This window comes from Papio anubis, chromosome 10 (genome assembly GCF_008728515.1).
Source record: "Papio anubis isolate 15944 chromosome 10, Panubis1.0, whole genome shotgun sequence".
NCBI classification, from domain to species: Eukaryota; Metazoa; Chordata; class Mammalia; order Primates; family Cercopithecidae; genus Papio; species Papio anubis.
Window position 1 is genome coordinate 63596738 of NC_044985.1, and position 144179 is coordinate 63740916.

General features: G+C 37.0%; 1 protein-coding gene and 1 non-coding gene across 4 annotated transcripts; both read right to left on the reverse strand.

Moving 5' to 3' along the window:
* Positions 1–23458: 23458 nt before the first annotated feature.
* Positions 23459–23596, reverse strand: LOC116269300. The gene has a single exon (XR_004176779.1). It is a non-coding gene; the product is annotated as a small nucleolar RNA SNORA43 (small nucleolar RNA).
* A 9056-nt stretch (positions 23597–32652) lies between these two features.
* On the reverse strand, positions 32653–97571 carry CWC22 (CWC22 spliceosome associated protein homolog). 3 transcript variants are annotated; one of them, XM_031651388.1, is made up of 21 exons: positions 97289–97503; positions 90361–90541; positions 83580–83719; positions 78481–78548; positions 76347–76457; positions 71422–71667; positions 67686–67814; positions 63145–63313; positions 62705–62758; positions 60440–60575; positions 60142–60348; positions 59993–60055; positions 55338–55442; positions 53998–54079; positions 48789–48849; positions 44651–44728; positions 43903–44055; positions 42150–42277; positions 40517–40618; positions 40203–40423; positions 32653–35098 (listed from the first exon to the last, which is right to left on the reverse strand). In XM_031651388.1, the coding sequence occupies exons 3-21, from the start codon at positions 83604–83606 to the stop codon at positions 34515–34517; spliced, it is 2724 nt and encodes a 907-aa protein (XP_031507248.1). In that variant the 5' UTR covers positions 83607–83719; positions 90361–90541; positions 97289–97503; the 3' UTR covers positions 32653–34514. The 3 variants fall into 3 exon arrangements, with proteins under 3 accessions (XP_031507248.1, XP_003907723.1, XP_021779452.1); XM_003907674.5 differs by lacking the exon at positions 90361–90541 and having other exon boundaries at positions 97289–97571; XM_021923760.2 differs by lacking the exons at positions 78481–78548; positions 90361–90541 and having other exon boundaries at positions 97289–97502.
* Positions 97572–144179: the final 46608 nt, after the last annotated feature.

Sequence of the window (144179 nt, forward strand, 5' to 3'; positions counted from 1 at the left end):
ATTCACCAGGTCCAAAAAGCCCATGTATGCGCGCACTGTCTTTTATATTAAATACTTTCTATAAAAGGGGGTAGGCTGGATAAGGGTTACAGGGGCCTGTCAGTCTACAACACTCAGGTGATCACTCCAGGTTCCAGCTTCAGGATTCCTTGATGCATCATAATGATATTATCTCCTGTGTCTTCCTTTGGTTCTGGCTGAGCCATAGAATCTACCTGAGACGTCAGTGCAACTGGCCTGGCCTTGGCCTATCATGGTTGTTAAGAACAGATAACTCAACAAATAATTGACTTCAAATTCTCTGCCATTTTCACCAAAGAAATTCTAGCGTGAAGAGTGGAAATTTGTCACAGTAAACATAGTGCGGTAACCCCTCTGACAATGTTTAGAGGTCAGGCGTGTTTGATGGCTAATTTGGAGTGACCTATCAGAGAGCTGATAGATCAGATTCAGAGAGTTAATAATCTGAGCTCTCTGGTTTTTCTGAGTACTATTTCCTCCGTACACTCCCCCATCTACACCATAATGTAGACTTTCTGAGTGATAGGAATAATCACGTCTGCCAGACAAAGTTTAGGCTAATACTGGCTAACACCTACAATTCCTATTATCTGCCTTCTTTTCTAGATTCCGTGCAGACCCTGACTCATTTATGTAGCTTCCCACACTCTTCTGAATCAATACTTCACCCTGTAATTTTGATAGTTTTAATTTATCTCTCAGATCGTATTAATTCATATTTATTCAATCATTCACTTCTTCAAGAATCACATATGAAGTGTCTTTTATTTACCAAACAGTATTCTATGTACTGGGAAAAACCACACAAACGAAGGACACCATTCTGCCTTCAAGGCACTCAGATTCTAGTTGAGAAGGTAGACGAGCAAACTTCTAGTAAAGGCCTGCAAGTGCTTCCTAAACCAACTCTATTATATATATTTTAAAATCATCCTCATTTCAGATGGTGTTGCATCCAGTCTCTAATATGGTCTCCAGTAAACCTCACCTCCTGGTCTTTATCCTCATCTAAGGCTCCTTTCCACATTAAATCAGTGCTAGCCTGTGTGACCAATAAAATACAGAAGTGACTTCTGTGGTAATAAAAGGCATCACAGCTTACACATTGGTCATTGAATTGCTAACCAGCCAACCACCGACTATGAGGACACTAAGTGACCCATGTATAGACTACTTAAAGAACAACTGAAGCCCCTGGCCATAGCCAGCACCAACTTACCAGTCTGATAAGTTGGCTATCATGGAAGAAAATCCTCCAACCCATTCAAACCTTCAGATGGGTGCAGCCCTGGCAGACATGTGACTACAATCTCATTAAGGACCCCATACCAGAACCAGCCAGCCAAGCCAATCCCAAATTCCTCACTCTTAGAAACTATGAGATACAGCAAATGATTTATATATTCTAAGCAAATAAGTTTTGGGAAATTTGTCACACAGCATTAGATAATTAATACAGATAAGCTATGTTTTTGTCTTCTATTATGAGTTTTTGTTCTACCTAGAATGCCTCTGTGTATGTTTTCTCATTTCATCATCTGTCTTACCTTTTAAGGCACAATACAAATATTATCTATTCTAATACTATTTTTCTTAAATATACCAATGTTGTGGGAAGTCAGGGACCCCGAATGGAGGGATCGGCTGAAGCCATGGCAGAAGAAGATAAATCGTGAAGATTTCATGGACATTTATTAGTTCCCCAAATTAATACTTTTATAATTTCTTACACCTGTATTTACTGCAATCTCTAAACATAAATTGTGAAGATTTCATGGACATTTATCACTTCCCCAATCAATACTCTTATAATTTCCTATGCCTGTCTTTACTTTAATCTCTTAATCCCGTCATCTTTGTAAACTGAGGATGTATGTCACTTTAGGACCCTGTGATGATTGCATTAACTGCATAAATTGTTTATAAAGCATGTGTGTTTGAACAATATGAAATCTGGGCATCCTAAAAAAGAACAGCATAACAGCGATTTTCAGGGAACAAGGGAGATAACCATAAGATCTGACTGCCTGCACAGTCGGGCAGAACAGAGTCATATTTCTCTTCTTGCAGAAAGCTAATAGGAGAAATAGCACTGAATTCTCTTCCCAGCAAGGAATAACCCTGGGGAAGGAATGCATTCCAGGGGTAGGTCTATTGATGGCTGCTCTGGGAGTGTCTGTCTTATGCGGTTGAAGATAAGGGATGAAATACACCCTGGTCTCCTGCAGTGCCCTCAGGCTTGCTAGGATTAGGAAATTCCAGCCTGGCAAATTCCAGTCAGACTGGTTGTCTGCTCTCAAACCCTGTTTCCTGTTAAGATGTTTATCAAGACAATACATACCCAGCAGGACATGGAACCTCGTCAGTAATTTTAATTTCACCCTGACCTTGTGATCTTGCTCTGCCCTTCTGCCCCTGTGATCTTTTATTGCCCTTTGAAGCATGTGATCTTTGTGACATACTCCCTGTTCATACCCCCCTCACCTTTTGAAATCCCTAATAAAAACTTGCTGGTTTTGCGGCTCAGGGAGCATCACAAACCTACCAATAGGTGCTGTCACTCCCAGATGCCCAGTTGTAAAATTTCTCTCTTTTGTACTCTTTCTCATTATTTCTCAGACTGCCCAACACTTAGGGAAATTAGAAAAGAACCTATGTTGAAATATTGGGGGCTGGTTCTTCCAATATACCAATATGAGATCTGAACCAGTTACTTGGCACATCATAAATACCATAATTACTTGTCTATTTGTCATCATGATTTTTGGATTATGAGCAATTTATGGGCAGGCTGTGTTATATTCAAAGTTTACAACATCATGGTGCCAGCCTAGGGTCTTAGACATTGTGTGTGTATGATAAATATTAAATATATAATACCCAGTGATAAATGGTAGATTGTGGTACACACACAAGAATGTGCTACATCAATTTTTACATTTATATGTTTCATTTCAAGAGCTTTTTTGTTTTTTACATTTATTTTTCTGTATAAAATTACTCTAGGGCATGAACCTCATCTATTGTGTCTTTTCTGTCTGCCTATGGATGCTAATATAGTGCTGGATACTCCATGTGTGCTCAATAAATGTTGACTGACTAAGCATTTAATACTTTAAAACAGAAATTCAATAAATGTAGTCTCAGTGACCTGAAAGAGTAATGCTTCTCCTTGTGTGTCTAATGGATTACCAAGGAGTATCTTTAGAGCCAGGATTTCAGAAACAACTATCAATGTCAAACTCAAGGACAAAACCATCACCGGAAAGGGCTCGCCCCAGAAAAAGAAAATTCCCATGGGAGAACAAAGAGCTGAAGAAATCAGCCTGCACTCAATCCATAGAAACCTAGACTCCTGAGATATAAAAAACTCCTAAGTGCTACACTCACCTCAAAATCAGATTTCCTTCTAGGAGGGTGAATATTTCATCCAAGGTCAGGGATCAGACAAGGCCTAAAAGTCAATATTAGTGATGAGGCTAAGAAACATTTGAACTGGGTACAGTGGCAGTCGACTTCATGGCTTGGTACTGACTCTGCTCACCAAGAAGGCTCCATGCATCTTGCTCTTGGTGCTGCCCCTGTGCATGCTGTGCACCTCTTTACCTTTTACACTCTGGTGTACAAAGTCCTTACCTCTAGCCCCGCCTGTGACTGGTTATTTCTCTTTTTCTTTCGTTCATGCTGTGTTCTAACCTTGACTCATTGCTTATGTCTCCTAGATGAATTTCCTTTCATCTGCTCAAGTACAATTTATGAACTTATGATTGAATACTTCCAAAATTGGAGTTTTATTAATTGGGGAATAAATGCTGAATAAATACTGATGTCATCCAAGCTTTTTTTTTTTTTTTTTTTTTTTTTTTTTTTTTTTTAAAGAAATGGTTCCTCTTTCTGTGACCCAGCCTGGAACACAGTGGTGCAGTCATATCTCACTGTAACCTTGAACTCCTGGGCTCCAATGATCCTCCTTCATGAGCCTCCCAAGTAGCTGGGATTACAGACATGAACCACCATGCCTGGCTATTTTTTTTTGTTTTGTAGAGACAAGGTCTCACTATGTTGCCCAAGCTGGTCTCAAACTCCTAGACTCAAGAAGTCTTTCTGCCTTGGCCTCCCAAAATGCTGGAATTACAGGCATGAGCCACTGCACCTGGGCCAAACTTTTAAAAGAAGAATTGGCTGGTTTTTTTTAAAAGAAAGCAGCCAAGTTCTAATGATGAAATTATTCTTCAAAAATATTTCTTTATGATATTTGGTATATTCAGGGTTTTGGAAATGATAACAATATTTTTGTCAAGTGAGAGAAGAACACAAACATGGAAGGCATATAATGAATATTCAAGCCTTATAATATACTAACATTTACCATTTGGATTTTCAATAATTTAATGGAGAACCAAAACATTTTTATTATTCAACGTATTTGCATCTAGTTTATCCATCAGAGATGTAAATACCTGGTATCTAATCATGTTTATCTTGAAGGCATATTAATAACTTCACTGTTGATGGCTTTTGTGTTTTGTATTCAACTGTATGTTTGTTATTATGAGAACAATAAATATAATTTTTAAAAGAAAAATACAAAATTACATAAAATGAAACAATATTTAAGAGGAATGGAATAAAATAAAAATTATTAATAAAAACGTAACTTTAGAAAACAAATGGATTTAAACTTTAACATTATGGTACAGAAGGTTTTCAAAAAACTATATACCCTAAAAAGAATTAAAATGATTCATGAATATCTTTTGGCTCTAAAAGTTACTTAAATTGAATAATTTAAATAGCTTGAAAAATTTTCAGTCCATTTTTACAGTTTGATTTAAAAAATAGCAAATAAAACATCACAGTCTTTGAGTTGTATTTATTAAGTTCCTATCTGCTTCCTTTAAAACTATATCAAGTACATAAATAACAACATAAGGGTGTATTAAAAATTGATCCTTTTGTTGCTTCTATGCTCATTTTCCTCCCTGTTCTCATTTACAGCATTTACTACCACCACCACCACAATATTTATAGAGCACCCACCACAAGTCAAGGACTCTACTAACTTATGCATAATCTCACTTAACATTCCAAAGTAATCTGTGGTTAGGGGCTTGCCATGCTGCTGTTGGGAAAACTGAGGAATAGGGAGATTAAACAATGTGTCCTAGATCACACAGCTGGAGGTGGAGGAGCTGGAATTCAAATCAGTTCTATTTGACTCTAGCACCTGAGCTCTTACTCACTCTAATATGTCTTTCAGAGTCTGAAGTCCATCTCCTTCAAAAGATCTGCTCACAGCTGTACAAGGAATGAGATCAGGTCCTTTGCAGGGACGTGCAGGAGGATAATTGCCCTTATCTTCAGTGAACTAACGCAGGAATAGAAAACCAAATACTGAATGTTATAAGTGGGAGCTAAATGATGAGAGCACACGGACACACAGAGGGGAACAACACACACTGGGGCCTGTTGGGGGCGGGGGTTGGGAGAATGAAGAGGAGCAGAAAGATAAGATAGGGTCAGGGAGACTAGCTAGTGGATGGGCTTAATATCTGGGTGATGGGATGATCTGCACAGCAGACCACCATGGCACACATTTACCTATGTAACAAACCTGCACATCCTGCAGATATACCCCTGAACTTAAAATAAAAGTTGGAAATTAAATAAAAAGATCTGCTCACTTCTCCAGATATCCAGTGAGATTTCCACACAGATCTCACTCACTTTTCTAAATCAAAGTTTTTGTCACACATATTGTATTTTGATTATATACAGCCTTATATTGTTATGCATATGTTTAAAATGTGTAAAACTTGTTCCTCAACTAGACTATAAACTTTATGAAAGTAGCTTCATGTCTAATATGTGGCATATACTCTTCCAGTTTACCAAACCAGTGATCTCAAACATAAATACTCAGTGAATACTAGATGAATTGAATTTGGGTGTTACTATGTATAACAGGTGTTGATAGTTAATATTTAGCACACTTATCCTCATAATGTGCCAAGTTCTTTACATATATTACTTCATTTAATTTTGGAGGTGGCCTGTGAAGTTGACTTCATCATGTCCATTTTACAAATGAAGAAACTGAATAAATGTTAAACAATCTCACCAAGGTCACACAGATAACTAGTGAAAGTCTGGGATTCAAATCCAAATTTTCTTAAAAATATCTGTGCTCTTATAATCTATAATCCTGTTACATTAGGACTTTGTAGGACAATTGGTATTAACAAAATTATTTTTGCTGCTGAGTAAAGACTAAACAAGAATTAAACAGAAACATCATTTATCATTGTTATATGTTCGAGAATCTGAGTACTGTGTGTCTGAATACATGGAACTGAATATGAGGGATGTGACCGATAATTTGATACTTACTTTGGAGTACAGAAGAAGGAAATGGGTTGAAGAGAGTCTTTCTAGCTACATCACTTTCTTGGGAGAAAGAAAATTGAGTTCAACAAGAATATTACCTGTAATCCTTCTACAACTAAAGCTTGACATTTAAATAGCCTATGATTTCATATGACATTAACTATCATTTCTTTTGGAGAAGTGAAGTTACTTTTATTTCTACAGCTTAACTTGTTGAGATGACTTAGTTTTAATATAAGAGATATTCCATAGTCCACTACTATTACATTATTAAAAATGACAGCTTGAATGTTCTCTTTTGACCACCAATTTCTCGGAAAGCCTCACCTAGTCTTCCTACCTCAAGTTTGTAGTATATTAAAATATATATTTTATTCTTTCTCGGGGTCAACTTATAGTCATTATTTCACTTCTTGCTTTCTTCTTTCCTGATAGATGATTTGCTCCAAAAGAGACTGAATCAAAACAAGTCACAGGGCAGCAGGAGAGACGAAGAGTGCTCATGAGGAAAGAACTGACCCCCCATTGGACTTTCTCATAAACTGATGACTCACTCCTGTTGCAAACACTGGCTTCACTGAGGGTAGACGTTCCGCTGTCTCACTTTGCCAAAAGTGGCCACAATGGATTGGCAATATCTTTATTTGCTGAGAAGAAACACTTTTGATAGTTTACAAGATGGCCATATCTAATAGAGTCATCAACATCCAGGGACAAAATTCATTTTAGTAAATAACAAATTGGAAAAAAAAGACAAGAGACTTTTTTTTCTTTGGCCTTTTAAAACTCACATTTAACTATATACGTTTTCATGACACCATTTCATAAATGGCTAATGTATTTGGCTGACAAAGCCAAATATAGTTCTATAAATAGCATTATTAATGATGAGGAACTGGAGATACAATAGGAAAAAGTGAATTGCTGCAGAATGAGATACAGCTGAGTAAGGCAGAAATAAGAAAGGGAGAAAATAGTCTAACACCACATAGGAAGATTGTCTCAATTCCAGGGGAGGGAAAAAAATGTATTGCCCCAGAAAAATGACCAGAATTACATCTTTTTTGTTCCGTTCAGCATTATTTATTATGGTGAAAATACAGAAACAATATACATGTTCAGCCATTCTGGCTCATGCATGGGAGAGAACATAATGTGCCATAAAAATGAGTTGTAGAGAAATATTTAAAAATGAGAAAAATCAGTTAAATAGTATAAACAAATAACCAGATTTCAGCCAGGTGTGGTGGCTCATGCCTGTAATCCCAGCACTTTGGGAGGCGGAGATGGGCGAATCACTTGGGCTCAGGAGTTCGAGACCAGCCTTGCCACTATGGTGAAACCCTGTCTCTACTAAAAATACAAAACTTAGCCAGGCACGGTGGCGTGTGCCTGTAGTTCCAGTTACTCGGGAGGCTGAGGCAGGAGAATCGCTTGAACCCACAAGGCGGAGGTTGAAGTGAGCTGGAGATCGTGCCACTGCACTCCACCTTGGGTATCAAGAGCAAAACTTCGTCTCAAAAAAATAAACAAATAAAATAATATAAAAATTAGCCAAGTGTGTTGGTACATGCCTGTAATCTCAGCTACTTGGGAGGCTGAGGCAGGAGAATCACTTGAACCCAGGAGGTGGAGGTTCCAGTGAGCCAGAGATCATGCCACTGCACTCCAGCCTGGGCAACAGAGTGAGACTCCGTCTCAAAAAAGAAAAACAACCAAATTTCAAAATAGTAGATATACCATGACGCACATTAGCTAAAAACACATAGAGATATTTAAGTGAACACACATATTATAAAGGAAAGAGGTTTAATTGAATCACAGTTCCATATGGCTGGGGAGGCATCACAATCATGGCTGAAGGTGAATGAGGTGCAAAGATAAGTCTTACGTGGGCATCAGGCAAAAGGGTTTGTGAAGGGGAGCTCCCATTTATAAAACCATCAGATCTCGTGAGACTTACTCACTATCACTAGAAAAGCATGGGAAAGACCCACCCCCATGATTCAATTACCTCCCACTGGGTCCCTCCCAGGACACAGGGGAATTATGGGAGCTATAATTCAAGATGAGATTTGGTGGGGACATAGCCAAACCATATCAGAGAGATAGGCCAAGCCCTGGTGAATTTAGCTTCATTTTTCATAGCTATGCCAAGTGTAAGCAGTGGTGTGGTGGAGCTGCCTATTACTGGCTGTAAGAACTGATTGTACTCATCTTCTCCCATCTTCACATTCAGTGACGTCACTTTGGTAGCTTGAAATTGGCATGTATTTACAACACAGAAATTGGCAAATACTACAAATCGGGATGTTTTTATCAGACAGGTAGCCCTTAAGCATTTACCAACACATTACTGAGCAAAGTTTAGGGAAGAAAAATCATAGGATCCTGTAGAAGACAGAGAGTCTAATTGTAGACCCCATATAAAGCTGGACCCCAAAGAGCTGCGTACTTGGTATAAGAGGGGAGTAGAGATAAGCCTACTCCACAGAAGGAATCATCAAGGAAACAAATTGATGCTGAGTGGAGAGCAAAACAGCCTTCTTGAAAAATAAACCACAAGCTCACCCTCATAAACGTTTTAGGACCTGAAATTCATACTACCAGTGTGGTCCACAAAATTATAAGCCAAAATTTGAAAGTGTCCAAGTTGATAGTATCCCCAGGTATCTGGGTGATTCAAACATGCATTTTTAAAGTTCCTATGAATTTATTTTTTGTTTTATTTTAAACTTTTATTTACATGTACATGATTCTTATATGAGTACATATGCGGGTTTGTTATATAGGTAAACTGTGTGTCACAGGGGTTTGGTGTACAGATAATTTCATCACCAGGGTAATAAGCATAGTACCCAGTAGGTACTCCCACTCCTCCCACCCTCCACACTCAAGTAGGCTCCAGTGTGTATTGTTCCCCTCCCTGTGTTCACGTGTTCTCATTGTTCAACTCCCATTTATAAGTGAGAACATGTGGTATTTGGCTTTCTATTCCTTTGTTAATTTGCTTAGGATAATGGCATCCAGCTCCATCCATGTTGCTGCAAAGGACATGATCTCATTCTTTTTTTATGGCTGCATAATATTCCATGGTGTGTATGTACCACATTTTCTTTATCCAGTCTACTGTTGATGGGCATTTAGGTTGATTCCATTTCTTTGCTATTGTGAATAGTGCTGCAATAAACATACGTGTGCATTTGTCTTTATGGTAGAATGGTTTATGTTCCCTTGGGTATATACCCAATAATGAGATTGCCGGGTCAAATGGTAATTCTGTCAAACATACATTCTTTCTGTGGAAACATATCTACAATTTGGCCTCAAAAATTAGCAGAAATAAATATTAGCTCACATTAACAAATAAAAATAACACTCATGAAAATATGGCAGCTTGTGTAAGAAAAAACAAAGAGCAAAATCAATCATGTAAAAGTTTTAAATATAGTCTAGGCACAAAATTAACAATAAATAATATATTCAATATTTAAAGAAATAAAAGAGAACTGTAAATCTGAGAAGGAAATGAGAGTACATTAAAATAATAAAGAAAGACTCAAGGAAAACAAATGGAAATTCTAGAAATAAGAATAAAGTAAGAAAAATTTAAAATTCAGTGGGCAGGTTAAACAGAATATTAGACACAACTGAAGAGAGAATTAGAAATATCAGAAGGCAGATTTAAAAGAAGTCTCTAGAATGCAGCAAAAATGCGACAAAGAGGTCATAAATATGTAAGTGATGTTAAGAAGTATAGTAGAAAGATAAAGGGAATAGATGTGTGGTAAATCCATAAATAAAAACACAAGAATATAAATATCAAATTTAGGATTATGGTTACCTATGAGATAAATTGAGTCATGGATAAAGTGGGGGTACTTAGGGCTTCAAAGATACTAGAACATGCTATCTCTTAAGATTGGTGATGGGTACAGGTGCTCCTTTTTATTGTTCTTATGCCTTAAAGTATAATAGAAATACTCCTTTTTATGTTGTTAATATTGAATAAAAACCATTTTTAAAGTAACTGGAAAGGAAATACTCCACAGTGTTAACTATAATGGCATTTGACTCATGAGACTACGGCTATTTTATTTTCCCATCTTTTCTCATACTCAAATATTACTTCATGAGACTATTAAATTTATAATAAAAATATAATGACAAACACACTTAAAAAAAGAAGCATATCTTTTTCCAACATGATAAATACCTTTGCATAAAATAGCAAACTCAGATGATCCTATTATCTAGGACCTTCCCTTTTATTTACAGATAAATAGATATATTTTTAAAATATTACATACCAAAGTGAGAAGGCTCCTTTGGGTTCCAATTTTTCTCTGATTTCTAATGAATTAAGGAAGCCTTTTAATTACTCTTTAAAACCTATGCAGATTCTTAAACTGAATTACTTCAGTTTCTTAATTGTATTTAATGACAAATTAATTAGAGGTCTGGGACTGGTAAAATTATAATAAGACTGCTGAGGCTTAAACTTGTTTCACACAGTGTCTGTGACAGAGACAAGACTGATTTATTTTTTTACTTACTGTGTGTATAGAAAGGTTAGAATGAGGCCCATTGGTAAAAGAGGCACTGACACTGGTAGGTTTTTAAAGGATTTGTTTAGGCTTCAAAGCATTTTATTTTATTTTTTGAGACAGGGTCTCTCTCGGTCACCTAGGCTAGAATGCAGTACCACAATCTTGTCTCACTGCAACCTCCCCTGACTCAAGTTATCCTCCCACCTCAGCCTCCTGAGCAACTGGAATTACAGGCATGCACCACCAAACCCAGCTAATGTTTGTATTTTGGGTAGAGATGGGATTTTCCATGTTGCCCAGGCTGGTCTTGAACTCCTGGGCTCAAGCAATCTGACCGCCTTGGCCTCCCAAAGTGCTGAGATTACAGGCATGAGCCACTAAGCCTGGCCCAAAGCATTTTAAATAACTAGGTAATTAATCAAATCTTAAAGACAGAAAAAAGACTTTTTAAAGTCCCAAACTTGACCTGCTACAAAGTGACAGTTTGCAAAATCATTTAATAGAAACAAAAAGGTAAAAATTTTAAAATAATCTTATTGAAAGTTGCTTCAATTTTTCTAACACAAACAATAAGCTATTTTGTAATATATTTAAGGCTGAATACTTTCTATTTGAAAAATGTAATTTTATTAGTAAATTTTACTTATTGAAAATAAATTGTCAGGCTGGGTGCAGTGGTTCACACCTGTAATCCCAGCACTTTAGGAGCTTGAGGCAGGTGGATCTCTTGAACTCAGGAGTTTGAGACCAGCCTGGACAAAATGGCAAAACCCCATCTCCACAAAAAATACAAAATTTAGCCGGGTGTGGTGGTGCACACCTTTAGTCGCAGAAAAGCAGGGAGCTGAGTTGGGAGGATCACTGAGCCTGGGAGGCCCAGGCTGCAGTGAGCAGAGATCAAGCTGCTGCACTCCAATGTGAGCGACAGAGCTAGACCATGTCTCAAAATAATAATAATAGTAATAATAATAATAAATTGTCATAAGTATTTTTTGTTTCCAGCCATATTTATTGAGCTATAATTGATATACAGTAAAATTCAGTTACTAAGCAGTTTGATTTTGACAAATTTATTATTTTGACAAATCCAAATACTTATAAAGTTATAAATTATTTCCATCACCTCAGAAATTTCCCTTGTGACCCTTCCCCTCAACCCTTAATGACATGCAACTACTGTCCTGATTTCTATTACCATTAACTAGATTTGATTTTTCTAGAATCATGAATATTTATCAAGAATATTTATTCTTATGTCTAGCTTCTTTCATTGAACATAATATTTTTTAAATATTCTATTTGACACCACTATTTGCTTATTTATTTTTCTGTTGATGACTACTTGGGGGTGATTCCAGGTTTTAGCTATTATAAAGCTACTATAGGCATTTTTGCACGAGGCTTTGGTGAACAATATATTTTAAATCCTTTTGGATTACATAGGTGTGGAATTACAGGATCATAAAGTAAATATATATTTACCTTTTAAAATAACTGCTAGAAATTTCATTAAAGTGGTTATATCATATTATACCATTATACATTTCCACCATGACTGTATGATAGTTTTGGCTGATTCACTCTTTGCCAACATTTGGTATGGTTGGTTAGTCTTTCATTTTAACCATTCTTGGGTATGTAGTGGGCTGAAATTTTCTCTCCTTGAATGTTCTGGTATGGTCTTGATATAGGGGCAATCTGACCTCCTAAAGCAATTTGGGAAGCATCTCTTCTTCCTGTATTTTCTGAAACTGTGGCAAGTTTTATATTCTATTTCAAATGAAGGTTTTAATTTATTTGATAAGTATAAGGCTTTGGAGGTTTTCAATATATTGTCATGTTCATTTTTGTAATTTGATGTTTGAAATTTGTCTGTTTACTGAGGTTGTTTAAATTATTTGTGTAAAATTGTTTATAATGTCCCTTTTTGTCCTTTAACATCTGTATAATTTGTAATAGCCTATCATTTTTAATATTGACAATTTTGGCTTTATTTCTTTTATTGATCAGTCCTATTAGATGTTTACCAATTTTATAATCTTTTCAAAGAACCAATTTTTTTATATTGTTCATCTTTTGTGTCCATTTTCTACTTTACTAATTTCAAATTACTTCTTTTACTTATATTGTGTTAATTTGCTCCAATTTTTCTAGCTTCTTAAATTGAAAGCATAAATCATTTAATGTATATATTTCCTTTTTCTAATATAAGCATTTAAAGCCATAGATTTATCTCTAAGTTCAGCTTTAGTATGTATGCCACAAATTTTCAAATGCTGTATCTAATTGCCATTTCATTGCTAAATATTTTTTTACTTATCTTGTGGTTTCTTCTTTGATCCATGAGTTATTTAAAAATTTGTTTATTTTCCAAATATTTGAAGATTCTCTAGATATTTTACTATATTAATCTAGCTTAATACTATTTTGGTCAGAGACATACATTCTGTATGATTTTAATCACTAAAATTTATTACAACTTGTTTTGCGGCCCAGTACGGTCTATCTTGATATATTTTCCATGTGCAATTTAGAATAATTGTATTGTTTTGGTTTGGTTATTTTATAACTAAATTAGGTGAATTTAGTTCATAGAGTTTCTCTAATCTTCTATACCTTTATTAATTTTTTTATCTAATTGCTCTATGGGTTACTGAGGTATCAAAATCTCCAACTATAATTTTGCATCTATTTCACACTATTACTTCAAGCATTTAGGAGCTTTATATTAGGTGCATAGACATTATTTTCTCTTGTATGACTATGAAATGTCCCTCTTTTATCTAGGAATACTCTGTTTTACAGAGTCTGATATTTAGAGAGTCATACCAGTTTCTTTATGTTTAGTGTATGCATTACATATCTTTTCCATTCTTTTACTTTCTGTTTGTCTTTACAGTTAAAATGTATTACTGATAAATAGCATAATTGAGTCTGAATTTTTATCTAGACTGGCTTTCACTTATTTTAACTGAAAAGCTCGATACTCCATTTACCTTTCATGCAATTATTGATGTGTTTGTGTTTAATTCTACCATGTTTGTGATTTTTTTTCTATCTGTCCCATTTTCTCTTTATATGTTTCTCCCTGTCATCTCTTGAGTGAATCCAGTCTTTTAAAATATATTCTATTTTAGCTTCTCAATTGACTTTTTAGTTGCGCCTCTTGGTGGAGATTACAATACGTAACTGATATGGACTGAATTTTGTTCCCTCAAAATTCATATGTTGAAACTCTAACCCCCAATGTGTTAGCATTTGGAGATGAGGCTTTTGAAAGGTAATTAGGTTTAAATGAGGTCATGAGTGTGGGGTCCTCGTGATATAGTTACTATCATTATAAGAAGAGACCAGAGAACTTGCTTGCTTTCTCTCTCCACTATATGGTGACATAGTGAGAAAGTAGCCAGGAAGAGAGCCCTCACCAGGAACAAACTTGGCTGGCACCTTGATTTTGAACTTCTCAACCCCCAGAACTATAAGAAATAGATGTCAGTTGTTTAAGTCATCCAGTCTACTATGTTTTGTTATGGCAACCTGAGTCGACTAAGACTGACTGCATCTTTATCTTTCATAGTATATCTTCCACAATTAATTTATGACTTCATCAATAGCATAAGCATCTTGCAACAAAGAACTTCTAATTACTGCCCTCCTTCACTTTGTGCTATTCTTTTCATACATTCAACTTTTATTTATGCTATAAATCCCATAATATACTGCTATTAATTTTTATTTAAACAACCAATAGTTTTTAAATGGAATTTGAATATACGTATATTTCTATTTGATAATTTTTGTCTGGTACCTTTCCTCTCTGGAATATTTTTTCTTCAGTCTTAAGAAATTCTCTTAGGATTAATTTAATTGCAGGTCTGATAAAGAGGAATATTGTTCCAGATTCTCTACATGTGCAAATGTGTTTATTTTACCTTCATGCTTGAAGATTATTTTGCTGGGTATAGAATACTAGATTGTAGTTTTACTCTTTCAGCACTTAGAAGCTATTGTTCCATTGTCTTCTAGCCTTCAGTTGTTGCTAATGAGTAGTCTGTCAACATTCTTATTGTCATTCATCTGTATGCAATGTGTTTTCTATTCTCTGGCTGCTTTTAAGATGTTCCTTTTATCTTGGATTCTGTTAGCAGTTTGACTATGATGTGCCTATGTGTAATTTAATTTGTATTTATTCAGATTAGAGTTTGCTGAGTTTCTTGAATATGTACATGGAAGATTTTCATCAATTTAGGATTTTTGACCTTATTCTTTTTGTTCTCTTTCCATAACTCAAATTACATGTATGATTGATCATTTTATATTGTTTCACTTATCTCAGACATATTTTTTCTCTCTCATGTTTCACTTTTGTATCAGTTTATATAATTCCTATTGACCTATCTTCAAGTACACGAATTCATTCTTGTGGTATGTACTCTGGCCTTGTAAGCCCACAAAAGAATTCTTCATCTTTGTCATCATATTTTTTCACATCTAGGCTCTTTTTAAAATAGTTTTTACAGCTTTTCTGATATTCTCTATCTTTTCACAAATACTGTTCACTTTTTCTACTAGTACCATTAGCTAGTTTATCATGATTATTTTAAATACTTTGATATGTTCAACATTTCTATCATCTTTGGGTCTTATTCAAGTGGCTATTTTCTTTCTTGAGTATGAGTCATATTTGCTTGCTTCTTTGTGTATCTCATAATTTTTATTAAATGCTAACATTGTGTATAAAGGAATAGAGATGAAAGCAAATAAAACTTTTACTCAGAAAAGGGTATCTTCTTTTCAGTCAGGCTGTTAATGAGAGGAGGTCAAACTATCTGTAATTGAGATGAGTATAGACTTTCTCATGCTTTAGATTTAGTTCAGCACAGACTTCAAATGTTTGAGGGTAGGATTAGAATATTCCCTTTAGCACAGCTTGAGATCTGAGTAATTGGAGAGTTTGCCTAAGTTCTCTTTCCCTGACTTTAGCCTTTGGTATGCCTGGTGCACCTGTTTTTCAGGGGATTATCTGTCAGCTCTTTAATTTCTCTCTCAGCTCCAGTGGGCTGCTGCTTTAAACTTTTGAGGCCTGAAATGCCTGGAAGTTTCCTTGTAGTTGTCCTGCTTTACCCTCAGGTTTCAGCAGGCCCAGCACACCTGTATCTAAGAAGAGCAGTGACATCTCTCACAAGTCTCCTACCCCTCACCCAACCATAGAAAGCTCCCCATTCTCAGGCCTATAGTGCTTTGTGGAATTCCCTCCATTCTCCTGTCTTCCTTCATACTTTAGCCTGTGCTTCTGGAGGATAAATCTCTCCATTTCTCTGTCCTTCCCCAATCTTGCCAGCAATGACTCAGTGGAGGCCTTTGGAAAAGATTTGAAAAGAGCAAACTGTCTTTGTGTATGGGCCACTAAGGGTTTCTGAATCATCACACCAGGCTTTATTTGGCCTTTAAAAATACGTTAAAAAGCTCAGCCATTTTCTTCTTATTTGCTTTTGTGGCAGCTTCCTCCTCCTCCAGCTTTTCTACAAGGGTGGAGTAGCTGAGGATTTCTTCTCTCACTTTGATTTAATTCATTAGTCTTTTTTGCATCCTCAGCTCTCTTTTGTTGAACCAAACCTATGCATTTGTTATCGCCTTTCATTCTTGTTAGGGTAGGAGCAATGTTTCCTTGTGACTTTCTATTATTCTACACCCTAAGTGGATGCAAAGGAGCTAGCATACATATTCAAATAACATAAGACTATCTCTTAAATCTTCCTATACAAAATTAAGTTCCTCAGATAAGTTTATGTTATTTCTCCTATATCCAGGCAGGATTATGATTACGTTAACTTGGATTTGATCCTAAGGATTCTCAATCTTTTCTTGATAAAGTTACTTTCAATATAATAGAATTTCTGTGTCCTATCATAGAAATTAGATCTAGTGTAATTAAACCTTATCCTAAGCAAATCCCTCAACAATGAATCTTCTCTCTCCCAGTGACTCCCCACCACCTAGTCTATCACTTAGGCACCTTCCTCTAATATGCGTGTTCTTTAATACAGCCTGCACATTGCTTAGAGAGAACCCCTAAATCACAGAGCTGATCCTGTCTTTGAAGCCCTTCAATGACTCCCCATAGCACAGTTAATGATGCTCTTCATGATCTGGCCCTGCATTTTTGTCACAACCCCTCTGCTCTAGATCATAAGGTATACAATTTTACTTGCATTCAACACCTATTTTGAACTCTATTCTATTTAGTAGTAGAAAAATTAATCTAGTCAATTTTGGGTAAATCCAGCGAATTCATTATTTTCTTGCTCCTCATTTTCTCCCCTAGGTTGAGTGTCTCATTCCTGATTGTCATGGGCCTATCTTGAAATATTTCAGTTATCATCACTCTTCTACACTGGAAAATCCAGCAATGTCTGAGTTTTCATTTGTCCTCTAGTCATGGGTTCCACATTATAGCTGTTGCTGTGCTTTTTTCCTCCTTGTTATGAAGCCCAACATCACAAATCCACAGGTTCTCAGTGTCATCTTCACAGAAAAGTCTTTTGGCTACTTCCCTCTCCTGGTTGAGTCTTGCAAGGACTCTGTAAGACTTCCTATGATTCTTCTGTCTATTCATTATATTCAGAAATTTCTAATCTATTCTCTAGTGCTATGGTGATATAAAGAATTCTGTGGGGCTTGTCATTTTCCAGGTAACCCAGAAAGGCAGCAGAATACAAGCCTCCTTAATGGTATTAGTTTGTTTTCATGCAGCGGATAAAGACATACTCAAAACTGGGAACAAAAAGGGGTTTAATTGGACTTACAGTTCCACATACTGGGGAGGCCTCAGAATCATGGCAGGAAGCAAAAGCCACTTTTTTTTTCTTTTTTTTTTTTTGAGATGGAGTCTAGCTCTGTCACCAGGCTAGAGTGCAGTGGTACGATCTTGGCTAACTGCAACCTCCACCTCCCAAGTTCAAGTGATTCTCCTGTCTCAGCCTCCCGAGTAGTTGGGATTACAGGCATCTGCCACCATGCCCAGCTAATTTTTGTATTTTTAGTAGAGATGAGGTTTCATTATGTTGGCCAGGATGGTCTTGATCTCCTGACCTCATGATCTTCCCACCTTGGCCCCCAAAATGCTGGGATTATAGGCATAAGCCACTGCGCCCTGCCAAAAGGCACTTCTTACACAGTGGCGACAAGAGAAAAATTAGGTAGAAGCAAAAGTGGAAACCCTGATAAACTCATCAGATCTCCTGAGACTTATTCACTATCATGAGAATAGCACAGAAAAGACCAGCCTCCATGATTCAATTACCTCCCCCTGGGTCCCTCCCACAACATGTAGGAATTCTGGGAGATACAATTTAAGGTGAGATTTGGGTGGGGACACAGGCAAACCATATCATTCCACCTTTGACCCTGCCAGATCTCATGTCCTCACATTTCAAAACCAATCATGCCTTCCCAATAGTCCCCCAAAATCTTAACTCACTTCAGCATTAACCCAAAAGTCCACAGTCCAAAGTCTCATCCAAGACAAGGCAAGTCCCTTCCACCTGTGAGCCTGTAAAGTCAAAACCAAACAAGTTACTTCCTAGACACAATGGGGGTACAGGTATTGGGTAAATACAGCCATTCCAAATGGAATAAATTGGCCAAAACAAAGGGGTTAGAGGGCCAATGTAAGTCTGAATTCCAGCAGGGCAGTCAAACCTTAAAGCTCCAAAATGATCTCCTTTGATGCCATCTCTTGCATCTGGGTCACCCTGATGTAAGAGGTGGGTTCCTATGGTCTTGGGCGGCTCCACCCCTGTGGCTTTTCAGGATACAGCCTCCTTCCTGGCTGCTTTCATGGGCTGGCACTGATTGTGACTTTTCCAGGTGCATGGTGCAAGCTGCCAGTGGATCTACCATTTTGGGGTCTGGAGGATGGTGGCCCTCTTCTCATAGCTCCACTAGGAAGTGCCCCAGTATGGACTCTGTGTAGGGGCTCCAACCCCACTTTTCTCTTCCTCACTGCCCTAGCAGAGGTTCTTCATGAGTGCCCTGCCCCTGTAGCAAACTGTTGCCTGGGCATCCAGGCTTTTCCATACATCTTCTGAAATCTAGGTGGAGGTTCTCAAACTTCAATTCTTGACTTCCATGCACCCACAGGCTCAACATCACATGGAAGCTGCCAAGGGTTGGGGCTTCAACCCTCTGAAGCCACAGCCTGAGCTCTATGTTAGCCCCTTTCAGCCATGGCTGAAGTGGCTGGAACACAGGGCACCAGGTCCCTAGGCTGCACATAGCATGGGGATCCCGGGCCCGGCCCACAAAACCACTTTTTCCTCCTGAGCCTCCAGGCCTGTGATGGGAGGGGCTTCTGGGAAGTTGTCTGATATGGCCTGGAGACATTTTCCCCATGGTCTTGGGGATTAACATAAGGCTCCTTGCTACTTATGCAAATGTCTAGAGCTGGCTTGAATTTCTTCTCAAAAAATAAGTTTTTCTTTTCTACTGCGTCATCAGGCTACAAATTTTCTGAACTTTTATGCTCTGTTTCCCTTTTAAAATGGAATGATTTAGCAGCACCCCAGGCACTTTTTGAATGCTTTGCTGCTTAGAAAGTTCTTCCTCCAGATACCCTAAATCATCCCTCTCAAGTTCAAAGTTCCACAAATATCTAGGGCAGGGGCAAAATGCTGCCAGTCTCTTTGCTAAAACATAACAGGAGTCAAGGTCACCACTGCTCCAGTACCTACAAGTTCCTTATCTTCATCTGAGACCACCTCAGCCTGGACCTTACTGTCTATATTATTATCAGGCTTTTGGTCAAAGCCATTCAACAAGTCTCTAGGGAGTTTCAAACTTTCTTACATTTTCTTAACTTCTTCTGAGCCCTCCAAACTGTTCCAACTTCTGCCTGCTACCCAGTTCCAAAGTCACTTCCACATTTTCAGGTATCTTTTCAGCAATGCCCCATTCTGCTAGTATCAATTTACTGTATTAGTTTGTTTTCAAGATGCTGATAAAGACATACCCAAAATTGGGAATAAAAAGATGTTTAATTGGACTTACAGTTCCACATGGCTGGGGAGGCCTCAGAATCATGGCAGGAGGTGAAAGGCACTTCATACATGGTGGCAAGAGAAAAGTAAGGAAGAGGCAAAAGCAGAAACCCCTAATAAACCCATCAGATCTTGGTGAGACATATTCACTATCACAAGAATAGCAGGGGAAAGACTGGCCCCCATGATTCAATTACCTCCTCCTGGGTCCCTCCCATAACATGTGGCAATTTTGGGAGATACAATGCAAGTTGAGATTTGGGTAGGGACTCAGCCAAACCATAGCATTAACTTTCACAATTTCAAATTTATATGGGGTCATATATTCTCTCTTGAAGTTTAGAAAAACCTTATCTTAAATTGGAGTTATAAAAACAAATTCTGCCTCATCACACTCTTCTCCAGGTAGCTCTGACTTACTCTTGTACTACAACTTTTGAAACTCAAAAGCCAAGGCTTGACATCTTTGTTCTCTGATTCTACAGGGACATCTCCCAATGAGCACAATGTGGCCCCCTGTCTAATGACTTAAAAGCAGAAAGGGAGTACTGGGTAATAGAAAATAATGGGGAGATGGAAGGAGAAAGAAAAATGTATCACTTAACGTCTCAAAACACCTACCACATACACTTGTTTTTACCCTTTTCAAATTAAAGTAGTTGAGACCAGTAGAAAAGCAAGATAGCAGCATTCCCTACACTACTGCTAGCTGTTTTTTAAAGGTGATACTATTGGGCCTCTATCAGTGGAGCATATACTTGGGTTGGGTTTTTTACTGTGTCCATATAGTGTGTTAACCATTCACCACAATCTCCTCCACCCTACACTTCTGATCAGTAATATACACCAGATGAACAGTAACAAAAAGAGAGGGGCATCGCCTACAATGGCATAGCCAACAGAGCTAATTGATTATACATAGGATTTTCCTAAAAACCCAGATTATGAACCACAAGTCTCTTAGAGTTAAGAACATTATAAAAATTAATGTTCTTAATTGGTAGGACAGTAGTCCTACCACACTGCAGAGACGCTCTTCTTCTTTTTGGTTTTTTTTTTTTTTTTTTTTGAAACGGAGTTCTGCTCTTGTTGCCCAGGCTGGTGTGATCTCAGCTCACTGCTACCTCTGCATCGTGGGTTCAAGCGATTCTCCTGTCTCAGCCTTCTGAGTAGCTGGGATTACAGGTGCCCGCCACTATGCCTGGCTAATTTTTGGTATTTTTAGTAGAGATGGGGTTTCACCATGATAGCCAGGCTGGTCTCGAACTCCTGACCTCAGGTGATCTGCCTGCCTCAGCCTCCCAAAGTGCTGGGATTACAGACGTGAGTCATTGCGCCCGGCCTGGGCTTTCTTCTTTATGTTCCATCTTGGCATATGCTAAAACCACAGGGTCAGTAGGGACCAAGAGATCAAACAGGAGATGCCTTATATGCTCAAATAGGAGGGAATTCTTTTCTTCAAAGGCTTAAAGGAGATTCCACAACCCTCCATAGTAAATTTGTTCAACATTTCTCTGACGAAATGTATCCATTAAAAAGAAATCATGCAGCTGCTGAACAAGTTTCGACTGTTATTTTCTAAACCATGGTGATAGAAACAGTAATCACTATGGCTTTCAGGGAAAACCTTAACATATCTGAAGGTCATTCCTGAGGCCTTCCAAGAGGCTAGTATATAAAACAAAACAAAACTGACAATCACAAGAACAATGAAACAGGCATTTTGAACATTTAACATTCGTGAAGCTAAATATTGAGGTTTTAGGTTGCAAAACTGACTACTTAGGAGAAAAGACCAGAAGAAGAAATCTCTCTCATGATTAAATAAATTTATTAAGTGTTTAACAGTATGCAGTGTTATACTAGTTGCTGTGCAAAAAGTTCAGGGATTCTTTTTTGTATTAGACAGCTTTTGTTGTGTAGCAAACTATTAATACTCCAAAACTAGTGACTTAAAAGAGCAAATAGTTATTAGTTCTCAAAGTTCTGTCCTTCTGGTCAGTGCCAGACAGCTCAAGGCTCACTCACATTTCTGGCACTTGGCAGGCTGACTGGTCTGAAGTGGGCTTACTACTATGTGTGGCAGTTGGCCCAATATTGGTTAGAGAAATGGTCATGATCTCTCATTATCCAGCAACGTAACTGGGGCTCATTCTCTTGGTGATGAAAGGATTTCCAGCATCAGGACAGGCCAATCTAAGCACAAGAACTATTCGAGCTTCTGCATGCATCATAGTTGCTAATGTTCCATTGGCCAAAGTAAGTCATATGCTGGATTTAAACCTCTCACAGAGGTGTGAAAAAATATACCTAGGGTAAAAAAGTTGAAGTTCTAATTATGGTTCAGACAAAAACTCAGATTTGGTATTGGATATCTGTTTTGGTCCCAAGGGTGAAGTGAAGGAGTATATCTCATGATAATAAGGAGTATACATAGAGGGATTCGAGAAATTTATGGCCATGTTATAATCTCCCACTTCATGCATCTTTGTCTACAGTTAAGATAAGGCAATAATTTCAGCTGTATTTGAGTTGAAAAGAAGGTCAAAAGCAAAGGTTATTCTAGGAGACTTTTATATAGCTTCTTTTGCTATTTCTACTGAACAGAAAGTGTACAAATCCTAAGGATTTACAATTCAATGTAAAATGAATACACTTGCGTAACTAACACTCATGTCTGAGAAAAGAATATTACTAACACCCCAGTAGTTTTTTCCCAACACTTATCCCTTCTTCAACATTACCCCATTTTCCTCCTCAAAGGTAACCACTATTCTGACTCGATTAGTTTTGCCTGTTTTACAACTTCATGTAAATAGGATCATATACTGTGCATTCCTTTGTCTGGCTTCTGTATTCAGCATATATGCTTGTTAGACACATTCATGTTATTGAATGTAGCTGTGGTTTTATCACTTTCATTATGTGCATTTTATTCATTGCATGAATATAACACAAATTTGAATGTTTGGGTTATTTTCAATTTTGGCTGTTGTGCATGTCTTTTGTTGCACCTGTGTGCACATTTTTATTGAATAAATACCTAAGAGTAGAATTGCTGAATCAGGTCGAGCACAGTGGCTCACGCCTGTAATCCCAGCACTTTGGGAGGCCGAGGCGGGTGCATCACGAGGTCAGGAGTTTGAGACCAGCTGGGCCAACATGGTAAAACCCCGTATCTACAAGAAAGACAAAAATTAGCCAGGTGTGATGGCCGATGCCTGTAATCTCAGCTACTCAGGAGGCTGAGGAAGGAGAAGTGCTTGAATCCAGGAGGTGGAGGTTGCAGTGAGCCGAGATCGCGCCACTGCACACCTTCCTCGGCGACAGAGTGAGACTCTGTCTCAAAAAAACAAAAAAAGAAAAAAAAAAAGGAAAAAAAGAATTACTGAATCATAGGAAACATGTATGTTCAAATTTAGTTGATACTATGCAACAGTTTTCTTCTTCTTCTTTTCTAAGAAATGTCAGGCTATAAACCATTCTTAGTGCTCACTGGTTTGTGAACACTGAGCATAGAGATAGCCACTTTTTCTTTGCTCCAATAGTATAGGCACAGCAGAGCAGCTGCGTTTATGGGGCTGGCAAGTCCAGGAGAGCATCTGCAGGGCAGTGCAATGATTTTCTTTAACACACTTTCATGCATACATTTTATCTTCATTTGGTGTTCTAGGTTTTAAGCTAATGCATTTTTGCCTTCTACTTTCTCCTGGTTTACCATAAAATGCTTATATTTGGACTTCAATTGGGTAAATAGTAGTTCTCCCTGCATTTAAAATTTCATAAAACCTCAGTAATCCAAAGTGTATCAAATCATCCTGCCTAGGATTCAAGGAAAATAACTTAACTGTTCCCCATTCATTTATCAAATGTTTATTGAACACCTACAAGCGATTTTTTAAAAATTAAACCTGGGGATATAAAGAAATGTAAAATTCAACTTCCAATCTCCAAGAAGTATCTACAGTAGTTGATGACTCTTTCATCAGTAGCTGTCTGCCCCTTTCTCGTGCCTTCCTGTCCTCCTGTCATTTCCACAATAGTTGCCCGCAGCATAAGTAAGCAATGCTTAGCAGGCTGGCAGCTGTGAATGGGATTATTTGTGCTACTGTAGGCAGCATCTTTCATACACCACAAACAATTTCCTCTTCTCTCCTTTACCTCTTTGGATAACTATCCATGAATTTAGTCTTTTCCTTTTCTGGACAAAAAATTATATTAAGAAGAGTAAATTTGTTCTAGAGACTTGAGGAATGGGGGTAATACTTTTTCACATTATTTCCTGTATTTTAAGAGCCTGTATGTATTTGTGTGTAATGGGATTTTCAGACTACATTTGTATTGTGTAAGAAGATTGAAAATGTTCACAATGTTCTTGCTATTCAGTATTTCATATTGTAAAATGATCTCCAGAATACATTGGTTGTTAAGGTAATGTGCTCAAGTATCTTTGTGGCTTAAAGGAGGTATTACAACTCCCAAAATAGCTACGGTTAGTCCTTCTCACTGGTAATATAAAACCAATTTTTGTTTGTGAATTGAATTGTTGCACTTGTGCAGTGCATTTCAAAGCCCAGGAAGGGTGCTGTTAAAGGCCAGATTCTCCGTAATTTATAAAAATGGAGCAGTGATTTCTAGTAAAACAATTAACCTCATCTAAAAATCTCTCATTTAGATATTTCCATAAAGTATTAAGAGACACCAAAAGGTCCTTTATTGTATTTTTTCCATAGGCATCTTTATTGAGTCTGTACTTATTTCCATCTATAGTTAAAGAGCTGCAAGCAAAAGTATGCAAGCAAAAGTATAGTATGGTAGGAATAGCTGATTGTACCAAATGATTCAAACTATCCATCAACAGGAAAATCCTTGAATTAATACAGATACTTTTAGTGCAAGTGGTACCAATCCAAATCAAAGTAGCTTAAGTAAAAGAGGATTCATTTGCTCACGTAACTGGGAGGCTAACTTCAGCCACAACTCAATTCAGGGACTCAAACAAAATTGTTCAGATTCTGCTCCTCTCTCTGGGCCCTGCTTCCTTTTGAGCTACACTGATCCTCTCCTACTGCAGACTACCTTTTTCCATGGATCTGTGAATGGTCCAGCTGCAACAAATACCCTTCCTGCTCTGCTGTGCCCTTAGACATGGCCATGTGTTTCACGGCCACATTGAAAAACTACAAGAGAAGAACTCCTTGTGGCCCAGCTTAGGTCATATGCTCCCTCCTGAACCAATTACAGTGCCCAGGGGAATGCAGTACTAGGTGTGGCCAGGCCAGAAAGTTATTTTGTTGGCTGGTTCACTAGAATCATTTCATCAGCGAGAGGAACAATCCTCAGACAAAAAGCAGCGTACGTTCAGTACAGCTCTCACAGGGGCTTCACATATATTAGTCACAAAAATAGTTTTAGGGCAGGGAAGATCTATGATTAAACAAACAGGGTGCTATATGAAGAATGGAACTCACAATGACTCCTAATTCATACCAAAGATACTCATTCCAGGATTTCCTGTTACCAGGAGAGAAGCTGACTTGCAGCAGATTCAATCTCATTTGCCCAATCTTTTAGGTATCGTAATGCACGAAATTACTGATTAAACAACTAGGTAATTCACTTTAACAACCACTTGACTGTCACTGAAGTGTCTGATCAAAAATTAAGGTATTAGCTGTGTGAGGTTGTGTGTGCCTGCAGTTCTAGCTACGTGGGAAGCTGAGGCGGGGGGACCACTTGAGCCCAGGAGTTTGAGACCAGCCTGGGCAACATAGCAAAACCCTGTCTCTACAAATAAAAAGATGGTTAAAAAAAATTAAGGTTCTTGCAAGAGTGAACCCTCCAAGGTAACCTATGGACTTTGGGGATGATGTGTCAATGTAGGTTTGTCAATTGTAGCAAACGCACCCCGCTGGTGGGGGTTGTTGATAATGGGGGAGTTATGCACATGTAAGGGCAAAGGGTACCTGGGAAATCTCTGTACCTTTTGCTCAATATTGCTGTGAACCTAAAATTGCTTTAAAAAATAAAGTCTATTAAAACATTAAAAAAATACAGACATAACAAAATGAAGGTATTCGGGTATTAGATCATCTAATTATCTAATTCTCTAACATAGCATTAAAATAATTCAATAGTCACAGCTAGTTGTCCCTCAGATAAAAGTTGGTTACCACTACAGTAAGAAAACAGAACCTGTATGGGACAATCATATTAACAGGCTAATAATGATGCTTATATTTGTAGAAAACCTACATATTTCCCTAGATTATCAAAGTATTTTGACAAATAAAAACAGTTGGAACATTGTTGTATACCACTCTATTAAATGAGTTTCTCATTTAAAACAAATTTTGTCCTCACAAAAACAAGAGGGCAATAGAAGTCTACAGAGCTTTATTTGAGTAGACAATAGTGATGCTGTGTAGGAGAAGTGCCATCATTGCCATCCACTGGAGTAACTCCTAAATGTTAAGTCTATGACAATGGTAATGAACTGGGACAATCTTTCCCCCCAGGGCATAATTGGTAGCGTCTGGAGATGTACTACAGGACTGGGAGGTTTGTACTCTTGGCATCTAGCAGGTAATGCCAGGAACACTGCTGAATATCCCGTGTTGCACAGGATAGCCCTACACAACAAAATAATTAACTGGTGCAAAATGTCAACTGTGCTGAGGTTAAGAAACTCTGGCCTATAGCAAGATGCAGAGGGAAAGGCAATGTTTAAGACAAAACCCCTGCCCCCAATTAATGTATAATCTGCTTGAGGGGGTAAGATAAATGATAAGGGTATTTCCTATATTTTCTGCTAGGATGTTCATAAATTGAGGTCTTACACTTAAATCTTTAATCCATCTTGAGTTAATTTTTGTATACCGTAAAAGGTAAGGGTCTAGTTTCATTCTTCTGAATATGGCTTGCCAGTTATCCCAGCACCATTTATTGAACAAAAGAAATAATCAACAAGTAAACAGATAACTTATAGAATGGGAGAAAATATTCACAAATTATGCCTCTGACAGAGGTCTAATATCCAGAATCTATAAGGAATTTAAACAAATCAACAAGCAAAAAATAAATAACCCCATTTAAAAAATGGGCAAATGGCATAGACAGGCACTCCTCAAAAGAAGGCATTCAAGTGACCAACAAACATGAAAAAATGCTCAATATCACTAATCATCAGAGAAATGCAAATCGAAACCACAATGAGATACCATATCATACCAGTTAGACAGGCTATTATTAAAAGTAAAAAATCAACAGGTGCTGACGAGGCTGAGGAGAAAACAGAACACTTACACACAGAACAGTGTGGGAATGTAAATTACTTCAGCCATTGTGGAAAGCAGTTTGGAGATTTCTCAGAGAATATAAAACAGAGCTATCATTTGACCCAGCAATCCCATGACTGGATATATATGCCCAAAATAATGTAGATCATTATACCAAAAAGACACACACACTCCTATCATCATCACCGTGCTATTCACAACAGCAAAGACGTGGAATCAACCTAGGTGTCCATCAATGGTGGATTGGAGAAAACAAACATGGTACCCATACACCATGGAATATTACACAGCCAGAAAAAATGAAATTATGTCGTTTGTCACAACATGGATGCAACCAGTGGCCATTATCCCAAGCAGATAACATGAATAGAAACCAAATACCACATTTCTCAATTATAAGTGGGAGCTAATATGGACATAAACATTGGAACAAGAGATACCACAGACTACTAGAGAGGAGAGGGAGGGGATGGCGATGGGGGCATGAGTCGAAAAACTACCTATTGGGTACTAGCTCATTAGCTGGGTCTGACATACCCATATAACAGTCCTACATAGTATCCCTGTATCTAAAATAAAAGCTGAGGCCAGTCAGGGTGGCTCACGCCTGAAATCCCAGCACTTTGGGAGGCTGAGGCGGGCAGATCATGAGGTCAGGAGTTTGAAACCAGCCTCGCCAACATGGTGAAACCCCATCTCTACTAAAAATACAAAAATTAGCCAGACATGGTGGCAGACGCCTGTAATCTCAGCTACTCAGGAGACTGAGGCAGGAGAACCACTTGAATCTGGGAGGCGGAGGTTGCAGTGAGCCAAGATCACACCACTGCACTCCAGCTTAGGCAACAGAGTGAGACTGTGTCTCAAAAAAAAAAAATAAAAATAAAAAATAAAAGCTGAAATTTAAAAAAAGGATAAATGATAAAAATGATCTCAATGCACAATGCATTAAGTACTGATCACAGGGTCTTTTAACACATGGGGCTTAATGAATTGCATACTTTTATGAGAGTAGCAAGGTAGATGTGCTGAATTTTGAAAGCTTTGGATAGGCGAACAGAAAAGGATATTTCAAGTGGAAACGTACACTGGAGGCAGACATCCAGAGATGAGAAAGAACAATGTCTTTTCAGGACAGTAAATAACCAGCCCTGTCCAGCAGTGTTTGTGCAGCAAGACAATCAGCAAAAAACGTTTTCACTTGTCAAGTGGGATCATGTGGCTGATGCAGTCCTGGTTCTGCCATGTCTTAGCTGGGTAAACACCAGCGTGCAAGCCGTAAAATTGGGATATCTCTTACCTTACAGTTGTTCCTGTAAAAATTAGACACTGACATGTCTGTCACATCGTCTTGCTTAAAGGATGGCAGCTCCTAGAGTAAACATTAAGGAAAGACAGGTTGAACTTGAAGTTTAAAGAAACTAAAGTAACAGGGTGGAAATTTACATGTATTCTATGGACTGAAAGAGTCATTGCGTCAAAGTATAAGGCAGTGACAGGATGAAAATAATGCTTTCGATTAATCTGAATCTAGGTGGATGATACGTAAGTGGTCACTGCATTATTCTCTCAGCTTTTCTGAATGGCTAACATTTTTCAAAGTATAAGTTTTTATTTTTAAAAAAACTTGATTATTGGCCAGGCGTGGTGGCTCACGCCTGTAATCCCAGCACCTTGGGAGGCTGAGGCAGGCAGATCACGAGGTCAGGAGATCAAGACCATCCTGGCTAACACAGTGAAACCCCATCTCTACTAAAAATACAAAAAAAATTAGCCAGGTGTGGTGGCGGGCGCCTGTAGTCCCAGTTGCTGGGGAGGCTGAGGCAGGAGAATGGCATGAACCTGGGAGGCAGAGCTTGCAGTGAGCCGAGATCACGTCACTGCACTCCAGCCTGGGCAACAGAGGGAGACTCTGTCTCAAAAAAACCCAAAAACCAAAAAACAAACAAAAAAACTTGATTATTTTCTGCTTCCTCCTGCAATAATTTAGGCTCAACTGAGGTCTCTGTTGCTCATGGCTATATCCTCAGCAACTCAGTACATGACACACAGCAGAGATGACCAACAAACTATTGTCTAACAGTTCAAACAGAAAAGAACAAGTGAAAAGGGCCAGAACTATGGTGACAGCAGTTTATGTTTGTGTGGGAAGATAGGGGTCCATGCCAAAGTTTTTCCAAAGCAATTTGGTGATTTGGATATAGACTAGCAATGCAAACTCAGGTGATGGGAGATTGGTAGAACCAATTGCAGGAGGTTAGAAAATATGCAGATTTTAGGAAAAACGTATTTTACATCCCTGGATTACAGGGAGGGAGTAGGCCAATGAAGTGCAGAACTAAAACTTGACAAAAGTTTTAGATTTTAGATTGCTGAGGTTAGCAAAGTAAAAGGTTTTTCAAGAAAGATGAAGGACCTTATCTTCCCACTCTATGAGGAGCAGAAACTGAAAATTGACCTTCTTTGTGTAACAGTGCCATTCCGAAATTAAGTAATAGTTTTTGAGGGTCTAGAGTGGAGTCACAAATTAGCTGCTGTAAAGTTAGTTTGCCTGTAGATAATTTTGTTTGGACAGGTTAATTCTAGCCTGTTTAACAACTGTCAACATTTAAAAATCAGAAGCTACATAAAAATTCTGATTCTTTAATTCTTTCAAATACCAGGCAGATGGTCAACCTTGTCTTCATTTTAACAGGCGGAATGGGATGAAGCTGAGTAAATGCTGCTGCCTTTAAATGACTCCAATTCACTACCCAATTTGTCTCATTTGTGATATTCACCTGGACCCTGTAGGTATTAGAGTTTGCAATTCCTGGTCTAATGGTATTATGTCAGCTTTAATGAAAATGGTAAGAATAAAACCAGTAACAGCAATAATAGCACACTGAGCATTTAGTTGCAGGCACTGTTCTAAGTATACCACAGAGATCACCCACCATTTGAGGGAGGTGCTATAATTGTACCATTGTACAGGTAAAAAAACTAAGAGGTTCAAAGACCTGCCTAAATGTCAACAGCCGGAAAGTGGTAATGGTGAGATTAAAATTCCAGTCAGACTTAATTTGCAGTTGCCAAATAGTATTCAAATTAAATGGTACTAAGTTACTCTATATGAAACCTGAGTCCTTTCCTAAAAGCAGATACCTCCATTTCAGCCACAGGAACTTGCGCTCTTTTCTGCAGTATATACACAGACATGGAAACCTCTGTGTGACTTTGGGTTGTTATCTCATTGCCTCTTTTACCTGTGCCTAAGATGATCTGAAATGAACTCAATAGCTTAGTTTCTCACCATAAATCATGAACTTTGGGTGGCGGGAGGGGAAGGTGGGAATGGTAGAGACTTGTCTTCATTTTTATGTCTAGTAAGCATAAAATGTATAGATACAATTAACCAACTTCAAGAAGCTGAAGTTTTAATTGGAGATATGCAATAGACTCAGAGGTTTTTAACGAGGTTTAGTAATATGTAGGTGAGTACAAATGGAAGTTGCAGAGCATGTTCAGGGCTGAGGGTACACGAGATCACAATGAGAGCCAGGAATACCATTTGGAGATGTTTCCATGAGTGTTTCAAAGTGTGTAATGTGAAAATGCCCATATTAAGGGAACAGGTTTCCAAGACGTCACACTGGGCACGCTGTGCTCTCTCCTAAAGTATCAGTGGGTATTAAAGTTTGCTTGGCTGAGGAAACATTCCATGGAATATACACAGAACAGAATGAAAGAACTTGAAAGATCAGACAGAAAGGACATTTGACTACACTGGAAAAAGTGAGAATTGGTTTGGAAAACAAAGGCATCAGGATTCTAAAAAAAATCTATGGGGAAGATTTTAATCTGCTAATCTATGAGGTTTTTTTGCCGGGGGTGGGGGGGGGGGGGGGATTACATATCAGTTAAGTCAAAATGAAAATGGTGTAAACAAAGCAAGTCAAGAATAAAAACTTCACTCATAACTATCATGGGTAGCCAAAACCTTTGTTTCTGATAATACATTTGAGAAACGTGAAGTAGTGGTATAAGACACAGGAAGTAGGTTGCTTTAGCTAACAGGATATGTACATCTGGGAAACAGGTACTATAATAGAAGTGATGGAAAATTACTCTGTCACACCTTGACTCCAAAACAATCAATTCATTTTGCTGTGCTGCTACTTTAACACATTTTTTTAAAACTATAAACGGCATTACAGACGGAAAGAAGCAATCAGAATGAACCAGTTGGAGCCTGAATTTTCTTCCAAATCTTTGCTGTATGCTGTGAAAAAAGAAAACTGCTGAATGCGCACTGTGTTACAAGCTACTCTAGGGCCTTTGACTTCATTATTTCATATAATTATCACTACAACTGTGTAAGGTAGACAGAAGTATTTTAAAGATGAATCAGAAGGTCAGAAAAGTGAAATAATTTGCCTAAGTTCACACAGCTGCTAAGAGACAGAGGTGATTCTCAAATCCTTCTCTCTGGCTTTTATTCATCCTCCAGTTGTGCTTTGGAATGAAGATGATCTGAGTTAAATCCTACTACTTACCAACTTTGTGGCCTGAGCCTAATTAATTTCTCTGGACTCCAGTCTCCTCTTCTGTGATGTGGGAAGACAATACCAATTCCCCTGGGGTTGTTTTGAAAGAATTAAATTTGTTGATTTGTTCATTTATCCATTCAAATGACAGATCATGGAATGGGGGAGGTAAAGAAATGCTGGGGCAGGGATTGGTAACTGATTATAACAAAGTCAATGGATCAGAAGGTTTGCTGAGGTGAAAGGATTTCTAGAATAGTGGTACTAAAGCAGGTGAACTGCTTGGGAAGTGGCCAAAGTATGATGCTTCAAGGAGGGATATCAGAGGTGGTATGATTTGAAAGCCAACCTAAAGGGGATGAAAGTGGGAGCAGGTAGCTAGGGATGTAGAATTAGAACTTTGGAAGCAAGGAAATTGAGAAGCGGAAAAGGAGTGAGCATGCAAAGTATCTAGAATTCAGTTGATCCTTAAAATGCTAACCCTAAAAATAGTGCAAAAATACAGAAATAGCAAACACAGGCAACATGTTACTTGTTTACACCTTAAAAGGATGAAGGTGAAAAATCTTCCTGAGTGGCAGACAGTACATATGAATACATCATAGTTGACGCTGTAGAAATGCATTTTGAAGGCAGAACAGCATAGTTCCTCAATCCAGCTTCTAGTCTCCGCTTCTGATATAACTCACTTATACTAAAAATATTTCTGCTAGAGGTAGTTAGGTATTAATTGCTTGTATAAGAGTATACAAAATAGTGAGGAGAACACACACATAAGACAAAACACAAATTAAGTAGAATAGGAAATGTAAACAAAAATTTCCAGGCAATATTTGCTATCAAAAAACATCTGTATTTCAGCTGTTCCAAAAAACATCTGTATTTCAGCTGTTCCTTCTGCCTACATAGTTCTTCCCAAGGAATTCACATGTCTCAAGTCCTCACTCTGTTCAGATATCTGGGCAAGCATCACCTCATCAGAGAACTGCTCTGACTGTTCTCACCAGTCTTGCCTTTCTCTGCTTTACTTTTCTTCATAGCACTTATCACTACTGGATATATCACACATTTATTTATTTATTTTTGTCTGTTTACCATCTCCCACCCCTGAACTGTAAGTCCCAAAGAGCAGAGACTCTGTTCACTGTTTTATCTCTAGTACCTAAAACAAACCTGAGCAAACAGTAGAAGCTTAATACATATTAATAACATTTTAAAAATAATCTAATAACTCTAAGGTCTTAAGCACTTAATAAAACGAATGGGTTCCCATTTTTACATGTAAAAGTCATAAACTAAGGTTAAAGTGGCGAAAACAAACTAAAATTTCTAGTCTACTGTTTTTTCCTTTTTACCAACCCTGAAGATGAGGATTCAGGTAAAAAAAATAAACTATTTCCCTTAGGGCTCATGGCCCACATGTTTGTTAAATCCAATTTGCTCAGCGTGTAGTTCTGTGGAATGCACTGTCCATGATAGTCCCTTCCAATGAGACCAAATTTTAACCACCACAAAGGGAGAAAACACTACAAGGAATGTATCCAAGCTGTCTCATTCAAATGAATGCTTTTTGTGAGTTGGTGGGGAGGAGAGAATATTTATTTACATGAATTTTATTGTCATTTATATTCAAGTTAAACAACAAAAATAGGAAACATTTTGAATAAGCATATGCCCAAAAACTAAACATTAAAATGGTGGTCCCACTATTCCTGAAACCAAACATTGGCTAAAATGAACTATATGCACCTTTAAGGTGAGCAAACACAAGAAGTCTATATTTAGCAAGGAAGGTCAAATGTTTGTCAGCAAGTCTAAGATCTTAGAGGAAATGTTTATTTCAAAAATAATAACTAATGTCATATTAATTAATCGGTTAACAGTTACAATGATGGAAACCCTTAAAATTCGTATAAAAACCAGAAATTACAGTTAGGCTGCTTGCATATTTCACAACTATATGTTTGCCAGTGATCTATTAACCTAAACTAAAAATTAAATACACATTAATTCATCAACAGTGATATAACTTCAAGGCTGAGAAAAATGCACTAATCACAAAGAATTTCAATTAAATGATATCAAGGAGTCCAGAGAGAAGAAATTTCCTGCGGGAGAAGTTCTAATTATAAACTGTGTATTGGTTTAAAAACTAACATACACCTAGCTTTACCAACACTTGTGAAAAAAATTACACATTACATACTTTGTTCAAAGCCTAATATGAAAATTGTAATAAATCCTCTACTTGAAAAAAAAAGTGACCACCTGAAAAATATTCATAACATCTCATTAACAAAGCAAAAATGTTAAACTGAAAAGGTTCACCTGTTTTGGTCTTCAGTTACAAACAAAAAAGCACTGATAATTCACTGTAACAGCTTCTTAAACAATTCAAAAAAATATTTTGTCAATTGAAAAAACATCACTGAATCAATGAGCATTTGATCATTTTATTCACAAAATATAAGCAAGACTTACATCCCTTTCTAGTGAATCTTTTCAAATACTTTTATGTATAGGGCCTTGAGATGTATCAATTATAAAACATGTTAAAATGAAAACATTTTTTAAATTTACAAATACAAACCAGTACTTTATACAAGAATTCTCTATAAAGTTTGTCAATCAAAGTAAAAAATAATTTGTTTCAACTGAATATAAGGCATGTCCAGTTTATGTCATTTTGTAGAATTATTTTTGTTTTGTTGGAGACTTTTCTCTTCGCCGGTCCTGATTTTTCTTTGATTCTCTGGATTGTTCAGAGTATCTGCTAGATTTTTCCCATCGTCTCTCGGCACCATTTTGATATCTATCTTCATCACTTCTTGAGTCTGAGTGCTTTCTATTCATTTCCCTTGACTTTGATCTATCTTTTCTTCTGAAATTTTCACTGTCTTTATTTCGGTATCTATGCTTCTCATTTTCAGAAAAAGAATTTCTTCTCTCTCCTCTCTTCTTTTTGGGATCACCATGCTTATTTTCTAAATCTATATGCATTTCTTGGTCTCTGTCATTCACAACTCTATTGTAGTTATTTCGTTCAGAAGGAACATCTTTGTCTGATGTGTACTTTGTTATAGGATCTCTCCAATTTAAATCTCTTGAATTTTGATCTCTGTGTTTTTCTGACCTTTCTCTCTCAGTCCTTGTTTCCTGGTGCCTGTGTTCCTGTCTTCTTTCTTTTTGTTTCCTATCATTTGTTTGCTGGTTTCTGATCAATTTATCTACTTCTTTACTTCTGGTCTTTCCATGTCCCTTCTTTCTTACATCATTAGCTGCATGTGTAAAATAAAAGACAGTTAGCTTTTATTTCAATCTTAATTTCATAATTATAACAATCACATTTACCGATACACTGTAGGTTTATTAACTCAGATAAACTGGATGCAAAGCCAAATTGATTGAATAGAAAGTCTGATGACACAGGGTCTTACCAAATGCTTAATTTTTTTTGGGGGGGGGACGGAGTCTCGCTCTGTCGCCCAGGCTGGAGTGCAGTGGCCGGATCTCAGCTCACTGCAAGCTCCGCCTCCCGGGTTTGTGCCATTCTCCTGCCTCAGCCTCCTGAGTAGCTGGGACTACATTAGCTGGGACTACATGCGCCCGCCACCTCGCCCAGCTAGTTTTTTGTATTTTTTAGTAGAGACGGGGTTTCACCGTGTTAGCCAGGATGGTCTCGATCTCCTGACCTCGTGATCCGCCCGTCTCAGCCTCCCAAAGTGCTGGGATTACAGGCTTGAGCCACCGCGCCCGGCCTTTTTTTTTGAGACAGTTTTGCTCTTGTTGCCCAGGCTGGAGTGCAATGGCACAATCTCGGCTCACCACAACCTCCGCCTCCTGGGTTCAAGCGATTCTCTTGCCTCAGCCTCCCGAATAGCTAGGATTATAGGTGTCTGCCACCATGTCTGGCTAATTTTTGTATTTTTAGTAGAGACAGGGTTTCTCCACGTTGGTCAGGCTGGTCTCGAACTCCCGACCTCAGGTGATCTGCCCGCCTCCGCCTTTTAAGAATATACAACATTTCAAGCCAGGTCCAGTGGCTCATGCCTGTAATCCCAGCACATTGGGAAACAGAGTGGGTGGGGGACAGATTGCTTGAGCCCAGAAGTTGGAGACCAGCTTGGGTAACATAGTGAAACTCCTTCTCTACAAAAAATTCAAAAATTAGCCAGCTGTGGTGGCATGAGCCTGTAGTCTCAGCTACTCAGAAGCCTGAGGTGGGAGGATCAACTGAGCCTGGGAGGCAAAGGTTGCAGTAAGCCAAGAATGCACCACTGCACTCCAGCCTGGGTAACAAAGTGGGACTCTGTCAAAAAAAAAAAAAAAAAAGGGAAGCGGAGGGGAGGGAGGAAGGGGAATATATAGTATCTCAACATGAGTTACTAAAGTAGTGTTTTGATTTTTAGATTTAAGACAGTAAACAGAAATTTTATAGCAAATGTAAAAATTTTAGAAAGTGACTCAAATGGTACATTTCTACTTATCAAATTTAATTCAAAAACTGAAATTCCAGCCCATAGTGTGTTATTCATAGGAATATTATGTCAGATCAAAATAAAATGATCACCCAAACTAGCATTCACTTCCTAAACATAGGAGGAGTAGAACAACTGGGTTTGCTCAACAGCATGAATATGTATTTCTCAATGAAAGGCCTCTTCCTGTAAAAACAACAGTTCTCCCCTCTGGTTATCAGAGAAGTACCAACAAGAGCAGACAAGTTAAGATTTACAGTCACAGGCTTTATTAGAGCCACAAAGGCTTAATTTCTGAAGAAACTCTTCTGAAAAGACCTCGAACAATTTGATTTTGCTGATATAATCACAACTATAAATACAAAATGGTTATACTGAAATAATTTACCACTTTAAGCAATACAACAAATTTAATCAGTTTATCTGTTATTTAATTTGGGTGCATAAATCAAAGATGCTAACAAAAATTTCTGTCAAATTCATACATATGCAAGAAAGAGAAAATATGATAGAAAAGTGCCTCTTGTCACCCTAACTCTACCTAAATCTCACTGTACCAGCCTCTATTTCTTCCACTAAATGCCTATCTTTGGCACATGGTATGGTCAGTTGGTTTGCCACTAAGGACCTATTTCTCTGGTTCCTATCAAACAGCTCAGCTGAGCTGCAGCTACCCAAGCAGAAACCATCTGGCTCTGTGCTAAACCAACGTCCCCCTGATGCTACTGTACACCACTGTCAGGCTTTACTGATATTAAAACCAGTCATATAACAACAGGCAATCTCTTCTCCCTTTGCTATGTTTGCATTACGGTTTCCTAATTTTGGGGCAGTTCATACAGCTTTTATGCTATTTAATATTTTATTAATAAAACAAAGTTCTCTACTGAAATTGTATGAGAGGGCAAATTAATTTTGAATCAGCAAGCTTCCTTATTGCCGCAATTCATGCTGTGTTATCATCTGTTCTCAAAATGGATACCATGAAATAACAAATTCTGTAGAATATAAAATGGTGAATGTTAAATGAACAATGTTTGTATACTTCAACTCAAGAATAAAAGTTCCTGTAAGCAAACAATCTTTCTCTGATAATATAAAAAACAGCCCCACGATTCTGGATGTTACACAGTATGTAAAACACTGTGAAACATAACGAGCCTTGGAACAAAGGTGTAAAGACTAGCCTTTCAACTTCAGGCTACAGAAGAAAGTATTGATGCCACATTTGATGAAATACTGCAGCCAAACAAAACAAAATGAGAAATGACATGCACGTAGGATAAGCAGACAATCCCTTATTTGGACCAAGATACTGCAATGAAAGAAAGTAGAGCTGACCTTGGGTAAAACAACACAGATCTTTTCAGAAACTGTGAACCAGATCAAACTTTGAAAACATCTTTTACTACAGCATTTCCACTTCCAGGTAGGATAGAGAAGACTGTGGCAAACCTGTGGACCTGCTGAAAATAACTAGAAATGCCAGATACAATTTTAAAATGTTCCATTGAAAAACGTTGAAAAGCACCCAGAAATCAAGTTGAAGGAACTCCTAATTGCCAAAGCTAAGATGATTTGAACAAAATAAATGACAGTATTGGACTTTAACCCACAGGGTAAGATAAATAGCCATGAGTCTATATTGATATACACAGTTGACTAAATAAATAAATGAGGGAAGAGGGACAATGCTTTCTTACAGAAGAAATTCAATTACTAGATGTAGAAGAAAACAGACAAATAAAAAATCACCATTAGGAAAACACCATAGTAAAAATAAGTGTTGCAGACAAGATCCAAAGATGGATGTTAAAATTGGTGAGTAAAAGCTGGAGGAAAAAGAGATTTGCATAGTATCAAGTTATCTCCCTACAAGATATTTTCACAGAGAAAAATAGTTTCCCTGAAGACATCCAGTGAACACCACCTTACTCAAGTGATCAAGGTTGCCACCCAAAATAAAATTATGAACCTGTTGATAAGATGCACTAAGAACAATATATTGTTTCTAGTGTATTCTTGCCAAAAATGTCTAATCTCATTCTAATAATGAGAAGACATCAGAAGAAACTCTATACTGAGGGACAGATTACAAAATAAGTGACCAGAGGATTTCAAAAGTGTTAAGGCTATTAAGAACAAGGAAAGTCCAAGAGGAACTATCATAGAATACAGAAAACTGAGAATACAATTAAATGCAAGCAGAATCCTGAAATAAGGAAAAGGACATTAGTGGAAAAACTGGTTTTCAAATCATATCTGTAGTCTAGTCAATAATGCTGTTCCAATGTTAATTTCCTAGTTTGATAAATGAACCAGGGTTATGTAAGATGCTACCATTAGGGGAAGTTGGATGAATATGGAAATTCTCTGTACTGTTTTTGCAACTTTTCTAAGTCCAAAATTAGTTCAAAATAAAAGGTTACAGTTACAAAGTAAAAAACATAAAGGCATTAGAGAGCTAGTGGAAAAACAAGGACTAGAGGGGCCAAGATGCAGGAGGAGGCCGAAACATTGAGAAGTAAGCGATGTTCTACAGCCACTTTCTCCCTGGGAGCATCTGCTGATTCAGGGGTGCAACTGAGGGACAGAAAGACACCAGAGCTCTGGTAGCCCTGCAGGGCTAGGCAGACAAGAATGGGACTGGTTATTTGCAATACATATATGTGCAAAAGATATCATATCTAGAATACACAAAGAAAACCTATAAATCAACAGAAAAAACAACTTAATTAAAAAAAATTGGTAAAATACTTGAGCAGTCACTTGACAACAAAAATCCAAATGGCCAATAATGTATAAAAACTAATGAAGTTAAACACTTCATTAGTTGAAATGCAAATTAAAACTAAAACCACAATGCAGTACCATCACACATCCACCAGAATGGCTGAAATGAAAAAGATGGTCAATTTGAAGTACTAATGAGGATAGGAGCTACTGAAACTCTCATACATGGCCGGTGGGAGTGTAAATTGGGATAGCCACTTGGAAAACTGACAGTATTCACTAATGCTAAATATATGCACATTTTATGACACAGTGACTCCACCTATAAGTACATACTCAGTAGGAATGTGAATAAATAAATAAGGTCATCAAAAAATATGTACAAGAATACACATGGAAATATCACTTGTAAATCTAAAGTCTGTTGAGTAAAAATGATAAATATATATTGTGGTATATTCATATAGTAGAAAAATACACAGCAATATGAATGAATTAACTATAACTAAATGCAGTAATGCACCTAAATCTCACAAACATAATGGTAAAAAAAAAAAAAAAAGCCACACATAAAAAAGGAGTCTATAATACATAATGCTAAAGGTAACAACAGGCAAAATTAATTTATGAAATTATAAATCAGAATAGTAGCTGCCATGAGGATGGAAGGAGTAGTAACTGGGAGAGGAAATGCAGAGAACTTCTAGGGCACTGGTATATCTTGATCTGTGTGCTAGCTCTGCAGATGTGTTCCCTCTATAAAAAGTCATATAGCATCTGAGATCCACACTGAATGTACATGTCAATTACAAACAGAAAACTTTAATATTAAAACACTAACATTTATTTAAAATAAAAACATCAGGATAGCTCCTATAAACTAGATTACAAACATTATGAATGGATGTTTCATATCAGTCATCACTCAGATAAGTATTTGCCAATGAAATACTTTCATTTCTATTATGAGGATTGCAAAAGGTAATCCCAGCATTATAAATGTTGTACTACAGACTGCAACAATGATAGATGGGACCATTTATATTAATTGTGGCTTTTAAACAACTGATCTCTAAAACAAATAAGCAATCAAATTATTTTCTTCCTTTATAAATATCAGCAATGTATTTATTAGAAAAGAGCAAGCCAAATTACAAATGAGCTTCAATACCTGAGGCAGAGCTATGACTACTGATAGATGAAGAGTCGCTCTCTTCACTGGAAGACTCTGAACTGCTATCACTGCTGTCAGAATCAGAGTTGGATGAGTCAGACTCTGAAGAGGCGGATGCTGAAGAGGAAGAGGATGGGGAGGATTTATTTTGCTCAACATCTGGTTTCTGTGCCACGATGACCTTTGGTGTATTTTTGAGATGTTCACGCAGTTCATCCCTAATTTAAAATATAATCTGTTAGATTCTATTTCAAAGACAATTATGAGATAATTTTATAATCTGAAAATAAAATTCTGAGAACAATCCTTACGTTAAACCTCCAAGACCTATAGAAGTAAAGAAGTTGATGGCAAACCGAGTGTTTCTTGGATTATCTCGGGGTAATAATCCTTCAAAGAATGGCTGTAGAGTTCTAAAAAGGAAAAAAATAAAAGAGAACAGATTGCTTAAAGATAAAAAGGCAAAATCCTTAGTCATTTTTCAGATTTTTGATATATTAAATTACTAAATGAAATACAACCAAGTAACTAGTTGATGTCACCTATTAGGTTAGGCTACGTGTTATCTAAATGAAATGAGTAGGGTCAAGTAATAATGTACCAAACTTGATTTCTATCATTATACAATGTAGGAGGTTTTTAAAAAAACCTTTTTTACACACACAAAGAAAAATATATATACGTATGAATATATAGTATACATATACACACATATGTATATAAAGTATATGTACAAAAAATGTTAAAAACCTCCTCTGTTGTATGTACACATACATACACATATGTAGAACTGTGCAAAGTACTGGGGGAGAGGTGAAAGTAGTCAACAAAAGGGAGAAATCAAGGATGAAGACCATGTAATTACAATATCTATGGACTGAGACAACAGATATTTGTTAGACAACAGTGTCTACTAACAAAACAAGGTGGTTTTGGACATTTGGTTTTCAGCAATGCACTGAATAACTACTCAGTGGAGTCAGAAAAAACTTTCTCATAGAAAAAGGTAAAATATAAAAAGAATGATTAAGAGCTTGCCAGATAGATCAAGAAGACACGGAAATGCCAACAGTAGAAACCGAGGTAAGCAAGCATGAAAGAGCCAGATGTGTTTCACAAACTTGGCAATGTTGGTGTGGCTGGAGTACAGCTTGCTGGAGAGAGAGAAGATGAACCTGGTCAAGTAGACAGGGACCAAATAAGTAAGTATATGAAGCCAAGAGAAGTGGATGAAATAGTCCAGAGACAGTGTGTGGAACTCAGGAACACTGAAGAGGCAGGCTGAAGAGGAGACTGAGAGAGGAAGTGAGAAGAAAGTGTGGAGCCACAGTAAGCAGGTGGTCAACTGCGTAAGTGAGGCAGAGAAGTAAAGAGGCATGCAGCCTGAGAAAGACAACTGAATATGGCAGGTGGTCACTGAGAAATCTGAAAAGATTATTTCAGTAGTGTCAATGGAGTAGAAGTTAATCTAAGTGGCAGTCTGAACAAATAGGAAATAAGAAAGGTGAGAGAGGATTACATAATAGTCCTGAAATAAGGCTCTAGTTCCATGCAATAGACTTGAAAAATTATTAATAGATGAAATATATATTCAAAATTGTCCACTGATAATATTAGTTATCATTCTAAGGCTTAAAATTAGGGTAAAAAGAAAATAAAATTATAAATATCACCGGAGAATTCAAGTGAGCATACAAAAATAATTCTGTATTTTCTAAGAAAATTTTAAAAGGCATTAATTTGAACTCCATTTAAACTAAAAACCACCATTAAAAGTTGCACGTTGTCCTGTGAGACATAACATGAGATTCATAGTGATTAATGATGAATAAAGTCCTAGGGGGCTTAGTACTTGTTTTTACAATCTTGGATGGGTTTATGTCTGCTACAATGGGAGAAAACCAGAGGTCAGCAAGAATAAAAAGTGCTTAATGGCAAACTTACTCATCCTTTAATCTTGCATTAAGTTTAGGAAGACCCATGTATTCACACAGTTCCTGGAAAAATATTTTGACAAAAATTCTACTGGATGATGTAGTGGTTTCTTCACTCAGTTTTATACATTCAAGAACCTGAAAATTAAAGTTTAAAAAGACAAGTATATTTAAATTTATAAAAGACAGGACAGAGTGACCAATATTTGTAGGTTTGTTTCTCAAAATTACTATTTATTCCCTTCTTCAACCAGAGTTATCTGTGAATATCTCCCCTTATGCTGATACAAAGTTTAAAACTTCTCTATACTAACTTTCAAAATGTTAAGATGCTACAGAAATAGATTTCATTCTCTGTTTTGAGTAATGTGCTTTTTATAGCAGGGAAGATATCCTCTCTTGAGCATATAATGGTAAAGATTACTAGCTCCTATACCTTACTCATCAAAATGTGGTGTATATGAGGGTTTGGGGCAAAATGCCACTTAGCACATTAGACTACAATTTTGTTTACCACACATATGATTTTAAAAAAAGACAAAGTATGATGGTTTATTCTGAATATTAAGACTGTGGCTTAAAAACTGAAATGCCTAAATAAATATTTTTAGGGCAAATAAAAATAAAAGTAACCTCCAGTTTTTATGGGTTATGTGTTCAGGGGGCCCATTAGTTAATTGTTTAAAATTCTCATTTCATTTTCTCAAACAGGGGAAAAAAGAAGTCAAAAATTATTACAATTAGTCTCCTAGGTTAGATTACAAATGCCTATTAATGCAGCTGGACATACTTGGTACTTAAAAGTACTATAAAAATCTAACCAATGTTTGTAAGTTTGAGATATTGCTTCATTCTACCATTAGTACGATGGCATTCTACCATTAGTAGGATGGCATTCTACAAGATAATCCTGTTCTTTCCTCCTGCCTCCTGGATGTAATTTCTCCTCTCCTCTTCTCTTCTCTTTCTTTCTTTCTATTCCTTTAGCAATTTTGCTTTTCTTAGAATCTAAGACTTTTTATTTTGTATCATTGCTATGGGCATATCTTACTTCTGATCTTACACAGTAACCCTCCTGAAAGAAGGGGCCATGTATAATTCACTTTGAATACCCAGCACCTCTCTCAATGACTCAGTATATAAGTGGTGGCTAACTAACAGTGGTTGAATAACAGCTGTAAAATAAATGCCAACTTAATGAAAGCATTCTAAATTTCAATCCAGTGCACATTTCCCCATCAAGAATGTATCTTTTTCTTCTATGACTATAGGATATCCTCTCTATAGCTTACCCAACTTCAATGTCTGCTAAAAAGAACATATCTTTCTAAGACAATCATTTTTCTTAAACCCAACAAGAGGATCCTTGTTGGAGAGTTATTCCCTTAGGAATCAAGGGAGAGTAATTCAGAGACACATTTACCATCAAAATAGTGGCATATGTGGATGTGAGTGTGCGTGCATGTGTGTGTACACAGAGAACACGAAAATCTGCAGTATTTTTCCTGAAGACACTCCTAGCCATCATATTGAAACACTGGCATGTTTGGACAGTTAATATAATACAAAGACAGTATTTCTCGTGTATTACTTACCTAGCTTTCTGATTCCTTATTACATGAAGATAATCTCAAAGACAGCAGTTCTACACATATTTTAAAGCACATTTCATAATAGGATAAATATAGCTAGCTTATACCAAAATCTATTTGAGAATAATAGGGAATTAGGAAGGAAGTATAAATATTGACCCATGTACTTACACTCCATGGAAGTGAATCAGTGTATAAAAGGTGAGCAAACATCTTAGCAACATTTCTCAATTTGTTTGTTTCCAGGCGATGGATGGTATCATACTGTTCTTTGAATATACTTTCAAAGGATTCCATGTACTCTTTCTTCAGCATGCAAAATCGCTAATAAATAAAAAATCAGTACCATTAAAAATTGAATGTTAATACAATTATGAGCATATTAAATCCTAAATTTACTGAATCAAAACTTAATATGTTTTATATTTTCAAAGAGCATATATCACTAAATCCTTTTGTGCCATTTGATGCTCAAAAAAGAAGTTAATATACATGGTTTCTAATTATCTGAGATTTACATGTTAAAACAAAATCATACATATAGCTGATCACATGTGGGTAGAGCTTAAAGAAATATTGTAGATCATGCTTTAATTGAGCTGCCTGAACATGTACTTGACTTTAGAAACTGCTTTGAGATTTTGAAAAGACAGTATTTAATTGTTCTCTATTGGGAAATTGTTACAAAGCATGGAAAATTCCAAAAAGTTCTGGAAAAGTGATATGCAAAGTTAAAGGACTGCAAAAATGAAGCAGAAAAAGAGGAAGGTGAAGACAGCGGGAAACCTGAGGAAGGAGAGAATAATTTGCTTTTAGCAAAAATGGTAATATGTTGTTATATGAGGCCAGACCATAAAGCAGAAATAATTAATTTACAATATTTGTTTTAAGAATTCCCTTAGTAGATGCTGGAACTCACCCCAGCTAATAAGCCAAAAAATTTTTCATATGTCCTCTGTTGGGCACAGCAATCAAGTATCATGTTGCAGAGTTCTTTCTATTTGGGGAAAAAAAATACATTAATGATTCAAAACACAAAGAGACTAAATATTATATAATTTACTAGTATGATAGTGACTGCCTGCATTTTTAAATAAGGGTTTAAAACACTTCAAAAACTTTGTAAATAAAATAAAAACCTCAATCTATGTTAAACTCATAATTTTTTAAAGCCTTGGGTCCGGCTGACAGTCATTTATGCTTCCACAGTCATTATACTAATTATATTAATTATAAAATTCTAAATTCATGATAAGTATGAACCATATCAAGAAACCTAGTATAGGAAACAGACATATAAGGGAGAGATTTAATACACTGCATTCTTTAAGGATTCTATGCAGAATTCTTTTAAATACAGACTCACCAACACAACATCTAACAATTCAGTTACATATGTCCCAAGGATATAAACTCAATTGCTAAGGAATATATTTAGTATGGAAAAGGCAGACCATTATTAGTCTTTACAGAGGCATAAATGGGTACAACTTCAACGTTAACATAAACCACCCTTTGGTTGATAAAGAAACATCAAAAAACACTCTGTGGATGAATTTTCTCACCTCAAAATAAATGTTATTCACATAGACTTATCTATATGGATCTATATGAATAAATGGAATCATTCCATACCTACTAGTATATTGTTCCAATTAGCTATTCAGGTGCCATGTAAACCTCTCTGAAAATTCTGTTAAACTAATGGATAAATCCCCAGTAAAGAAATACTATCACCACAGATGATTTCTAATTAACAAATTAGTTTTTAAATTAATATATTAATTCCTGAAATAATTCAAATGAAATATGTATTGATTATAGCAATGTCATAGATGAAAAAACTCAGCAACATAAGGTGAAGAGACAAAATGAAAAAAGGTATTAATTCATCTGATTAGTGTAATCTCTTTCTATAAAGATTTATCAGAAACTTAAAACAATTTTCCAAATAGAGTAACTGTAATATACTTGCATTGTACAAACAGAAAGCAAGCCTATAAAAACGTGTTGCTTTTTAATTTTGACCTTTATATTTTCAATTAACAATTTTGACATTTTGTCTTATTTACTAACACAGGATACAACCTAAGTAAAAATAGTAAATATTTTTAAAAATTATATCATTAAGTATTTACTGCATATATCTATGTTAACAGGACATGTCAGAGACTCCAGAGGAGGACTTAGGGCAAGAAGTAGGAAGGGAATCTTGGAGAAGCACAGAACAGATACTTTAGAATTGTGCTGTCCAACATGGTAGCCGCTAGCCATTACAGCTAATGGCTATTTAAATTCAAATTATGTTAAATTATACATAAAATTAAAATTTTAGTTCTTCAGCCACGTTACTAGTCATATTTCAAGTACTTAAAAGCCACATGTGACTAGTGGCTACTTTACTAGAAAGTGCAGAATATAAATACTTCCATCAGTATAGGAAGTTGTATTGGACAGCACCGCTTTAGATACTGATACTTAGGGAACAATCTACTCAAAGCTGAAAGGCCTCACTTTACAACATAGAGCTGCCTACTTTCAGATGCCATTATATTGTGCTACATATATATAAGTAAAAAATATTAAAAATATAATATGTATTATACTATATATAAAATTATATGATATATATCATGTATTATATATTATATGAAAATATAAAATATATATAAAAATAAAGATAAGTCTCAAGTTATCTCAACTAAATGTTTATAAATGTGTAAGTTCTGAAAAGCTGTACATTATCAAAATTTCATACAGTACTAAAAACTAAAAAAATAAGGTTTTTCTAAATTCTACCAAATTATGTTAACTTCATATATGAAAATTCACTTTCAACTTGTTTTTACCAACATCATATTTTGTAATATAACAGTTAATCAGGTTTTAAGCAACAGAGCATGGTAATATGCTGATAGCACTGCTGTGCACTACTTGCAAAACAAATTACCTTCTTCCCTAGACTAAATGCAATTATAAGAGTTATTCCCTCTAGCTTATAATAATTAAATATTTTAACATTTTAATTAAGTGTTACAGCAATTTTAGGAGTCTTTTGAAAATAAATGCACTAAGATACTTTTCCAAATATTATCAAAATACACTGAGGTTATTTCTGGAATAACTATCTTCTCGATTAATATTAATACAATTTATAATGGCTTAATTATCTTCCTCAAATAACATGACAAGATCATACAGTAATTTCAGTGACAATTATAACTGTAAAGGTTTTAATGTATTAATTTATTTCCTTCCAGCGATGGCATATCAAGTGTGGCCAGTATACAAACAAGCACACTATTACTAATATACCAATAACAAAACTTTGAAAGCGAAAAAAAGGAATCTTTTACATTTAAACAGATAATTTTTTCTAAAAATTCCATATCACTATATTTCAATAATTAATGTATATTCTAGAATAAAGACTGGCAAGCTTTTTCCGTAAAAGGCCAGATAATAAATATTTTAGGCTTTAGAGTCCATATGATCTCTTGTCAAAACTACTTATTCTGTGGCTGTGGTGTGAAAACAGCCATTGACAATATATCAATGAATGAGTCTTTCTATTTTCCAGTAACACTTTATTCATAAAAACAGGCAGCAGGCCGCCGCCGCAGGCTGCCAACCTCTGTAACACATAAACATTTTTAAAGGCTTAAGACAAAGAATTTATATCTAACAGTAACTTAGCTCAGATAATCAAGAAGACCTAGAAGAACTAGAAACTGAACAGCCCATCAGAGCTGATACATTCACTCTGGCATCTGTGCCCGGTTTACCGCATGTAAAGCAAAGTGAGAAAAATACAATCACAAAAGCTTTGGCTCAGTTTCTAAGGATGTAATATCTAGATGGGAAGGAAGTAATATATATAATACACATTAGAGAAAAAAAAAACAGAAGAAAGAGCAACTTTATCTACTTAATCTGATCTTCATTATCCTTGGCATTAGGGTTCTGATACTTTGAAAAGTGAAGTATACCAAGCTGTAAGACAGTGAGTCCCATGGGGCCAAGATGGAGCTATCTTGTGCTGTGACTTGACATATAGTATCTGCTGAATAAATTTTCATTAAAGGAATAATGAATGAAGGCTGGGAGTGGTGGCTCACACCTGTAACCCCACTGCTTGGGAGGCCGAGGTGGGCGGATCACCTGAGGTCAGGAGTTTGAGACCAGCCTGGCCAACATGGTGAAACACCATACCATCTCTATTAAAAATACAAAAACTAGCCAGGTGTGGTAGAGGGTGCCTATAATCCCAGCTACTAGGGAGGTCGAGGCAGGAGAATTGCTTGAACCTGGAAGGCAGAGGTTGTAGTGGGCTGGGATCATGCCACTGCACTCTAGCCTGGGTGACAGAGGGAGACTCTGGCTCAAAAAAAAAACAAAAAAATTATATAAATTCTTCTACATCCAACTAGAGCAATGTAATATGTGCTGTGATCTTTATCTTTTCTACCGCAAAGAATGCATTAGTCGCAAGCTTGTCCAACCTGTGGCCAACAGGCTGCATGCAGTCCAGGACAGCTTTGAATGAGGTCCAACACAAATTCATAAACTTTCTTAAAACATTATGCTATTATTTTGCAATTTTTTTTAGCTTATCAGCTATTTTTAGTGTTAGTGTATTTTATGTGTGGCCCAAGACAATTTTTCTTCCAATGTAGCACAGAGAAACCAAAAGATTGGATACCCCTGCAGTGCATCCAGAAGATGGACCACATAATCCATTAAAGAACAAATTTCCTACTATATTTAAGTCAAAATTTGATTTACAGGCAACTCAGAAATTCTACGTAAAGTGCAGTGTTTCAGAGACTCTCTTTTTACCATATCCCATTTGAGCAGAAAATTTAATTCCCTAGAGTGAGCAATATATCTGAAACACCCTAAGCTTTGTGTTATCTTAAAGTGATATAAAACCTACATTAAAAAATAAATATTTAGTACTGAGGTATTGCTTCAATCCACAAAACTTACCCATTAGCAGCCTTAAACATTTTTAAAACCAATACATGCATTTCCTAATAGAAAAAGTATTAACATACTGTTTGGCTTTCAGGAAACTCCATTTTCAGCAATTTGTGAGCACATTCTTCAAAATCTAAACTGTGGAAATGATCACAATAGGTTAAAAGCTTGCAACATAGACTGTACACTCTTACACACAAGAATCTTACTTTAATAACAGTTTTAAATCATCTTTTTTTGCTGCAATTTCATATTGTTGTACTGCACATATAAAGAAAACATAGCTCTTGACTCTACAGAGAATGAAGTGCCAATACATACAACATGGATGAATCCTTGAATTATGCTAAGTGAAAGAATCCCAACACAAAAGACTACATATAGTATGATTCCATTTATACAAAATGTTCAGAAGTGACAAATCCATGGACACAGAAAGTAGATTAAATGAGTAGAACGTGACTGCTAAAAGGCTCAGGGTGTAGTTTAGAGTAATAAAAATGTTCTGGAATTAGACAACGATGATGGTTGTATAACTTTGTGAATATAATAAAACCACTTGCAGTCATGCATCACTTAATGACACGGTTATCTACTGACAAATGCATACTTAGGAAATTTTTTCATGTGCAAACATCGTAGAGTGTATTTACACAAATCTAGATAGTACAACCTAATATATCTAGGCTATATACTATGGCTGTTGCCCCTAAGCTACATCCTGTTCAGCATGTTACTGTACTTCTGAATACTGTAGGCAACTGTTAACACAATGGTAAGTATTTATGTATCTAAACACACCTAAACATAGAAAAGGTTTAGTAAAAATATGGTATTATAATCTTATGGGACCACCATTGCCTATGTGGTCTATTGTTGACTGAAAAGTCGTTACATGGCGCATGACTGTAAATGTGCACTTTAAAAGGGTATCATAGCATGTGAATAAAATCTCAATCTTAAAAAGGCAAAAATAAAAAAGAGGCATATGCAGTGAATTGTATTACTCTCTCAAACCAACCAACTTCAAGCCATAACTAATCAGATAAAAGGGTTTCTATTCTATGTGATTTTCTTCATTTTAAGAAACAAAACACATAATGTGTAAGTTTCTCTCATTTCTGCAATCATATAATGCTTATCAAATGTTTTCCCACTACAAACTGGTCACTCAAGTATGACGGTAGTAAATTCTTAAGTGTCAGCAATACCTTTTCCTTAAAGCATTGGAGGATAATAACTGTACATAAAGAATTTATTAAATATTCTGACTTGATAATCCCATATTACAGGACAAATTTAAGTACTCTAAATCTGGGCAACCAGGTCCAGATTTCAAAGAGTGCTTCCCAGTGCTCAAGGTTTTCAAGAGATCTGGCTGTTCTGTTCTACATTTAGTTGTTAAATAAATCTAAGAAAGAAAATGATCAATAACTCTATTCAAAAGCTTAGATAAAACAACAAGTAGAATGGTTAACAATGAGGACAAAGAAATAAAAGCTTTTAAAAGTAAATACTTTAAAAAATAATTGTAACTACCTAAAATTTTTAAGAAATACATTCTTATTCACAAATATATACCTAAATTAGAAACAACTGGAGGTAAAAACACCTATAGGATACTATACTGATTTAGGTTTATACATAGGATTTTAGAAAGATTTAGAGACAATCTAATTTGACTCATTTTTACAGATAAGAAAAATGAGACTTAGGTATTTGTATTTGAAACTTGCTCCTGGCTATATAGTCCCAGAAGTAGAACTTGAACACAAGAATATTTATACTTTCTCACCCAATATTTCATAAGGCTATAATTAATACTTAATTTGAAAAGTCATTTCTTGAAATGTATATTACATGTTTAGAGAAGCCAGGAAAAGTCCTAATTAAGGCAGGAGCAAGCACAGGTCAAGTTTCCCTGCTTACATTAAAATCTCAGTGTGGAAGAGTAAATGATATATTATTCTATCATAACTCTATCTACTTTTACTAGATATTGCCAATTTCTTATATTTTTCTATACTGATTCCAAGAGACGAAAGACGTTCCAGGAGCTCAGCATGACGTTAGCGCTTAATCTCTACTTTTACAAGTTAGCTTGGTTCATCTTAAAACACAGGGCATCCACATTTTATAAATACCACATGTGAAAATAATAAATATAAAACAACTTGCAAGAAAAAATATGCTTTTACCCACTATTCATATGAACAGAATTTAAAATATCAGTATAGTTCAAAGAGAATTAGCAAACTCAATTTGTTAATTGTTTATTGATTCAGAAATAATGCTACTATATTTGCATTTCTGTGGAATGCCCACACCCTTACTTTTGATAACATACCATAAAATCATCACTAATTAATGATTATGGACTTAGTTTTGCAGTTCATCCGTATTCCTCAGCTTCTATTACTTAGAGGGTTTCCTAAGCACAACAGGGTAATAATCCAGGATGGTACAAGGCAATGAAATGAAAAAGAAATCTACCAGGAAAGAGATTATATAACAGATAATATTAAACAGTATATAACATTAAGATTAAAATACTAAACAGTAATTGATACATTTTAATAATACAGTAAAACCAAAAACATTTAAAACAGACGTGTCTTTTTTTTTTTCCAGCTTTTTAAGAAAAAGAAATTAGCACTGCAACAAAATCCTGAAATTTCTGAAAAACAATCAAGTAGTTGATGAAGAAATATTACTACTTCCCTTTTATCTACTAAGTGAAGTATCAGGGAGAAAGTTAGCTAAATGACAGTCTGTTTTCTTGTTCTCGTTTTATTTTGAAAGTATTTAATGACCTCCTACACCAACATGGTTTTTAGGTTGTACTAATTATAAATATTAAATGAATTAAATTTTCTTGATATTTTAGTTCTCATCTTAGGTTACTAAACCAAATGAGTTTCAGGTTTAACACAAATTAATAGCAATTGAGGAGGGGGTAAAGAAAAAAGAAGACATTTACTGAATTACTGTCTTCTTTACATGATGCCAGATTTCAAGCTGTGTTTACACAGTTTTGTTGATGTGTCCAATATCAGAAACTTTAAACAGGTGGGGACGTGGTAGACCATCTCCCTCTGATGTTACAACTTCAATAAAATAAAATCAGACTAGAATATTGTTTAAAAGCAAGAACAAACAGGAATGCTTTATTTTTAATAGCAAAGGCAATTGTGTAGTTTAATGTTTTATGCATATAAAAAAGGGTATTTAAGGAGCCATAACAGAAAGAAGATAAGACTACTAGTGAGATTAGTCAACACAAACAAATTTAAAAAATAAAATTTCCACACAGTTTAGTTGCCAGAACTTAGTTTTTGTTCACAAGATTTTCAACATTGGACCGTTTAAGATACCCTCACAGCCACCTGGCTTGATGATTACATCCTATTTCTGATTTTTAGCCTGGTATATAATAAACATAAACCTCTCCTTAAGATAATCAGTGTTGATATATTAACATATTATTTCTAGAATCTGCCTATTTTGACAGCTAAGAAAATACTACAAGCACAATTCTATATAGTTATATAGTTTTTATCCCACTTAATATTACATCAGACTGTTTGTTCACATTTAAAACAACTCTCTATTAACGTAATTTTCAGTGGTGGCAGACTGGACATTTTGACTATTTGTGGTAGAAAATAAGACTGTCTCCATTTTCTTTTTTTTTTTTTTTGCACCAAACAATTCTGTATATAATTATGTGTCCATATTTACATCTTTAGGAAATACAGTAATGAAAAACAAGGGTCAAACAGCATGAACAATAGCCCTTGATTCATATTACATAGCAGGGTGGCTATAGCAAATAACAATGTAGCCAGATTTTGAAGGTTGTTACCATAAAGAAACGATGAATGTTTAAAGAAACAGATACGGTAATTACCCTGATTTGATTACACAATGTATAATCATCCATAGGGTATAAATATGTACAATTATTAAATGCCAATTACAAATATAAATTAACTAATTAAAATGAATAATGTTTAAAAAAAATAACAAAAAATCCCCAGAGAAAATCAACATATAGGACAGGAATTACTGCTACTAGCACGGATACCACTATGTAATAGTGGCTATTACTTGTTTTTTAATGCTTTAATTTTTCAAGTCTTCTGTGTGATTCAGAGATTATCAAGGTTATGCTTCTTTTAAATAATTATTCAAAGAGTTCCACTGTAACTCTTCAAAGTTAATGTTAACTGTAACACTTAACACAGTAAATCTGCTGCTCACAACTGATGACTGTTGGATTTCTTAAAAAGGACAAACGAATGAAAGGTCAAAGCCCAAGAATATTTACCTCTGACAAAGTATTTCTCACCTTTCACTTCAAGTGTATATGAAAAAATATTTAATACTTTTTAAGTGAAAATAGGTAAAGGATAAAGCAAAAAAATTCTCAACCAATGTTTTGCTGTTTAACATTCCTCTATTTGAAGATAAACCTAAAGCCAAAAAATGTTCAGACTGAAAACAGATGACTCCTACTTATGAATCATTATTGCTATTACATCATACTAAATGGAAATATACTAAACCTAGTAATGAAACAAAACTGAGGAAACATTTCTCCTCCAGTGTAAAATGTAAACACTGTGCCCATTACATCAATAGGTTGATTCACATACAAAGTACCAGATGTACTAAGATTTAACATCCTCGTTTATTTCTCTTCAAAACCAAATTCACAGCCTTCAAAGGGAATAGGTTTTGTTTTCATGACATCACATCACACTACTTCTTACTTAGCATTACTTCAAAGAGTCCTCAAAATCTTCCTAAGTCTAATTCCTATTTCTGTTCATACTCATTTACATCTGCAGAGCAAATCACTGTCCAACAGTCTTTGCAACAGTGCTTCTTTGCCTAGAATCAGAACTAGAAACCAAATTTTAAAAATGTTAAATATTAAATTTTCATTATACAATTAGGTACTCTGCTATCTTGTAAAACAGAATTATTTTCAGGTTTTTATTAGTGGCACTTAACTATAAGAAATGATATAGCTAAAAACCCATTTAATTAGGTAACACAATTAGACCTTCCAATTAAGTAAAGACAATTTTCCTATAAAGCAAAGAACCAACAGAAGGGTACCATGAGCTTGGGCATGGGATGGGGGAGAGAGGTAGGTAGTCTATGAATGCTGAAATGGCGTTCGGTTTTCTGTTATGAGACCCTAAAATGAATCCCTGATCTCTTTACCCATCCCTTATCAAAAACAAAAAAAGGATGAACTGAGACATGATGCCTTACCTTGACTGAATAGCAAGATAAATTGTACGACGAAATGAGACCAGGTTAATTTCTGTTTTGTCATGAATAGTCACTTTTTGTCCTGAAAGAAACATAACAAAATTACAAAACTGCAAAAATAAATGTGAAGAATTTAAAATGTATCTCTGTATAGCATTGTCTTCAAAAACCTATTTAGAATCAATATAAATTTAATAATTATTTTTTACTGTGTAAGTATTTATAGAATTCAAAGTAACTATTTCAAGTTTTTTGCTATATCATGTTAGCTCAAAGAAGTCCAGAACCAAGCCAAGAAAACTATTTTTGTTTCTCTGTTATCTGCTCATTTAGACACTATAAAAGGCTGTACTCTTGCTGTTGTTTGGTAGAATATTATTTCTAGAGTTATAAACAATATCTTGATAATTCAGACGCACTATATAAATCATGGGTAAAAATTCAGTTTCAGAGAACACTGGATCATCACAACAGGCTGGATGAGTCCAATATAAATAGGTGTATTTGTTAAAATTTTCTCTTATTTAATGCACGAAAACTTTCCTCATAAATATTTAATAGTTTTTATTTGAACAGTATTTTCAAATAAAACAAGGAAATTCTAAAGTAAAATGTAGTACATGGATAGAATTTTAATTAAAAATGTTGGAAAAAATTAAACCTATTTTTACAAAATATGTTATAGAAGAACAATTGTACTATAAGACAGAAGTATTTATTATATCCTAAAAGGCAAATGTATACTTTTAATATCTTCACACATGCAATACACGTAAATAATGACCAGTTTATGTATGTTCTGATGTACTAACTGTGCTTTAACCATAGTAAAGTTCTGAGCTTATTTCTGTGAAATAATGTAATCACAGCTGAAGAGGAAGAACATACTACTTCTGTGTAAATATAGCTTTTGGCCTCTTCACTCTATTTTGCCAAAATGAACAGCAAATATGCAGTCACTCTCATTTGTCACATTCCTGCCATGGCTGCATAAATCACATGAACTCAATATGAAAACATGTTTTTCACTGTCTAGAATACAATCAAAGGCATAATATACTAAATTAAAATTGTGCTGACGTTAAAAAAAGAATTTAATACTTTTTGAGCAGTTTCTCAATCTTGACAACACTGGCATTTTGGGCTAGATTACACCTTGTTGCAGGGGGCAGTCTTGTGGTTTGTGGGCTATTGAACAGCAGCTCTAGTCCTCACCCACTAGATGCCATCAGCAGCCCTCCTTGCTCTCCCCAAAGATTGAGAACTATTGTTTTAGAAGATTACATTAGAATTAATTTTAGAGTGTCTCATAATATTATTTGAATACACTACATGTTTACCTTCTTCATCTTCTTCTCCCTCTTCCTCTTCTTCTTCCTCATCCTCTTCACTACTCCCAGCATCTTGGTCTGTGTTTGAGTCAGTGTCTCCCTCATCAAGAATTTCTGTAAAGTACAAAGTAAGTTTGGGAAAAAAACAATGTGCAAGTAATATACATGTATTTTATTCTAAGAAGATAATTCTCAGTTCGTTGAAATCCACTGTGGTGTAACAGTTTATTAGCCAACAAACATAACCACCAAGCCTCGTGTTATTGCCTAGGTGGTCAAAAAGCATTATAACTGATTTGACTAGAGAGAGCTGTATGTATCACTTTTCTGCCACATAAAAAGTGCCCATGAAACAAGGAGATGAGAAAAACAAAAAGTAGATGAAGGTTTTTGAAAAGAACAAGAGCACTGGAAAAATATTAGGAATAGAAGCTAGCATATGCGAGTCAAAATACTGTTTCATCATCAGAAAGAAGACAGTCCATTATAAAAAGTTAAGGCTAGATACAGAAAACAAGAATTTAGGCAAGAATGTACTTGGAAAGACAAAGAAGGGAGAGAAAATAATTGCATAACTTAGTGTTCACTTGAAATAAATAGTAATGAGATTTTTATTAAAATATATACCTACTAAATTGAATATTACAAGAAATTCAAAGACTTTTCATACATAAAACAGAAACAGAAGTTTAAAAGCCTTTAAGACAACTGGTAAGACAAGCACCGTATTAGATTATCACTTTTAAAAATACAAATGATATATTCAGAACTGGATGAAAATAGTGATGTATATGAGACTACATAAGGCCAGTCATTATGTTAAAAGCAAACAAATGACAAAAACTAAAATTATATTTTGCCCAATGGTGCTCTGTTAGCCTGATAAGATTTTGCAAACAGGACCAACTCTTTACTTTTGCATTTCTATTATAATCAGAGGGCTTTTAATACAAAGTTCTGGGATCAATTCACTTTAAGAAAAATTCTAATTTCTTTATATTTAACTAAGCAGTAAAAATCAGGAGACACATAACGAAAGTTAGCAGAGAACTTCACATTATGAGAAACAAATCATTTTACAAAAATGAAGAGTAGTCATTCAGCCCTTATCTGAAATATAAACCTCAAGAATATTTCGAACAAATGTGAATTCAAGAGATAATCTAAAGTATCTAGTTTATTACTATGTAACATGGCTTCAACAGACTTTTAAAAGAAGAAACTATTTAGTATTCAATAGTAGGAAGATAGGCACTCCTGCTGTTTTGCCAAATGCTATTAAGATCTAAAACACAAGTACACCTGGGTCAATCGAAGGTGCTAATTACTAAAGCTGTGCCCACTTCCTGCTGGGGCCCTTTTTTTATGCCAGCTCTAGAAGAATGCTTTATAAAACAATGAAGGTCAAACGAATTGTCTAATCATTTACATCATCCTTTTCTCATCTCTCCACTTTAGATTCTACTTATTAGAATCACTTAGGCAAGGACAACTGGATTTCATTAACTGAATAAAGTAGTGGTTTCAAAGCATGGTCTAGGAGTCTATGGGGGATCACTGAGACCTGTCATGTGGTCTGTGAGGTCAAAACTATTTTCATAATAATACCAAGACAGTAGCTGCCCTTTCACTGTGCTGACATCTGTGATGATGATCCAAAAGCAAGGGAGGTTAAAACTTCTGTAACCCAAGGCATCAAACTTCACTAGTAATCAGTGTATTCTTTACTGCCACCCTCTTGAAGTAGAAAGCCAGTTTCATCTGAGAATGTCCTTGATGAATTTTATTAAATCTCAGCCCTGAATACAGGCCTTTCTCCTAATCTGAGTGATGAAATATAAAGTTCATATATATAGCCCTTCTGTTAGACAGATATACAATGGTGACAGTTATGTCAAGGAAAACCACTTGTGTGATTGTTTGCTTTGCAAGATGAATTAGCTATTTTTTTTCATTTTTACTTGAAAAAAATGGCCAACTAACTACAGTTGTTAGATATTTGGCCAACAATTTCTCAAATGCAAACAAACTGAGACTGTTACTTTGGGGAAAACAACTAATGATATCTACGACGATGATAACATTAGGGTTTTCAAGAATTTTGAAAAACCTATATCCATCTCTGTGAGCTTGAGAGCTCCCCAATATTTAGATTTTTTGGACGAGAGCGGTGGTAATATTATTAAATGTGCTATGTAGATATTATATCAACATGTTAATTTGATTTTGATAACATCAATGTTAACATTTAAAAGATGTGCATAACTCAGTGAATTAGTATTTTCTAAATGACTAATGCAACATTACAAAATCATGCATGAGTAAAAGATTTATTTAAAGTGACAGATAAATGGATTCTAACGCAACACTATCAAAGTTCATTGATATTGTTTCAGAATTTACACCGCAATTAATCTTAAAACTACTAGTTGTTAAATATTGGCACTTATCTGAAAAGGCTGTTAAAATACTGCTCCCTTTTTCTAATTATGTATTTATCTAGGGCTAGATTTTCTTCATGTACTTCAATTAAAACAACCTACTGCAATAGATTCAATGTAGAAACAGATATGAGAGTCTAGCTGCTTCCCATTAGGCCAGACAGTAAACTTTACAAATAAAAAATTTTATAAAATATATATATAATACAAAATATATAAAACATCATTCTCACTAATTTGTTTTGTAAAATAACAATTTTTTTTTTTTTTTTTTTTTTTTTTTTTTTTTTTTTTTGAACAGGTCTCACTCACAGCCCAGGCTGGAGTGCAGTGGTGATCTTGGCTCACTGCAGCCTCCACCTCCAGACTCAAACCATTCTCCTGCCTCAGCCTCACGACTAGTTACGAGGTGTAGACATGCACCACCACACCCGGCTAATTTTTATATTTTCAGTAGAGACAGGGTTTCACGTTTCACCATGTTGGTCAGACTACTCCCAAACTCCTGACCTCATGATCCGCCCACCTCAGCCTCCCAAAGTGCTGGAATTACAGGCGTGAGTCACCACGCCCAGCCCGTAAAACAACGATTTTCATAAAAATATGTAATTTATGTTAACATATACTAGGTTTGCTATTATTTTGAAATAATTTAATAAATATTATTTTATACTGTTTTAACCTTTTATATAGTAAATAGCAATAGATATAACCTACATAAAAAGAAGCTCTTTGGAGTTGTCAAAAATTTTCAAGAGTGTAAAGGGATTCTGAGACCAAAGAATTTGAGAACTGCTATAAAATAGTATTACACTACTTTCAGGCATTGTGGTACAAGGCATTAAAAGAAATGGATAGAGAATTCTCTAGTTTAAAAAAGAAAGAAATCAAATCAGGTGTATACAAGTATTTCACAAAAAAACATTTGGCATCTTTCAGGGAGACAGCAGGAAAAGAGGTTCATAAGAAAAGAAGGCAAAATGGATCTATGGAGTTCTCTGTTTGGAAATGAAATTATAACAGAAAAAAAGAATCTGACAGATTACAGTGAAAAGCTCCTAGGAAATCAGGATCTAAGAAGAGAAACCCATTATTATTATTATAACAGATTTTTAGGATAATGCATAGGAATGGAAGATTTCTCCCATTTTTACTTTTACTTTCAACCTTCTGCTTCTAAGCACTACTGACCAATGGAATGCAGACAGAGACAGAGTTCTAGGTCTCTGCTTTCTCTGTATATGAGACTACACAAGGCTGGTCTTTATGTTAAAAGCAAATAAATGACAAAAACTAAAATTATATTTTGCCCAATGGTGCTCTGTTAGCCTGATAAAAGATTTTACAAACCTAACCGACTCTACATTTCTATTATAATCAGAGAGGTTTTAATACAAACTTTTGGGGTTTAATACAAAGGTAAATATTTATTGCTTCCACAGCAATAAATACTTCTCCAGTAAAATTACAACTCAAGAGAAATAAGCCCATGAAATTATTATGTAAGTAGGTCTGAGTGTTAGCTTTAGGAGGAAAATAATACAAATGTGAAAATAGTAACAGTAATAATAGCTATCATTGTCTGTGATAATACACAACACTGTATTTTATATATCCTTCCATAGAAAGGTAACATTTAGTCTTCCATCAAACAAGTAACTTGCTACAGGTCACTCAGCTAGTAATGTCAAAGACAAATTACAAATCAAAACCTGTCCAAAGTTAGTGCTTACAGTATACCAATGATATACAAATGAAAATGATCAATTTATTTCATCAGAGAGGCACCAATACTATAATTCATCCTCCCAGAAGGATATCAACCTGACCTCAAGAAACAATAAAGTATAGCACTTTACAATAAAGTATACCACTTAATTGAATATTAAACTGGGTGGCACAGACTGTAAGTGGTAGAGAAGCTAAATAAAGGTTACTACTAATCTATGAATATTTCTTAAGATGGGTGAGACGTAAGGGTTGCATAGTTTAAAGGGAAAGAGGAAAGGAACAATGGGGTCAGTAATTCAGAATGAAGTAAAAAATCATGGGCAAGTACCAGGAAAAAAATAATGCCCAAGGAAACAGCTAAGAGAATAACTTTATAAGAGCAGAGATTTCATTAGGTGAGTATCAACGATCTCTAAATATTTCCTATCAGTATTACATAACTACTTAAATTGCTTCTACTTATCCAAATTAATTTTATAAAATTTTACATACCTTTCTTAATAGCTTTGTACTTTTCTTCATTCTCCATAAAATTAGGATCCATCTTGAAAACATCTAAAAAAAATGTTAAAGTTAATGTTTATTTTCTATATTTACATTTGTTGGTATACCTCTTTCCACCTAACATGCCCCAGACTTACTAAGAACATCTTCTGGGTTATAGTCATCCTCCAGAGGGAGCATATGAGTGAACTGATCATCTTCTTCCACCAAATCAAGACCTTCTAGGATAATGGGGTGGTCCTTGAATCCATCTTTCCGTACAGCAAACATCACTTCAATCATATATTGAACTCTTTTGTCAATTTCAGACTCATGAAGAATGTTTCGAAGGCGTTCAAATATAGCTAAAGGTTAACAGAAAGAAAAGACAATAAAATAAGCAATAAATATTATAATAAACAAAAACTTAACATCAAATTAAAAATGTACACTTACCATTGATTCCTCTTGGTGACACTTGTGTTAATTTGAGGCCACATTCCTTAAGAAAACCAATAGCTACTTCAACACTATCATCTGTTGGTCTTTCCAGGAGTAAAGTGAGCATCTCTAAGCATAAAACTTCATGTGCCTTAAATAGAATACATATACACGGAAGAAAGAAAATGCTTTTACATACATTAAAATATTTTTATGATTTCTAAAAATTAGTAAATCTGTTACAATAAATATATTGCACATATGATGGGCAAAGTTTTATGAAGTACATGGAAATATTCCAAATACGGGATACAATTTTTCTATCACTTTTATTATCTATCTACTAAGAATTTTCAGATGACTGTTCCAAAAATTTTAATTTTCTATGCTGAATACAACTATCTGAATTATCTTTAGAAGAAATATTCTTAGCCATTATGTACGGAAAGTGTCATAGATAAAATATGTTAAAAATCATATACTACTTTCTAATAAGATAACTGTTTTCATAATTACTACATGAGAAATAGTAATAATGATTTATAGTACCCTTCTTCATGACCATAATTCTTTATATACATTTCCCAATTCATTCTATCGGCAACTCTATTAGACGCAAATAGTCCTTAAGTTACACGAATACTAATTTCATCACAAAATATCTTAATAACTTCTGGAACAAAACAGTTTTGAATATTCCATCTTTTTAAAAAAAATTATATCAAACTATTTCTACTGGCCATGTTCAAAAACTGACATTTATAAACAACACCAGGAAGAGAGGGAACAAAATTCTACTGAGAAGCTTTGCTATGAGAAGAAAACGAACTACAAAGAATGTTTAAACCACCACACATATGCCTTTCTAAACTCAGACAGTGATTTGAGATGGTGAGGAAATAAGTCTAAATCTCAACTCAGGAGATACCTTCTTCCAGTTGTGCACAACATCAAAGACACCCGCTACTTCTTTTTACTAGGGGAGGAGGGGTGTCAAACAGTCTTCTATCAGTGACAAGAAAATACTGCCCTTTACCACAGTCGAGAAGATGCAAAACATTTATCATATCAAGTGTTTTATGGCAATACCAAAAATCTCTAGCCTAAGTGTAATACACATTTAAAAACGGAAATATATCTCTGTGGTTACAGATATGAAATTAAGTTTCCTTGGTCTTAAGTAGCAAGTTATCACCGTAATAATATGACTAATTAGGTCAAAATCTAAAAGATTTCTAAGAGTGAAAGAATCTTCATATAAATAAGAGTCAAAACATTTAGTATTAGTGAAATAAGACTAGGTAGGATTTTAAAATTCTTCCTGTTGTACATGATATTAAACTGGAAATGATAATATATATCTGAAGGAAACTTTTGAGTATGAGCAAGAACAATTTTACCACTTTCATGGTTAAACAGAAGCTAAATCAAAACCATCAAATAATGAATATAAAATAAACACAAACTGAATAATAGCATGATAAAATTACTTGCATTTGAAACAGATTAAAATTGATCAACTCTATTCTACAAAGTGATTCTAAACATATATGACTATACCTATGTGGTGGCAAGGAATAGAGGTTTTTGTAAAATAGCAGGTATTTATTAGATTCTCATGAACACCAGGGAATGAAGTGGAGGAGACACCAACTTTATTGTTTTATAAAAGTGAACAGAATGGTTCTTCAAAGGAATGGTTTGCAGTCAAGTAACCATGTATAGTATTAAGTCAGATTAATCTGATAAAATATCTAAAAGTGTTTTGATTAGCATCAAAGTGTTATGTTACAGAATATTAAATACGACCAGGCGCGGTGGCTCACGCCTGTAATCCCAGCACTTTGGGAGGCCAAGGTGGGCGGATCATGAAGTCAGGAAATCCAGACCATTCTGGCTAACACGGTGAAACCCCATCTCTATTAAAAATACAAAAAAAAAACTAGCCCGGTGTGGTGGCGGGCAACTGTGGTCCTAGCTACTCAGGAGGCTGAGGCAGGAGAATGGCGTGAACCCGGGAGGCGGAACTTGCAGTGAACCAAGACTGTGCCACTGCACTCCAGCCTGGGTGACAGAGCGAGACTCTGTCTCAAAAAAAGAAAAAGAAAAAAAAAAGAATATTAAATACGTTTATTATAGTTTTCAAATGAAAATATCATTCAACATATTTATCCCAAGGACTATAAAGCAAAGCAAAAATAGAGAGGTATCAGTGAGGTGGCATCAACCCTGTGCTCTAATGCCACTGAATGCGAACAAGTATTGAAGATAATTACTCACCACATTTTGGTTAATAAGATGCGCCACAAATTTTGAAGCAGTCAGGCAAAGTTGCTGAAAAATGAAGGTGGAGAGTTAATCCATAAACTAAACCCAATTTTCATTTATTTACATTAATCTATGGCCTACTAACAATCTATTTAAAACATGTACCACACAAGTATAATTTTTGTATTACCAGAAAGTTATAAGATAAAACACATGAAAGAGTATCACTTCTGGTTAAACAGTTAAAATTCTACAGTTAGAGCCATCATTTTTGTGGCTCATCAATAGTGGCCGGGGATATTTAAGAGAATAAAGAAGTTCTCATGAAAGACAGTTTTTAAAAAGCATTATGTTATGTACCTGTGTCAAAATCAACCTTGCTTACTTTTGTTGATACTGGTTTATTAGTCTGTTCCTATGTATCATTCTACATACAAGCCATTCATATATACCTTATCATTTCTTCGATAGCCTTTTCGAAAATTAAGAATTAACCTCTTGAGGATTAATTCTCCAATTTGTGGAAATTTTGAGTTGATAATTGCCACTAATGCTGCATAAACATGGGTGAAGATTGGAGAAGCACTCTGTGCTTGCAAAACAGACCTGGACAGCAGTCCTCTGTTTAAAAAAGAATAAAAAAAGGAGTCAACAATAACCAAATGAATTAAATGAAACAAAAACTATTAAAATTCAGTAATATTTCTCTATAAATAATCATAAAATCTAAATCAGAACTAAATGGAAAGAGTTCATCTTACTAATAAATAAAAATTGTTTTTCAGAAAATGAAATGTGAATTTGTAATTTTGTAAAATAGAATGAAGATTTTACTGCAATTTATCGCCAAAATTTTTCTCTCTACATATAATTCCTCTTTTCCCAGTCTGTTATATCAAATCATGAATTTGAGGTTTTTAAGGTTCATATAAATAAATTCTTTAACATTTTCAAAAAAGTAAACAAAAGCAGACCTGCTTCAAAAGTACGAAAGCTAGACAACATAAAGTTTCTACTACGAATCCGTCATTCTTATAAAATTAATTTTGTGATTAAAGACAAATTTGGGTTTAAATCTTTAAGTCTAATTTTAGTTGAATAAAATGAAGATTTGGAATATTCCTGTGAGAAATAAAGACATGAATTAAAAGCAATGCAAGATTAATGCTAAAACAATAACAGGAAATTAAAAGGTACCTACTTGTAACTCATTTTGAAAATGGTCATGTTTCTATATGCATTTGATGAGGAAGGGGAAAGGCAAATTGGGCAAACTGAAGTTATTTTTAGCAATGTAATGACAAGTAATTATTGGATTGCCAAAAGTCAGGAAAAAAAAGTCTTAATGGTAGTTTTAGATACAACAACAGAATCACTAGAGTAGAAAATGAGAAAAAGGATGCAGCTTATAAATTATAATATCTTTAGCAATCCATTAAGTCTTCTGAGTCTACTTTTTTTGTAAGTAAAATGGAGAGATCTCTGCCCACTTTTATGGATAATGGCTGTCTCTTGATCAACTTTCTGTACCTCTACAACTCGCTGCACCTACTTTATACCACCACCTTTTTTGGTGAGGTTGGGGAGAGACGGGGTCTCACTCTGTCACCCAGGCAGGAGTGCAGTGGCTTGATCTTGGCTCACTGGAAACTCTGCCTTCTGGGCTCAAGCAGTCCTCCCACCTCAGCCTCCAGAGTAGCTGGGAGTACTGCGTGCCACCACACCCAGCTAATTTTTGTATTTTTCATAGAGATGGGTTTTCACAATGTTGCCCAGGCTGGTCTCAAACTCCTGGACTCAAGTGATCCTCTTGCCCCAGGCTCCCAAAGTGCTAGGATTACAGGCATCGAGCTACCATGCCTGGCCACTAAATTCCATATTTTTTAAAAGATGAATCATAGTCATGTAAAATGACAAGAGAAAACAGCCCTCAGATTTTAAAATAATAAGTAGAACATGGAGTACTTCTATTTTCTGACCCTTTTAAATATCACTAATTGCTTAAAACCCCATATTATAGAACTTGGTGATTCCTTTCCACTTTTCTCAAATTTATTGCTTATCTTTCCCATTTCTCTCACATTCCCACTTCACTCTCACTAGAAATTAAATTGGAATAAAGGCCATATATGATGAACCCATAGCTAATATACTCAACAGTGACAAGCTGAAAGCTTTTCCTCTAAGATCAGGAATAAGAAAAGGGTGCCTACTCTTTCCAATTCTATTCAACATAGTACTAGAAGTCCTAGCCAGAGCCATGAGGCAAGAGAAAGAAATAAAAGGCATCCAAATCAAAAATAGAGAAGTCTGTTTGCTGTAAACAGGATCTTAATATAGAAAACCCTAAAGACTTAACCAAAAAATTGTTAGAACTAATAAACTAATTTAGTAAAGCTGCAGACATAAAATCAACATACAAAAATCAGTAGTGCTTCCATATGCTTACAATGAACTATCTTTCTGAAAAAGAAACCAAGAAAACATCCCATTTACAATAACTATAAAAAAAACAAAAACAAAAAACCTTAGGAATAAATCTAACCATGGAGATGAAAGGTCTGTACACTAAAAGCTACAAACTGCTGATGAAAAAATGGAAGAACATGCATGACATCCCTTGTCCATGGACTGAAATAATATATTAAAATGTCCATAGTACCCAAGCAACATAAAGACTCGACTCAATCCCTATCAAAATTCCAGTTACATTTTTCGCAGAAACAGAAAAAACAATCTTAAAACTCACATGGAACCACAAAAAACTCCAAATAGCCACAGCAATCTTGAACAAAAAGAACAAAGCTGGAGACCTCACACTCCCTGACCTAGAATCTGCTACAAAGTTATAGTAATCAAAACAGTGTGACACTAGTATAAAAACAGACACAGAGAGCTATAGAAAACAAAGAAACCAGAGATAAATCCAGACATTTGCAGTCAACTGATTTTCAACAAAGATGCGAAGAAGACACAATAGGGAAAAGACAGTGTCTTCAATAAATGGTGCCAAGAAAACTGAACATCCAGATGCAGAAGAATGAAAATAGACCTTAGTCCCACAACATATACAAACATCAACGCAAAATAGATTAAACACTTAAACATAAGACCTGAAACTGTGAAACTACTGTATTATGGTTAATGATTTTTTGGATATGACCCCGAAAGCACAGGCAACAAAAGCAAAAAGAGACAAACGGGATTACATAAAAACTAGAATGCTTCTGCACAGCACAGGAAAATATCAACAGAGTGAAGAGACAGCCTACAGAATGGGAGAAAACATTTGCAAACCATACACCTGATAAGGGGTTAATATCCAAAATACATTAGGCATTCAACTCAATAGTAAGAAAACAAATAACCCAATTTAAAAAATGAGCCAATGACAAGAACAGATATTTTTCAAAAGATGTACAAATAGCATTATATATATATAATGCTTGACATCACCAATTATCAAAGAAATGTAAATTAAAATCACAATGAGACATCTCCTCACAACTGTTACAATGGCTGTAACAAAAAAGATGAAAAATAACAAGTGTTGCCAAGGGCATGGAGAAAAGAGAACCTTTGTACACTGATGGTAGAAATATAAATTAGTACAGCCATTATGGAAATAGTCTAGAGGTTCCTTAAAATATTAAAAACAGAACTACCAGCTAGGTGTGCTGGCTCACGTCTGTCACACCAACACTTTGGGAAGCCAAGTGGGGAGGACTGCTTGAGCTCAAGAGTACGAGACTAGCCTGGGCAAGATGGCAAGACCTCGTTCTCTACAAAATATTAAAAAATTAGCCCAGCATGGTGATGAGTGTTTGCAGTCCCAGCTACTCAGGATGCTGAGGTGGGAGAATTCCTTGAGCCCAGCAATTCAAGGGGTCAGTGAACTATGACCATGCATGGTACTCTGGCCTGACAACAAAGCAAGACCCACATCTCTAAAATAAATCAACACTAAAAACATTTTTTTCGATTATAACTACCATTTAATCCAGCAATCCCACTACTGGATATATACACAAAGAAAATGAAATCAGTGTGTTGAAGAGGTATCTGAACTCCCACATTTATTGCAGCATCATTCACAATGGTCAAAATATGGAAGCAACAAAAGTCTCTGTTGTGAATAAATGGATAAAGAAAATGTATATATGTATAATGGAATACTATTCAACCATAAAGGAAATCCTGTCATTTGCAAAAACACAGATGAACTTGGAGAACATTATGCTAAGTGAACAAGCCAGGCACAGAAAGACAAATAATGCATGATCTCACTAATATGAGGAATCTAAAAAAAACTGAACTCATAGAATCAGAGTATAAAATGATGGTTACCAGAGGCTGGGGGTTGGGGGAATTTAGATGTTCGTCAATGGACACAAAATTTCAGTTAGACAGGAGGAATAAGTTCCAGAGATCCATTCTATAATATTTTGACCATAATTAATAACCATATATTATATACTTGAAAGCTGAAAATAGAGTACATTTTAAGTGTTCTCACCACAAAAAAATGACAGGTATGTGAATGCATGTTAAACAGCTTGATATGGCCATTCTACAAAGTACACATATATCAAAACATCATGATGCATACCACAAATATATACAATTTTTACTCATCAATTTTAGAAAGAAATAAAAAATTAAATTAGTTAGAAGGAGTATATTGTGATATTCATTATTCTTCACGAGTTTAAATTAATGGAAGCATTAAGTGAATGTCTGCAAAAACCATTATGTGAAATTGAAGCTTCTCAAAAAGCAAAAATTCCATACAACCTCTAACAGCAAGGCACAAGTTATTTCTTAGCAGTCTACATTTTTATAAGTACTGCATTTTAAATAAATATTCTCAATGACCTTTGAAATGAAGTAGCACAATAAATCAATGATTATTGTTCATGTAGATATTATACACTTTTGAAAAAATTACTTAGAAATACTACAAATAAAATACTAGAAATAAAAAAAAACTTACCTTCCTCTAACAATATTTTCTTGAAGAAGCTCTTGAATAATAATACTTATGTTGGAAATGTTGACTTTGTTGATAAGACCATTAATTGACTTCTTTAGGGCCTCCCAACTCATCCTCTGGTATGCTAAGCTAAAAAGAAGTGATTTTAATAAAGATTAAAACTCTTTCAATAATTACAATAAGAATAAGTTATAAGAACATAAAAACTACATAGTGTTCCCTAATTTTTAACATTATTTTCATGAAATGACCCCCAAGTACAGTAAAATATATGATGCCTATCAGGATAAACAGATTATATCCTAAACCATATTTGATTTTCTGTACATACGCTTAAGTACACACCATTTTCCTTTAATAATACAATAAGATTATGTAAGGACATACAAGGATAATGTTTTGTTCTTAGGCCTAATACATTTAATTAGTCTAATTCAATACATGCTTATTTTATATATAATGCTTGATTTAAACTTGTCTTTAATGAAGACCTTTAAAATAAATGCAATTAAAAAAAATGTAAATGGTAACATGAAATACCCGAATATAAGCCACAAAAAAAATCTGTATGTCCCATCTCATAAAAAGATACAGAGATAACAAAATTAAATGTTTTAAACCACAAATAAATGGTAACTACAGAAAAAGGGAGTCACGTGAAGTCATGGGGCTGAAATATTGTTCAGAGTATTTTAAAGACAATCTCTATGCTGATGTAATAGTCCTACAGCTATACCAGTTGAATGTTAGATAGCTGTACTGCTTTTTACCCTAGATTTCGGAAATTACTTGGCCTCATTGAGTTTCTTTAGGTTGAACTGGACAATGTCTAAGATCTTTCAATGCTCTACAATTCTATGGATTTTGTAACTGCTTTTCTGTGGAATCTGATTTCAGCTGCAGGAAGTCTTAACCTTTTTTCTTCTATACACGTCTCTCTCTGGAAGCCTGGTGAAACCAGTAGACTTTTTGGAATGATATATACAACGAATAGGATTACAAAGGATACTAATCATACTGAAATTCAGTTTTTGAAACATGAAAAGAACAAAAGTTTGATATAATATTCTATGTGCTTCATAACACATTAAACAAGAACTAGCAGTATGCTTAATAACTACTTAAATTTCTAAGTAGCATGGCCATAATCCATATCACGAAATATCTGTAACAGACTGTCAATACAATAGGCAATCTATTGCCTACATTCTCAAAAGAAAAAAAAAAAAAAAGCTAAACTTTAGAGAATAGCAAAAATAAGGATTCAATTTTTTTCCCAAACACATTAATGGACTGATTGCTTGAATTCTATCCATGGACCTCTTGAGGGGCTCGTAGGTTAAGAATCCCTGTTCTGGAGTGGTACAACAAGGAAGGTTGGTGAGAGCAGTTCCTGGTGGGAACAAGTATTGTTATCACTGACATTGTTTAGTATTGCCAGCATGGTGAGGATAAAAAACAGACTCACTTTGCAGTTAATCTTATTTTATTTCTAAATTCTCTAGAAATTATATACCCCCTTACTGCCTGTACCCAAGGTGGACTATTCCACTGTTTCATAACTCCAACCTTTTGGTATCCCACTATCTCTAGAAACAAGATGTATGGCTTAACAAGTGGCCTGATTAATAAGATGTTGCTTATATACAATCACAACCTATCTTACTAAACTAATCAAACAGCTACATCAACTACAATTATACATCCTAATTAGGAAGCCCACAATTCATGTATCTACTGAAAGCAAAGACTATGGCCTTCTTTTCCAGATGTTTTGAACCCTTTACAGTAGCCTACTAACAGACTTCAACTGTATACACAATTATCTTAAAGGAATCTGCTTTAAATTGCATGTATTGCTGACTCTCCTGTCTGCTTTATTTAAAAGGAAGCAAGACTTAGACTGACATTTTCTAGTCTTTTATGATCAGGATTGCTTTGGACTGGACTGGAGAAAGTGATTACTTTTCAGTAATGCCGCCACTACTGCCTTGTGCATGAGCAAAACGCTTACATGATAATGAAAGTCCTATTAACCACAGAAGCCATCTCCAAATTCCTTTTCAACCTAACACTTCAAATATCACTGGCAAGTGCTAAAACATGACATATAACGAAAAACGTATTAGTTTTTAATTTAATGTCATCAAATACCCCTTTCTGGCTCTTAAATTTGGTTTTATTTCAAATCTTCATGGCTTCTTTTAGATAAAGACATTTCTTTTATTTTCTTTTTCTTTTTTTTGAGACACAGTCTCCCTCTGTCACCCAGGCTGGAGTGCAGTGGGGCAATCTCGGCTCAATGCAAGCACCGCCTCCCAGGTTCACGCCATTCTCCTGCCTCAGCCTCCTGAGTAGCTGAGACTACAGGCACCCACCACCACGCCCAGCTAACCTTTGTATTTTTAGTAGAGAGAGGGTTTCACTACATTGGCCAGGCTGGTCTCGAACTTTGGGAGGCCGAGGTGGGCAGATCATGACATTTCTACTTCAAGCTAACCCTTGAAACAAACTTAGATTTAATTTAAATAAGGTTCTCAAGCACTTTTCAAATTGCCATTAAAACACTCATGAAAGGATGTGGAAATACTCCTGTCTGGTTCACCTTGCATCTGTTTTTCTTAAATTATAACTATTAATACCTTCTTTCCCAATCTTTTAACTAGTTATCTGGCAACTGAATAATCATCTCAATCTGGGACCATACTTTCCCTAGTTATCAACTCATCCTATTAGAGAAAATACCTTAAAAACTTAGCTGTACTTTCCTAAATAGCTCCTCACCATCTCAATTACTCTGAAAAGGGAAGGAGGAGTGTTTTAAGTGTGACTGTTCATATATAAATTTTGTCTGTCTGCCTTAGAGTAGCAAAAATGTATAGTCTAAGATATTGTGGGCTAAAGAAAATGTACAAAAAGAGATAACTGCCAGCTTCAGTTTTATAGATGAGTACAGAGGTCGGCAAACTACACCCATAAGCCAAATGCAGCTGCCCACCTGCTTTAGCTGGGCTTTTACAGAAAAAGTTTGCTGACTCCTGGTTTACAACAGGAAAAGTCAATTTTAGAACTAAAATGTCAATATTAATCTTTTCTACAAAAAATAAACATTATCAATAGGAATGCATCCATGAAACTATGAAAGGAACAATAGTTTGAAAATACTATAAAAAGGGTAAGCAATCTTTTCCTCAAACTTTTTTTTTTTTTTTTTTTTTTTTTTGAGACGGAGTCTTGCTCTGTCGCCCAGGCTGGAGTGCAGTGGCCGGATCTCAGCTCACTGCAAGCTCCGCCTCCCGGGTTCACGCCATTCTCCTGCCTCAGCCTCCCAAGTAGCTGGGACTACAGGCGCCCGCCACCTCGCCCGGCTAGTTTTTTGTATTTTTTAGTAGAGACGGGGTTTCACCGTGTTAGCCAGGCTGGTCTCAAACTCCTGACCTGGTGATCCACCCGTCTCGGCCTCCCAAAGTGCTGGGATTACAGGCTTGAGCCACCGCGCCCGGCTCCTCAAACTTTTTAATTCATTCATGCGAAAAAACAAAAAGTAATGAGCTAATATAAGGGCAAGTGGTGTGTGGCTCTCCAATGGAGCTATGAAGTAAAGAGGTCTCTAATTTTAGGTCTCTATCATTGAAGACTAATGTAAATTCTCAAGAGCCAGGGTTCATTAAACCATAGCTGACTTATTTTTCAATGACAATATAATGGCTTTATATACTGATTGATATCAACATGCCTGTTTTTATCTGTAATCTGTTCCTGCATCATCCTGAGCTTTGCAGGGGGAATATATGCTCCACCAGTGCGAGTAAGAAGAGGATCCAGCTCATCCTTCTTTTTCTTTGTAGTAGGTTCATCCTGAGCAGAGGAACTCTGAGTTACTGATGTTTCTGGGTTTCTCCTCCCAGGAGATGGGGATTTCCGGGACCTTTTCCGATCCATATCTCTTTCTCTTTCTCTGCGTTTTTCCCGGTCCCTGCTTCTGTAATACAAATTTTTTTAAGAGCAGAAGAGACAATATAAAATACACTCTTAACAATTAACTGCACACAAATGAGTGAGACCATAAGTGGGTCCCACAAATTCAGACTAGGAAAAGTGGTTTAGAATGGTGAGAAAGTGCTTCACAGAGAAAATTCAACAAACTAGGTCCTGAAAGCTTGACAGGATTTACACTGGGGGCAAGTCGGGAGGAGGAAGGGGAGAGGAAGGATGGCATTCTGCAACGAGTAGAAGAGGGAATAACTATTGAAAGACTGAGCAGGGGTGCTAAGGTCAGAATGAGTAGCATAATCAGGAAACAAAGAATTATGTGTGATGGTAGTTGGAAAGATGAGTTAAAGTTAGACTAAAATCTTAAAACATATGCAAAAGACTTGAAGGTTTTTTACTGGAGGTGATGGGGAATCATTACAAGTTTCTGAGTAGGAGAGTGGCTTTTATGAAAGGAGTGTTTTAAGAAGACAAATTAGCCTGTGGTGTTTATGACAAATTGTATAAAGGAGAAGAAACCAGAGTTAATCTTCAATAGTGGTTACTTTAGTTGTAAGACTGCTATAGAATACAGTATTTGAAATTGTTTCTTGATAGAACTAATATTTTTATTAGAAATCTCAGAATATCGGAAGCTTCTGCTTATTTGAGACAATGTGGGGGGAAAAATTTTTCTAGCCACAATAAATCTTCCCTACCAAAGTACCTGATTATCCTTTCTTAAGCTAAGGCTTTTAAAACAATCAAGGTATAGTTCTCTGAAACCATCAAGAACTAACAGGAAAGAACGAATCCTTGCTTTTTGCGATCTTTCCCCACAACAAAGTTTATCCACTGAGCTGTTTTTTACATATATTGCCTTGGAAACTCAGATCATTCTATTCATATTTTGGGTAACCATGAGTTATATGACACAGTAAATAGAAGTAAATTTCATATTATCACTGCATTACCAGGAAACTATGGGATAGATTTTAGCTAAATCTAAGGGGTATGTTTGAGATGGTCTTTTTAAATACATAGTAATAGAACCTACATGGAGACTGAAAAGCAGTCATCTTCCCAGGTAGCTGTGGAGGAACAGGTATTTTCTGTTTGTTTACTTTTATTTTAAGTTCAGGGGTATAAGTGCAGGTTTATTACATAGGTAAACTTGTGTCTTGTGTCATGGGGGTTTGTTGTATAGATTATTTTGTCACCCAAGTATTAAGCCTAGTACTCAGTTGTTTTTTGTGATCCTCTTCTTCTTCCCACCCTCCACCCTCCCTTCACCTTCCATAAGGCCCCAGTGTGTGTTGTTCTCCATGTGTTAATGTGTTCTCATAATTTAGCTCCCACTTATAAATGAGAACGTGTGGTATTTGGTATTCAGTTCCTGTGTTAGTTAAGGATAATGGCCTCTAGCTCCATCCATGTCCCTGCAAAGAACATAATCTCATTCTTTTTTATGGCTGCATAGTATTCCTGTATAAGTACCATAATTCCTTTATCCAGTCTATCACTGATGGGCACTTAGGTAGATTCTATGGCTTTGCTATTGTGAACAGCGCTGTGATGAATATACACATGCAGGTGTCTTTATAATATAATTATTTATATTCTTTTGGGTATATACCCAGTAATGAGATTGCTGGGTCAAGTGAATAGTTTTGAAACTGAAGTATAAGAGACTTAAATGACTCCTAGGGAGGACACACAATCTGTATATACCAAGAGTGAACAGACAGGGGAAAGAGTGATTTCAAATATAAACCTCAATTAGTCACAAAGGCAGATGCTCTAAATTCTCTGCACTAATTTGCAACTGAGTTGCTTCTTCTTGTGAATATACATGTTCCAAGAGAGTAGATACAGCAGGGATTTCCTGAGATTGGTTATGATTCCTCTGAGAAATATCAGGTAAGAGAGATAGCTGGTTGAGAAAATCAGATCCTTACCATCATTGTGTTTGTAAAGTGCAGAAGTAACAAAATATTCTAAAAGTCTAAACAGAAACATTTTTGGACTGTTAGCCTTTCTGTTCTGCATAATACCTAGCCTGCTGACTTCACAGTGTGACTGTGTGGATAACATGAGACTTCATTTTCGTATACTAGACCTAACATAGAGTTATACTGAAGTAGTACAGTCAGGGATTGTGAAAAAGACATGGGCTTTGGAGCCAGAACTGAGTTCAAATTCCAGTTTCAACATCTACCAGATGTTTAAACGCAACCTCAGGTAAGCTATTTAATAAACTCAAAGCCATTTCCTTATTTGTAAATTGGAAAACATAGTATCTAGTTTCTAAGAGTTTTAACAGTATTTGGGAAAATATGCAAAAAGCTTAGCTTACCAATTATGGTTATAGTAGTTGTTTTCACTAAGGTGGCAGTAGACAAGCCTGGATTTTGAAGGTTAATATAATCTGACATTATAGGATTAGGTATATACTAGAAAGTGATGAGAAGGAAATTTTTGGCTGCAGATATCAAAGAATGTGCTTAGCTCCAAACTTCAAACTGCAGAGGAATTTGGTCAAAATTCCTGTGGGGGATATAATATTGGTGGTAAAGGGGTGGATAATATCTGAGAAACATCAAAAAAGATATAGATCTTAGTGAACAATAAAACATGAGAGTCAAGTTTTGGAAACTAGATGACTAATAAGGGAATACAGGAAAATCAGGAGAAAGCTGGTTTTATGAAAACAACGACAAAGGCAGAAAGTTGTCTTTGAAGGGATAATGAAAATGGTTGTTAGAGAGACAAATCATAATTCCTTTATAAAATACTAAAATAATGTTAATTTTGCAAGATTAATTAGAAATACATTCACAATCGACCACGTTCAACAATAGTTCACCTGAACTCTTCCACTGTTTTCTATATAAAGTCCCACCGGTTCGCCGCTTATCACTACTCAAGCTGATATGCTCAAGAAACTAATATTTTAAATAAGTTATAATTTTTTTAGTATCTACTATGTTCAGACATGGTAGTAGGATAGATACTATTTTTAAACCTAAACAACCAGACAAGATGCACATTATCATCATCTTATAGATGAGAAAACTGAGGCTCAGAAGAAATCTGTTGAGAAATGTCACCAAATTTCCATAACTAGTAACTAAAACTTGAACTCTAATCTGCATGTACATGGAGACTATTCTCTTTCTACTATGCAACACTGCCTCATTAAAAAGTCTAAAATACAGACATTCTAAAGTCAATTTCAAATGACCTAGAAATTGTCTGCATCACTACTTCTCTCCTAAGCTAAGATACATGCAAGTTAAGGGAATACTACCCATATAGTGACTTCTGTTTTAAGTACTTGAGAGTATGTCCATCTGCAGAATTCTAGTTAACATCTCTTCCCTATATTGAGCATCTCAAGTATCTGTCTCGCTACTTTCTTTGAGACTACCATTACTTCTACCTGGAGAGTCTCTCCCCACAGGTACTAAGTAACTTTTAATTCCATTATACTTTCTTCTGAGCAAACACAGAGGCCCTTTAGTGAAGTTTTAAAGGGAATGTTTAAAACGCCGACATCTTTCTAACATAGTAGTCACCCCTTACCTGTGGTTTCACTTTCCAAGGCTTCCGCTACCAGTGGTTAACCAACAGTCCAAAAATAAGTGACTATAGTACAATAAGATATTTTGAGACAGGGAGACCACATTCACATAATTTTTATTAGAGTATATTCTTATAATTGTTCTATTTTAGTATTAGTTACTGTTGTTAATCTTTCACTGTGCCTAATTTATAAATTAAACTTTATCATAAGTATGTATGTATTGGAAAAAACATAGTATATATATGGTTCAGGTATTATCCGCAGTTTCAGGCATCCACTGGCATCTTGGAACACATTCCCCATGGATAAGTGGGGACCAATGTATTCTCATTGTAAAAACTATTACTAATTTCTACAAGAGAGAAAAAGAATTGAAAATAAATACGAATCAATAACAAGGGGTTATAATACTCTGCCAAGTTTTCAATGAAATGTGAATGGCACTTAATGTCTGACTCTTCTTAAATATTACCCCTAAGAGTTTCCAAACACTCTCATTCCAATGTTTCTTGCTATCTGCCTTCCATTCAGTTCCCCTGCCCATTTCTCAACCAAGTAAATCTTGTAAGTCTTGTTAGCCAGAGAAAAGGTGGGTAACCAAGTTCTCTAAAGCTCAAGTAAGAATTCTTTACATGTAGAAAAAAACTACAAATTGGAAACTTTAGTCTCAATGTCCCTCTGCCATTATGCAGGAAAGGAACTTTAGACCACTCTATATCATACAATATCAATTTCTTTCATTTAGTAAAAAATCTCAAAAAATCACATAAGCTAACCCCTCTTGCAGTACAATATAATGACTGAGCTTGGGCTTTAGAGTCAGACAGACTTGGGCTTGCCACTATTATGTTTCACAACATGAACGAATTACTAAACTTCTCTAGGCCTCAGTTTCTTCAGTTGTAAAGCAGACATAATAGTATCTACTTCACATATTTGCTGCAATAACAAGTTAATTCACATGAAGCCTTATTAGAAAGCCTGGCACCTAAGAACATCCAATTAATATTGGCTACTTTTTTTTTTGGTTTTATTATAAATATAGCATAAAGAAAGTTTAAACAAATATAATTTTCTACAAGTTAGACATTCCCAACACTAACCGTGACTCCATGCTACTATCATAAGAATGTCCTCTTCTTGAATGCTCATAGTCTGATCTGCTGTAATCAAAGTAATCTCTATCCCGGGGGGATCTTTCTTGTTCTGCGTATCTAACATAAAATAAGAAAACCAAGTTGCAAATTAAAAACAACTATGTTATAAATATTTAGGAAAGTCATATATTGGTAAGGGCAAAGCAACTCTCTGACTGAACAACATCTTGTCAAACTGTTCTTAACAGCTCATTTTGCTAACACCCATTCATTCCATCAGAATTACAAAAGCTTTCAGTTTGTACAGAGCAAAACAACTCCTAGGATTCACTTAACCAAACTTATTTGTTTAGTGAATTATCCTGATTCACTTTGTTCTTAGTAGGAGACATATATCTGGATATCATATATAGTTAGCATGAAAAAGACTATCCAAAAATGACTGCTTTTGCTTAGTTGGCTTGTTTATCAAAATACTGAATGTATGAGACCAATGTCACTGGTTGGCCTCCATAAGGATCAGTTTAATTCCATACCAAAAGATCATATTCATCAGCTGTTAATTTTAAAATGCATTATTGGATAGCAATGAGAATGGATTGAAATTATTAGCAAACAAGGATGGATAGCATCAGATCTATTATTTGAATCTTAAAAGTCAATAAAATCAGAAAACCTTAAGAGAAGTTAAACATATACATAATAGATATATAGTAACATAATCCATATTTTATATACACATCTACAATTAAGTTATATACACATATGCCTGTGTATGTGTCTGTGTGTAAAGAGTTATTATTATTATTTTTTTTAATATATAGGGAGTAGGCAGTTGGTGAAAGGTAGTAAGTAATCATGAATCAGGACAATTAACTTGATGTTCACAAAGCAAAGTTTTTAGAGATATTTAGCAGAGTAGAATAACAAAGTACATATGGAGTAAGAAAGCTTAGACAACTGAAAGAAAGTCTGAAGGGTGCTTCTTCCTTCATAAATTATTTTTAATGGGCATAAAAAAATACTTTTGCAGTCATTATTTTTAATAGACCATATGCTTAATGGTCTCTCAATGATCATAAATGAGATAATTATAATGCTAATATGAATTCATAATGCACATTAATGGTAACATTTTTGGATCGCTGATCTTAATATAATTATAATATGATATAATCCAGCAGTCCCAAACCTTTTTGGCACCGGGGACCAGTTTTGTGGAAGACAATTTTTCCACAGATGGTGGCGGGTGAGGGGATGGTTTCAGGATGAAACTGCTCCACCTCAGATCATCAGGCATTAGATTCTAATAAGGAACACACAACCTAGATCCCTCGCATGTGCAGTTCACAATAGGGTTTGTGCTCTTATGAGAATGGAATGCCACAGGTGATCTGACAGGAGGTGGAACTCAGGCAGGAATGCTGGCAGGCCTGCTGCTCACCTCTTGCTGTGTGGCCTGGTCCATGGCTCTGGGAGTTGGGGACCCCTGATATAATCTATATAAAAACATTTTAAAGACAATACAGAGCTATGTACACGTAAGGGATAATACTGACAGTAGCAAAAGCAGCACTTCTAAATAGTGTAATTTCAACTCAGATTTCCATTTTACACTTTCATTCCATTAGTATTTGAAACATTAAAAATTACTCCCTTTCATATAAAAATTACATAATATCTGTAATTATTTACTAGAAACTCCTAGAAGAGTCATTTAAGGATGATTTCTCCTACAGCCCATTCAAGTAATATTGACTATAAAACCATTAAAAAGAAGTTATCCACCCTAAAATCAGAAATCTAAGAGCTAAATTATTACATAAACCTTACTATAAAAATGTACATTGCGGCCGAGGCGGGCAGATCACGAGGTCAGGAGATCGAGACCATCCTGGCTAACATGGTGAAACTCCGTCTCTACTAAAAAAAGTACAAAAAATTAGCTGGGCGTGGAGGCGGGCACCTGTAGTCCCAGCTACTTGGGAGGCTGAGGTAGGAGAATGGCGTGAACCCAGGAGGCGGAGCTTGCAGTGAGCAGAGACCGTGCACCACTGCACTCCAGCCTGTGCAGCACAGCGAGACTCCATCTCAAAAAAAAAAAGTTTACATTGCATTCAGAGCACATTAAACTATTTACCTGTCTTCTGGAGAGGAGTTCTTCTGATATGAATTAAGGTTTTCCCTTCTGTCATGACCAGAAGAAGGCTTTAAAAGAGGAAAAAAAGGAGAAAACATTCCAAAAATTATTTATGTTAAAAAACATAGACTGAAACACATGGCTTAGAAAGTTGGAAGTACTTTAGAAATTATATCAAAACATTTTTTAAATCATTAAAAATAATCCATGTAACCTAAACAATCTGTAAGATAAAACGAAATTTTCAGACCATCCCAGATGGGCCTGTCTGTGGCAGGCACCTGTTTTCATTATGGACCAAATACTTCTTTTTTTTTTTCTATTTCTTTTTATTTTTTATTTCTTTTTATTTTATTTTTTATTTCAATAGTTTTATGGGGAACAGGTGGCGTCTGGTTACACGGTTAAGTTCTTTAGTGGTGATTTCTGAGACTGTGCTGCACCCATCACATGAATGATGTACACTGTACCCCAATGTGTAACCTTTTATCCCTAACCGCCACCGCTACCCTCCCCGATCCTTTCCACGGAGTCCCTAAAATTAATTGTATCATTCTTACGCCTTTGCTGGACCAAATACTTCTTTCTAGCCAAAACAATTCAAAGTAGAAAAAGATAATTCTCAAATTTTCGATGACACCTAGTTTATATTTTACTTCTATGTAGTAAGTTGTAATTTTTATTATTATTATTATTTTTTGAGACAGGGTCTCGCTCTGTTGCCCAGGCTGGAGTGTAGTGGCACAATCACGGCTCACTGCAGACTCAATCACCCAGGCTCAAGTGATCTTCTTGCCTCAGCCACGATATTGTACTTACCTTCTATCTCCGTTGGCTTATGAAAACCACAACTTCAGTACCGGGTAAAATAGCGGGAAGAAACTGACTCTAACATGTTTATAAAAGTTCATTTTTGGCCGGGCGCAGTGGCTCATGCCTGCAATCCCAGCATTTCGGGAGGCCGAGGTGGGCGGATCATGAGGTCAAGAGATCGAGACCATCCTGGCTAACACGGTGAAATACCATCTCTACTAAAAAATACAAAAAAATTAGCCAGACGTGGTGGCGGGCACCTGTAGTCCCAGCTACTCAGAAGGTTGAGGCAGGAAAATGGCATGAATCCAGGAGGCAGAGCTTATAGTGAGCCGAGATTGCGCCACTGCACTCCAGTCTGGGCAACAGAGTGAGACAGCGAGACTCTGTCTCTCAAAAAAATAAAAATAAAATAAAAAATTTAAAAAAATTCGTTTTTGTTTTCAACAAACATCAATTGAGTGTCTGATATGTATTATACTGTGGTAGGTTCTAGGGAATCGAACATTACTTTAGGGTATAAGCACTATTCCAAATCTTTTGAAAAAAGATTTGTACCTCCTATCTCCTATCAATATACAAATAAGTAACTTCATGTAACATGAGATTGACATGAGACAGAGATGTGAACCATCCAGTTTGAGACTATATCCTAATTAAAAAATCCAAATACATTAAGGAACCAAAATGTTTACCTCTGTATGTAGGTAAAATTTTTTATATAACTGGTCAACATTCAAATACTGACAAGCCTGTTTTTAAGAATTAAAATAATTTTAATTAACCATATGGTAAAGAAGAATAGCATTTAACATACCTTAATCTTGAAATCTAAGATAAACTAAATCAAACAATGAGTAACTATTCTGCAAACTTACGTGCTTGCCTCCTTAATGCAGAAAGGATATATTTTAAAATAGAAAATTATTCTGAGTAGAAATAGAAATATAAGATCCAACTTCCTCTGATTTTATGACTATCTAATTAATAGCAGTTTGAGTCTAACATAATCACAAGTACAATGCAAAACAGTCTCATTAACTATTGAATTTTTTGAATAGTATCCACTACCTAATCTATATAGGTGAATAAGCATGTAATCAAATTGATGATTTAAAGTAACCATAGTTTAGCTGTTACTCTGCACTAAATTCAACCATTTTAAAATTCTGTGTCTAATATAAGAAAGTTTTAAAACTTATTTCACTTAGCAACACCGTGAAATAGAATTGTTAAATATATATGACATAGGTTTCCATAAAACTTCACATAAAGCTCTTAGGTCAAATAAACAGCATGAGATTCATTAAATTCAACAGTAACATAAAATACAGTATTTATACTGATCATTTATTACAAAACATAGTCCTTCCTGTGTAGACATTCTGAAGGTTACAATAGATAAGAAAGGCCAAGGAGCTTATGGTCTTGTAGGAGACAGGCTTATAAAAATTTCCATAATTAAACACATCAGATTATATATTCCCCAAAATGAGAGTGAGTAAGACAGAGAGACAGAGAGAGAGAGACAGAGAGAGAGGCAGAAGAAGAAGGTGGCGGGGGGTGGCGGGGGAGAGGAGAGGGGAGAAGACAGAGAACAATAAAACTGCATTACCTCCTTTTTCTTTTACAAGTCAAAAAAATTATTTTGATTACATTAAGGAGAAGGCCCCAATTCTGTGCTAATGATTTTTAACACATCTCCGCAACATCTGTTGTGAGCAAGAGGAAGAGACCAAAAATATTGAAGTTGTGAAGAAGAAGGATTTCATAAATATGATCAAGTAACAAATGACTGGCACACATACTAAGTGCTAAAAGGAGATCTTGAGTAGGAAACAATCACTGTAGCATAGAGTGCTAAGGGATGAAAGTGGGAAAACCAGGACTTGAATTTGGCTTTGGTAGATGAATAGGATTTCACCAAGTTAAAAATCACTTTTGGGTATGAATCAAATATTAAGAACTTGAATTTCCCATTTCTTTTATCACAGAGTTTAGATTGTAAGTCAGTGCAGTAGTTGAAAATACTATACAGTCAGAATTACCTTTAAAATTTTTATAAATTGTTCATGAAGCAAAACAAATATGATGACATCATGCAATAACTCATAGTCTCCAACAACGCAGAGAGAGCAGTATAAGGAGACAAGGGGAACAAGAAGCCTGAGTCCAGTGGCTTTCAGGATCCATTAGACTTTAAGAGAAAGAGGGAGGAGGGGCTGGAAGAGGTAGGGAGCTTGCTAAGGAAGCTCCAGTAAGGTTCAAGGCAAAAACAGGGGATTCTCAGTTGAAGCCTTATGAACCTAACAGGTGAGTCCTCAGAACATCAAAGGAAGAGCTGAGCTTCACCTAAAGAAAGAATGAGCATCAACCCAGCTAGTGGACACATTGTGGCTAACACAAAGGAGAGAAATGGAAGCAGACCAAAGAGAGCTGGCAGGGAGAACCAAGACACTAAGTGTCAAGGGCATGCTAAATGAAGTCACCCACTCACAGGCTGGGGGAGAAAATGCCACAGGAGACCCATCTGGGCCACAAGAGGGAAGCGTGGAGAAGCAGAGGCTAAGAGGAACCAAAAGAGGAGTCTGAGAAAGGCTAAACATTTCTCCCTTTGAGTAAAAGGCATTAGTGTAAAGATCTGAGTGCTCTTGTCTAACACGGCTCTGTCAAGAGCCAGTTCTGCACAAAGTCTCCTTTCTTTATGTCCCCAGCTCCTAACACAGAACCTGCCACCTACTAGGTCCTCAATAAATTAACTGTTTAAGTAACAATGGACCAATGAGTACAAGCCCCCAAAAGGCTGATTTCAGAACAATATACAAGGGTTACTGACAGATGGAACTACCTTAGGAAACTGTGAGCCCTGTGCCAAAAGAGATACGCAAGCAAAGGCTGGATGTCTACGTAGCAGGGAGGTGGGTGTCTTCTCACACTTGACAGAGGTTGGAAAAGATTGCAGCAGAGGCTGCCGTACTCTACAAGTCTATCAGTTCAGCTTAATAAGCACCTACTACAGGGCCTACTGTCAAGGAGCTTGCAATCTATTGCTTCTCATTAAAGAAGGAACTTTAGGTGTGCACAGCTGTAAGAGGAGAGGAAGGGAGGAGTGCCTACATTTAAAACCAAATAAAAATACAGTTCCCCCTTTACTGATTCCACGGCCCAAAAAGTGATGTCCTGGTTTTAAATCTATGCAACTGGAAAGAGAAGGAAGTTGAGTAGTTTGCTCTCCTGCCAAGTCCACTCACAGGCAGAACAGTTTTGAAAGCAGATGGAATTACTGGTCCCTATTACTGCCCTGACCTCACCTGCTACAATTCTCCCCTTCTGATACCTGCTCCACTCTAGAATCTTTGTCTTTGCTGTTCCTTTTGCCAGGCACACTCTTTCCCCCAGATAGCGGCATAGTTAACTCTCACATTTTCAAGTCTCTGCTCAAATGGCTATCTTTTCAATGGGTTCTACTCACTCCTCTATTAAAACTGCAGCCCCTCAACGTTGAATCCCCCTACCCTATTCTACTTCTTTTCTCCACAGGACAATTCTATTACTTAACATTCTAACATACTATATAACTTATCAAGTTTATAATTTGTCTCCTCCCTACAACAACTATAATGTAAACTCCACGAAAACAAGTATTTGTTTTATTCACTATTTTGTTCAAAGTTCTTAGAACAATCACTATAACATATAACGATCAATATAACATATAACACATATAACACTATTTTGTTCAAAGTTCTTAGAACAATCACTAAAACTCAATATGCATTTGTTAGATAAATGAACGCACACTGTCTAAAGTACAGCACAGAATAAAGAGACCATCTATTCATAAGAAATACACAAAAAGAGGCTCACATTGTAAGCAGATACGCAGAAATTTCCCTGCACTGTTTGTCACTTGTTTTTCTTTTACATGTGATCACTTACAACATATATGCAGGCCCTGATGCATGCATCCATGTGTACACACACACATGCACACATACACGTACACACACTCTCGTATGTTCTCTCAACTGCCCTCATGCGCACTAATACTTACACAGAGCTAAGTATCTGCATTGAAAATTGTTTAAGTTAGATGGATTTATTAGGTTGGTGCAAAAAGTAACTGTGGTTTTTAAAACTGCAAAAACTGCAATTGCTTTTGCATCAATCTAAGTGCCACTCTACTGTCTGGCTCTAATGTCCTAATTACATAAATGCATTTATATTTAAATAATAGGTAATTGACTATAAGTTTACATCCTCTGTTTTAAGTTTCAAACACTTACTTTTATCTGTGCCACACTACTTTTCATTTTCTGTTGCCAGTTGGTCCAATAAATCAAAGACTCCTCGAACTGGTCCAAAGAACAAGTACTCAATGCTCTGAATTCCTTGACAGTTTGCTTTTTCTGTCTGCAAACATCACCTACAAAATATACCAAGGAAAGCTTTGTTAACACTAATAAAGTGTGTAAAATGATGATTTTTTTTTCTACACAATGTACATTTGACCGCCTTATTTTTCTAAATCTATAAAACAAATATAATAACTAAATAATTTAAAAATCCTTAAGTAGTTACACATAATAATGTATACCTAACACATATAAGTAGAAAAAAAATCCATGAACAAGAGAGCAAATAGGTTTTATTCTAAGGACCAAGGGGGAACAAAAGTTAATTGAAAAAGAGATATCCTATAATTTTACTAAAAATGTTCTCACAGTGAGGGAGATATATACTTACATCATAAAATAGCAGTGTGGTATTATTTTTAAAAAAACTGAGGAAACAATGACGGAAGAGAAACTCTATAAAAACTGAGTATAAAAATCCAATGTTTCTATATAGACTAAGAATGAAATACCCAATATCCTTGCAATAATGATCATTAAGAAATAAATATAATCCACATAGAAATTTAAGGTGCTAAACTACAATAATTATGTCTCAATGTGATCCATTAATGGCACAAAGCTTCAGATATATGCACATAGGATAACTAAGTACTTGGCTCAGAATAAACCTAGTCATCAGCATTAAATCTAAAATTTTCAGATGTCTTTTAATATTCTAAGTAAATTTTAGTAATTTTGTGCAAGATGCTAAATTGATACTTATGTTCACAAAGAACTTGCATTCAAATATTTTATTGGAAGTACATCTCTAAATGGTTTATAGTATAAGGCAATGAAATCCCAAAAATAAAATAGAAAACAAAATAAAAGGATTAAAAGATACAGAGAATGCAGAGAAAGCAATGTGCTTAGTACCAAAATAACTGAATACAACTGGAAAAAAATTAATTTGAGTGTCAGAAGGGGTATAACAGATTATCTGGTCCAATTCTTTCTTTTAAAAGAGAACACTGAAAGTCAGATAAGCCATTTCAAATATAATTATAATAACTAAATTATAATACCAGTTAGATGTACAACTAGAAACCTACAATAAGGACACCCTGTTAAGTATTCCTTTTCACCAGCACACATATACAAATAGTCTTGATATTATAAAGTGAGACAGAGCTGCTATCATTTAATGCAGATGGGGATGTATACAAATTACTAATCAAGAAACGTTTCTATTACCATGGTTGGCATGGTGTCACGGTTAGTAAAGGCAAACTTATCAATCTATAAAATATAACTGCAATCTAAAGCACATCACTGCTTATGTACGAGGCCTATAGTTAAATAGACAAATGTGAGTAACTTCACATAATATGCTTATTAATAGGCTCTTTCTTCAATTAGTTGCAGTTGTTTAGAAAGCTCAACCTTGTTTTTGGCTGGCAAGTTGTACCCAAATCTTTTCTTTATGTGTCTTTTTAAAGCGTATCAGCAATTTGGGAGGTCAAGGCGGGTGGATCACGAGGCTAGGAGATCGACATCATCCTGGGTAACATGGTGAAACCCCATCTCTACTAAAAAAAAATACAAAAAATTAGCCAGGCTTAGTGGTGGGCGCCTGTAGTCCCAGCTACTCAGGAAGCTGAGGCAGGAGAATGGCACGAACCAAGGAGGCGGAGCTTACATTAAGCCGAGATTGCGCCACTGCACTCCAGCCTGGGTGACAGAGCAAGACTCCATCTCAAAAAAAAAAAAAAAAAACAACAACAACAACAAAAAAAGATTACTCTGGGTCCTAAATCCTAATGCCCACAGACTAGCCTATCTAGGACCTTATTATGCCCACAACTGTGACATTATTGTTTGAACTTAGTTTCAGAGTAACTTTTCCTACTGGAAAATCCAGAATAAGTCCAGAATAAGTTATGTAAAACACTTCATAAAATCAGACTCTGTGACAGTAGCAGAGAGGAGAGGCATGTACTTCTAACTTAAACTGTCTATTCTGATACCATGCAAGAGTTACTATCTTAATAAGCCTATGTTATGAAAAGTCAAATAAAAAACGTGCTTCAAAGGGGAAAGAGAGGTTCGAGACTAGAAAGTTTCATATCTAGAAAAATTACAGTATTTTCCCCTAAGAACTTAAATAATAAGGGTGTTTTGATTCCCACGGCCACACTGGGTAGTTTATGTGGCACTTCTGAACAAGTTTTTTAAAACCATAACTGAACTTCCATTTCTGAAATGGCTAGGAAGTTCCTACTGAACCCAATCCTTTCACCGATAACAACCATAAACTCCTGACAAAACATACAACATCCACCTGAAGGCACTGGAGAATGAACAAAAGCAGGCTCAGTCTAAAGGAGAGTAGATGCCCTGAGAAAGGAGTAATATGAGTGAGTTATCCCATTTAATATAGCTTTAGTCTGAGGGCAAGCTACAGTCTGTACCACGCAAGGGTGGCTAAAACTGATGAAAAGCAGAGTCTGAGACAACCACAGCTGCTGGAAACTGAGGGGGGACTCCAGGAGGGAAGAGAGTCAGTGGAGGGGAACCCCATATGCTGGGTATAAATTGTTCCCACATCTCTATCTCTGAACCAACACATGTACAATACAGATTCCTGCCAAGAACTGAACTAAGATTTGAACTGTTGCTAAAGAGACTAGAGTTTGCAATTTAAGTCCAACCAAGTTAACTCCCTAAAAAGTTACCACTCCTTAGAGGAATGTAAGGAAACCAGAATCTCTGTAACATAAAAATAACAATATTCAGGAGACAATTAAAAATAACATTTTAAAAATGTGGCCCAATCTTAAGGGGAAAGACAATCAAAACAGATCAATGCTGAGATGACCCAGATCCTGGAATTAGTATACAAGGTTTTTAAAGCATGGTTTTTAAAACATATGGAACGATGCAAAGAAAAATATGCCTGGGAAATTTCAGCCAAGAGAAACGATAAAATAGAACCAAACAAATTCTAAAACTGAAAAATATATGAAATAAAAAATTCACTGAATACGCTTAACAGAATGGTTAATAGTTAAAGCCAAAGATAAAGAGAAAAATCTTGAGAGCAGAAAAGAAAAAAAAAACATATTATATACAAGGAAATAACAATTCAAATTACTGCTGACTTCTCATCAGAAACTAAATAGACCATGTTCTCACTTATATGAAGCTAAAAACTTACTGGATCTCATGAAGATAAAGCAGACTGGTGGTTATCAGAGGCCGGAAAGGGGAGTGGGGTGTGGAGGATGAAGGAAATAAAAGGAGTATAAATGTTTTTATTACCACTGAACTGTACACTTAAACATGGTAAAGATGGTAAATTACATCTCTCTATATTTTTATATTTAAAAATTTGAAAAAGAAATGAGAGAGACTTGAAAATAGTGAAACAATTTTTAAAAGTGTTAAAAGATAAAAAACAGTTAACCTAGAATTCCAGAAAAAGCACTCTTTAAAGGAAGACAAAATGAACACATTTACTGATTAAACAAAAAACAACTAAGAGAAACTAAGAGAGTTTATTACCAGCAAACCTGCACTACAAAAAATGCTAAAATAAGTTCTTCAAGCTAAAGGGAAATGATACTAGATAGAAACTGTTTTTCAGAAAGAAATGAAGAACACTGTAAATGATACCTTTCTCAGGAAATACAAAATACTGTTTTATTTTAATTTATCTAAAATACCTAGGACTCTTTACAGCAAAAATTATGTCTTAAGGGGTTATAATATATGTAGCCAGAGTATATATATGTATAGTATATAGAATTAGCGACCAAAATGGATCTACACTATGCAATGTTTCTATATCTTTTGTGAGGTGATACAATATCGACTCTAAGTAGCACATGAAAAGTTAAGGATATATATATACTGTTTCCTAGAGTAATGACTAAAAACAAAATATAGCTTAAAAGCCTACAAATTAAAATAGAATTTTAAAAATATTTAAAACAGAGGCTACCCCCTCCCTCAACTGAAGATGAGATCCCTGTAGGGATAACCCTTATCTCAGCTGGATTTTAGGACCATTTGCCTCAACAAGATGACTCTGTTGAAACCAAATTGCATGATTCTTTCCAAAGGTCCTGTTTTTAATGGCTATAAAGGTTTAGAGAGCCATAAAACTCAAAACTTTACTCGACTTACATCTGCTCAAAGATATTGGTACTTTTTTCCCTACCTCTACTGGCACAACCATTTAACATTTCTAACATATCCTTCACTACCTTTAAACCCAGTGTTATTTATACATACACTTGTTCCCCAACAAATAATACTTGCAGCACTTCTGTTATTTGCCCAGCATCTTTCTAGGCATTGGACAGGCAGCAATGAACTACTCCAACAAAATCTCCTGTTCACATGAAGTTTACATTCTAGGTATAAGAAACAAATCTATAACGATAAGCAAAACACTAAGCCACTCAAGCAAGGTGACAGGCTGGGTTTTTTGCCTACCCATCAGTTTTAAATCACTACTTAACAGTGTAAAACTAGTTTGATATCACTATATTAAAAACAACCCAAATCAAGAAAAAATGCATGAGAGGAGAATTACTTGTACATATACTGGGGCCCACCGCTGACTTACTAAATCAGAAAATGGGCAAGTACAGGAGAAACCCATGCATACTTGATTTATGAAAGTATTCCCAAGGTAATTCCAAAATTCAACTTTTCCCCAAGTCTCCTCAGTTTTTCAATTCTACATAAGAAACAGGTTCTCAATTTGTTCTCAAACCATAAGCCACTTAGGCAGAATAGAGAGACCTCACATCCTACCTACTTTATAGTGAAGAACTTAGTCGTAGATCAATTGAAAAGGGACACAGAAATTCCAAATGAATTAATTCTTAACAATTCACAGGTAAGAAGTGTTTTTTAAACCTGAGAAATTATGGCCACAATTTATAATTACTTATACAATCTTACTCAATCCTCATAATTACCCTGCTCTGGTGATTTTTTTTTTAAGCCATGTTTTTCAGTGAAACAAATGAAGCACAGCAAATTCAAGCAATTTGTCCAAGCAAATTACACCTAGTAAATGGCAGAAGCTAAAATTCAAAGCCAGGTTTATCTGATGCCAAAGCCATATATCGTGTCCCAATGAAAACGCCAACACTAATGAATTGAAGCCAACATGGCAAATTATAAAATGTAAATAAGTACAGACTACTATCCAGAACATTATCCCAGCCTTAATTGATCCATTCATTCAAAGTTCCAGATACCAAAGACTGTGATTTAATATAACGAAGCACTACTTCTTTTCAAACATTCATAGTAATTTTAAGCATTCCTTTATTTAATTTAGCATACCTAGAATTCACTGTGACTAGGTATACTATGAGCAAAAAATAAAAATAAAAAATCATTTGACCCTATTGCACAAGATTTAGCATTTTCCTTTGCTATTCTCCTGGGGTATTAAACCCAGTTCCTCTTCCCAACTTACTTATACATTTCAAAACAAGCAATTTCTGTGCATTTTATTTCAGGTTACCATACATATTTAAATTTAATGAGTTTTCTTTCTGATCGATATCTTTCCCCTTTCAATCTTCATCAGCAAATACTTGATGGCAATAAAGTACAATCTGTTACATTTCCATGTCTCAAAATGTAAGTGTGAAAATGACAATATGGTAAAGTAGACTGCTATCATAGTTCTAACAAAAAATGAATACAGTATTGTCATTGTACAGATTTATACAGAATATGCCTGTTCAGAAATTCTGAGTTCAACATATGCATGCTAATACTTACACTAATTGGAAATTCCTGAAATGAGAGCAATTTATCTACAGTTTACAGCACTCTCTGCTCTTCTAAGCATCACTATGCGAATTTTATGGTGAATTATTAAATTTCTGTCCCCTTGTCACAAGAAAGCAACTCAACAAAACCATACCTGCTCTCCTGAAGAAAGAGGATATTTTCCAATAGGAGATACAGTACTCATGAAAGCACTATTAAAAAAATGACAGTTTTTCTCTCAGTTTCATCAAGCATTAGAAAGCAAAATATTTAATAGCATTTATAAGTACTTCAGACTGTTAACCAGAAAATGGTGAATTCTACAATTATCTCAAAAATTAAGAAAATGAGAAAATGTTCAACTAATGGCTGAAATGCACTGCTTTCCAGATGATTTCAGTAGCAAAACACTTCTACCATTGTCACTTTGGTGTCCTCAGTTCAAGTTAGAGGAACTTGCTGAAACATACTATCGTAAAATTGCTAAAGGAAGGGGGAATCAACAGTGAATTACCTTTAGTTGGCTCCTCCGGCTTCTAAATAGTAACAACAGGTTTGGTGAATTTCAAACATTTTAACAGAGTTCATATTTAAAACAAAAACAAATAATAAAAACACCTTAGTTGCCCAATGGGGAAAGTGGTAATATTACACAATACAAAATAAAAACTGTCTTAAAATTATTCTAAATGCCAAAATATAACGGGAGGGGAGATAATGGAATTCTCAGAAAATACCTCAACAAGAGCCAAGCCCCCAAGGAACAGATTTTCCTTCTCAGGGAACAAACAGGAATAACAGATTGGTTTTGCTCTTGAACAATATAAAACAAGATTACTATATACTTTCCATATCTGTACTGAAGGAAAACTTATTTGTTTAGAAAAACCGTTTCTTGCTATTTTTTTCCCTTCTTAAAAATACTTACATATTAGTGAAAAATTTGCCTCATGATATACCACATAAGGCCAAAAAGTTATAATTTGATGTCAGCATAGAATCACAATTTCAAGAAAATAAAAAAGTCAAAATACTCCTGTCTCTTTGTAGAAAAGTCACCAGGTACAGGTTGGCAATCCCTTATCGGCAGTTCTAAACTCCGTAAAGCTCTGAAAATACAAAGATTATCCTTAAGCATGTGGCAACTCACTTGACAGCAAAACTTAGCATATACTGACTTGATACTTAATGTCACTTGATACAGTACAGAAATATTAATATGCTTGATTAGAGGATGCTGCTCCAGACCCCAAAAGGGGGATTACTTAATATGTAGTATAGGTACTGCAGTTTTCTAAAAACTACAAGATACTGAAGTCAAAACACTTCTGGCTCCAAGAATTACAAATAAAGAGTTGCAGAGCTGCACTCCGTTTTGCTTCCTGGTCATTGCATACACCAGGTGTGCTCTCTGACTCATAACCATTTGAATGACTAGACTGCCGGGTTGTAGTACAGGGCTGGAAGTTGTGCAGACAGTTCTGGACATTGTTTTCTCTAAGAAATAAGTAATATAAAAGCATTTGACTGGTCTGCAACTCTGTGTGGAGAGTAGACAGCCCAAATTTTGAGACACTTTAAAACAGTAAGACACAGATGAGTGAAAAAAAAAAAAAGACATTTTAATGAACCCAATGATACCATTATTTATACTGAAATCTTCACATTATAAATTGGAGGTAGTATTACCCCCCCATTCATTTCCTATATCATGAAGCTAGTTCCATCTTAGGCTGTTTAAATAATCAAAGAGTTAAATAATACAATCATTTGGAAATACTATTAATTTTTTAAATTTTTTTAATGCATAGGAAGATTCCCCAATGTACTCCTTTTCAACAGAATGCAGGATCTATGAGAACAGGAATTTATCTATTTTTGTTAGTTTCAACATTCCAATCAGCTGTCTCTTGATTTACAGTACAGTACTGATTTCTATTTAAGTTGGTTTTAAAGAAAAATTCTACATGTTGAACTTTTTAATGATTCATTTAAAAATAAATTATGATATTTATGGGGCAAATTCCCTTCATCCTGTCCCCTATTTCTACTGTTTCATCCCTACACAGCTATTTTTTGATATGTTGATGTGTAAGTTCACACTTGATGCCGCTAATCTTTTTTTTTTTTTTGAGACAGAGTCTGACTGTCACCCAAGCTGGAGTGCAGTGGCATGATCTCAGCTCACTGCAGCCTCCACCACCCAGGTTCAAGTGATTCTCATGCCTCAGCTTCCTGAATAGCTAGGATTACAGGCGTGCACCACCATGCCCAGCTAATTTTTTGTATTTTTAGTAGAGACGGGATTTCCCCATGTTGGCCAGACTGGTCTCGAACTCCTGACCTCAAGTGATCCGCCCACTTGGGCATCCCAAAGTGCTGGGACTACTGGAGTGAGCCACCATGTCCAGTCTGATGTCTCTAATTCTTAACCTCTCCTACCCACTGTAATTTGGCTTTCCCTTCCCACTACTTCACAACACTTACCAATGTTACACAATAACTTCTTGTTGCTAAATCCAGGGGCGGCTTCCTTCTTTTATGGAACAATGCTCTAGCATTTGGCACCTAATCCCCTTCTTGAAGTTCTCACTTGTCAACTTACAGGGACACCACCTTCATTTGTCCACCCCTTTATTATTTATTATGCCTCAGAGTTTAATCTTTGCTTGTGAATTTACGTTTTGTTCATTGTTCATTGCTACAGTAGGGACAACCCAACACTAGAGGCTTTCAATACATATTTGTTAAATGAATGAATAGTCCTTATCTTTTCTTTCTCCATATTCTCTGTAGAAGATCATCTCCATCCCCATAGCTTCAATTAACATGTGAAAACAACTTTTTACTCCAGCCAATCTTCTCTGAAGTTCCAAATCATTATGTCCAATTGGCTACAGGAAACCTCTATGTGGATGTGTCAAAGGCCATTTGAACTAAGGAAATCCACACTGGAACTCATTATTTCCTTCTCCCCATCTCAAATCAGCAATTCTTCTAAGATATGACTTACAAAGCTTCCCAGGGGGCAATTTCCTTTTCCTTACTCCCCGTAAGTCACCAAATCCTATTGATTCTATCAAATCTGCCCATGTTTTCCCCTCATTCTGTCACTGTATATAGGAGGCTGGGGGAAGGTTCCATTTAGGCTAGGGCCATAATTCATATTTACATTCAGTGGCTGAGAAAAGCTGGGTGCAGTGGCATGTGCCTAGAGTCCCAGCCTGGGCAACATAGTGAGATCCCATCTCAAAAAAATAGTAAAAGAAGAAGAAAAAAGAAAAGTGCTTACAGAGAAAATGAGGAATTATGAAGCCAAGAGAAATAAAGTACAGTCATGGTCTTTACTAAAGGCAGTGCCTACGTATGGTGGGGAGATATATACATTACACATCAGACAAGGCATTGAGGACTCTGTCCTCGGGTAAAGAAGAAATGTCTAAGTGCTACAACAATGTTATAAACTAAGTTTTACTGGAAAAGAGGGTTTGGGACATACAGAAAGAAGCAGGTCTTGAAGTTGAGTCTTGAAGAACAAGTAGGAATTATCCATATAGAAAGGGGAAAAAGGTCATTCAGGAAATAAGATAAGCATGTGTAAAGACTCAGAGACAGAGAATTTGGGGATTCCAGGGTGTATATGAAAAACTGAACATGAATAAGAGGGAACATGAGAGACTCATTAAGCTAAACTATGAAAGCCTCTGTATGAGGACGCTGGATCCTCAAGGTTTTTGGTCACTGCTACATATCCAGAACCTAGGACAGTGTCTGCTACTTAATAAGTTCCAACTCTAAAATTAAATTTAAAAAATGGGGAGTGTAGATTTCTGCGATTACTCCTATTTCTTCCCACACAGAACTCCCTACAATGCCATTTTGTCAACTTGCTCATCAAGGAATACAACAGCAGCCTTGTCTCACCTATTAACTCCTACTTCTTGGAAATACTAAGATTTCCAAGTCTTAGTGCATCAAGACAGCACTATCAGATGCCACTCCCTATTAGTCTTCACTCCATGTTAACCTGTGGAGTAAGCAGCTTGAAAACACTTCCTCGCTGAGTGAGATGAAAAAAATACTAGTTCCTTTGCAGGAACTGCAAAAGGAAATCTATCCCTGAAGGTGCAGTTCTCTCAACTTACAAAATCAACCCTAATTACTGAATATGCCATATGCCTTCATCATACATTCAAACCACTCTCTCCTGCCCCAAATCTGTTCCTCAGCTTGCCTAATTAAGTACATGGGTGAATACATTCTGCCAATTTTCATGGCACAGCTTTGAAAGTCACCTGATTATTTAATTAGAGAGCCACTTAGTAAACCACATTCTGGTTTAAAGAAAACTTGGAGGCGTTGGCCTCCATAGAGAAACTGAGCCCCTAGACATGTAAGCACTGCATTCTACTACAAAGGCTCCTGTAGCCAGGTCTAAAATAAAGCTACACTGACAAACTATTTCAGGGATTCCCAGGGTAACTTTTCAGGTGGAAGTGCTGAACTCTGTCTAGCTCCAACCATTTATAAGTTAGGCTGAAAGACAGGTTAAACATGAGTCGCCACTGAGTTCATCCTTCCCACTAGCTAACCCATTCTACAGGAGTTTATATGTCCCAAGGCCAAGGCAGCATACCCGGTTTTTGGTATCTGTTCACACTAGGAAAGACTTATTAACTGGACTATATATAGTAAAGGCTTGCTTTAATCCATGCTTAAAGTTTGCACTTTGTTATAGGCATTCAAATGTCTCTTCCAATGTGCACTTGGGAAATGTATATACTGAGAAAAAGCATAAGTCTGGGAGTTTGCCAAAACTAGTATGCTCTTTGGCTTTACAGTTCCACCACCCTCCCATGCTCAGATAAACAGAAAAGTGGGGAAATTCAACAAGGGAGCCTTCAAAGTTATAAGTCGGATCAGATGTATTACTAATAGCCACTTCTTTCTTGGACTAGCTCCAGGCACCATGAACAAACTATGACCAAGTTAGGGATATGATAGGTAGTACAAAATTCCATCTAAATACAGGTGGACAATAAACTGAAATTATTATTCAAGTTAAGGCATGGCCATTTGAAATACAAAATGTGTCACCGTGCTGTCTTCTGGGTGGTCTCAGGTACAAGCCACTGTAGGTCATTCAACAATGTTCAATCATGGGGAAGGAGAGTTAACTTCTTTTCTTTTTCTTCTTCTTTTTCTTGAGACAGAGGCTCACTTTATCACCCAAGCTGGAGTGCAGTGGAGTGATCTCGGCTCACCGCAACCTCCGCCTCCAGGTTCAAGTGATTCTCCTGTCTCAGCCACCCGAGTAGCTGGGGCTACAAATGCACAGCACCACACCCTGCTACATTTTTTTTGTATTTTTAGTAGAGACAGGGTTTCACCATGTTGGCCAGGCTGGTCTCGAACTGCTGATCTCAAGTGATCCGCCTGCCGTGGCCTCCCAAAGTGCTGGGAATGCAGGCATGAGCCATCGCGCCCCACTAGAAGAATTAACTTCTAAAAATTCAACAGCTGGGAAAGCTAATAGAGCTAAGAAAGCTCGCTTAGAAAAATCAGGTAGTCTAGGAAGTGTCAGAACTCCAAAAAGTGATTGGAGGTAATCTATCCAAAGCAGGGAAGGATGTGGTGGCATAATAATAAATACTGGCTGGCCATGGATCAAGTACTTTGGAGCAAGGAGGGCAACAAACCTGATTCTGAGGACAGGGGGAGGATGAACCATAGCATGCCCTTAAAAGATGGGCTAGAGCAGAAGTTTTCAAACTAACTGGCATGAGAATTATTCGAATGCTTTGGCGCAAAAAAAACAAACAAAAAAAAAAAAAAAAAAAACACTGTTGGGCCTGCATTTCCACGTTTCTGATTCAACAGAACTGGGTGAAGCCCAGTAATTTACATTGCTAATAAGCTTCAAAGAGATGTTGCTGATTCAGGAGACCACATTTTTGGAACCACTAGACCAGGGTATTAGATCAAAGTTCTTGGCCTTTAACCTATAACCAAGACAGTCTCAGAGCCCCAGTCAATTGAGTTGGGTAAGACTCCATAAAAGTGGCATGGACACTTAAAACTAGAAGGGCACTGGCCGAGCGCAGCGGCTCACCCTGTAATCCCAGCACTTTGGGAGGCCGAGGTGGGTGGATCACGAGGTCAGGAGATAGACACCACCCTGGCTAACATGGTGAAACCCCGTCTCTACTAAAAATAAAAAAAATTAGCAGGGCGTGGTGGCTGGCGCCTGTAGTCCCAGCTACTCGGGAGGCTGAGGCAGGAGAATGGCGTGAACTCGAAAGGCGGAGTTTGCAGCGAGCCAAGATCCGCCACTGCACTCCAGCCTGGGCGACAGAGTGAGACTCCGTCTCAAAAAAAAAAAAAAAAAAACCTGGAAGGACACTTAAAGGTGGAAAGGCAACACTCAGACCCAGAGGGCAAGAACTGAGGTACAGACAGAACTCATCAACTGTATCATAGTAGCAATTTACAATAATACAAAGCTAACACTGTATATCAGGCACTGTGCTCAGTGCCTCATCTGCATTATTTTCTTTATACTCAAAAAAAGACAACACAGTGAGGCAGGTATTGTATTATTACCTACATGTTTTCAGATGATGAAGCTGACAATAGAGACTTTAAGTAACTTGCTCCAAGTGACAGACCTAGTAATAGCTAAATAAAACTGAAGTCTTTGGTCTACTAGTCCATCACCCAGGACCAACAAAAGTAGCTTTCCTCAACCTACTGATAAGGCCTGTAACAAGGCTTCTCCTCTCCTGGTCAAAACCACACTTTTAATGTCAATTTTAAATCTGCCCTTGCATAGTAGGATAATCTGTGTTAACTCCTGAATTCACAAGCAATCCTACAACAAGATAAGTCTAAATACGGATGAGGTAGGTTAACTGATCTGCTGAGGACCAAATTTGTTTGTTTATCTGCTATTTCGGGTCTCTGCACATCCAAAAATGCAAAGGAAACTCTTACCTAATTCTTGCATCTAGAATAGCCTTTCTCCAAATCCTGCCTTCTCCAATTACCTCAAAAGAATTGTTAGGATTAAGTGGAAATAGGTATGGTAGTTTTTGCAGTTAAACTCAGTGAAATTAACGATTATATTTCCGTTCTATAATGCTGTGTTATAGAACCCAAAGCTCCTTAGAGAGGTGGAGTCTGGACACCCAAGTTTAGCAGTTATTACCTCATTGGAGATAGTTCAAGTTATGGAAGGATCAAGAATGACAGGTGAAGAGGACACAAGAGAAGCGAAGCGTCTTCAAAACTAAACTCTAGAAACTATCAGTATTTACAGGGCAAATAAATGAAAAAGAAACCGCTAATGAAATTTAAAACAAATAGCCAAAGGGATATAACGCCGGAAAGAGGCATAAGAGTGCAAGTACTTCAACTAACTTTTAATCAACTAGAGCTCATTAATCCCACTCCCCAGGCACTGGGAAAGGGGCTTTGGCAAGCCCAATGGACTCCAGAGGCTCTAAGTATAAAACACACTGCACACGAAACAACAGAGCACCAGCGTTGGTGCAGGACTTCAGACAGCTGCAGGAACCTCACAAGGAAGGTCAGCCGGTCCGCTCAGGCAGTCAGTCAGTTCACCGCAGCCCATTCGCTCCCCATCCGCTTGGACTCCTCGGACCCAGCCACTCTCACACCCCTCTCCCGGGCCCAAGCGTGGCGGGGAGACCCACACACACTCCAATGCCGCTCACAGCCGTATCAGTGAGCCCGCACCCACTCCTCAGGGTCTTTCACTTCCCACCCGACCCGGCAACCCGCCACCCCCGCTCCACTTCGGTGCCTACGGGGACTCCGCGGAGTTCGATAATTACCTAAAGCTGCACCGCGCCGCCATTACACCGGATGTACGTCACTTCCTCTTCCCGAGCACCGACAGTAGGAACAAGGCAGATACTGAAATACATAAAAACTTGACGCTCAATTGGCTTGACGCGTTATCCTTTTAATTTATTTCAGATACCATATCATAATGCCAGAGTCAAAGCAGTCGATCCAGGCACACTGTCTTCTTATCAAAATGGCGACTAAAAAGAAGTTGGCATGAACTACAAAGTCCGAAATCCAGCACCTGTGCTGACGGAAATGACGAAAGCATAATTGTAGTTTAGCGGTGAAATGGCGCGGTGTACGATGGGAATTGTAGTTCATACAGATGCGCGCCAGCGAGTTAACATCCACGCTGCTGACTGGCAGCCAGCAGTGTTTAGGGTCTAGGCAAATTTACTTTAATCTAAAACTATTTCACTGCATTTTGGGAAATTTTTTTTTTTAGTAGTCAGTTGTCACTTTCCTTGAAAATCTTAAGTGAGAGATTTTTTTGAGACTTTTTTAAATAAGAGTTTGACCAAGAGTGAAGTGCCTAATAAATTCCAAGACATCCAAGCCAAGAGAATGGGAGAATATTAGATCATAAATAGAGTGAAATAATGAGGAAAAAATAATTCTGTAGAGACTATGTTGCCTGTCTTTTAAGTTAAGGTACCAACTGGTATGACCTGAGAATAAGGGGATTGCCTGGCTGAGTAGGAAGTAGCAGTTTCTACAGCATGCAGAACTAGGGCATCAAACAAATTGTTTCTTTAAACTTCACTTTTCACTAGTAACAAAACGTAAAAGTTCAACTACTTGCTATTTTGGAAACTCTCTTTCTAAAACAAGAATATCTTTATGTTATCAAATCTTTCATAAACCGGGCCTGATTTCTCCACACACTTCTCTATTACAGTTTTAGGGTGCTGTGCTTCCACTCCTTTCTGGAGGCAAAGTGTGAGAATTAAGAATAAAAACACTGCAGTTGGACTACTTACGTTTGAATCTTGAGTCCTTTGATTATTTATGGATGATTGGGGCAAGTAACTTCACATTCTGTGGCCGTTCCCTGATCTGTTAAATGGAAATACTAGTAGTACCCATTCATGCAGTAGTTGTAAGAATTGAATTAGTTGATTCACAAGATACGTTTAAGATAATTGCTAGTATACAATAGTGTTATCTATTTTATTTCATATTTAAGATATTTGGCCATTGTTGATGGTGCACTTTGGTGTACCAATACAGGGCACAGGAGATGGATCTGGAGATGAACATTTGTATTTATATATTTAAAAACCCACAATACTATCTGTGATGGTTAATTCTGAATGTCAACTTGATTGGATTGAAGGATGCAAAGTATTGATCCTGGGTGTGTCTGTGAGGGTGTTGCCAAACTGTTGACAACTGTTTGTTGTCAAACAGTTGAGTCAGTGGACTGGGGAAGACAGACCCACCCTCAATCTGGTGGGAACAATCTAATCAGGTACCAGCGAATATAAAGCGGGCAGAAAAATGTGAAAAGGCGAGACTGGCCTAGCCTCCCAGCCTATATCTTTCTCCCGTGCTGGATGCTTCCTTCCCTCAAACATTGGACTCTAAATTACTCAGTTGTGAGACTCAGACTGGCTCTCCTTGCTCCTCAGGCTTGCAGACAGCCTATTGTGGGACCTTGTGATTGTGTAAGTTAATACTTAATAAACTCCCCTTTATGTGTGTGTGTGTGTGTGTGTGTGTATGGATATATATTTATATTAGGATATATATGTAATAGGATATTTATATACATATATATGTTTATATATATCCTGTTCTGTCCCTCTAGGGAGCCCTGATGAATATATGACCTCTGCAATTATTGACAGAAATAGGAAAGTTAGGGTTGAGCAGAGGAGAACTAGATGGGGCTGGAAAAGAGTGGACTTGTCAGTTGGGTCCTTCAGGAAGCAGACACTGAGAAACAGTTATGAATAAACAAGGTGAAAGGAAAAGGGAGGAAATAGTATGGGGCAGGGGTAGCTCCAGAACAAAGATGAAGAGGCCTACAATGGGATGAAACAGCTAGGCCCTTGTACCACAGTTTTGTTCAGTCACTGGCTAGAGCCACCCCAAGAAGAGCGTGGCCTCAACTAAAAATCCGAGGTGGACATGAAGATGTCAACAGTTGAAGGCTGCCACCTAACCACACTGCTTGCAGCTAGGCTACAAACAAGTCCTTTCCTGAAGAGGTATCTGAGCAGCATATCTCTATGCCTGTCACCGTCCACCTGTTACACTATGTGGACCCAGTCTCCATACACATTTCAGGAACATCTTTTCCAGGGTTCTAGCGCACATTCCTTCCTTAAAAAAAAAAAAAATCTTAGAAGTGGGAAGTTAGTGAGACAAACTACACTCCCCATCTTTGGGTCCTGAGGCCACACTGAATCCATTGCCTCTCTTCTCCACTATTCATTCTAAATTTCCCTTACTGTCAGCTACTACTCTACTGCTCTCAGTGGTCATACTGGTGGTGTAAACATCCTAATTCCTGGGAAGTCTGAGCGCCTGGTAGTGATCTTCTTTTCAGGCAGGTGCTGCTGCATTTTTTCACTGATGATTACTATAAGGTAAGGGATTACCAAGAGATGCTCAAGTGGATCACGTAAGTACCACATATATTCTTACCTGCTCCCATTGTGTAACAGCAAGCCTATCTCCTCCTGCTGTTTGGATTTAGCTACCTCTGACAAAGCATTGATTCCTTTCTTGCCTACTAGCCCCTGAACTCTAGAAATCTCATGTTCCCAGGCACTTGCTGAGCTTAGTTCAATTCAGTGGGACACTGTGTCCCTAGCAAGAATATACCACATTTGGGGATTAGGACCACCAATTCCACAGAGCTCAGAGTTGTAGGAATGAGAAATACTATGTCCCACAGCAGGTCATTGGGAAAAATGGTAAGTTGGATTATATTCCTGTTTTCATCCCTTGTTTCCTGGACCCAAGTATTGTTCTTACTAGGGACTCTGCATCCTGAGAGACAGTACCTCATTCTTGCAGAATATTGTCTTCTAGCTGGTACTTCAACTGAACCTTCAGCAGGCCATTCCAGTGCTCTGTTAGGCCACCAGCTTCTGGGCATGCAGCATGTGATACATCCAGTGGAACCCATGGTCACAGACTTGCACCACCTTTGCTATGAAGTAAGTACTACTTGGATGCTATATTGTATTATATTCCATACCTGTGGATCAAGCATGGTGGAAGTCCACAGATACTGGTGCTGGATGAGTCTTGGTGAGTATAAAATGCGAATGCATTCCCAAAATAAATATTCCCATAAAATTGAACTGCTAGAATGGAAAGATCTCAATGCAGTCTACTTACCACCAAGTGTTTTCTTGATCTCCTAAAGATTCAGTGTCAAATCAAGGATCAGTTTCACAGGTTAAGCTTTCAGATAAGGCAGTAAGTAGGTAGATCAGCTGTGGTAAGTGGGGATATATGCTGATGGACCTGTGCATATATTCCATTTTTGCCACCCTGGCCATTTTGTTCATGTGCCGATTGTACCAGCACCGAGGTGGCCACTAATAAAGACAGGCTGACGTCAACTAACTGAGTAATTTTTCTACTTGCTTTTAGTGCTTACTCCTTAGATTATACTTTCTTGTGGACATTGATGTGTGATAAAAATATCTTCACACTTTTTGCCCACACCAATATGTATATCCACGTTCCTTTAAGATCCTCAGGACTCATTATTTGCGATCTTCTAAACTCATTCTTTTCAGGCCTCTGACCAGCCAGCCAGGATGTTTGTCATTTCCTGTAAGTATATTTATATTCTAACCCCAGGCTACTTCTCCTTCTAAAGAAAGTAGATGACAAGGTGCACCATCCAAAGCTTTGCCCACTAGAAAGACTGTTTCTCTCCACTGTCTTCAAGGCTATTCTTTAATGAGATTGTAATATAAGCTGCTGCCCAATTTCAGCTTTCATCCACATACGTGGGCAACACATTCATAAAGTAAGCTCAGCCATTTTTTTTCTTTCTTCAGCTTATTGATCAAGACCACAGCTCTGCTCCATATGGTCACCAGTATGAGCTGAGGGAGAAGTATTGATGCAACTCTAATGGTGATGTCAGAGTGTATGCTATCTGCTCCTATAGATTGATTGTGGTCTTCTTTGTTCTTCATCCCAAATGTAATTCTTTTATCTTATGATGGATTACAGTTGAGCTTCCCAGAACTTATAACATGGTGTGTCCAACAAGTCACATTTTTTTTTTTTTTTTTTGAGATGGAGTCTTGCTCTGTTGCCCAGACTGGAGTCAAGGTACATTTTGTTTTGTGTCACTTAGTGTCCCACAATAAGCATTTCCTCTTTACCAGTAGCATTATAAGGGCCATTTTTCAAAAGACTTGCAGCCTTCATCTAGATCCTCTGACACCCGAACTGTAATTTTCCCACTGAGATTTCTATAAAGTCCATACTGCATCTTTTTCCACCACTGACACCTCTGACATCATAGGTTCTGCCAGATCGTATAGTCCAGTGTCAAAGCTATTTTCACTACAGCTCAGTCCTGCTGTAGAACTCTTTCCTGTGCCAGGTTGCAAAATTGGCAGCTTTTTATGTCACCTGGTTTATGGATGAGAAAAATATTTCTAGGTGTAGAGTATGTGCCTTACAGAACCCAAAGCAGTCTCCTAGGCATTGTGCTTTTTCCTTCTTCATGTGGGATGTAAGATGCTGCAGTTTGTCTTTTATTTTAGAAGGGATATCGTAGCACTCCTCCGAACAATGGGCCCTTAATGTCTTTAATAAAGAACCAGGTCCCTCCGTGATTCTTCCAAGGTTTCATTTCTCACTCTCTGGAGCACAAACCTTAAACATGCTAATAACCTCTTGCTAAACCTGTTTTATCAGCATGATGTCATTGATATAATGAATCAATGTAATATTCTACAGGATTTCCAAACGATTCCTATCTCTGGACTGCAAGTGTGAGTAGGATAGTTAATATAGTCCAGGGGAAAAGTTTCAATGTATATTGATATTTTATTTCTTCTGGATATGAACTATTTATTTCATAGGACATGAGCTATTTTAAATTGTCTTGCTTGATCAGGATAGAAAAGAATGAATTTTCCAAACCAATAGCTGCATACCATATACCTGGAGGCATATTATCCTGCTTTATCAATGATACTGTGCTTGGCATGTCAATTGCAACTGGGGCTGCTACTTTGTTAGACTTTTGGTAGTCTACAATCAGTCTTCTGTTATAGTTCATCTAGTTTTCACAAAGGCCAGACTGTTGAATTAAATGGAGATATGATGGAAACTATCAACCCTGCATCTTTTTTATTTTTATGAGTATCATTAATCTGCACCATTTTCTAGGCACATTATATTGCTTTAGATGTCTCTTGGACAAGAGAGGCAGTTTTAAAGGCTTCTTTTTAGCCTTCCTCACTATGATAGTTCTTACTCCATAGGCCAAGAACAATACATGGAAGTTGTTCCAACTGTGAAATATGTCAATCTCAATTATACACTTTAAGGTGGGGTAAATGTCCACGGGATTGGTTTGTGAACCCAGTGGACTCATTGTGAGCAGACTCTGAATAGACTCATGGACATGACTCATGGTCTCCGTATGATTCCATTCCAAAAGGAGAGTCATGATATTGCTTCAGATCTTTAGGTATCAGTGTGAATTCTGATCCTGTGTGCAATAGTTCCCAGGAAGTATGGGTACTCCCTTTCCCAGTGTACAGTCATTCAAGTAAGTGAAAATGGATCTCTTTGGGGAAGGACTAGGGGAATCATTACATGTCATACTTGACATGGTATCACAAGATATTTCTTCCTGAGACCCAGACAAGTCTCGATAGCTTCACAACTGGCACAGATCCAGGAAGTGGGCACGAGAATGTGACTTTTTATTGGTGTGACCACCCTCAGCCTCCTGTTCATCCATTCTTTCCTTTAATTGCATGTATCAAGCAGCATCCTCATTGGAAGCCCATGTATTTTGCTCCTAGTGACACTGTGTTTTATTAACCATCTTCACAATTCTCTCTTAGCTGCTGCTCTGACATTGTTGGTCACAATGATAATTGTGACCCACCCCACCCCCAGCATTGAGGATTAAGTTTTACTTCAACCTCTCTTGCTCTTGGGCCCCATGATCCTCATTGTTACTAAGGAGTCAAGTTCTATGACAGCCTCTCCTATGACAGCCTCTCCTACAGTCAGCACTGACCTGTAGAGAAGAGCCAGAACTGGATGTCTTGGTGATGTTGGTGCCCCACTTACTAGCAAATTCCTGATGACCTTGGGGAATGATGTGTCCTCATGGCCTCCTGTGGAAAATAATTTTTTCTGGTAGGCTTTCTGATCTCACATCCATTCCAGCATGTCCGCTTTCCTAGGCCTCTTACTGCCTTCCTCCATTATCTGCTATGACAATTTAGGCATTTCAGTTTTCCTCAGCATGGACCATCACTTTCTCCAGGTGTCTAGAGGTACCCTAGCAGCAAATTTGCTCTACCTCCTCAGATCTTTTCTGGGGAGTTTAATCGTATATCCCAAGAGAATGCCCCAATGTCAATAAATTCTTATTGATCTGGTATTATGTTCCAGTACTGTCTACCAGTGAAGTATTTTAGCAGTTGGGCTACTGTATTGTGCCAGGGACTAATTATGCCCCATATGCCACCTGCAGTGGGCTCTTGTTTGTCATTCAGACAATGAGGGGTCCAGTGTCAAAGTCTCAACTTACCACTTGTTTTTTTGAATCATTCCTGGAATCACTGTATCAATTAGATCCTCTAAGAAGCAGACAGTGACATAGAAACAGGAGTGTAAAAGGTGTATTAAAGAGTAATACCTGTGAAAGGAAAAGACAGGAAGCAAAATTGAGCAGAAAAACTTAGCAGATCATGATGAAAAGCTGACAGGGCTTTGAAAGCCCAACAGAGAGGTCCAGAGCAAGGATCGCCTGTTAGAAGAGTCTTACATTAGGTGAAATTTTAGGCCATTTAATATAGTTTGGATGTTTGTCCCCTCCAAATGTCAGGTTTAAATGTGGCCCGACTTCCCCCACCAATGTTGGAGGGGGGCCTGATGGGAGGTGTTTGGGTTATGGCAGCAGATCCCAAATGAATGCCTTAGTGCCCTCTGCACAGAAATGAGTGAGTTCTTGCTCTATTAGTTCACGTGACAGCTGGCTGTTTAAAAAAAAAAAAAAAAAAAGTGCCCCTTCTGCTCTCTTTTGCTCTGTCTCTTGCCATGTAACCCACCTACTCTCCCTTTGCTTTCTGCCATGAGGAAAAGCTTCCTGAGGCCTCACAAGAAGTCAAGAAGATGCTGGTCCCCTGCGTATACAGCCTGCAGAACTGTGAACCAAATAAATTTCTTTTCTTTATAAATTATCCAGTTTCAGGTATTCCTTCATAGTGATACAAAACAGACTAACACATCATTATACCACATTCTTGCTTGGTCCTTGGCTGGGGTGACCCCAAGAAGAGTATGACCTGGCCACTGAGGCAGATCTGAAGGAGTTAACAGCTGGAGGCCCCAAGTCTGAACATCGGAAGGGTGCATTTCCATGTCTGCCACAATAGGTATTAGCATAGGGAGATGCTAGAAGTAATTCGATTTGTTTGGTATACTCCATGTTTTTAAACTAGCTCAACACTAATATAAGAGTTGCATGGGAAGAACTGTCAAATCGGAAGAGATACTCAGCTTCCCTTAGTTCAGTTAATATAAACATTTCAGAGATTTTAGATTTTAAGGAAAGACTCCAGAGAGTTATCACTGCCCTCACTGTTCATATTAAGTTCTCAGTTTATAGGAAGCATTGATTAAACACTTAGGAAATAGCTAATGGAACATTTTATTCCCTCTCATTCTGATAGTATTGGTATTATAATAAATTGATCACAGCTATTCAGCCTCATTCTCAAGTAAATTTCTGTTTCCCTCTGAAGCTTACCTAAAAAACCCTAGTTTAGGCAACAGGTTAGACTTTGTTTCTCCAAAGAATATAATCTCAGAGCCCCGCAGAAAAGACTGTGCTAGGTACTCTGAACTATGGGTATTTCAAAGAATAGTCTTGAGTATAATCTTCCAAGATAAGATTGCTTAGAAAACTTTCAGGCTGTACTAGTGGACAAAGTCAGGATTTCCAGAACCCCTTTCTGTTCAGAAACAGTTATGCTTTATCAAATCCAACTGCTTGATCCAAGGCCCAGTGGAACAAGAATTAATTACAGCATACTTACACTAATGAGGGAAATTTTAATGTGGTTTATTCAGAATATTTTTTGTATTAATTTTATGTTCTATTTTTTAATAGATACATAACAGGTTCTTTTTCTTCTGAAGCTATCTTAAATTCTCAATTTAGTAGACTCTTCCTTTGGGGTTTGATTTTCACTGACATATAGGAATTGAGAAAACTATTTTTACAAGTCTCTTTACTTTTTCATAGGAATATAATTTTTGTGTAGGATAAATAAGAATATGTCTTCATTTTTACCAGGGTATAATTAGACAAATCAATTTTGCAGTAAGATTATATTTAAAGTGTTATATTTGAAAATAATTCTCATTTAAGTATATGTGAACAAGAGTTGACTTTATATGTGGAGACCAGCTCATAAATGACACCAGCTGTTGTCATTACTGGGAAGGTCAATAAGCTGAATAATGACCATTTCTTTGGAGACTGGGGCACCCAGGGACATTGAATTCATCAAAGAACTCTCACTAATCCCTTTTCCTGTAAAGTTCAGATGCTACTTTGGAGAGGAGGTGGGAAAGGATGGACTGGGCACGCTAGTGTACTGACCTGAGCATCAGTTAGGGTTTTTGTTGTTGTTGTTCAGCGAGGAGGGCAGTACTTACCCTCAAGGGAGTGTTTGGAAATATATAAGGTTACCCTCAAGGGAGTGTTTGGAAATGTTAAGGTTGCCCTCATGCCAGGAGAGGCAGCTGCTGGCATTTTGTAGGGGAAGGATGTGGGGTAAGGGGGAAAGTAGGGGTGCTAAATGTCTGTGCAGCTCTAGGAAGAAATGTCCCACCCAATATGCCCCTTGGGTTATCATAAGGAATATGGAAAGGTGCTATTAAATCTTACAGTCCATTGGGTTTAGGGAAATGGCTTAACAGATTTCTTTTCCTCCGCTTTGCACAACCCAGTGGGTGGAGCTCTGAACGAAGATAAGATTTGTTTCAACAAAATAAACAATTACTTTTGTGTCCCAGATTCAATTTGTAATGTGACTGGTTCTGTTAGTTACAGATATATTTAAAAGCACAATTAATCCAAATGCAAAATAGTTATATCCATATTTTTTTAAAGCTGGGAGTATGGATTCCTAGAGGGAACAAAACATACTCTTTAATTGGTTTTTTTTTTAAGATATGTTTTTTTTGCAGGGCACCTAGATTTCAGAGGATGACATTAGTCACACTGAAAAGCCAAAGCTTTGACTCACTGATTTGTCACTTAATTCATATCATATGTTGAATGCTTTAATGAGTCCCCAGTGCTTATGCAACCCACATGTAATAACTTAAAAGTGCACTTGGAACTATTTCTGACAGTTTCTACAAAAACACTTTAATTGGGGTGGCCAACAGCTTTTAACTGCCATAGGGGATGTTTTGATATGAGAGGTGGGTGGGAACAAAAACAACAACAAGAAAACCACTAAAGAGGGTTCTCTTGCCCCTCCCCTAGGCCACCCCCCACCTGTGTTTTCCTTCCTGATGCTATTTCCAGAAAAACAGTCCTTCTCAGACCAATGTTAATATCTCCAGAAAGTAAATAGTGCCTTCTTCTGTAAGGGAAAGCAGAAACAGGAGAAAACAGTTTACAGGAGAGAGAAGGTAGAAATGAAGACGAAAATAGATTTAAGGGTAGATAAGAGCAAAATAGAGCAAGAAAGCAATGGAAAAAAGAAAGTGGAGAACGAAAACAAATGAAATGGTAAGAAGAATTGAATTTCTGAGTCACAATCCAACAGGAATGATCAGTATGATCTTGTGGTGCAAGCAAGAAGACAGGAATCTTTGTTTAGTACCTTAGAGTTGATTGTGGTGTATACTGTGTTCTAGACTCCCGTGCTAGACCACCTGGGCCCCTGGGAAGCAAAGGCAACACACTAGGCCTGGCTGTAAATGTTGGTCTCTGTGAGGGAAGCCAAGGGTACCAATCCCTAGTAGAACATGGTGGCTATAACATGGTGTTCAAAGCCAGGTTATCTAAGTTTAAATTTGTCAACTGTTTTAGTTATTGGTTGCTGCACAACACATTAAAACAACATTTATTATCTCACAGCTCCTGTAGGGCAGAAATCCAGGTATAGCTTAGCTGGGTCCTCTGGCCTGCCCTTGGTCTCTCACAAGTCTGCAGTTAAGGTGTGGGCCAGGGCTTTAGTCACCTCAATGTTCAACTGGGAGGGGATTGCATCTGCTGTGGTCTGTATGTTTGTGTCATCACAAAATTCACATGATGGTGTCTTAACCTCAAAGGCGATGGTATTAGGAGGTGGGGTCTTTTGAGAGGTGATTAGGTCTTGAGGGCCAAGCCCTTGAGAATGGAATTAGTGCCCCTATAAAAGAAGCCCAAGGCAGCTTGTTTGCCTCTTCCACCATGTGAGGATGCAGCAAGAAGGTGCCCTCTATGAGGAACAGACACTCACAAGCCACCAAATCAGCTGGTGCCTTGATTTTATACTCCCCAGCTTCCAGAACTGTGCAAAGCACATGTTATTGCTTATAAACCACCCAGTTTATGAACTTTTTTTTATCAGCCCAAACTAAGATCGCTTTCAAGTTCACTCATGTGGTTGTTGGCAGGGCTCAGGTTCTTGCCAGCTGTTGCCCAGGGACATTGGCTCCATGCCAGCTGCTCACAACGTAGCAGCTGACTTCCATCAGGGTGAACAAGTGAGAAAGGGCATAGCCTAATCTTGAAAGTGACATCCCATTATTTTTACCATATTACATTTGTTAGAATCAAGTCAACAGGGTCAGCCAATGTTCAGGGGTAGGGAATGACCCAAGGGCGTGAATATAGTCACCCTTCTATAGTTACTGGTTCTGTATCTGTGGATTCAACCAACTGCAGATAAAAAATATTCTTAAAACAAAATAACAATGCAACAATAAAAAATAATGCAGGTGGGCATAATGACTCATGCCTATAATCCCAGCACTGTGGGAGGCCAAGGCAAGTGGATCCCTTGAGGCCACCCTCTCACCCCCTGGATACTATGAACCATATCACAGCGGGGTGTACGCCCCCTGAGATATGGGGAGTAATATCACCCTCTCCCCCCCTTGATATTATAAACCATATCACAGGGAAGTGTACCCCACCCCCCGCGATATGGGGAGGAATATCACCTTCTTCCCTCACTGGATATTACAAACCATATCACAGGAGGGTCTACACACCCCATGATATGGGGAGTAATATCACCCTCTACCCCGCTGTATATTCCGAACCATATCACAGGGGGGTGTACACCCCCCCGTGATATATGGAGTAATATCACCCTCTCCCACCCAGGATATTATGAACCATATAACGGGGAGTGTACACCCCGCCGTAATATGATGAGTAATATCACCCTCTTCCCCACCAGATATTACAAATCATATCACAGGGGGGGTGGACACACAGGATATTTACTCTTTGGGGAGTAATATTATCTCCCTTCATGGATATTACAAACAATATCACAAGGGGATATACACCTTCTGCGATATTGAAAGTAATATCATCCTCTCCCTCCCTGTATAATAAAAACAATATAACAGTGGGTGTGTACATCCTCTCTGATATTGGGAGTAATAACATCCTCTCCCCCATTGGATATTAGGAACAATGTCACACAGGGTTTGTACAATCCCTGCGATTTTGGGAGTAACATGCTCTTTCCGCCTGGAGATTAGGAACAGTATCACATGGGGGGTGTACACCCCTGTGATACTGTGAGCAATATCATCCTCTCCCGCACTGGATATTAGAAACAATATCACATGAGAGGTGTACATTTCCTGCGATATTGGGAGTAATATCATCCTTTTGCCTCCTTAATATTTGGAACAATATTACGTAGGGGGTGTACACCTGTTGTGGTATTGGAAGTAATATCATCCTCTCTCCCCCCATGAAATTAGGAACAATATCACAGTGGGGGTGAATACCCCCCGCGATATTAGGAGTAATATCATCCTCTCCCACCCTGGATATTAGGAATAATATCCCAGGGATGTTGTACACCCCTTGCTATATTGGGAGTAATATCAGCTTCCCCCTCGTCGGATTTTTGAAACAATATCACAGAATGAGTGTACACCCGCTGCGGTATTGGGGGTGATGTCATCCTCTCCCCCATTGGATATTAGGGAAAATATTATAAGGGGGGTGTATACCCCATGCAATATTAAAGGTAATATTATCTTCTCCCCACGTAGATATTGAAAACAGTATTATAGGGGAGGTGTACACCCACCGTGATATTGGGAGTGATGTTATCTTCTCTCTCCCTGGATATTAGGAACAATATCATAAAAAGGGTGGACACTTACTGCGATATTGGGAATAATATCATCTCCCCTCTTTGATATTAGGAACAATATCACAGGGGAGGTGTTCACCCCCTGCAATTTTGGGTGTAGTATCCTAATCTCCCCCCTCGATATGGAAAACAATATCACAGAAGGGGTGTAGACCCCCTGTGATATTGAGAGTAGTATCATCCTCTTCTCTCTGGATGTTAGAAACAATATCACAGGGAATGTGTCCACCCCCTGAGATTTTGGAAGTAATATTATCCACCCCGCTGGTTGTTAGGAACAATGTCACATGAAAGGTGAATACCCCCTGTGATAACGGGAATTATATTGTTCTCTCACCCCCTAAATATTATGAATAATATCACAGAAATGCTGTACACTTCCTGCAATATTGAGAGTAATATCATCCTCTTTCCCATGGATGTTAGGTAAAATATCACATAGGTAGTGTACAGCACCTGAGATATTGGGAGTAATATCATCCTCTTTTCCCCTGGATATTAGAAACAGTATCACATGGGAGGCATATACCCACTGTGATATTGAATGTAATATCCTCTACCCACGTGGGTATTAGAAGTAATATATCAGGGGGTTGGACACCCCCTGAGATATTGGGAATAATATAATACTCCCCACCCCCACCTGATATTAGGAACAATATCACAGGGCGGGTGTACACTTCCTGCAGTATTGGGAATAATATCATCCTCTCCCTTCCAGGATATTACGAACAATATCACAAAAGGGGTGTGCACCCCATGCGATATTGGGTGTAATATCATCCTCCCCTCCCTTGGATATTACGAATCAGATCACAGAAAGGTGTACACACTCCGCAATATGAGCGGTATGGGGAGTAATGTCACCCCCACTCCTTCTGCATATTATGAACCAGATAACAGTGGGGTGTACACTTTCCGCGATATGAAAGGTAATATCACCTACTCCCCCACTGCATATTAGGAATAATGTAACAGCAAAGGTGTACATCCCTGTGATATTGGGAGTGATATCCCCTTCCCCACTGAATATTAAGAGCAATATCATAGGGGGATTTATACCCTCTGTGATATTGCAAGTAATATCATACTCTCCTTTCCTGAATATTAGGAACAATATCACAGAGGAGGTGTACACTCCCTGCGATATTGGAAGTAATATCATCCTCTCCCTCCTGGATATTAGGAACAATATACGGGGAGTGCGTATACCCCCTGAGATATCTGGAGTAATATCCTCTCTTCTCCTGGATGTTAAAAACAATATTAAAGGGGGGGCAAACACTCCCTCGGATATTGGGAGTAATATTATCATCTCCTTCCGTGGAAATTAGAGTCAATGTCACAGGGGAGGTGTACACCCCAGCGATACAGGGAGTAATATCATCCTCTCCCTTTTGGATATTAGGACAATATCACAGGGGAGGTGTAGACATTACCTCCTGGAATATTGGGAGTAAGGGAGTAAGGTCTTTCTCTCCTCCCCCCCGCCTTGATATTAAGAACAATATCACAAGGGGGAGGGGGTACACCCTTTGTGACACTGGGATTTATACCATCTTCTCCTCCCTTAAATATTAGAAACAATATCACAGAGGGGAGTATACACCTTCTGTGATACTACTCTTAATGTCTTTCTTTTGGATGTTAGGAACAATATCACAGGGAATGTGTACACCCTCTCGAATATTGGGAGTAATGTCTTTCTCTCCCTGCCTGCATGCTATTGAAACAGTATCACAGGGTGGATGGTACCTCCTCTGTGATATTGGCAGTAATATCATCTTCTCCCCGCCTGGATATAAGAAACAACATTACAGGTGGTGTTTAAACAGCCTGTGATATTGGGAGTAATGTCTTCCTCTTTCTGCTGTACATTAGGAAAAATATCACAGGTGGTGGTGTACACCCCCTGAGATATTTGGGGTAATATCATTCTCTACCTACCAGGATATTAAAAACAGTATCACAGGGAAAGTGTACACCCCCTGTGAATTATGGAGTAATATTATCCTTTACCCCACCTGGATATTAGGAACAATATCACAGGGAAGTTGTACATCCTTGTGATATTGGAAGTAATATTACTCTCTCCTGCTCTTGGATATTAGGAAAAATATCAAAGGGAAGGTGTACACCCCTTGCGATATTGGGATCGATATTATCCTCTCTCCAGATGTATATTAGGACCAGTATCACAGGGGAGCTGTAGACCTCCTGCGACATTGGAAGTAATATCATCCTTTCCACCCCTATATATTAAAAACAATGTTATCAAGTGGGCATACACCATCTTCACTATGGGGAGTAATATCATCCTCTCCACTCTGGATATTAGAAACAATATCATGAAGGGCGTGTACACCCCTAACATATTTGGAGTAATATCATCCTCTCCCAACCTGAATAGTAGAAACAATATCGCAAGGGCGGTGTACACTCCCTGCAATATTAGGAGTAACATCATCCTCTTCCCCCTTTGGTAATAGAAAAATTATCACAGGTGGGGTGTACAGGAGTGTACATCTTCTTAGGAGTAATATTATCTTCTCTTTCCTGGGATATTAGGAACAATATCACAATGGGGGTGTCTACCCAGTGACATATTGGGAGTAATATCTTCTCTCAACCTGGATATTAGGAACAGTATTACAGGAGGGGTATAAACCCCCTGTGATATTTGGAGTAATATTCTCTCTGCACCTGAATATCAGAAACAATATCACAGTGGTTGTACACCCCCTGCAATATTGAGAGTAATATCATCCTCTCCGACCCTGAATATTAAAAAAAAATCACAGGGGGTTTTGCACCCTCTGCCATATTGGGAGTAATATCACTCTCTCCACGTTTGAATATTAAGAAAAATATTAGAGAACGGTGTATACCCCCTGTGATGCTGGGAGTAATGTCACTCTATCCCCTACTGGAAGTTAAGAACAATATCATGGAAGGGATATACACCCCTTGAAATATTGGGAGTCATATCATCCTCTTTCTAAATATTAAAAAACAATGTGAGGGGGTGTACACCCTCTTTGATATTCGGAGTAATATCATCCTCTTCCACCCTGGACATTAGGGACTATATCACAGGCGGGGTGTACACCCCCTGCGATATGGGGAGTAATATCATCCTCTCACCCCTGAATATTGGGAATGATATCACAATGGGGGTGTACATCCTCTGCAATATTGGGAGTAATATCATTCTCTGCTTTCCTGGATATTAGGAACAATATAACGAAGGTGTGCACACTCCCTGCAATATTGAGAGTAATATCGTCCTCTTTGTCCCTGAATATTAGGAAAAGCATAACATGGGGGGTGTAAACCCCTGCGATATTGGGAGTAATATCATCCTCTCCCTCCCTTGATGTTAGAAACAATACCATTGGGCGGGTGAACACCCCCTGCAATATTGGGAGTAATATCATCCTCTTTCCCTTAAATATTAGGAACAATATCACAAGGTGGTGTACAAGGTAGTACAAGGCAGTGCGATATTAAGAATTATATCAGCCAGGCCGGGCGCGGTGGCTCACGCCAGTAATCCCAGCACTTTGGGAGGCCGAGACGGGTGAATCACGAGGTCAGGAGATCGAGACCATCCTGGCTAACACGGTGAAACCCCGTCTCTACCAAAAAAAAAAAAAAAATACAAAAATTAGCTGGGCGCGGTGGCGGGCGCGGCACCTGTAGTCCCAGCTACACGGGAGGCTGAGGCAGGAGAATGGCGGGAACCTGGGAGGCCGAGCTTGCAGTGACTGGTGATCTCGCCACTGCACTCCAGCCTGGGCGACAGAGCGAGACTCCATCTCAAAAAAAAAAAAAAAAGAATTATATCAGCCAAATACCATTTGACCCAGCCATCCCATTACTGGGTATATACCCAAAGGATTATAAATTATGCTGCTATAAAGACACATGCACACGTATGTTTATTGCCGCACTATTCACAATACCAAAGACTTGGAACCAACCCAAATGTCCATCAATGACAGATTGGATTAAGAAAATGTGGCACATATACACCATGGAATACCATGCAGCCATAAAAAAGGATGAGTTCATGTCCTTTGTAGGGACATGGATGAAGCCGGAAACTATTATTCTCAGCAAATTATCGCAAGAACAGAAAACCGAACACCACATGTCCTCACTCATGGGTGGGAATTGAACAATGAGAAAACTTGGACACAGGAAGCGGAACATCACATACCAGGGCCTAATATGCGGAGGGGGGAGGGGAGAGGGATAGCATTAGGAGATATACCTAATGTAAATGACGAGTTAATGGGTACAGCGCACCAACATGGCACATGTATACATATGTAACAAACCTGCACGTTGTGCACATGTACCCTAGAACTTAAAGTATAATAAAAAAGAAAAAAAAAGAATTATATCAGCCTCTCTCGGTTTGAATATTAGGAACAATATCACAGGATAGATGTACATATCTGTGATATTGGCAGTAATATCATCCTCTCCACCCTCCAGATATTAGGAACAATATCACAGGATTGGTGTATGCCTTCTGCGGTATTGGGAGTAATATCAGCCTGACTCGTTTGGATATTAGGAAAAATATCACGGGTGGGCAGGGGCATGTACACCTCCTGTGAGTTTGGAAGTAATATCCTCTTCCCACCTGGACATTGGAAACAGTATCACAGAAAAGGTCTAAATCCCCTGTGATATTGGGAGTAATATCATCCTCTCCCTCATGGATATTCAGAACAATATTACAGGAGGGGCGTACACCCCCTGAGATATTGGAAGTAATATTATTCTCTCCCTTCCTGGATTTAGGAACAATATCACAGGTGGGGTGAACCATCCCTGTGATATTGGGAGTAATGTCATCGTGTCTCCCCCTGGATATTAGGAACAGTATCACAGTGGGGGTGTCCATCCCCTGTGATATTGGATGTAACAAAATTATTTCCCCCCCTGTATATTAGGAACAACATCTCAGAAAGGTGTACACTGCCTGTGATGTTGGGAGTGATATCATTTTATCCACCCTGGATATTACGAACAATGTCACAGAAGGAGGTGTACACCTCCTGTGATATAGGGAGTAATATCATTCTCTGATTCCCTGGATATTAGGAACTACATCACTGGGGAGTTTACATCCTCTGCAATATTGGGAGTAATATTATTCTCTCCTCCTTGGACATTAGAAACAATATCACAGTGGGGGTGTACACCCCCTGCATATTGGGAGTAATATCACGCTCCCCTCCCCTGGTTACTAGTAACAATATCACGGGGGGCGGGTGTATACCCCCGGCGATATTGGATGTAATATTATACTCTTCCCCTGTAGATATTAGGAACCACATCACAGTGTGGGTGTACACTTCATGCGATATTGGGAGTAATATTCTCTTCCCCCATTGATATTAGGAACAATATCACAAGATGGATGTACAATCCCTGTGATATTGGGAGTAATATCATCCTCTCCACCCCGATATATTAGGACAATATCACATGGTGGGTGTACAACCCCTGCGATATTGGGAGTAGTATAATTCTCTCCACTCCTGGATGTTAGGAACAATATCAAAGGGGGGCTGTACAGCCCCTGTGATATTTTGAATAATATAATTTTCTTCCCCCATGGATATTAGGAACAATATCACCAGAAGGTGTACACCTCCTGCGATATTGGGAGTTATATCATCATCTTCTTCCTGGATATTAGGAATAACATCACAGGGAGGGTGTACAGGACAGGCGTATTGGGAGTAATATCATCCTCTCTTCCCATAGATATTAGAAGCTGTATCACTGGGGTGGGGGGTGTGGGCAGTGTACATCGCCTGCGATGTTGAGCGTAATATCATCCTCTTCCCCACTGGATATTAGGAACAATATCCCAGGGAAAATGTAAAACCCCTTCAATATTGGGAGTAATATCATTCTCTGCCCCCTGAATATTAGGAACAATGTCGCAAAAAGGAGTACATTTACTGCGATATTGGGAGTAATGACATCCTCTCACCCCCTGAATATTAGGAACAATATCACAGAGGGGGTGTACGCACCTTGCGATTTTGGAAGTAATATTATTTAACCCCCACCCCGTGATAAGGACAATATCACAGGATAGTTGTACACACCCTGCCATTGTGGGAGTAATATCATCTTCTACCCTTTTGGATATCAGGAACAATATCACAGCGGGGTTGTACACTTTCTGCAATAGAGGGAGCAATGTCATTCTCTCTCCACTTTGATATTAGGAACAATATCACGGAGGGTGTACACCCCTTGCGATATTAAGATTAATGTGATCCTCTTTTTATCTTGATATGAGTAAAATCATCACAGGGAGGGTATACACCCATGCTATATTGGGAGTAATATTATTCTCTTTCCACCTGGATATTAGGAACAGTACCACAGAGGGTTGTACACCTATTACAACATTGGGAGTAATATCATTTTCTTTCCCCTTAAATATTAGAAACAATATAACAGTGGAGGGGTGTACACACCCTGAGATATTGGAAGTAATATCACACTCTTCTTCCCTGGATATTTTGAAAAATATCACGAGGGGAGTGTATGCGCTCTGTGACATAGGAAGTAATATCATCCCCTCTCTCCCTGGATATTAGAAACAATACCACAGGGGAAGTGTGCACTGAGGGGACATTGGAAGTAATATCATTCTCTCCCTCCCTGGATATTAGGAACAAAATCACAGAAACAGTGTACACTCCCTGTGATCTTGGAATTAATATTATTCTCTCTCCCCTTAAATATTAGAAACAATACCACAGTGGGAGTGTACACTTTCTGCGATATTGACAGTAATATCATCGTCTCTTCCCCTGGATATTGGGAACAATATCACGAGGAAGGTGTACACCCACTGGGATACTGAAAGTAATATTATTATCTCCTCTCAAAAATATTAGTACAATATCACAGAAGGGGTGTACACCAGCTATGATATTGGGAGTAATATCCTCTCCTCTTGTGGATATTAGGAAAAATATCACAAGGGGGTATACGCTTCCTGCGATATGAGTAACGTTATCCTCTCACCCCCTGGATATTTGGAACAATATCACAAGGAGGGGTATATATCCCTGCAATATAGGGAGTAACATCATCCACTCCCCCACTGGATATTAGGAACAATATAACAGAAGAGGTGTACACCACCTGCAATATTGGGAGTGATGTCATCCTCTCCCCCATGGATATTAGGAACCATATCACTGGGGAATGTACACCCCCTGTGATACTTTGAGTAATATAATTCTCTCCCACCCTAAATATTTGGAACAATATTACAAGGGGGGTGTACAACCCCTGCTATATTAGGAGTAATATTGTCCCCCCCCTAAGATATTAGGAACAATATCAAAGAGAGAGTGTACACCCTCTGTGATATTGGGTGTAATATCACACACTGTGATATTAGGAGGGTAATATCTCCCCAGAATATTACGAATGATGGTGTACAAACACACTGGGATATTAGTAGACTAATATCTCCTCAGGATATTACAAATAATATTCCAGGTTGTGCAAACATGGTGAACACCTACTGTGATATTAGGAGAGTAATATCTCCCCAGGATATTACGACTAACATCCCAGGGTGTACAAAAAAGATGTAATCGCACTGTCACATTAGGAGAGTAATATCTCCCCAAAATATTATGAATAATATCCCAGAGTGTACACACATGGTGTACACCCTCTGTGAGAGAGTAATATCTCTGCAGGATATTATGAATAATATCCCAGGTTGTACACAAATGTTATACACCCACTGTGGTATTAGGAAAGTAATATCTCCCTAGGATATTACAAATAATATCCAGGGTGTATGCACATGATATACACCCAATGTAATATTAGGAGAATAATATCTTCCCCTGATATTACAAATGATATCCCAGGGTTCACACACATGGTGTACACGTACTGTGATATTAGGAGACTAATATCTACTCTGGATATTACTAATAATAACCCAGGGTGTATCCATATGGTGTATACCCACTGTAATATTAGCAATAATATATCCCCAAGATATTATTAAGAATAATATCCCAGGGTGTACACCAGCTGTGGTATTAGGAGTAATATCCTCCGAGAATATTATGAATAATAAATTTGGGTGTACACGCACTGTGATATTAGGAGTAATATCTCCCCAAGATATTACAAATAATATCACATGGTGTAAACCCATTGCGACATTAGAAGTAACATCCCCCTATAATAATACTAATAATATGACAGAATGTACACACATGGTGTACACCCACTGTCACATTAGAACTAACATCCCCCTAGAATATTACGATTAATATCACAGGGTGTACACACATAGCATACACTTATTGTGATATTAGGAGTAACATCCCCCTAAAATACTATGAATGACATCACTGTGACATTAGGTGTAACATCCCCTTAAAATATTATGAATAATATCACAGGTGGTACACACATCATGCAATCCATTGTGAAATTAGCAGTAACACTTCCATATGATATTACAAATAATATCATTGGTGGTTTACACACATCGGGTACACCCCCCCCCCCGTGACATTAGAAGTAACATCACTTAAGGATATTACAAATCATATCACGCACCCCCTGTGACATTAGAAATAACATCCCCCTAGGATGTTATGAATAATATGACAGAGGGTATACACACATGGTGTACACCCTCTGTGATATTAGGAGTAACAACCCCATAGAATATTACAAATAATAGCACTGGTGGTTTACACACATAGGGTACACACCCTGTGACATTAGAAGTAATGTCTCCCTAGGATATTATGAAGACTATTGCAGGGGGTGTTCACACATGGTGGACATCCCCTGTGACATTAAGAATAACATCCCCCTAGGATAGTACGAATAATATCACAGGGGGTGTACACCTTGTGTGTACGTTAGGAGTAACATCCCTCAAGAATATTATGAATAATATCACAGGGCATGTACACATATGGTGTACGGCTCCTGTGATATTCAGAGTAACATCTCACTAGAATATGTCGAATAATATGATGGGTGGTGTACACAGACGGTGTTCACACCCTGTGACATTAGAAGTAGCATCCACCTAAAATATTACAAATAATATCACAGTGTATCGCACACCATATGTGTACACCCCTGTGACTTCAGGAGGAACATCTCCCAAGCATGTTACAAATAATATTGCAGGGTGTGTACACACATGGTAACAACCACTGTGACATTACGAGTAACATCCCTTTAAAATATTAGGAATAATGTTATAGGTGGTGTACACACATGTTGTACATCCAAAGTTACATTAAGATTAGCATCCCTATAGGATATTACAAATAATGTCACAGGGCTTGTACACACAAGGAGTAACATCCCTTTAAAACATTAGGAATGATATAACAGGTGGGGTACACACATGTTGTACACCCAAAGTTACATTAAGATTAACATCCCCATAGGACATTACAAATAATATAACAGGGCTTGTACACCATTTGTATTACAAATAATATCACATCGTGTACACCTTCTGTGACATGAGGAGTAACATCTTTTTAGGATATTATGAATAATATCACCATTTGTATGCAAGCCCTGTGACAATTCCCCTAGGATATTAGGTTTAATATCACCCCCTGTGGTGTACACACACATTGTGTACAACCCCTGTTTCATAAGAGTAACATCCATCAATATATTAGGGATAATACCACCCTAGCATATTATGGATAATATCACAGGGGTTGTACACGCATGGTATACAACCCCTGTGACATTAAAGGTAAAATCCCCAGAGGTTATTACAAATAATATAACACATTACGTCAGGAAAAACATTCCCCTAGGATGTTATAAATAATATTACAAGGTGTGTACACACACGGTGTATGCCCACTGTGACATTAGGTGTAACATCCCCTTAGGATATTACAAATATTATCAAAAGAGGTGTACACATATGGTGCCACTCCCTGTGACATTAAAAGTAATATCCCACTAGGATATTACAAATAATATCCCAGGGGGTGTACACACACGGTGTACTCCCCCTGTGACATTAAGAGTAACAACTCCCTAGGATATTATGAATAATATCACATGGTGTACACCCCCATGACATTAGGAGAAACATCTCCTTAAGATATTTTCAATATTATCACAGGAGGTGTACATACATGATGTATACTCCCTGTGAAATTAAAAGTAACATCCCAGCACTTTGGGAGGCCGAGACGGGCGGATCACGAGACCATCCTGGCTAACACGATGAAACCCTGTCTCTACTAAAAAATACAAAAAACTAGCCGGGCGAGGTGGCGGGTCCCTGTAGTCCCAGCTACACGGGAGGCTGAGGCAGGAGAATGGCGTAAACCTGGGAGGCGGAGCTTGCAGTGAATGGAGATCCGGCCACTGCACTCCAGCCTGGGCAACAGAGTGAGACTCCATCTCAAAAAAAAAAAAAAAGTAACATCCCACTAGGATATTACAAATAATATCACAGGGGATATACTTACATTGTGTACTCCCTCTGTGACGTTAGAAGTAACATTCCCCTAAGATATTACGAATAATATCACAGGGTGTGCATCCCCTCTGACATTAGGAGTAACATCCCTCTAGGATAGTAGGAAGAATATGACAGGGTGTACACCCATTGTGACATTAGGAATAAAATCCCTTTAAAATATTACAAATAATATCACAGGGTGTACACCTTCTGTGACATTAGGAGTAACATCCCTCTAGGATATTAGGAGTAATATCACATGGTGTCCACTCCCTGTGACATTAGTAGTAACATCACCCTATAATATTATGAATGTTATTACAGGGTGTACAGCACCTGTGACATTATGAGTGACATTCCCCTGGTATATTATGAAAAATATCACAGTGTGTACACCCCCGTGACATTAAAAGTAACATTCACCTATTTATTATGAATAACATCTCAGAGTGTACACCCTCTGTGACATTCAGAGTAACATCCCCCTAAGGTATTACGAATCATATCACATCGTGTCTACCTTTGTGACATGAGGAGTAATATCTTTTTAGGATATTATGAATACTATCACAAGTTGTACACACCCTGTGACATTAGGAGTAATATCCCCATAAGATATTATGGATAATACTACAGGGAGTTCAACCCCGTGACATTAGGAGTAACATCCCAGTATGATGCTATGAATAATGGAATAATATAACAGGGTTTACACCCATTGTGACATTAGTAGTAACATTCCCCTAAGATATTACAAATAATATCACAGGGTATATACCCCTGGTGACATTAGGAGTAACATCCCCTTAAGATATTACCATAAATATCACAAGATATACATCCACTGTGACATTAGGAGTAACATCCCCCTAGGATATTATGAATAATATCACAGGGTGTGCACCCACAGTGATATTAGGAGTGATATCTTCCTAAACTATTACAAATAATATCATAGGTTGTACACCAACTGTGATATTAGGAGTAATATCTCCCTTGGATATTATTGTCTACACCCACTATGATGTTAGTCATAATATCTCCCAAAAGTATTATAAAAAAATCACAGGGTGTACACCCACTAGGATATTAGAAGTAATTACTACTTAGAATATTAGGAATAATATCACAGTGGCTGTATACACAAATGGTATGATATTACTGTCAATATGCTTGAAGTGCACTCCCCATGATATTGTTCTAATATTTGGGGGAGGGAATAATGTACTCCCCAAGATCACAGGAGGTGTACAACCCCTGTGACATTGTATCATATCAGGTGGGAGAGGATGATATTACTCAAAATATCACAGTGTGTACCCAGTGACATTATTCATATCTTGGGGAATGTTACTTTTAATGTCGCATTGGCATTATAACCTGTGATGTTATTCTTTATATTCACAAGGTGATGTTGCACCTAATGTCACGGGGTATTGGCCCGCACCCTGTGGGTATTAGTGTAATTTTCTAGGGGGATGCACACCCTGTAATATCATTGTAATATCCTAGGGGGATGTTAGTCCTAATGTCACAGTTGGTGTACACCCTCTGATATTAGTTGTAATATATTAGAAGAATGTTACTCTAATTTCAAGAGGGTGAACACCTTGCGTACTAATGTTCTGCATTGGATGTTACTCTAATGTCACAGGGTATACTAATGATATTACTGGTAATATCTTAGGGGGATGTTACTCTAACATCCTGTGGGGTTACCCTGTGGTATTCAACAACTATCCTAGGGTGATAATGTAATGCAGGGTTGTACTTCAAATGGGTGTACACAAATGGTATACAGCCACTGTGATATTAGAAGTTACATCTTCCTAAAATATTATGAATAATATTGGTGTACACACACTGTGATATTTGAAGTAATATCTCCTTAGAATATTACAAATAATATCACAGAATGTACACCCCCTTTGACATTACAAGTAACAAACTTTTAGAAAATCACAAGGTGTACGCCCCCTGTGACATTATAAGTGATATCACCCAAAGATATCACAAATGATATCACAGTTGGTATACACCCTCTGTGACATTAGGAGTAACATCCACGTAGAATATCAAATAATATTACAAGGTGTTCACCCTCTTTGAAATTAGGAGTAACATTCCTCTAATATATTACAAATAATATCAGAGGGTGTACACCAACTGTGACATTAGGACTAACATCCCCCTAGGATATTACAAATGATATTACAGGGTGTACATCCCCCTAGAAAATTACAATTAATACCACAGGGTGTACACACCCTGTGACATTAGGTGTAACATCACCTTAGAATATAAAGAATAACATCACAGGTTATACATCACCTGTGACATTAAAAGTAACATTCTCCTAAGATATTATGAATAATGTCACAGGGTGTACACACACTGTGATATTTTGAGTAATATCATCCTCTCCCCACCTGGATATTAGATACAATGTCACAGGGGTTGTACACCTTCTGTGATCTTGGAAGTAATATTATTCCCTCTCCCTCTAAATATTAGGAACAATATCATGGGGGAGTGTACATCTTCTGCGATATTGACAGTAATATCATCATCTCTTCCCCTGGGTATTAGGAACAATATTACAAGGAAGGTGTACATGCACTAGGATACTGGAAGTACTATTATCCTCTCCTCTTGAAGACCTTAGGAACAATATCCTGAAAGATTGTTGCACCAACTGCCTGCAATATTGGGGTGTATCATCACCTCTCCTTTGTGGATATTAGAAATTAATATCATAAGGGAGGTGTACACCCCTGCGATGTGGAATGTGTATCCTCTCACCCTCTGGATGGCTGGAACAATATCACAAGGGGGTGTATATCTCCGTGTGCAGGGTAGCATCATCCACTCCCCTCCTAGATAGTAGGAACAATATCACAGAAGGGGTACCACCTGCAATATTGAGAGTAATGTCATTCTCTCCTCATTGGATATTAATTACAATATCATTGGGGAAGGTACACCCCCTGAGATATCTTGAGTAATACAATTCTCTCTCCCCCTACATATTAGAAACAATATTACAAGTGGGGTGTACAACCCCTGTGATATTAGGAGCAATATCATTTTCTTCCCCCATGTATATTAGGAATAATATCAAAGAAAGAATGTACACCCTCTGCAATACTGGGTGTAATGTGATATTAGGAGGGTAATATCTCCCCAGAATATTACGAATATTTCTCAGGATGTACACACATGGTGTAAACCCACTGTGATATTAGGAGAGTAATGTTTTCCCAGAATATTTTGAATAATATTCCAGGTTGTACACACATAGTGTATGCTCACTTTGATATTAGGAGAGTAATATTTTCCCAAGATATTATGAATAATATCCCAGGATGTACAAACAAGGTGTAAAAGCACTGTGATATTAGGAGAGATGAATATCTCCTTAAAATATTACAAATAATATCCCAGGGTTACACAGATGGTATACACCCTCTGTGATACCAGGAGGGTAATATCTCTGCAGGATATTATAAATAATATCCCACATTGTGCACAAACATTGTACACCCACTGTGGTATTAGGAAAGTAATATCTCCCCAGGGTATTATGAATAATATCCAGAGTGTACACACATGGTGTACACCCAATGTAATATTATGAGGGTAATATCTCCCCTGGATAGTATGAATGATATCCTATGGTGTACACACATGGTGCACACTTACTGTGATATTAGGAGACTAATAGCCCTCCAGGATATTACAAATAATATTCCAGGGTGTGCCCACATGGTGTACAGCCATGGTGATATTAGGAGTAGTATCTTCTCAGGATACTATGAAAAATGTCTCAGGGTGTACACACATGGTGTACAGCCACTGTGATATTAGGAGTAATATCTCCTCAGGATATTATGAATAATGTCCCAGGGGTACACCATGTGATATAAGGAGTGATATTTCCCTAGGATATTGTGAACAATATCCCGGGTGTACACCCACTGTGGTATTAGCAGTAATATCTCCCAGGATATTATGAATAATATATTTGGGTGTACACCCACTGTGATATTAGCAGTATTATCTCCCCGGGATATTACAAATTATATCACAGGGTGAAAACTCACAGTAACATTAGAAGTAACATCCTCCTAAGATATTATGAATAATATCACATCACCCTGTGTACATTAGGTGTAACATTTCTTCTAAAATATTATGAATAATATCACAGTTTGCACACATATCATGTAACCCCCTTTAAATTAGAAGTAACATTTCCCTAGGATATTATGAATAATATCACAGGATGTACACCCATTGTGACATTAGGAACAACATCCTCCTAGGATATTACCAGTAATATCAAAGGGTGTACACCTTCTGTGACATTAGGAGTAACATCCACCTAGGATATAAAGAATAATATCACAGAATGTACACTCCCTGTGACATTGGAAGTAACATCCCCCTAGGATATTACGAATAGTATCACAGGGTATACATACCCTAGGAGTAACATTCCTCTAAAATATTATGAATAATATTACAGAGTGTACACCCCCATGACATTAGGAGTAACAAACCACTAGGATATTATGAATAATATCACAGCGTGTACACTCCCTGTGAAATTAAAAGTAGCATCTCCCTAGGAAATTATGATCAATATCACAGGTTGTATTCCCCCTGTGACATTAGGAGTAACATCACCCTAGAATATAATGAATAATATCACAGATTATACATCACTTGTGACATTAGGAGTACTATTCCCCAATGATATTATGAATAATATCACAGGATGTACACACACTGTGATATTAGGAGTAATATCTCTCTAGGATATTATGAATAATATCACAGGGTGTACACTCACTGGGATATCAGAAGTAATATATCCCGGATATTATGAATAATATCACAGGTTGTACACACAGGTTGTACAACCACTGTGATATTAGTAGTTAAATCTCCCTAAAATATTATGAATATTATCACAGGGTGTACAAATATGGTGTACACCCACAGTGACATTAGAATAACACCCCCTATAATTATACAAATAATATTGCAGGGTGCACACACATGGTGTACACTTACTGTGAAATTAGGCATAACATCCCCCGTAGGATTTTACAAATAATACCACAGGGTGAACACGCATGGTGTACACCAAATGCAACATTAGGAGTAACATCCCCCTAGGATATTACAAAAAATATCACAGACTGTATACACATAGTGTACACCCACTGTGACATTAGGGGTAACATCCACCTAGGATATTACAAATAATATCACAGGGTGTATACCCACTGTGACATTAAATGTAACATCTCATCAGAATATTACAAATAATATCACAGGGTGTGTATAAACATGGTGTACACTCACTGTGACATTAGGAGTAACACCGCTCTAGAATATTACTTTTAGTATCACTGGGAGTACCCATACACTGTGTACATTCACCGTGACATTAGGAGTAACATCCTCCTATGATATTATGAATAATAACACAGGACGTACAAACATTGTGTATACCCATTGTGACCTTAAATGTAACATCACCTAAGTTATTACAGATAATATCACAGAGTGTACACCCATATAACACCCCCTAGGATATTACAAATAATATCACAGAGTGTACACACAGTGTACACCCACTGTGACATTAGGAGTAACATTTTTTTAGGATACTATGAATAATACCACAGGGTGTACACGCATGGTGTATACACAGTGTGACTTTAGGAATAAGATTCCCCTAGTGTATTACGAATATCATATTAAATATTATTATTGTAATTATTGTTATTATTTGTATTATCCAAAGGAGATGTTATTACTTCTAATATCACACGGGGTACACCCCCAGTTATATTAGTAATATCCTACTGAGATATTACACCTAATGTCATAGTGGGTTTACACCTTGTGATATTAATTGTGATATTTTAGGGAGATGTTACTCCTAATGTCACAGTAGGTGTACACCCCATGAAATTATTCAAAATATTCTAGGAAAAGTTTACTCCTAATTCCAAGGTAGGTATTGCAAAGGATTGTACACCCCCCTCACAATATGGGGGGGTAATATTACCCTCTCCCCCCTGGATATTACAAACCATATCGTGGTCGAGGGTGTACACCCTACTTCCCCACGATATGGGGAGTAATATCACACTTTCCCCCCTGGATATTACAAACCACCTCGCGGGATCGATGTACAACACCCTACCCCCCAGCGATGTGGTGAGTGATATCACCCTGTCTCACCCTGGATATTACGGACAACCTCGCGGAGGGTGGTGGTCCATAATATCCGGGTAGGGGGAGAGGGTGATACCACTCCCCACATCACAGGGAAGGGATGTACACACACCCCCGCCCCGCCACGCGAGGTGGTTCATACAATCCAGTGGGAGAGGGTAATATCACACCCACATCGCAGGGGGTGGGAGGGCATGTACACAGGATATTATATTGGTTGAGGTTACTGACTCTGAGGTAAGGCAGCCAGAATATGTACCTTGGCTCTGCCACTTACTGCCCTGTTTGAACTTGATCGAGTTATTTAGCATCTTTTTGCCTGCTTTCCTACCTAGAAAGCAGAAATATTAATATTCCCTAGATTATATGAGATAATCTGTGAAAATGTTTAGAACATGTGAGTTCGAAAATGTCTGGCTCAATAAACATGAGCATACTATTTTTAGCTGGTTGTTGCTCACTTTTCTCCACAAAAAGACTGTTTCTGACTTCTCTAGTCATCACCTATTATATTCTTGTAAACACTTCATCTGGTTACTGTTTGCTTCCTACTTTAGGTATGCCTCAAAGATTGGCATGACTCCTAACCTTTAATTGCCTATAGCACAGCTGTAGCATTTTATAAAAACTTTACTCAAGCTTATTATGAGATGATATATGCATAGATAAGCATATATGAGACTATAATTCAAAAAAGGAAATCCTAAAACAAAGAAGCAACGTTTCTCCTAGAGTTCAGTAGTCATGCCCCCGCCCTGAGTTCCTAGCAAGAGCCATCCCTATTTCTTTCTTTCACTTTTGCTGCCATGATCCAGGGCTTGCTTTATTTTCCCTCAGGGGCCGGGTCCCACCCCAATCCCAAACCAGCCAATAGCATCATAATTTCTACAGAGATAACACTTCTTCATAAAGAAAACAGAACAGATTTCTTTCTCCTTGTCTCAAGCATTTCCATACCCAGTTTCTCTTTTGCTTTGTATAACCTGAAAGCCCAAGAAATGCATTTTTACAGAAGAGCTGTCTTTCCTCAAATATAAATATCCTGCCACACGTAGAACAAGAAACACAAATTTCAATCTGATTTCACCTATTCCGAACTTCGTCCAAAACCCTCATTATAGCCTGTATCACAATTCCTGGATCAGTATTTCAGGGTAGAAAAAGGTGAGGAAGATAATGAATCAGATCCATATCCCAATAACTTTTTATTTCTGGCTAGGTCTCATAGGGGACAGCTGATCACCTGATCTCTGCAGAGACCCAGGTATCCCGGTTGCCATTGTCTTTCATGTGGCCTGTTCTCCTGAGTAAACACCTTCACTTTCTCTAACACGTTGAATAAACGAGGAAAACCACTCCTTAATTCTACCAGCCCATGAGCTCTTGGTGAGTTGGAATTTATTGTTTTGCTGGTAAAGCACTTCAGTTTCCATGATTCTAGAACATTTTTATTTAGGAATGGTACTCCCATTCCAGAAAAAGAAGCATGATGCTGGGGTTACATTTGAGAGCTTCCTTTCAGGATGATTGATTTGTGGTGCAGAATCAGCTGTTAGAGTCATATAATACCAACGTAGTAAACCAAAGGCCTTCCAGCATTGCAGCAAAGGCTGTTGGTGCAGGATGGCACTAGAAAGTAGAGGCTGGCCCTGCAGAGATCAAGGCCGACATTTGAACTAACCTCTTCAGTCTGATGGGATGGAATCCCTGGATCCTATCCCATCTCAGCCTAAGAGGGAAGCAGCCTCCTTTCTCCTTTGCAAAGCAAAGGAGAAACTGGAAATAATAAATGCTTCAGACAAAGAGAAAGAAATCTATTCTGTTTTCTTTATGAACAAGTGTTATCTCTGTAGAAATTATGATGATATTGGCTGGTTTGGGGTTGGGCTGGGGACCCGGCCCCTGAGGGAAAATAAAGCAAGCCCTGGATCATGGCAGCAAAGTGAAAGAAAGAACAGGGATGGCCTGCTAGGGAACCTCTTTGGAAGGGCATGACTACTGAACTCTAGGAGTTCTATAACTTTTGTTCTGAGAAAGCAGCATTTGAGCCTATGGAATCCAGACATCCTAGAAAAAGATGAGAAAAATAGTATCACTGTAGAGCAAGGACGTTACAGGAAGAAGCTTCTGAAGCTGAGGAAAAAGAACAATTTTTACGGGTTAACGTTGTCACATTTAACAAATAAAAGTATAGGACACTCACATTTTAATTTGGGGTAAACAACAAAAATGTTTAGTATGTCTCACACAACATTTAGAATATGTTTATACTAAAAAAAATTATCTGAAATCCCGATTTAACTGGGCATTCTGTATTTAATTTCCAGTGAAAACCTGGAAATCTACCCCAAAACTAGATTTACTCAAAATAATTTAAGGGTTCTTAGAGAGGATACCTTCCATGTGGCTAGAAGCTGAAGGATATGAGGGGAACAGTTACATCAATTTCAATACCTCGGTCCTTATTTACCTACAGCATGGGGATGGTGAGGTCGAGGAAGCGGATAGTTTGAGTATAGTACCTCTGTATGCAAATGATGAAAGAGGGAGAGTGCAGAAAGACAGATTTTATACTTTTTAAGTGATTAAGTTTGCAATGACCTGATTTCTATAATTACTATATTCTTCATGCCCTCTGACAACTATGTTTGATCTGTGTGACACAGCGGTTGGGACTATAGTTTAAGAGAGGTAGGTGCTAGTCCCAAGTTGATACAACTGCATTCTTCTGTTAACTTGGAATTGGGCTGAAAAGAAAACTAGATAGACTTGGAGGAACATGCAAACTTGGGGACAGTGAGATGGTCATTCTCTACAGGTTATATAGACAACATAAAAAGCCAATCTGTAGAGGCAGCAGGATAACATAGGCATGCAAAAAGAAATAGAGACAAAATATTACATGCTGCCAGGGGGGATGTGAGAACCAGAGACAGTCAGACAAAGGTTTAGTTCTTTACGATTTTCTAGATTTAATTTTATATGTCCTTCCATGTTTCCTTATAATAAGTTCCCTTTTTGTATTAGGTAGAACATAGGCTAAGAAATTGTAACAAAGAGATCTAAAAAGCACAGTGGTTGACTTCTCTTTTACATTAAAGCTTGACTGGTCCAGGCTGGTGGGGTGTCTGTGCTCCATCCAGGAGGTCATGCAGGATTTCGGGTACTTCTGTCTGTTGTTCTTTTCCACCAGGGCTTGTGACCACTCCCCAACTCTAAGTCTGATAATTCTCTAGAAGGACTCACAGAACTTAGGAAAGTGTTCTCATGTTATCAGTTTATTACAAAGTGTACATACAATTCTGAAACAGCCAAATGAAAAACTTGCGTTAAGATAAGGTATAGGGGTCAGGGTGGCTGGTGTAAAGTTTCCATCCCCTTTCTTGGTGCACCACCCTCTTAGCATCTCAATGTGTCTCTCCAGCTTGGAAACTCTCTGAACCCCATCATTTAGGGTTTTTTTTGTTTCGTTTTGTTTTTTATAGAGGCTTCATTACATAGGCATAATTAATTAAATCATTAGCCATTGGTGATTAACCCAATCTCCAGTCTGTGTGCTCTCCTTGCAGGTTTCAGATGGAACTGAAAATTCAATTTCTAATCCAGGCTTGGTCTTCTTGGAGACCAGCCAAATCTTGAAGCCATCTGGTGCCTTCCCTTCAAGTCATGTCCTTAGCATACAAAAGACACACTCTTCACTCCAAAGGGTCCAAAAATTGGGGACAAAGAACAAATATCTTCCTAGGATACCACAATAGGATAAAGGGAAAAATCCTACAAGTACAGAATAGAAATACCAGGTTACCTACAAACAACAAGAATCAAAGCTGCCTCTTCTCTACAAGGCTAAATAACAGAAGGTAGTGAAGGCAGATCATAAGACTTTTGTGAAGAAATGTTATGATGCCCCAAATATGTATCTGTTCAAGTTGTATTATTGAATGAAAATTATAAAAGGCATTTACAGACCCAGACTTCATGAAATGAGTGCAAAGTTTTCAGTATCCACATTCTAGGATTACACTTATATATCTGTTTTTCTGGCTTCCAATTAAAAAAAGAGCACATATATTCCAAATGGTTGATTTTCTTCATACATGTGCACAATTATAACATATATCAAATTATTTATTCCAAAAATAAGACTTTGAGGGAATAGCTAAAGTAATAACATGCATTTTAAACAAATTGATTGACTATTTTAATAGGAACTTATCCATTATTGCTGCTTTTTATGGATTCTGAAATTACATTTTAATTTTAAACAAACGTTTTCAGGTTTACAGAAAAGTTATAAGACTAATACAACAAATTCTCACAAGCTTTTAAAGAATATTTTTCAAAATTAACATTTTACCACATTTGCTTTCTCTTCTCTCTCTCTCTGTGTTTCTATGTGCACTTGTGTATGCATGCATGGACACACACATATCTGAATCATTTGAGAGGAAGCTCTAAAAATGATGCCTACTTATACTTAAATACTGTTTCAGTCTATTCTGGTATTGCCATAAAGAACTACCTGAGACTGGGTAATTCATAAAGAAGAAAGGTTTAATTGACTCATGGTTCTGCAGGTTGTACAGGCAGCATGGCTGGGGAGACCTCAGGAAACATACAGTCATGGTGGAAGGCAAAGGGGAAGCAGGCACATCACATGTGGCCTAGAAGGAGAAACAGAGTGAAGGGGGAGGTGCTACACACTTTTAAACAACCAGATATTGTGATAACTGACTCTCGCTATCATGAGAACATCAAGGGGTAAATCTGCTCCTATGATCCAATCACCTCTCCCAGGCCCCTCCTCCAACATTAGAGATTATAAATTTGACCTGAGATTTGGGTGGGGCCACAAATCCAAGCCATATCAAATACTTGAAAACAAATACCTTCTCTTATAAAACCATAGGACAGTTAACAAAATCAAGAAGCTAACATTGACCAAACACTACAATCTAATCTACAGACCTGCAAATTTTTACATTTCTCAGTAACATCCTTTGTAGCAAAAAAAAAATCTTAGATCACAGGTTGCATTAGTTGTCACATCTCCTTAGCCTCCTTTAAAATATTCTTTTTGTGGATACACAGTAGGTGTACATGTTTCTGGGGTATATGAGATGTTTTGGTATAAGCATGCAATATGTAATAATCACATAATGAAAAATTGTGTATGTATCCCCTCAAGCATTTATCCTTTGTGTTACGATCTATCCTATTATACTTTTTTACTTATTTTAAAATGAGCAATTCAATTATTGACTATAGTCAATAATTACTATTGACTATAAGTAATAACATGAATTTTAAACAAATTGATCTGCTATTTTAATAGGAACTTATCCATTATTGCTGCTTTTTATGGATTCTGAAATTATGTTTTATTCTAATTTTAAATAAACATTTTCAGGTTTACAGAAGAATTATAAGACTAATACAAATTCTCACATGCTTTTAGAGAAGATTGTTCTATCACATTTGCTTCTTTTCTCTCTCTCTCTGTGTGCCTCTATGCGCACTTGTGTGTGCATGCATGGACACACATATCTGAATCATTTGAGGGGAAATGATTATTATTGATTATAGTCAATAATTTAATGTATTTAATATATAATAATAATTCAATATATAATTGATTATAGTCAATAATAATTCTCTTGTTCTGTTAAATACTACAACTTATTCATTCTTTCTGTCTTTTTTTGTACCCATTAACCATCCCCATCATCACCCCCTTCACTACCCTTACCAGCCTTGTATTCTGTATCTTCATGAGTTCAATTGTTTTGATTTGCATATCCCACAAATAAGTGAGTACCTGTGGTGTTTGTCTTTCTGTCTACCTGGCTTATTTTACTTAACATAATGACCTCTAGTTCCATCCATGTTGTTGCAAATGACAGAATTTCATTCTCTTTTTTTTTAATGGCAGAATAGTACTCCATTGTGTGTAAGTACATTTTCTTTATTCATTCATCTGTTCATGGACACTTAGGTTTCTTCCAGATGCTGACTATTTATGAACAGTGCAGCAATAAACATGAGAGTACAGATCACTCTTCTCTATACTGATTTTCTTTCTTTTGGTTATATACCTAGCAGTGGGATTGTTGAATCACATGATAGTTCTATTTTTAGTTTTTCAAGGAACCTTCAAACTCTTCTCCATAGTGGCTGTACTAATTTACATTTCCACCAACAGCACATGAGGATTCCCTTTTCTCCACATCCTCGCCAGCATTTGTTATTGCCTGACTTCTGGATAAAAGCCATTTTAACTGGAATGAAGTAATATCTCTTTGTAGTTTTGATTTGCATTTCTCTGATGATCAATGATGAGGACTTTTTCATATGCCTGTTTGCCAGTTGTATGTCTTCTTTTGAGAAATGTCTATTCAGATTTTTCATCCATTTTAAAATAGGATTTTCAGAGTTTTTCCTATAGAGTTGTTTGAGCTCCTTATATATTCTGGTTATTAATCCCTTGTCAAATGTGTAGTTTACAAATATTTTCTCCCGTTCTCTGGGTTGTCTCTTAATTCGGTAATTGTTTCCTTTGTGGTGCAGAAGCTTTTTAACTGGATGTGATCCCATTTGTCCATTTCGGCTTTGGTTGCCTATACTTATGGGACATTTCTCAGAAAATTTTTACACAGATCAATGTCCTGGAGAGTTTCCCCAATGTTTTTGTGTGGTAGTTTCATAGTTTGAAGTCTTTGATTTAAGTCTTTAATCCATTTTGATTTGATTTTTGTATAAGGTGAGAGATAGGGATCATGTTTCATTCTTCTGCATATGGATATCCAGTTTTCCCAGCATCATTGTTGATGACACTGTCTTTTTTTCTAATGTATGTTCTTAGCACCTTTATTAAAAATGAGTTTACTGTAGGTGTGTGGATTTGTTTCTTGGTTCTCTGTGCTATTCCATTGCTCCGCGTGTCCATTTTTATGCCTGTACCACACTGTTTTAGTTACTATACCTTTGTAGTATAATTTGAAGTCAGGTAATGTGATTCCTTCAGTTTTGTTCTTTTTCCTTAGGATAGCTTTGGCTATTCTGGGTCTTTTGTGACTCTGTATAAATTTTAGGATTGGTTTTTCTTTTTATCTAAAGAATGTCATTGGTATTTTGACAGGGATTGCATTGAATCTGTAGATTGTTTTGGGTAGTATGGACATTTTAACAATATTAATTCTTCCCATCTAGGAATATGGAATGTATTTCCATTTTTTTGTATCCTCTCCAAGTTCTTTGATCAATGTTTTATAGGTTTCATTGCAGAGACCTTTCACTTCTTCAGTTAAGTTGAATTCTAGGTACTTAATTTTATTTGTGGCTACTGTAAATGGGATTACTTTTCAGATTTTTGTCATATTGTTCATGCTGGTATCATATAGAAATGCTACTTTTTTGTTGTTGCTTTTGTATCTGATCTTATCAACTACACACAAGGATAATTTGGCTTCTCATTTTCCAATTTGGATACCCTTTATTTCTTTCTGTTGTCTGATTGCTCTAGCTAAGATTTCCAGTACTTCATAGAATAACAGTGGTTGAAGTGGGCATCCTTGTCATGCTCCAGATCTAGGAGGAAGAGCTTTGAGTTTTTCACCACTCAGTACGATACTAGCTATGGGTCTGTCATATATGGCTTTTATTAAGTTGAGGTATGTTTTTTCTATACCAAACTTTTTCGAGGATTTTTATTATGAAGGGATGTTGAACGTTATCAAATGCTTTTTTTTTTTAAGTATCAATTGAAATGATCATATGGTTTTTGTCTTTAATTCTGTTGAGATAACGTATTATATTGATTTATTTGGGTATGCTGAACTATCCTTGCATTCCTGAAATAAATCCCACTTGGTCATGATAAATATTTTTAATGTATTGTTGAATTTGGTTTGCTAGTTTGCTAGTATTTTGTTGAAAATTTTTGCATCAATATTCATCAGAGATATTGGCCTGTGGTTTCCTTCCTTCCTTCCTTCTTTCCTTCCTTCCTTCCTTGCTTCCTTCCTTCCTTCCTTCCTTCCTTCCTTCCTTCCTTCTTTTTTTTATGTGTCTTTGTCTGGTTTAGTTATCAGGGTAATACTGGCCTCATAGAGTGAATTTGGAAATATTCCTTCCTCCTCCATTTTTTAAAACGGTTTGAGTAGGATTGGTGTTAGTTATTTTTTAAATGTTTGGTAGACTTCAGCAGTGAAGCCATAGGGTCCCGGGCTCTTCTTTACTGGGATACTTTTTATTATGGCTTTAATTTCATTGCTTGTATGCCTATGTTTTGGATTTCTTCATGGTTCAATCTTGGTAGGTTGTATGTGTCTAAGAACTTTTCAATTTCTTCTAGATTTTTCCATTTATTTGCATATAGTTTCTCATAGTAGCCACTAATGATCCTTTAAATTTTTGCAGTATCAGTCATAATGTTTCCTTTTTCATCTCTGACTTTATTTATTTGGGTTTTCTTTCTTAGTTATTCTGGTTATTTCTTCTTTGTTATTCTGGTTAAGTATTTGTCAATTTTGTTTATCTTTTCAAAAAATCAATTTTTGTTTCATCGATATTGTTTATTTTTTCTTCATTTTAAATTTATTTATTCTTGCTCTAATCTTTAGTATTTCTTTTCTTCTACTAATTTTGGGTTTGGTTTGCTCTTGGTTTTCTCATTCTTTAATATTGATCTTTATTTAGTAGAAATTTTTCTTCATGTTTTTACTGTTGGCAATTATAGCCATAAATTTCTCTCTTAGTATTGTTTTCACTGTATCTCATAGGTTTTGATATGTGATATTTTCATTATCATGATTTCAAGAAGTTTTTCAGTTTTCTTCTAATTTTTTTATTAATCTATTGGTCATTCTGGAATATATTGTTTAATTTCCATGTGTTTGTATAGTTTCCAAAATTCTTATTGTTGTTGATTTGCAGCTTTATTGTATTGTGGTTACAGAATATGCTTGACGTTATTTCAAATTTTTTGAATGTTTTAAGCATTGTTTTGTGGCCTATCATATGGTCTATCCTTGGGAATGATTCAGGTGCTGAGGAAAAAAAATGTGTTCTGTAGCCATTGGATGTAATGTTCTCTAACTATCTATTAGGTCCATTTGTTCTAGAGTGCAGATTAAGGCTGATGTTTATTTGTTGATTTTCTGTCTGGGAGATCTTCCCAATGAAGAAAGTGGGATGTTGAAGTTTCCAGTTATCATATTGGGGTCCATCTCTCTCTTTAGCTCTAATAATATTCGTTTTATATATCTGGGTGGCTCAGTTTAGGGTTCATATATATTTATAATTTTTATATATTCTTGCTGAATTGATACCTTTATCATTATATAATGGCCTTCTTTGTCTCTTCTTACAGTTTTTGTCTTGAAATCTGTTTTGGCTAATATAAGTATAGTGAATCTGTTCATTTTTGCTTTCCATTTGTATGGAATATATTTTTCCATTTCTTTATTTTCAGCCTACATGTATTTTTATATGTGAAGTATGTTTCTTTTAGGAAACAGATCATTGGGTCTTGTTTATTCATCCATTCAGTCCCTCTCTGTCTTTTGTTTGGAGAGTTTAGACCATTTACATTCAATTTTAATTGACAAGTGGGGACTTACTACTGCTACTTTATTTTTTGGTTATTTTGTGGTCTTCTCTTCCTCTTCCTTCTTTCCTTCCTTTCTGTCTTCCTTTTAGTGAAGTTTATTTAATCTGGTAGTATACTTTAATTTCTTGCTTTTAATTTTTTGTGGATCTGTTGTATGTTTTTTGGCTTGAGATTACCATGAGGCTTGCAAATACTATCTTATAATCCATTGTTTTAAACTTATGACAGCACTGGTAGCATAAACAAGAAACAATCTTGCAAAAAGAAAACTAATAAAAACTCTACAGTTAAACTTTGTTCCCCCCTCTTTTTTCATTATTGTTTCTCCTTATGTCTTATTGCACTATGTCTTGAAAAGTTGTTGTAGTTATTATTTTTGGTTGGTTCATCTTTTAGTCTTTTAAGTCAAGAAAAGTTTTACACCACATTTACAGTGTTGTGCTACTCATATTTTTGTGTGTGCTTACTATTACCAGTGAGTTCTGTGCCTTCAGACAATTTCTTGTTGCTAATTAACATCCCTTTCTTTCAGATTGAAGAACTCCCTTTAGCTTTTCTTGTAGAATGGGTCTAGTGCTGATGAAATCCTTCAGCTTTTTTTTTTTTTCTTTTAGTCTGGGAAGGCTTTATTTCTCTTTCATGCTTAAAGGATATTTTCACTGGATATACTATTCTAGGGTAAAAGTTCTTCTCTTTCAGCGCTTTGAGTATGTCATGCCACTCTCTCTTGGCCTGTAAGATTTCCACTGAAAATTTGTTGCCAGACATATTGGAGCTCCAATGTATATTATTTGTCTCTTTTCTCTTACTGCTTTTAGAATCCTTTCTTTATCCCCCCATCTCGCTTTGGGAGTTTGATTATTAAATACCTTGAGGTAGTCTTTTTGGGTTAAATGTGTTTAGTGTTCTATAACCTTCTTGTACTTGAATGTTGATGTCTTTCTCTAGGTTTGAGATGCTCTCAGTTATTATTACTTTGAATAAACTTTTTACCTACCTTTTTCTCTACTTTCTCTTTATATCCACACACGTTTAGATTTGTCCTTTTGAGGCTATTTTCCGGATTTTGTAGGCATGCTTCTTTTTTCCTTATTCTTTTGTCTCCTGACTATATATTTTCAAATAGCCTGTCTTGCAGAGTACTAATTCTTTCTTACACTTGCTCAGTTCTGCTATTTAGAGATTATGATGCACTCTTCAGCATGTCAATTGCATTTTTCAACTCTAGCATTACCTCTTGACTCTTTTTAATTATTTCATTCTCTTTATTAAATTTATTTGATAGAATTCTGAATTCCTTCTCTGTGTTACCTTGAATTTCTTTGAGTATTTTTATATTATTTTTATGTAGAGGTAGGGTCTTGCCATGTTGTCCAAGCTGGTCTTGAACTCCTGGACTCAAGTAAAAAGAGCTATTTTTAAATCTGTCTGAAAGGTCATATATCTCTGTTTCTCCAGGATTGGCCCCTGGTACCTTATGTAGTTAATTTGGTGAGGTCATGCTTTCCTGGATGGTGTTGATACTTATAGATGCTCTTTGGTGTCTGGGCATTGAGGAGTTATGTATTTATTGTAGTCTTCACAGTTTGGGCTTGTTTGTGCCTGTTCTTTTTGGGAAGGCTTTCCAGGGATTTGAAGGCACCTGGGCCCCAAGCCCGGTAAGTAATGCTGTGAGTTTTACAGACTCATAGAGTTTCTGCCTTGGTGGCCTTGGATAAGATATGGAAGGATTCTCTGGATTACCAGGCAGAGACACTTGTTCTTTTTCCTTTTTTTAATCCCAAAATATACAGATTCTTGCTCTCTGTGCTGAACCACCTGAACTGGGAATGTAGTGATGGAAGCACCTTTATGGTCACCACCACTGGGACTGGGTCGAACATGAAACCATCATAGCACTGGGCCTTACTCCAAACCTTTCACTTCAGTGTGGCAACTTCCACCAAGCGCTTGGCATGTCCAGAGATGTGGTCTTGGATTGGAATAAAAAACCTTAGCAATTTATGTAATGTTCTATTCTACTGTGGCTAAGCTGGCACTCAAACCACAATACAAAATTCTTCTCATTTTTACTCCCCTTTCCACAGGCAGAGGAGCTCCTGTCTCCCTGTGGCCACCACCACCACTGGTCCGTGGGGGATTCTGCCAGGCCAATGCTGACATTTGCTTAAAGCTCAAGGGCTCTTCTGTCAGCTTGTGGTGAATGCTGTGAGGCCTTAGACTCACCCTTCAGGAAGTGGGCTCCCCTCTGGCCCAGGGCAGGTCCAGAAATGCTGTCTAAGAGCCAAGACCTGGACTTGGCAACCCCAAGAGCCAGATTGTTGCTCTATTTTACTATGGTTGACCTGGTACTTAGGGTGGAAGACAAAGTCCCCTTTACTTTTCCCTCTGCTTTTCTCAAAAAGGAGTTTTTCACCATAGCCACCACAGCTGGGAATATACGGGGTCTCCCCTGAGTTAGCACATCTCAGAGCCCATGGCCCACAGTGCACTCCCTGGGTATCGCAGGTGGTTATTCAGGGCTCAAGGGCTCTTTAGTCAGTAGGTGACAAATCCTGCCACAACTCGTTCCTTCCTTTCAAGGCAGCAAGTTCCTGGTTGGCCCAGGGTGTGTCTAGAAATATTTTCTGGGAGCTCAGTGCTGGAACGGAGGCCTCAAAACTCTGCCTGGTCCCCTTTCCTAACTAGTGTCCAAGATGTGAGAAAAAATCCTCTTTATTCTTCACTCTCCTCTCCTTAACCAGAAAGAAGGAGTCACTTTTATTGCTATGAGCTGTATGGCCTGGGATTGGGGGAGGGTTAGCATAAGCCCTCCATTGGCCATGCCACCTGATACCTCCCTTGGTCATGTGCCACTCTCATTCACTGGCTCTAAGCCCAGCCTAACAGTAGGAGTTGCCTAAGAATTGCAGACATTGTGTCCTAGAATGTTCTTCAAGTTTATCTAGAACTCCACAGCACTTTAGCCCATGGTGGAATAATGACAAAGCTTGCCAAGAAATTCAACTTATGATGGCTACGATGGGCAGTTTCCCTCTGGCTAGGGCTGGTCCAAATTCTCCTTTCATGTGGGGGCACTGGCTGACCCAGCACAGCTTTATTCTCTGCTGTGACAGGGCAGCCGTAAGTTCATTGTAAATTCCTTCAGCTGTTGCATTTTCCCTCCCCAGTGTACACAGATTCTCTCTCCACCCCACACAGCTGCTATCAGGGGATGGGGGAGGGGTGGCATCTGTGATTCAAGACTCTCTCTTCTGCCCACCTCAATGAGGGCATGATATGAAGTTAAAACCAGATACTGTGGTTGCTCCATGGTATGAAGTTAAAACCAGGTACTGTGATTGCTCACCTGATTTATGGTTATTGTAATGGTGCTTTTCTGTGTGCAGATAGTTGTTAAAATTTGGTTGTCCAGCATGTGGGGGGTGGGGTGGTGAACAGTGTAAGTTTCTACTCTGCCATCTTGCTTTGCTCAAGCCTCGTTTAATTTAAAGTAGTTCCTCAGTTTCTTTTCCTTTTTGTCTTTTATAACATGGAGAATACAGTGTCTATTTTTGGAGAATACACACTGGTTATTCTGTAGAATGCTTTTTAACTTAAATGTGTCTGGTGTTGTGTCATGATTAGATTCATGTTATGTATGCATTTTTTTCGGAATACTACAAAAGTGATGAACTATTTTCTCAGTGGATCATATCAGGAGGCACAAGAGGCCAATTTCATTGGAGGTAGTTTTATTATAAAATAAATATTGACTAAATTAAGGAGTCTGCTCATTCACATAGTTGACTTACTCTGGTGCAAGTTTTTTAAAATCTTATTGTTGATTGGTAAAAAAAAAAAAAATTCATGAACTGGCATTTTTGAGTAAAACTTTTACAATATACATTTGTTAGTTATATTTTCAATGTCTATTTACCAACTTGTCCCCTTCACAATAGTCTTTAATTTTTATTTGGGGATTGCACCTTTATCTGGGGACACTAACTTAATCCATCACTCTACCAGAGGAGCCTATGATCAAGACTAGATCAATAAAAGCATTGCGTCCCTCTGGATACTTGTTTTGCTCATGGGATGTGATCAAACGAGTCCAATCACAACAAATCTTGGGATTTGGATAGAAACCTTGGGGCAGAGATGCTATTTTCTTGTGGACAATATGGCAGAAATGTGAAGTCTAGAATTTCTGCAGCCATTGTTATTCTGGGGTCAACCTGAGAACAAAGGCCATTGAAGGAGGAACAGCTGAACAAACTGAAGAGAGCAGAAACACTGTTAGCCTTCTGAATGTGGAGATTAACCTTGACCTGTAGCGTGCTGCTGAACTGTCTAGCAGCAGCTCTAAACCAAGCTTTGTACTATTCACCATGGGAAGAAACATTGGTTGTGTAGGGGGCTGCTGTCAGCAGCATTTAATTCCTAAGGCCAGGGATGGTAAACATTTTGTGATGTAAAGAATAATTAGGAATAATAAAGAATTACTTCAGAAAAAATGTCAATGGCATGTCCCCCCATTAAGAGATACTTTTTAACTTTTTAGGTTTAGATTTAAATTTTGAACTATTTTGGGCTGGGCTCAGTGGCTCACATCTGTAATCATAGCATTTTGGGAGGCTGAGGCGCCAGGATCAGTGGAGACCAGGAATTCAAGGCTGTAGTGAGCCATAATCATGCCACTACATTCCAGCCTGGGTGACGGAGACCTTGTCTCTAACAAACACACAAACAAAAACCCAGTGTGGCATTGGCAAATAAATCAATGGAATAGAATAGAGAACCCAGAAATAAACCCTGGTTATATAGTTGATGATCTTCAACAAGAGTGCCTAGACGACTCAGTGGGTGGGAAAAGGACGGTTTCTTCAACAAACAGTGTTGGGAAAACTGGGTCTCTACATGCAAAATAATGAAGTTGGACCCCTCTTTTACACTACATACAAAAGTTAATGAAAAACGGACTAAAGACCTAAATGTAAAATCCCAAACTATAAAACTCTTATAAGAAAATGTAGAGAAAAAGCTTTATAACATAACACTGGACTTGGCAATTATTTCTTGGATATGTCCCCCACAAAGCACAGACAACAAAAGCAAAACTAGGCAAATAGCACTATATCAAAAACTTTTGTGCGTCAAAGCACACAATCAACTGAGTAAAAAGGCAACTGGCAAAATGGAAGAAAATGTTTGCAAGTTCTATGACTGTTAAGAGGTTAATATCCAGAATATATAAAGAACTCCTACAACTCAACAACAACAACAAAAATCAAATAACCTGATTAAAAATTGGGCAAAGAACTTGAGCAGACATTTCTTCAACGAAGAAGTACAAATGGTCTACATTCATATGAAAAGATGCTCAATGTCACTAATCATCTGAGAGATATAAATCAAAACCACGATGAAATAATACTTCATACCCGTTAGGATGGCTACTATAAAAAAGACCCCAGAAAATTACGCATGTTGGAAAGCATGTGGATATATTTGAACCCTGGTGCACTATTGGTAGGATTATAAAATGGTGCAAACCCTACAGGAAACACTACGGAGGTTCCTCAAAAATTGAACTGCCATGTGATCTAGGAATCCTACTTCTCAGCATATATCTGAAAGAATTGAAGGCAGGGTCTTAAAGAAATACTTGCAAACCCATGTTAATAGCAGCATCATTCATAATAGCACAGAGGTGAAGTAACCCAAATGTCCATCAACAGATGAAGGCGTAACCGAAATGTAGCATATGCATGCAATAGAATGTTTTGCCTTACAAAGAAAGAAACTTATCATATGCTACATCATCGATGAATTTTGGAAACATCATGTTAAGTGAAGTAACCAAGTCACAATAAGATTCCACTTATGTGAGATATTTAAAGCAGTTAAATTCATGTAAATAGTACAGTGTTGGTTACCAGAGGCTAAATGGAAGAGGAAAAGCCACGTTATTTAATAAGTATAGACTTTTCAGATTTGCAAGATGAAAAAGTTCTGGCAATTTTTTTGCAACAATAAGAACATACTTAATAGTACTGAACTGTACACTTAGTAATACATTTTAGGTTTAAGAGCTATTTATAGATTCTGATGTATTGGTTGAAGATATGCTACAGATCATTTCACAACTCATTTTGACCATAAAGACAAGTTCAAATCTTTAACTGATTTCTTTCTCCTCTAGTAGGAAGTATACAGTCTTTAGTTGCAGAAGGGCAAATAAAAACAAAAAAGCAAACACACACATGGTTTATTTCCAGACTGCATTAGAAAGTGACTTGACTAAATTAAGCCCCAGCTCTCTCTGATGCTAGCTCTTTAAAACTTAACTTTTCAAGGGCACATGGTAGGTGCATTAAGAATCAAAACCTATTTTCTTTACCATGCTCCATTAGAAAATTTTTGTCACCATTCCATTATAGGTACAGTGCAGTTTCATAAAGCTGATGTGTGAAAGAAAGTGAGGAATAAAAATAAATGTAAATTGAGAGAGAACCAAAACCACATTTGGCAAATTAAACATTTAGAAGACATCACTCAACAATTCCATTAACATGTTTTTCTGACCTCGATTAAGCTGCTTTTTCTTTAGTTGTCACCTGAGGATAACTTGGTCTTTCATTTTCTCCTTCTTTTAGCTTTTTTTCTGTTTTGTTTATGTATTAATTAATTCAGTAGGGATGGTGTGCCTATAATCAAGTAATGAGTTTCTAGCAGATCTTTAATTTTTCAAAGTATTTGTGTCACATAATGCAGTTTGAAGGTTAAATATTACACCAAAAAGCAAGGAATGACCAGACATATTCTTTTACTATGAGCAAAATTGAGGAACTATTGCTTATTTATTGTCAGATGTACTCCAGTGATTGTCCTGCTCTAGAGTTTCTTCTTCTCAATTTGCACAGGGAGCTCTATTGGAACTATTCTATTAGGTATCACACAGGGTTGGAGAGTGAGAGGGAGTAGAGATGGTACACATGTAGACTTCCAGTAGTTTGTGATCTGTCTCTGGTATTTAGAGCAGAAAATAAATCTGCCTAGTTGCTAGGGAGCAAGCAACTTTTCTTGAATGGTTCAATAGTGCCATCACTGACATTGTCATTTTACATTGAATTTCAGAAATTCAAGGTAGAAAAGTTTTTTGTTTACTCACTATTTTTAGGCAGATTCTTGGTTTTCCTTATTAAGAGACAGGTAAATTTATTATTCCATGTTTTTACAGATAAGGGAACTCACGTTCAAAGAGTTAGGCAACTTGTTCAAGATCACACAACCAAATAAATGAAAGATAAGGGGTTTAGATCCCTTATCTCTCTTAGCTTTCTATGTTTGTGATTGGCCAAATTAAAAATACTAAAACAGCTAAAATTTTACCTCAAGGAAGAATAATTTTCTATACCATACCCAATTTCACTTCAGTAATCCATAGAATGGTCCTTTAATTAATTTTTTCTTGATACAAAGATATTTGCATGAAAATGAGCTAATTTCTTAGTGGCTTATCTGCTCACATTTTCCTTATTCCTAATATGAAAGTACAAACGTCAGTGTATGAAGGATACCAAATAAAGAATTACTGATCAGAACCTGGAAGAGAAAGCAAGAGCTAAAAGTCCCTGGAAACCAAAACGTGAGTTAAGAGGAATGGCATTGAAATCAATAAGCCTCTTTTACTGGCAAACAGGGTCTGGGCATGTGCCTGTAGGGAACAGCATGGTAAAAGTAGAGACATTTTAAGACTTTGTTAGTTCCTAACACTTACTTTTGGAAATCCTGCCTCGCATTATATCAAACTCACTTAAATGTGCCCACATGCCACATTAAATGCAATATCTGTGCAGTGAACAGAATGTAAATGCTTTTTATAGTTTTGTTTT

Bases quoted from the DNA above. Each gene is read 5' to 3' on its own strand.
- CWC22 (XM_003907674.5), bottom strand. From the start codon at position 83,606: ATGAAAAGTAGTGTGGCACAGATAAAA. The intron at 62,759-63,144 runs GTATATATGAAT...TTCATTTTTCAG, and splicing joins GCTATCGAAGAAATGATAAG to CAACTTTGCCTGACTGCTTC. The intron at 60,576-62,704 runs GTGAGTAATTAT...ATTCTATTTAAG, and splicing joins ATCTTATTAACCAAAATGTG to GCACATGAAGTTTTATGCTT.